The sequence below is a fragment of the Adiantum capillus-veneris genome, chromosome 19, assembly GCF_014529385.1.
Source record: "Adiantum capillus-veneris isolate H3 chromosome 19, ASM1452938v2, whole genome shotgun sequence".
NCBI lineage: Eukaryota > Viridiplantae > Streptophyta > Polypodiopsida > Polypodiales > Pteridaceae > Adiantum > Adiantum capillus-veneris.
Genome location: NC_140949.1, coordinates 87,888,809 through 88,032,987, shown reverse-complemented (window position 1 = coordinate 88,032,987; position 144,179 = coordinate 87,888,809). Strand labels below are relative to the sequence as shown.

Below are 144,179 nucleotides of genomic sequence, written 5' to 3'. Positions count from 1 at the left end.
CAAGCACGTTGTGATATGTTTTGGTGGAATAGTGCGGGCCACCCTAAAGTCTTTGAGAGATGTTTTTTTAATACTTTTAGGACCCTTGTATGTAAATAAAGCATGCTTGTACAAAGTGTACAAAGGTGGTGTGTGCCAGCTTTCTTTATGCATGCAGGCCAGTTATGCAGGGTGCATAGTTTGTTGTTTTTGTACATAGAAGTCCCAGGTTTCTTTATGCATGCAGGCCAGTTGTGCAGGGTGCATAGTTTTATTGTTTTTGTACATAGAAGTGTCAAGACTTCAAAGAGTGAGAAAGCGATTCAAAAATATGAAAAAACTGAAGTTTTTACCAACTTGGGGTTGTGAGTGAGTTGGGATTTTCATCTGTGAAGAACAAATTCTATGTGGTGCTTGTCGTGCTTGAGCTGACTATGGTGCTTGTTGTGCTTGATGACTAAGGTGCTTGAGGTGCTTGTCATGTTTTATGAGTAAGGTGCTTGAGATGTTTGTCATGCTTCATGACTAAGGTGCTTAAAGGCCGGTGAGGTGTTCCAAAGTCAACCTAGATCCCTACACAAGGGGGGGTGAGTCCTACAACTAGGGGCATGAGAGAGAACACACACACTCTCACTCAAGGCAAGCCCAAGACAAAAGAGGCAACAAGGACACATGTAAAGCTCCTCCCCATGTTGCCCTCATAAGGTGTCCAAAACCTAATGGTTGGCCTCTAAAGGGGTCCAATGAGAATTTAGTTTTGTTTAATTAATTGTTTAGGCATTATTCAAGCCCTCTCTCTCAAAGGGGAAAGAAGGACACTCGTCCAATGGCTACCTCTATTACTTGAAATGACCTAGGATTGTGATTGGTTATGCTTAAAATGAGCCAATGAGCTTCAAGCATGATCTACAAGGAGGGATCGTCGACCCAAGCAAGGAGGGGGTGTGCTTGCAAGATATACACCCTCACACACACTCTCATTGTGTGAAGCAAGAACTTCATCTCCTTCTCCAAGCTTGTTGAGAAGTTGAGAGCCTACACCAACACCTCTTGGTCATGGAATGCAAATCCAACCAAGAGCCATGCTCCAAATCAAAATCTTGCCATCTTTTTCATCTCCATTACTATGCTACTATGCTATGCTAAGCTACAAGAGTAATACAAGTGAGGAGACTATTTCTTTCTCGTATGTTATTTCTTCTTCCTCTTCCCTTCCCTCACTCCTTGCTAGCTCTCTCCACCTTTGAAGGTGTTTGAGGTCTTGGAATTGAGGCCAGGGATATGCTAATGCTTTTGCAAGTTAATTAAGGCCATAATTTTGGTGTATGAAGTATACCATCTTCATTGCACTAACGAGGTATCAAGGAACACAAGCTTATATTGTACCAAGTCTCTCTTTATAGGAGGAATCTATAATACAAAAGCCTTTTGAAGGGGGGACAGGCTCCACATAAATCCGGTCCTCAATTGTTGTCAATTTCTCTAATCTTTTCTCTCTCTCTTTTACAAGTATTGTTCATGCCAGGCTAATTAGGTGTAATGTTCATTTTGCTACCTTTGATCAATTACTCTTCTTATGCTCTTTAAGAATTCTCTTAAAGTAAATGCTCACTATTATAATTTTAATTTCCGCTACAATCAATGTTATAGCAATAATCCATTACATAAAATCTTGTGCTCTCATCATTTGTCTCAATGGCATATTGTCCTTCCTCTAGAGCATTTGTCTCCTTTGGCATGTACCACATTGTTTAATGTACTTCTTTGCATCAAAAAATAGATTTAGCCACCAATTTTCAACCATATATATTGATCTTACTATCATATCTATTGAAAAAGTACCTCGTGCTAATTTTGCATGTGCTTTCTCAATCACATGCAATATATGAGTAATTAAAGAGGATAATTAGTGAAAATTTCCTTAATTACACACTCAAATCTAGGTGAAAGTTTTGCACTTTTCTTTTAAAAGAGTGATGTGAAAGCTTTTGATTAAACATGCTCACATTTATACATTCAGTTTGTTAGTAAATTAGTCATAAATTAGTGATTACTTAGTGAAAAAGAGTAGGCTTTTTACACATAAATCTAATCCTAAACACTCAATCTTCTCAAAAATTCTCCTCTAGTTTAGGCCATCGCCCTTGGTAGTGGTGCCAAATGTTGGCTCACTTGTAGCATAGTACCAATGAATCAACAAATTTTTAATCCAAAGTTTATATAATGTTTCTTATTTTTCATTGTAGAACCCTATTTTCCAGGTGTTTTGCACCCATTTGCATGTCTTCCCTGCTAGGCCACTTATACGAGGCACTCCTTGAAGAGGTGAGTGAGGTTTTCACTAGCCATTTTGCAGCTAGAACATCTATTAGATCCAATCCTTAGGAAGAAAACTTTACTCCTACGACGAAGCCCCCCATAGCACATCTGAAAGAAATATCTTCATCATCAAAAGCCAATGTGACTTCCAAATGTTATTTGTTACCACCATCCATCTTGCCTTCGGCCATTGCTTTCCCCAGAGCTTGTTTAGGGGAGAGAAACAATCATACAAGATCATTAGAGAGTGATAGATGTCCTTGGTCAAGAGGCAGCCAAGCCAGCCTGGGAAAATCGTGTACTTTTAAATGTTATTTTCAAAGATGCATTCACTTTTTTCATGTTAAAAAAATCTTTAGAGCACAAAAGATATATTGTATTCATAGGAGTTCTATCATAATGTGAAGTATTGATTTAATAAAGTTTTTTTATATTTTGATTTGTAAAGAGTCCTTTCATTTAAGGACTTTACAAAGATTCATTTCATTAAATTGTTTTGTTATATTCTATGTTTATTCAATCTATCTTTTTGGTCTCTAAAGGCCTTAGTACCCCAGGGCCAAGGTCGTTCAAATTTTCTTATTTGACAAGTGTCCCTATGAAACTTAAAATTCTTGTTAATGAATAGAAAGAGATCCTAGCCTTTTAAATGCTATTCTCCAAAAGTCCAAAGGTGCATTTATTTTTTAGCATGCTTGACAAAGTCTTTTAGAGAACAAAACGAATAAATAATATATAGGAGTTTGATCACATGATATAAGATATTGATAAAGGCTTCTTCCATTTAAAGATTTCAAAAAAATTTATTAGATTGTTTTATTATTTTCTATGCTTATCAAGTCTACTTTTTTTTATAAAAAACATTAAAATATTTTTGTTTTGATTTTTTTTTCAAGAAACTTATTGAAAAGACTAACAAAAAATTATAGAGTATCTTTTTTCTTTTTGGCCAAACTCACAATTGTGAGTAGATGTATTGTATTAAACATCAAAAATTGTATAATAGTTTCAAGCTTATATCGAGCCTTGAGGGGCCATTTGAGACATCAGAAGCCTTACCAAGCGCCAAGTAATGGCGAGCCATTACCCACGTACCCTTACTTGTTGCAAGAGGTCATGACCGTTAGAGATGTTTGTCACCACTCATCCGAATTTCTCTTTTTCCAATGGCAATAATCAGTTCATTTCTTTTGTGGATAATGTCCTTGAAACTAGCTGCCATGGTGTCATTCTCAAAAATCCAATGGTTTTTGGCTCTCCACAAGTGTTGAAAATAGCAAAATCTGACACTTTGAGTACATATCAATAGCGCTTGGCTTCCCATTGCAAGTGAGAGACTGAGTTTTTACTTTTTGTAAGAAGAATTTTAACTCTCATGACCCCTCAATAGTCACAGTCACTTTTTTGCCTTTTGAAGGCCCCTGTGAAGACTTCAGCTTGTTTTATGAAGGGATTAAAATTAAATCTATCTTTTTTAATAAACACAAAAAAAAATTCTTTTGTTTTACTTTTTCAATGACTGTTTTTTATTTTTATTGTTTTCAAATGATAATGTGTAAAATGCACTTTTCACCTTATAATTTAAGTGGAGCTTTTCCTAAAATATAAATCATTTGTGATTATGTATGTATAATGGAAACTATAATGTATATAAGTCATTCGTGATTATGTATGTATAATGGTCTTAACCCTCACGGACACCCTATCACCTTCAACGGGCGCATATTATTTATTTGATTGAGTCATGGATCGGGCTTGTCGATCCAATAGGTGTGTAGGTGATCGCCGATGAGAGGCGCACCACTTATCTTATTTTTATAGTAGTTTTGTAACGGTTACCATATAGATGTGGTAGTGATGTGTGTGAACACACTAGGACCGTCGGGGCATTTTTTCCCTCTTTAGGAGGTTTTTTCCCACGTGCATTGTATATACGCCCATCACTCTAGGGCTATCTATCTTTCCATTGCACACTAAGTAATACACTCTCTATTGTGTGCCTTGAGCTTCCTTCGTCTTCTCCAAGCTGTGTGTGTTTCTCTGCAACCCTAATTCCCACAATTGGTATCAGAGCAGGTTGCGTCCTCCCGAGCTTAGTCACCAGCTGCTCCAGTACACGCGTGCTCACTTTCTCCGATTTCAGTGAGCTTTGGCAAGCGTTCGCAGGTCGACAAATACTTCGGCAAAGCTCATAGAGCTTGGTCTGCTCAGATTTTTGATTTGGGCTCATTTCGGCCTCCGTTACCACTACAGGCAGTACTGCACAAGCTATTTTGTCATTTTGTGTAGAATTTTTGTCAGTGTCGTTTTTTTGCATAACAGGTGCCTTATAGTCTTCTACGGTTTGTGCTATATAGCACGTGTTGTTCCCACTCCGTTTCTCCTATTTTCGGGCAGTTTTCACATCAGGTGTACCATTTACCATGGATGACAACAACAACACAGATCTGTGTTCAAGATGTTTGCTGTTGAGGACAGGTTGGATGGGGACATGTTAACCCTCACGGCGGCTCACGGACACTCTATCACCTATGGTGGACATTGTAATATTTACAGCGGACATTGTATTATTTATTTGGTAGAGTCAGGTACAGGGCTTGTCAGTCTAATAGGAAAAGGGTAAGAGCGATCGCCGATGAGAGGCACACTCTAACTGGAACATTCAAGGGATTAGTTGGCTAAGAATGGGCGCCCAAGTGTGAATGGGGCGAGCTCATATAAAAGTCAACTAAACCTAAAATCCACTCATTCTCTCATTTGTGCAATTGAAGAGTGCTCTTGCTCCATCTCCATCTTCTTCTTCTTCATCTCCTTGTGTGTGTGAGAGAGAGAGTGAGAGAGGGAGAGAGAGGGAGTGTGTGTGCGATCGAGCATTACGAAGGTACGACGGCGGTGAAGCGGTTGAGCGCGGCGTAACGGTGTCTCCTTCTTCTTCGCGGCGAGGAATCCTCCACGAAGCAAGCGTAGAGCGGTGAGTGACACACCATCGCCTTCTTTGAGCTTACTAGTTTAGGCTTGTTGTGTGCTTGGAGCCATTTGTGGCTCGCACACGGTGTATCGGCAAGTTCCTTGCATTGACACGTGCGACATACGCGCACATTTTTGGTGCCGTTGCCGGGGAGTGCCATACATGAAGCTCGAGTAGCACTCTGTGCTTCTCCGTGGTGCAATTTCTATTGTAGGAAAGGTAAGGAAGGAGTGTGTGTGTGTGTGTGTTAAGAAGAGCGATTTGGAATTAACCTGTGTGTTTTTTTTATTAATGAAGTTTTCAAAGGTTCTGTGTTTATTCTCTGTGTATTAAGGTAGTTAGTTTTCTTTGTTAATAGAGATTTCAAAGGTTCTGTGTTTATTCTCTGTGTATTAAGGTAGTTAGTTTTCTGTGTACAGTAAGTAGGAAGTAGATTAGTGAGAGTTAATAGAGTGTGTTAGTGTGTAAGAGTAGGTGTATTAGTTAGAAGTAGGTAGAGAGAGTGTGTGTGTGTGCTCTCGCGCAGGCCGCGACGGCCTTATCCTTTAAATTTTTATTTTTATTTTAAATTAAAAAGAAATAAAGGTAGAACCCGGATCGAGAATATCTCCCAGATCCAAGCCCAGACCTAAGCCCAAGCTCACGCTCAGGCCTCGGCCTCAGTCGCTCAGACCAAGCCCAGACCTAAGCCCAAGCCCAAGCTCACGCTCAGGCCTCGGCGGGGACCCAAGGTAGTGCAACCCAAGACCCAAATATAGCGGCTAGCAACTCTTCCTCTGACTACGATATTATGGAAGAGCATCTTACACAGAGCCCCGGGGGAACAAATGAAACCGTACCTAGTTGGGCCCAACAACCTGAAACTAGTGTTTTTAGCCGTTTGATGGAAACTTTTAGTAGAGCTACGCGCTCTGAACCTACGGCTAGTGAAGTAAACGAAGGGGGTGGGGAAGTAGAATTGTTAAGTATGGAGCCTGATTTACCTTTGTAATTTTCTGTGGTAAAAGCACACATTTGTAAGGCCCCCATTATGAGGAGAAGCCATCGTGCGTGAAGGAAAATCACTCATCGGAAACCAAAATTTTCACGGACAAGAATCAGGGGCAACTTTAAAGGCCTCGGGGGCGGAGGCCCCCGAGACTTTTTTTCGCCGGAATATTCCTTTTCGCCGGAATATTATGGCCGGACGGCAGTCGGAAAGTGGTCGGAAAACAACCGGTCGGTTGGCCGGTGGCCGGTAGTCAATGGCCAATGGCCGGTGGTCGGAAGTCAATGGCCGGTGGCCGGTGGTCGGAAGTCAATGGCCGGTGGCCGGTGGCCGAATTCAAAAGCGGACTTGTCTTCTCAAGGGCGGCCACACATGGGCGGATTGGAGGGTCCGATTTGGACTTATTCGCACAAGGGCGGCTACACATGGCTGTCTCTCATAAGAGAGGGCAGCCCTTTTGGCCTATAACAGGAGGCCATTTCTACACACATTTCATAGTGTGAAGTTGATGCAACAAGGTGAGTGTGAGGTGGTGAGAGTGAAGCAAGGCGGGAGCTCCATTAAGGGTATAATCCCTTTGTAAATTACTTCTTGTTTTGAAGTACTAAAGCCATTGAGTGGCTGCTTTCCCGTGGACGTAGCCCACATTGGGTGAACCACGTATATCGTGTGTACTCTCTCTCTCTCTCTCTCTCTCTCTCTCTCTCTACTCTATAATCTCGTGTATGTAAATCTGTCTCTCTCCATTAAGTAATCTACTCAATTATCTATTTAGCTACGTCTTATTTCCTAACAAGAATCACCATTCACATCTCCTGTAGACCCCACACTCATTAAATGCGAACCAATCGTATGCACCTATGGGTCCACGTACTCATGTAGTCCTACCCCTCCCATTGTTTCAACTACCTATGCCCCACAACCACAACACCCAAGTTCTTATTCCCATGGGACTATACCGGCTAGCATTAGCATGTCACATCCGACGTCTGCTATGCCGAGGGTCACTCATATGGACTATGGACCACCACATGGCATAACATCGTACCCAACGTGGAACCCAAGGGCTTCCTATGCGCCAAGCCCAATGCCAATACCTACTCCACATGTAGTCTCTGGAGCACCTTCACCCACGGTACCTGCTCACTTAGGTGACTTGGCAACATTTGCTCAAGCTATTGGTCGATCTATTGCTGAGAGTATGCGTAACACGCCTGATAGAGAGCCTAGAAGTAAGGAAGTACAAATAGCCAATCTCACACAAAAATTTAGTGGAGACGGGGATGTGAGAAAGCATATCGAAGTGTTTGAACAAATATGCGATTCTCTAGGAGAACACAATGACCTACATAAGAGCAAAGCTTTAAGCCTAACCTTAAGTGGAAAGGCTGGGGATTGGTATAGAACCCTAAGGGTGGAAGAAAAAACGATTTACCCTACTCTTAGGAGACTGTTCTTAAAAGAATATATACGAGAGGGAGTGCTTTGGGGTGTAGCCCCTCAGCTTCAAAAAGCCCAACGAGAGGAAGGAGAGTCGGTGAGAGACTTTATAAGTCGCTTGAAGCATTTGAATTCTCGTTGCAATCCAAATGAGCCCTTCAATAATAACCAATTGCTTGATAGATTCATTAGGGGGTTACGACATGAGGATATCTACAATGGCCTAGTCATTAGAGGTATCACCACTTGGGAAGTAGTCACCACCAATGCGATCCAATTGGAGGATAATTTAATGATTCAAGGAGAAAGAGTGTCTGTTGAGCCTAAATCTATTAGCTCACAAGCATCAGGGCATCATCCAATGACCCTAAATCCTATTGCTAAGGAGCCAAAGATATCTGAGATGACTTTAGCAGATCTCACCAAGGCTATTCAATAGAGTCTTAGAGACAATCGTACTCCGCAAAACAATCATATGTATCCAAGAAGGGAGCAACAATGGTGCTCAGTATGCTATGGACCTCATAGTACCAATATATGCCCTACTTTTAGAGTAAAATTCAATGGGAACTGCAATGCATGTGGGAGGTATGGTCATCAAGCTAAGGATTGCATAGTATTTAAGCGCGCGATGGCCAATAGACCAACCTTAGCATGGACAGACACACCTCGACTGCCTGCCTTGATGTCGGCCCCACCTCTTGAACAAACAGCACAACACATGGTCCCTAGGGCCCAAAATGTTGTTCAAACAACACCCTTACCACCTCTAGTGCTAGGACCGCAACCACCACATCCGAGAATCACTTCTATGAATCAAGTGGGTTGTGAGTCATCTTTTTCTTGTTTGGAAGGCTATGAGGAAGATATAGATCCTAATATCGCCTATGGGATGGATGTGCTTGAAGAAATTCCACAATACTACATGGAGGACTATTGGGGACAAGTCAAACCTGTATATCAAGTAGCTGCTCTTGCGGCAAGATGCCAAAATATCAACTACACTGTTAAGAGACCACCTCTTCAATGCTATGAGTGTGGAGGTCCACGTCGTGTAGCTGAGTGTCCTATTAGGCTACACAAGAACACCACACTAATGCAAACCAATCAAGCGAGCACGTCTACAATGCCGATTCTCATGTGTAATCGATGTGGCATAGATCATTTGATTGCCCAATGTCCAAATAATCCAAATGCACCGAAGATCACGCCATTAAACTTGATTGAAGTTACCGAGGAGCCATCACCAAGTACACCTGTAGTACCAGTAAACGTACTCACATGATCGATGCTCCAAAAACAAAATTATATTCTTGAGGAAAGAGACACGGCATCAATTGCCCAATCTCAGAAAAAGAAGAAAACACGAAGAAAGAGATCGCAAAAACCAGTGAAGTCAGACCCCAGTTCAAAGACCAACATAGAGACTAGTGACGACCCCGTATATATGAACAACGTTGAAGAAGATTCTGATTCAGGTGAAACCATGGAGACCAAAACGACCACTAACATAGAAACCAACAAGGAAGATCTTCATGAGACACAATGGCCAGGATCCAAAAAGAAGATAGGAACTTACCCAAACCCTACAGAGGAGATTGAGCGAGTCAAGCAATTAAGGAATTTGGTAGAAGATACCCAAAAGGATCTAGAACTAGCACCTAGGAAGATCCAGATTACAGACACCGTGTTCCCTACGCAACAACAACCTCACCAAGTCCATAGACCCTTGGACATACCTAGTGTCATCCAAGAAGAAAGTGACTTAAAATCATGGGAAAGTGGGCGTACTCACTTCTTGATGGAAAGAATGTTTACAGAGGGACTACCTGATCCTATCGAAGAAATGGAGATCCCATCTTCCCCACGTGAAGGGACTCAAGGCCAAAAGGTGACGTTAAACATTGCCAAATTGATGGATTTCATGTCTTCAGAAGTTAGAACCACCATCATGTCCAAACTATATAAAGACCCCGAGCTAGTCTCAGCTGTTCGAGCCTTCCTCTATGGAGAACTAAAGTTTGGGCTACCACAATATGCACAGATGAATGGAGCTGGGGAGATGCCAATAGAGGAGGAACACTTAGATCCACAACCCAACCTAGATGAGAACCTTGTTATAGAAATACATGTTAGCAAGTTGGGACAATACTTTGAGGGTGATGAATCCAATGCGACTATACCAATCACTACTAAGGGATTAACTGTGAAGGGAATCCTTGATGGTGGCGCTGGGGTTAGCATTGTGACCAAAAATTGTTGGGAAACTATGGGAAGACCTCACCTTGCGACCACAACCATAGTAGTGAAGATGGCCAATGGGTCTATTGTTAAACCTATTGGGATGCTAGAAGATCTCAAGATCAAGGTCTTTGGACATAAAATAAGGATTACCTTCATTGTTATGGATTTCTCCAAACACACTATGGCATCGGAGATTATCTTAGGACGTCCTTTCATGAGGGAAGCAAAAATGGTGCATGACTGGTCAAAAAACCATGTCTACCTGCAGTTCCAAGATTCTGTCATTCGAGTGGATCTTGTGACGGGTCAAGCATATCCTCTAGGAAACAGGCTTATAATTGATCATAGATCTGACACCACAGTTCACTCGGCCCCATTGCAGTATTGTTACACATGTAAAGCGGACACTGATGTTGGGGAAGATTCTCCTTATATGGATGTACTACCTGGGATGACTGAGTCGCACAATGTGGATTGTGTCCACCTAGCAGCAACCATAGACACTTGGAAAAATAGGGGGACGACATGGGTAACACCTGAGGGGGATGAAATGCCCGTACCCTTAAATATGCTACAAGCAATGCATATAGCTTCTGACAAGACTCATCCTAATATAACGAAGAAAACATACAAGTGGGTCCCTAAACTTTCTTTAGCGACCATAGCTAGTGCTAAAAAACAAAAGCCTTGTAGGAAACGTACCACTCGCTCTAAGAAAAGTAAGAAAACGTTCCGTTGGATCCTTAAACGATTATTGGAAGCCCAAGGCTACTATCGAGGAAATGATCAAATTTGGGTGCCAAAACGTAGATTGTGCTCTTACTTGTCACTTGAACCATGTGAGCCCAATCCCGTAGCTCCAAAACAAATCAACAATTGCGGAAAGAAAAAAATCACAGAATGCTACGCCCCCGCTCCAGAGCTAGTTTGGGTACCGAAGAAAGAACAATTTGTTCCACCTAGCTCAGGAAGGGGGGAGTCCCATAAAGCTTCTAGCTCCTCATATAATGCATCCATAGAGGTAAAAGCTTCTCCAGAGTCTCCACCTACAATAGTGGACCTCCATGAAGCTACAAAGGAATCCACACCTCCCAGTGTTCAAGAATCACCTGATGAACCACTTCAAGTTCGATCCTGGGAGAGTATCTTACCACCCTTGCAACTCGATGAGGGACCTAAGGTAATAGAAAACTACTGGCAAAAATCCTCACCTATTACCAACTAGAACAATTGGTTTCAAAGGGTGACAAGCTCATTTCAAACGGCATGATCTACCCAAGGAAGGGGGGAGTGTTTGCTGACAGACATCATTCACTCACTCCCCTCTCAACCTTTTTCCCTAACCTCTCAATCTCCCAATCTTAGGAAATGTATATATAAAGGCATATACTCACAAAAAACAAAAATAATAAAGAGCAAGAGCAATTAGCAAACGAGTGCACAATAAAAGTCAAAACATTGACCCAGACCTACACATTCACATTCGGTACACTGAAATAGAGACCTATGTCATTAAACACCTTTGATCCTCATCACTCGCGTGATGGAGGGTAGGTAGAATTAGTACGATAGGAGTGTTTCTCTTTGAGAGTTGAGTGATTAGAAAAGTTCTTTTTCCCACTGATGTGCCTCCTAGAGGTATTCTTTGTGTTTCCTAGTGTGTATAGGAACGTGTTGCTGTTGTTAGAATTTGGACCTTCATGGAATCTTTATCTCGACTCACTCTTCAAATAAAGTGCGACCATCAACACAAACAGATGTTTCTTGTCCAATAGCATTGCCCCTTATCTTTTTTTCATTTATAATTGTCTGCTTTGATTGTGATTGGTAGCATAATATCCAGCACATTTTCTTAGTATCAAACATTTAATTCAATGTAATTTTTTGTCATAATCACTTGTCTAGGTTTAAAAATTAAGCAAGATCGACTAAGCTAGTTTGACCAAGTTAGGTGTTAGAGATCTTCTCTTACTACCATGGGGAATGCCTTCCTAATAATCAATGGTTACTTAGGTTCTTAATCCGATTTAGGCAGCATTGTGTGAAATGTACTAGGGCTTTCTAGTGGGCTTGACCCTATTGACCTTTAGCTTAAGTATTATAAAGGGATTTTACTTGTGTGATGAGCCTGGGGAGGTGTATCAGTGTTATATGACCCCCCAAAGTTACAAAATTAAAATGTTGAAAACGAACAAACAAAAAATCAAAGTGCCACAATGTAAAATCTTAAGCTGGAAGAGAAATCTCAGCTTGATTGGATACTTCACTCACATGTATCGCCTATGGTACTAGAGCCCTAGAGGTTCCCAGTGTGGGCGCTTTTCCTTGAAAAGCAAAAAACCCAAGGCATACAAAATAAGGCATACAAAATAAGCACACACATCAAAATTGAATCACATACAAAAAACCCAAGGCATACAAAATAAGCACACACATCAAAATTGAATCACTGTGAAAAGACTTTGGGGGGTCAAAGAAAAGGTAATCAGTCAGGCGATGATTTCATGAGAAATTCCTTTTATCGTAGCTTAACTACAAGGTCTTCTAGGTATAGCCTCTAGTCAACCCTTGAACATGAAATACTTGGCTCTCGCGATTAAACAACTTAATTGACTAGAGAAAATTAAGAAGCTTACCCATGGTATTAATAGTCGATCTCTAGTGCCTTTCGACCGTTAAATTAGCGACCCCAGACTTGTTTAATGTTTTACCTTTACATCTGTTTATGCATTTGATTATTTTGCAATTTAATGTTTGTTGCTGAAAAATTGTTTAAATTTCCGTTACCAATCAATTTGTCTGCCTAAAACTACATATGCTTTTTAATCGCTTATGAGAATGCAATTACTGTGCCAATGTTGTTTGATTTTGCAGTGACTGAAGAAGGCTAAGGACATTCATCTCAAATGCTCTTCCACCTCGACGAACGAGCTTCAACTCAATAGCTTTCGAGGACGGATTGTACATCAGGAAGGGAGGGATGTTAACCCTCACGGCGGCTCACGGACACTCTATCACCTACGGTCGACATTGTATTATTTACGGCGGACATTGTATTATTTATTTGGTAGAGTCAGGTACCGGGCTTGTCGGTCCAATAGGAAAAGGGTAAGAGTGATCGCCGATGAGAAGCTCACTCTAACTCGAACATTCAAGGGATTAGTTGGCTAAGCATGGGCGCCCAAGTGTGATTGGGGCGAGCTCATATAAAAGTCAACTAAGCCTAAAATCCACTCATTCTCTCATTTGTGCAATTAAAGAGTGCTCTTGCTCCATCTCCATCTTCTTCTTCTTCATCTCCTTGTGTGTGTGTGAGAGAGAGTGAGAGAGGGAGAGAGAGGGAGTGTGTGTGCAATCGAGCATTACGAAGGCACGACAGCGGTGAAGCGGTTGAGCACGGCGTAGCGGCGTCTCCTTCTTCTTCGCGGCGAGGAATCCTCCACAAAGCAAGCGTAGAGTGGTGAGTGACACACCATCGCCTTCTTTGAGCTTACTAGTTTAGGCTTGTTGTGTGCTTGGAGCCATTTGTGGCTCGCACACGGTGTATCGGCAAGTTCCTTGCATTGACACGTGCGACATACGCGCACAGGACAATTACCCTATGTGGGCTTATATGATGCAACATGTTCTTGTGTCAAAGGGCATCTGGAACATTGTGCAGGGCATTGATGTACATCCTGGTTCTGAGGATGTAGGCGATGTTGAGGATGTTGCAGGTCTTGCTGCAAGGATTGCTGCTGTTAGAGTTGTTTTGCCTACGGCAGAACAAGCTCGTTGGGATGTAAAGGATGCGCAGGCTCATGCATTGATTGCGTTGTCTGTGAAGTGCACCATTGTTCCTCACATCCGTTCAGCAAAATCTACAAAACAGGCTTGGGATATTCTAGCAGGTCTTTATGCAAGCCGCAATGAGGCTAAAATTTCTTTGCTGCGTAAAGAGCTGGAGTCAAAGATTATGCATGAGGAAGATGATATGGACACTTTCCTTGCTAGTGTCAAGGATATCAATGAGCAACTTATTTCTGCAGGTGAAGTCATTTCAGACAGTTCCCTTGTGCAGACTGTTCTTGATTCCTTACCAGATTCCTACCAGACTTTTGCTAGTACTTGGAGACTTATGACCCAAGGAAATCCAGAAGTTGTCAAGTTTGATGCATTATGCACATTGTTGTTGCAAGAGTCACTTTCAAGAAAAAAAAGGACTAGGCAGTGTGCAGTTGAACAGGCTTTTATTGCTTCGCAAAGAAAGGGTGGTAACAGCAATGCAGCCACTTCTTATGATTCTGCTGCGAGTGGCAAAAATTGTGTTCCTAATGCTTCTGCTGGCAACACTTCGTCTGGCAATTCTGGTGATAAGGGTAAAAAGAAGATGAGTTGCCATTATTGTAAAGCTAATGATCACTTGATCAAGTCATGTCCTAAGTTGAAGGTCAAAGAGGCTAAGAAGAAAGAGGGTGGTTCCACTGCAAATGCTGGTTCCACTACAAATGCGCCATTGTTGAGTCTTCTGTGAAAAGAGACTGTGGTGTTGATGTTGATGCAGAATGGGCTTTTAACGAAGAGTGCACTTACAATCCTACTGTCCATGATGCATGTTTGTCAGTTGCTGCAGATTCACATGTGTGGTATTTCAACAGTGGTGCTACAAAGCACATTACCTCACATCGTGAATTGTTTACCTCTCTCGAGTCTGTCCCTCATGGGAATTCTGTCACTTGTGCCAACAATGCCTCTTATCCGGTTCAGGGAGTTGGAAAGATTGTGCTTACTGCTGCAAATGGCACACTTTTTGATGCACTTTATGTACCTGGGATCAAGAAGAATCTCTTGTCTGTATCCACACTTGCTAGACTTGGACTTGTAGTCAAATTTGTGGATGACAGATGTACAGTTCATGATCTCAGTTTTGGTGATGAAATTGTTGCATCAGGCCTTTTGTGTCATGGGCTGTATAAGCTCACTTTGTATGACAAGTGTGGACAAAATTTTGCAAATGCTGTTGCAGATTCAAGGGCTATTTCAGATGCAAAACTTTGGCATGCACGTTTTGGTCATCTGAATTTTTCCAATTTGCTACGTTTGCAGAAATCTTATATGGTGTAATGTAATTGGCCTATTTAACTTGAGAGTAGCGGAAATTAATGAGAGTACTTTTGAGAAATAACTTTGTGAGCATAATGGGTGAACATAATTGAAGATTGCAACATAACCATAGCAATTAGTTAACTTGGCATGAACAATACTTTTGCAAGAGAGAGAATGTAGAGAACACGACAACAGTTGAGGACCGGATTTATGTGGAGCCGGTCCTCCCTCCAATAGGCATTTGTATTATGATTTCTCCCATTAAGAGAGACTTGTTACAATACAGTCTTTGTGTTCCTTGTGACCTAGGTGATGCAATGAAGATGGAAAGCTTCATGCATCACAAACATAACATAAACTTGAAGAAAGCTTTAGCTATCCCAAGCCTCAGTCCCGAGACCTCAAACACCTTCGAAGGTGGAGAGAGCTAGCAGGGAATGAGGGTAGGGAAGAGAAAGAAGAAACATTTCGTAGGAGAAAGAATTAGTTCCTCACTTATCATAACTCTTGTTGCTAGCATACATAATAGCATAGTAATGAAGAAGAAGGAGATGGCAAGCTTAATCATTGAAGCATGGCTCTTGGTTGGATTTGCACTCCATAGCCAAGAGTGTTGGTGTAGGTTCTCAACCTCTACTTGCTTGGAGAGGGAGCTCTTGCACTTTGCATAGCACACAATGAGAGTGTTTGTGAGTGTGTGTGGGTGAGTATACCCCCTAAGAAACCCCCTAGCTTGCTTGGGTCGACCCCCCCTTGTAGCTCATGCTTGAAGCTCTTTGGACCCCTCCATGCCTAGCCAATCATAAGCAGGAGGCATTACAAGCAGTAGGGGTAGCAAGTGTCCCCCTTTCCCCTTTGAGAGAGAGGGCTAGATAAATGCTAAATCAATTAATTAAATCTCCTAAATTATTGTTGGACCCCTTGGGTGGCCAACCAATAGGCTTCAGGCATCTCATGAAGGTAACATAGGTAGGGGCCTGACATGTGTCCCTGCTGCCTCTTCAAGCTTGGGCCTTCCTTGTGTGTGTGAGTGTGTGTTCTCTCTCTATCCCCTAGGAAAAGGGCTTGCCCCCCCTCTTGTAGGGATACTTTTGACTTTTGGTGCTCAAGCACCTTAGTCATCAAGCATGACAATGCACTTGAACTAGGGGTGTTCCCACAAGCATCTCAGGCAAGCATGTCAAAGCACCTCGAGCACCTTAATCAAGTAGCAGGTCAAGCACCTCAAGCATGTAGCAGGTCAAGCACCTCAAGCATGACAAGCACCTTAAGCATGACAAGCACCTCCAGCTTGGGCCAGGTTCCCGCCTCAAGCTCAGCCCTAGCTTACCTAAGGTCAAAGGACTTTTACACACATTATTGGAGGTCTTCAATGAAGCTAACCCTAAGGTCTTATGCTCCATTGGTTAGCCTTGCTCTTTGATAGACCATCTCTCATTTGGGCCCCTTTACCATTGGCCCCGTGTTGAGATAGATCTATAAGAACATATCTATATCTTAACACTTGTTCCCGTTTATTCTCCCACATTAAGTGATCAATTTAATATGAGAAAATCATTTGGGTTGGTTAGATATTAGATTTAATGACATATGGTTGCTTATTTGCCACCTCTTGAAGCACTTGTCAAACATGTTTGTGAAGGCTGTATTTTGGGTAAGATGCAGCGTTCTAAGTTTCCAAAGGATGGTTCAGTTCGGGCCACATGCAGGTTGCAGCTTGTGCATAGTGATGTTTGTGGGCCCATGCAAACTCCGTCCTTGGGCAATTACCTGTACTTCGTGACTTTCATTGATGATTACTCCAGGCATGCATGGGTATTTCCGCTTAAAGCGAAGTTCGAAGTTTTTATGTGATTCAAACAATTTCTGGCTATGGCTGAAAATGTCTCGAAATGTACTATGGGCACCCTCCGTTCCGATCGAGGGGGGGAGTATATGTCTCATGAATTTAATGCATTTCTGGCTAGTCATGGGATAAAACACCAATGTACAGTGCCTTATACACCTCAGCAAAATGGTGTTGCTGAGAGGAAAAAGAGGTCACTGACGGAAATGACACGATGTATGGTCAAAAGTCAATCTTTGCCGCATTCTTTTTGGCTTGAGGCCATCATGTGTGCCACTTATGTACTTAATAGGTGTGCTATGAAAGCTTTGCAGTCTATTACTCCATATGAAGCATGGCATGATAGAAAGACTTCTATTGAGCACATGCGTGTTTTTGGCTGTTTGGCATATGCTTTGGTGCCACAAGTGCAGCGCAAAAAATTGGATGATAAGGCTGTCAAATGTATTTTTGTTGGTTATAGTGCTGAAAGCAAAGGTTACAGGTTGTATCATCCGCAAACAAAACGTATTCTGGTTTCACGGGATGTAGCGTTTGTGGAAGATTCTGTTCAACCCTTGATGTCATGTACTAGAGACAATAATGTAAGCTCACAGGACATTTATGACACTTTGTTGCCTCTTTTCAGTGGTGGAAATACAAATGTAAGTTCCAATGAGACAAATGTACAGCCTATGGGGGTTTCTGAAAATGTTAGAGATCAGCCTATTACTGATGCAGATGTACATGATGTACTTGATGCGGAAAGGGCTGAAAATGAGCGGGCTAGAGGTATGCCAAAATGGCCGGTGCACACTTTGTGTGAGAGTAAATTGGATGCACCTTTGTCTATTCGTACTCATTCAGGCTCTCGCCATGCATCTTATGCATCAGGTTATGTTTTGGCTGTGTCTAGTTGACATGATGTTGAGGAGCCTCTGTCTTTTGATGAAGCACAGAATTCAGAAAATTGGATGGCTTCCATGCAATCATAATATGATGCACTTATAGAAAATGACACATGGACTCTATGTGATTTGCCTCATGGAAAAAAGGCCATTGGTACAAAGTGGGTTTACAAGTTGAAACGCAAGCCGGATGGTGAGATCGATCGCCATAAGGCTCGACTTGTTGCAAAGGGTTATGCAAAGCAAAAAGGCATAGATTATGAAGAGACTTTTGCTCCCACTTGTCGTATGACTACTGTGTGTTTTCTATGTGCATCGGCAGCTCATTTTGGTTGGGATGTACATCAATCAGACATTGTTACTGCTTTCTTGAATGGTGACATATTTGAGAAAGTTTATGTAACGCAGCCTCGCGGTTTTGTCATAAAAGGACAAGAGGACAAAGTGTGCAGATGTAAGAAGGCTTTGTATGGGTTGAAGCAATCTCCTCGTGCTTGGTATGAGAAAGCTGACACTCGTTTGGTTAAACGAGGCTTTCGTAATAGTCCAACAGAAAGCACATTGTATGTAAAGCGTGAGGATGATGTATTTCTCATTGTGGTTCTTTATGTCGATGATTTGCTGATCACTCGACCAAATGAGAGACATATTGCTGAATTTAAGGCTGATTTGAATGCTACTTTCAAGATGAAAGATTTGGGACTGTTGCATCATTACTTGGGTATACAGTTTAAGCAGTGTGATGGTGGTATTGCTTTGTGTCAGAAAAGTTACATAGAGACATTGCTATGTAAGTTTGGACTTGAGGATTGCAAACCTATTGCCACTCCCATGGAAACAGGTTTGAAGTTGAGTCTACATGATGCTGGCGATCTTGCTGATGTCACTCTTTACCAAACTGCTGTTGGCTGCCTCATTTATGTATGCAACACGCGGCTAGATATTCAGTTTGTAGTCTCACAGGTCAGCAGATTTATGCATAGCCCAGGGTCTAAGCATTGGCAGGCTGTCAAGAGGATTTTCCGCTACCTTAGTGGAACTTTACATCTTGGCTTGTTTTATCCCAAGGGGGGATCATTGCCGCCAGACTTACATGCTTTTTCGGACTTAGATTGGGCTGGACTTACATGCTTTTTCGGACTTAGATTGGGCGGTTGTTTTGACACACGAGTGTCCACAAGTGGTTTTTGTTTCATGCTTGGCAGTTCATGTATATCATGGTTGAGCAAGAAGCAACCTATTGTGGCCACTTCGAGTTGTGAGGCTGAGTACAGAGCAGTCTTCACAGCTACGGTTGAGTGTGTATGGCTTAGACGCCTTATGGCTGATTTGGGTGTTGGACAGGACACTACCAACACTATCTACACTGACAACCAGAGCGCATTGGGAGTTGCGAGGAACCCAGTTTTTCATGCTCGCACAAAGCACATTGAGGTGCATTACCACTATGTCAGGGATATGCTCTCAGCACGAGAGATCAGCTTGGCTTATGTGCCAACACAGGACAACCTTACAGAGCTTTTCACAAAGGCATTGTCTCGTGAGAAGCTTGAAGCTTTCCGCAAATCTTTGGTCTTACTCCCCTTTGTGGACTGATCATGTCCTTAGGATATGGAACTTCCCTTTACTCATGTGCCAGCTCTCGTTCACTGCATCACTCCAGGGGGGATTTGTTACCATATACATGTGGTAGTGATGTGTGTGAACACACTAGGACCGCCGAGGCATTTTTTCCCTCTTTAGGAGGTTTTTTCCCCCGTGCATTGTATATATGCCCATCACTCTAGGGCTATCTATCTTTCCATTGCACATTAAGTAATACACTCTCTATTGTGTGCCTTGAGCTTCCTTCATCTTCTCCAAGCTGTGTGTGTTTATTTGCAACCCTAATTCCAACAGTAACGATCAGCCACTGTGGGCACCCATGTGTGAATGGGTCAAACTCTTATAAAAGGTCCATTTAAATTAAAAATCCTCATTCTTGGAGGTGTAAGCTAAAAGGTGCTCTTGCTCCATCTCTATCTCCTTCTCCTTCGTGTGCTCGTGTGTGTGTGTGCTCATGTGTGTGTGTGTGTGTGTGTGTGTGTGTGTGTGTGTGTGTGTGTGTGTGTGTGTGTGTGTGTGTGTGTGTGTGTGTGTGTGTGTGCGCGCGCTTGCGAGAGAGATAGAGAGAGTGTGAGAGAGCATTGTGGCGGCATCGGCGGAGGCAAGGCGGTTGAGCACGGAATCGGTGGCAGCTCCTTCTTCTTTGCAGCACAGGATCCTTCACAACGGAGGCATTGAGCATTGAATGACACACCATTGTTTCTTTGAGCTTGCTCTATGACTCTCTAGTTGTGTGCTTGCAGCCCTTCGAGGCTTGCACACAGTGCACATGCAAGTTCCCCACTGCCTTGCACATTAAGCTTGAGGAGTGCTCAGTGCTACCTCTGGAATCCTTTCTTCGATTGTTTTCATGCTTTTGTCTGAGTTTGTGTGAGAACTGTTAAGGACTGTAATGCACAGTTTTAACAAATTTTTGTAAGCGCTGTAAGTGCGGCATTGTACTTGTTTTTGTTAGATTTGTTAGATCTGTTGTGCAGGGTTAGTAGATCTGTTAGTTAGTGTTTAGACCAATAATGTGTAGTATACAGAGCGCAGTAGAGTAGATAGTGAGAAAGTTGACTATCTGTGAGTGTGCAGTTCTCTGTTAAACAGTGTGTTAGCACAGATAATTAGTGTTAATTAATTGTGTTAGTTGTGTGTTAGCTACAAGGAGGTTAGACAGAGTTAGACAGAGCTGTTGTGTGCACATGTGAGCTCAACACCCACGCGCAACATTATCCACTGAAAGTAAAGATTTTTTGAAAAAAGTGTTTTTAATATATATATATATTTTTTTTAATATATATATATATATTTATATATATATATATATATATATATATATATATATATATATATATATATATATATATATATATATATATATATATATATATTAATATATATTTTTTTAAAATTTTAAAAAAACACTCGGAATATCTGAGAAAATCAAAACAAAAAAAGGAACTAGAAAGAAAACTCAAAACAAAAAAGAAAATTAAAAAAACCTTATCTTAAAAGGAAGGATCGGGGTCATTTCCCTGAACCCGAACCAAATCCCAGGCCCACGCCTCAGTCCTCAGTCTTATGATATACTATACACACTACTTTATATATAAAGACTAGGATTTCAAGTGAAAGAAGGGTATGTGAGAGAAGTTCCTCAAGTCCTCCACCATTCCCTTTACACTCACCCTTTGGACTTACTAATTCTAACCCTCTTCCCACCTAGGAAAAGACTAGTTTTAGGATTCTCTGAGCTATATGTAACCTAATCGGGGGCTGTAAATCACGGCACTTCTCTCTAGCCAAGACGCTTGTTTTGAGCTATCACACACCATATTCTATGGTTTGGTTAAAAAAAGGGACCAAAAATAACAAAGAATTTGGGTTGTAAACACCTTAAAAAATAGGTGAGCGGCCTTCACGGGCACTCACCAACGCTTCTAGAGTGTTAAGGTCCATGCACCTATGCTCTAGTCATGTGCCTAGAGGACGAGCACATAGAGACTGTCTCTGTTTACACGGGCACTCATTATTCCTCCACCTTAGGCTCTAAGCCCTCAGCGGGGGCCCTCAACGGGAACCGAAGGTAGTACCACTCAGGACCCACATATTGCGTCTAGTGACTCTTCCTTTGACTATGACGTCATGGAGGGTTACCTGATGCCTAATCTTGATAGTTCAAGCCAAGACATACATGCCATGGGTCCACGGTTCGGGCCGAGCGTGCTTAGTTGCTTGAAGGAAACTTTTAGTAGAGCCACTCGCTCCAAAAGTGCAGCTAACTAGGTAAATGAAGGGGGTGGGAAAGTAAATTTTCCATTCATGACGAATGTAGACCCCATGCTCCGGGAGAGTGTTCATGTGAATACTCCATATACTCCATTCACTGTACCACCTGACTCTTCAGAGCTATTCCCGTCCGAGGTTATATTACCTGATGGTAGAAGCCATGTCGAAGTGCAAGAGGTTGAGTGATATATCCTTGCAGCAAGGGAAAAGAAAATCGAAAGCTTACGCAAGGCAGAGCAATGGAGAGAGCTTAAAGCAAAGGCCCCTATGTCAACATCCATGCTAGTCGAGCAATCGAGTGTTCCTGAATTAGAGACCATTAAGGATCAACCCATAGAGAGCCCATTGCATCTAGTTCAAAGGACACCCCTAGCACCTCAATCCTAGATGGAGCATTTCTAAACAAAAACTGGGAGTATGAACTACAAACGGAGACTTTAACCGACTTACACAAGTCACACCTATCACATGGGTTGGTTAGATGTCCTACAATCCACAATGGGTGCTACTAGTGTAGAGGATCAAAACAAAGAGTTTGTGAGGTCATCCATAGGGTTATTGAGCCGGAGAGATAGAACAAGGGGATCCACATGCCTTCAACGGGTCTCATGAGATTCTTGGATACAGGGAAGGCTCAGTAACCAACTTTATCGCAAATGCAGACTCCCTCAGTAAGCCCGATGGATCCTCCATATGTTGTTTTGCTAGGGGTCTCAGTACAATCTGAGCCCACAAGTGATAGCTTTACCATTCCAAGTTTAGCTCATCTTTCTCTTGATGACACCATGCCTACCCCAGTGATGGGCATGACAAGAAATACATTGTGGACCTTATTTGTTAGTAAAACACCGCTACATGGTAGCCCAATGCCTGCAACAATACCTACAAGTGTGTATCAATCATATACACCTATAGGTCCTTGTACTCATGTAGCTCCTACCCCTTACATTGTTTCAACAACTTATGCTCCACAACCACAACATCCAAGCTCCTATTTCAATGGGACCATACCAGCCACCACGTCTGCTAGGCCTAGGGCCACACATAGGAACTTTGGGCCACCATATGGCACGACGCCATACCAAACTTGGAACCCAAGGGCGGCATAGACACCAAGCCCAATGCCAATCCCCATTCGACATGCAGTCCCGAGAGTGCCTATCCCCACTATACCTACTCACTTAGGTGACTTGGCAACCTTCGCTCAAGCTATCGGTCGATCTATTGTTGAGAATATACGTAACACGCCTGATAGAGAGCCTGGCAGTACAAATAGCCAAGCTCACACAAAAAATTTAGTGGGGACGGGAATGTGAGAAAGCATAATGAAGTATTTGAACAAATATGCAATTCTCTAGGAGAACATAATGACCTACATAAGAGTAATGCTTTAAGTCTGACCTTAAGTGAAAAGGCTGGGGATTGGTATAGAACCCTAAGGGTGGAAGAAAAAATGATTTACCCCACTCTTAGGAGACTATTCTTGAAAGAGTACATACAAGAGGGAGTAATTTGGGGTGTATCATCTCAGCTCCAGAAAGCCCAAGGAGAGGAAGGGGAGTTCGTGAAAGACTTTATTAGTCACTTGAAGCATTTGAATTCTTGTTGTAATCCAAATGAGCGCTTCAATATTAACCAATTGCTTGATAGATTCATTAGGGTACTACGACATGAGGATATCTATAATGGCCTAGTCATTAGAGGAATCACCACTTGGGAAGCAGTCACCAGCAATGCGATCCAATTGGAGGATAACTTAATAATTCAAGGAGAAAGGATGTCTGTTAAGCCTAAATCTACTAGCTCACAAGCATCGTGTCATGAGCCAATGACCATAAATCCTATTGCTAAAGAGCCAAATATATTTGAGATGACTTTAGCAGATCTCACCAAGGCCATTCAAGAGAGTCTTAGAGACAATCATGCTTCGCAAAACAACCATATGTATCCAAGAAGGAAGCAACAATGGTGCCCAATTTGCTATGGTCCGCATAGTACCAGTGAATGCCCTACTTTTAGAGTAAAATTTAATGGAAATTGCAATGCATGTGGAAGGTATGGTCATCAAGCTAAGGATTGCATAGTATTTAAGCACGTGATGGCCAATAGACCAACCTTAGCATGGACGGACACACCTCGAGTGCTTGCATTGATGTCGGCCCCACCTCTTGAACAAACGTCACAACACATGGTCCCTAGGGCCGAAAATGTTGTTCAAACAACACCCTTACCACCTCCAATGCTAGGACCGTAACCACCACATCCGAGAATCACTTCTGTGAATCAAGTGGGTTGTGAGTCGTCTATTTCTTGTTTGGACTGTGAGGAAGATATAGACCCTAATATTGCATATGGGATTGATTCACTTGAAGAAAGTCCACAATACTACATGGAGGACTATTGGGGACAAGTCAAGCATGTCTATCAAGTAGTTTCTCTTATGGCATCAGGCCAGAATATCAATTACTTTGCCAAGAGACCACCGAGTCTTCAATGTTATGAGTGTGGAGGTGCATATCGTGTAGCCGAATGTCATATTAGATTACAAAAGAATGCCACACTAATGCAAACCAATCAAGCGAGCACACCTACAATGCCGATACTCATGTGTAATCGATGTGGCATAGATCATTTGATTGCCCAATGTCCTAATAATCCAAATGCACCAAAGATAACGCTATTGAATTTAATTGAGGTTACGGAGGAGCCAACACAAAGTATGCATGTAATACCAGTTAATGTACTCACACGATCGATGCTCCAAAACCAAAATTATGTTCTTAAAGAAAGAGACACAGCATCAAATCTCAGAAGAAGAAGAAAACACGGAGGAGGAGATCATAAAAAGCAGCGCCAAGTCAAACCCTAGTTCAAAGACCAACATAGGGACTAGTGATGACCCCGTATATATGTATGATGTTGAAGAGGATTCTAATTCAAGTGAAACCATGGAGACTATAAAGAGCACTAGAAAAGAAAGAAACAAGGAAGTTCGTCATGAGCCACAATGGCTAGGACCCAAGAAGAAGATAGGAACTTATCCAAACCCTACAGAGGAGATCGAGCGAGTCAAGAAATTAATGGGTTTGGTAGAAGAGACCCAAAGGGATCTAGAGTCAGCACCTAGGCAGATCCAAATTACTGACACAGCGTTCCCTACGCAAAAGCAACCTCACAAAGTTTATAGACCACTAGCCATACCTAGTGTCATCCAAGAAGAAAGTGACTTTAAGTCATGTGAAAGTGGACGTACTCCCTTGTTGTTGGAGAGAATGTTTACAGAGGGACTACCTGACCCTATTGAAGAAATGGAGATCCCATCTTCCCCACGTCTAGGGACTGAATCCCAAAAGGTGCCATTAAATATTGCCAAATTGATGGATTTCATGGCTTCAAAAGTTAGAACCACCATCATGTCCAAACTATATGGAGACCCCAAGCTATTCTTAGCTCTTCAATCTTTCCTCAATGGAGAACTGAAAGTTGGGCTACCACAATTTGCACAGATGGATGAAGCTAGGGAGATGCCTATGGAGGAGGAACATGACTTAGATCCACAACCCAACTTAAATGAGAACTCTGTTGATGTAATACATGTTAACAAGTTGGGAAAATACTTTGAAGGCGATGAATCCAATGCGACCATATCAACCACTACCAAGGGAATAACTATGAAGGGAATCCTTGATGGTGGCGTTGGGGTTAGCATTGTGACTAAAACTTGCTGGGAAACTATGGGAAGGCCTCACCTTGAGACCACAAATATAACCGTAAAGATGGCCAATGGGACTATTGTTAAGCCTATTGGGATGCTAGAAGACCTTGATATCAAGGTCTTTGGACACAAAATAAGGAATACCTTCATTGTTATGGATTTCTCTAAGCACACTATGTCATCTGAGATGATCTTAGGACGTCCTTTCATGAGGGAAGCAAAAATGGCGCATGACTGGTCTAAAAACCATGTCTACTTGCAGTTCCAAGATTCTGTCATTTGATTTGTCTTGTAATTGGTTGGGCACATCCTCTAGAAAACAAATTTATAATTGATCATAGATCTGAGACCACAGTTCACTCGGCTCCATTGTAGTATTGTTCCACGTGTAAAATGGACAGTGATGTTGGGGAAGATTCTCCTTATATGGATGCTCTACCTGGGATGACTGAGTCTGACAATTTGGATTGGGTCCACCTAGTAGCAACCATAGACACTTGGAGACATAAGGGGATGGGCTAGGTAACACTTGAGGGGGCTGAAATGCCACAACTCGTACCCTTAAATATGATAGGAGCAATGCATATAGCTTTTGATGACCTACAAGATGAAGACTTGACTGACATTGGAACCAATAGCGTCTCACAAGACTATAGCCCACACAATTCGGAGTCACAACATCAATTGGAGTTGACTCTGAAGACGAAGAATCTGAGTTAAACCTTGGGGCAAATATGGAGACAACCCATTCAGGGCACAGTGGTACCCTAGATGAAAAACTATCCAGGAGAGCAGAAGACACAAGTAGCGATTCATCTAGTGACTCTTCACTAGAGATCGGCCGTAATCAAAAATTAGACAAGAAGAGTAAGAGATATAAGAGGCGACGTTATCGAGAAAATGTGTGTGCTAGAATAAATTAAAAATTTTATCAATCACAGAATGACTTAATCATATAGGGGCATGTGATGCTCATCGAAAGTTGGTAGATAACTGGGGTGAATACCTTCAAAGAGTTATGTGTTGTACTCTACAACCCATTGACATCACACAGGTAGAGGCTACAGAGAAGCCAAAGTTGATCCGTACCATAAGGAGACGACAAATTGAGAGTTAGCTCAACAACAAAAGGAAGCGGATGAGAAATCACGGTCCACAGAACAACGAGACCCCACAAACTTACACCCTGCACCTAAACATTTCAAATCCTACACCACAGAGGAACGTAAGATTGTGTATACAAAGGCACAGAGGTCACCTATCAATGGAAGTAATAGAGTCTATGATGGTCCAGCGATTGTTAAGGAAATAGAGTTAGCAGACCCTCGTGAGAAGTCCAAACCTATTTTCATTATTGCCCAAGATCTGACAGAGACTGAGGAGTATGTACTTAAAGGACTTCTCAAGGAATTCAAGGATATATTTCCGTGGTGCAACACACGATTCCCATGCATAGCATGGCTAAACCAGTCCAGCAACGACCCTACCCACCAATGAATCCTAAGTATGCAAAGATTGTTCAAGAAGAGATTGAAAAGCTTGTCAAATGTGGATTTGTATACCCTATTGAGTACTCAGAACGGGTTTCTCCAATAGTTATTGTGCCGCAAAAGAAAGGGAAACTCAGAGTGTGCATGGATCTCAAAAAGGTCAATGCCACCACTAGGAGCGACCATTACCCCTTGCCATGTTCAAAACATGTGCTTGAAAGAGTTGCAGGGAAGGAATCTTATAGCTTTTTAGATGGGTACTCTGGATACAATTAAATCACTATTGCACTAGAGGACCAAGCTAAACCGGATTTTATAACCGAATTCGGAATGTTCACATTTTGTGTTATGGCTTTTGGCTTAACCAATGCTCCTGCTACCTTCCAAAGATTAATAAACACTGCTTTTAGAGAATATTTGAGGGAGTTTTGCAAAGATTTCTTAGATGGCCTTTGTGTTTATTCCTCTTGGAAAGAACATCTATCATGTTTACGAAAAGTGTTTGAAAAGTGCAGGTTGTATCGCATCTCATTAAACCCTTTCAAATGCCAATTTTGGGTTAAACATGGAGTCATTTTAGGGCATATAGTGTCCAAAAATGGGATTTCCACATATGAGAGCAAAATTAAAGCCATTGTTGAATTGCCACCACCTACAAACTATAAAGGAATTCAAAGGTTCATGGGCCATGTTGATCATTACCGGCGGTTTATTTTAAACTTTGCCGAGATAGCTCTTCCATTGTACAAACTGCTTATTGAGTTCCATTGGACCGCCGAGTGTGACCATGCTTATGAGTCATTGAAAAAGACCTTGACAAGCGCTCCCATTTTATGAGTGCCCGATTGGAATGTAATTTTTCATGTGCATATTGATGCATCAAACTTTGCTATTGGGTGTGTTCTAGCTCAACCAGGAGAACATAAATTGGACTACCCCATTAGCTTTGCAAGTCGTCAATTAAATGATACTGAGAGAAAATACACCACTATATAGAGGGAAGGTTTAGCTATGATTTACGCGTGAAGAAATTTCGTTACTACCTTCTTGCCAACAAGTTTGTTTTCTATGTTGATCGTCAAGCATTGTTGTATCTAGTAAATAAACCTTGTTCCACGGAAAGAATTACACGATGGTTGTTAATTCTTCTTGAGTTTGATTTTACCGTTGTAGTGAGACCTGGTAAAATACGTGTCATGGCGGATCATTTGTTTTGCATACCCAATGGTGAAGCCCCTATGTACTGGAGTCGATGATGAATTGCCCGATACTTCCCTATTCCTAGTCGAGAACATGCCTGAATGAATTGATAAGATTGTGAACTTTCTAGTTAATGGTTTTCCACCCAAGGAGCTTTGTAAGAATATAGCTCAAAAACTATTAAAAGAATGTGAACCTTATTCTCTAATTGCAACAACTCTCTACAAGCTAGGGAAGGACGATATTCTTAGACGTTGTGCTCGTGAGGATGAGTGTTTATACATACTACAAGAAGCCTACATGGGTATAGCCGAAGAACATTTCTCGGGGGAACTAACTGCTAGAAAGGTGTTGTAATCGGGCTATTGGTGGCCTACCTTATTCAAGGATGTATCACTTTTTGCAAAAGGATGTGATGAATGCCAATGTTACAAGATCACACAATGAAAGGATAAGATGCCCTTACATCCTATTAAAGTGACTCAACCATTTGAAAAATGGGGTTTACACTTTGTAAGCCCAATTAGTCCAGCAGCTCGTAACACTCAATCTCGATATATTATCGTTGCCCACTGACTATGTGACAAAGTGGACGGAAGCTAGGGTGACACGCAAGGTTGATACAAGGTCAACTGCCAAGTTTCTCTTTGAGAACATTACTACAATATTTGGTTGTCCCTTTGAAATTGTGAGTGACAATGGTACTCATTTTATAAATGGAGTGATAAAGGAACTCATGACAAACTTTATGATAGCCCACCATAAGTCCACGCCTTATTATCCACAAGCAAATGGCCAAGTTGAGAGCACTAACAAGACCTTGATTTCTATCTTGACCAAAACAGTGGAAGCTCATTGCACAGATTGGGATTTGAAGCTGACATCAGCTCTATGGGCTTATCGTACTTCTTACAAAGTGGCTACTACTAATTGTACACCATTCAAAATGGTATATGGCCAAGAAGCAGTTATGCCATGGGGATTTGTAATTCCTAGTCTACGCCTAGCTTCACAAGAAGGTTGGGATAGTAACCCTTTAGTTGAGCGTTTATATATCCTTGAAAGGTTGGACGAAGAAAGACAATTGGCTGTGCAAAATGCACTTGTGGAAAGATAGGAGGAAGAAATGGTTTGACTGTCATCTAAAGAACAAAGATATCAATGTTGGTGATAAAATCCTTATGTATGGAGTGCATGACAAAAAGAAAAAGTTGAAATATACGGGAAAAGGACCATATAGAGTATATGAAATCACCCCACAAGGCACCATTCGTGTGGAGACTCTTGATGGAGTTGAAACCATTGGATTCCTCAATGGGAGCAAATTTAAACGATATTAGGATCCTTTAAGCCAAGAGGAGCTACGTGCCATCCATTAAAAAAAAGGCAGCCAAGGCACAAACAGAATTGAAGAAGATACAAGCTCAAGCTGAGGCTAAGGAGCAATACCAACGCATAAGACACCGATGAGAGGAAATGATCATATCTGGGTGCCAAAATGTAAATTATGTTCTTACCTATCACCTGATCTATGTGAGTCAAATCCTGTGACGATAAAGCGATTGAAGATCGTGAGAAAGGAAAGATCACAGAACACTATACACCTGATCTGGAGCTAGTTTGAGTACCCAAGCGAGAAAGGCTTGTTTCGCTCAGCTCAACCATTGAAAAAACAAATGAAGCTTCTTTCTCTTCATGTAGTTCATATACGGAAATAGAAGCTTCGACACAACCTCCACCTACTATTGTACATATCCAAATAAACAAGAAAGAGTTTACACCTCCCTTTGTAAGTTCACCACCTACAAAAACGTTGCAAATAAAATCATGGGAGAGTACCTTACCACCCTTGCAACTAGATGAAATACCTAGGGTGGTCGAAAACTACTTGTCAAAGTTTTCACCCATAACAACTTGGAACAATTGGTTTCAAAAGATAAAGACATCATTCCAAAAGGTCTACCCAAGGAAGCAGGGAGTGTTTGTTGACATCCATCATTCACTTGCTCCCCTCTTAACCTTTTCCCCTAGCCTCTCAATCTCCCAATCTTAGGGAATGTATATAAGGCCTTATACTCACAAAAACAAAAACTAAAAAGTAAAAGAGCAAGAGCCACCAAACAAAAATCTGAAAACCTACAAGTTCTATATATGACACAAAATCATAAAAACACATTATGCACAAGGACACGACCTTTTGACATGACACTTATAATATTTGCACTCTAACCATCATCTATCTATGTGTGTACAGATATGGCTAGTATGCTAGAGTCATCCACTCCTACCTTGAGTGAGAGGTACCATCTTTACTTTTCATAAGCATTTCACATAGTCTACCCGGTGCTTGCATATGAATGGGATTTGGTAGATACGCAAGCGTGTGAGAGGAATTTCAAGGAGTTAGAATGGATGATACGTCTCTTGACCATGATTGATCCATACTTAGTAGAGGACGTCTCTCCGATTGCACAAGCTTACCCTCTTGACCAAGATAACTATAGAAGCCTAGTGACGTTCTTAGTAAACATTTGTGCCTGTAATGATGAGAAAGAGTTACATGATTACACGAAAGGCACATATGGTCTCACAGATGATGAATTTGTTTTTCTTGACGATGATGAGGATAGGGGTTTAGCTTTAGGGTTACCTCCCTATCTCTACAATATCATGTTCCCTTAACTCTCTATAGGGGGGGTGCAAATAATTAGGTTAGGGTTCCTTCCCACTGATGTGCCTCTTAGAGATATTCCTTGTGTTTTCTAGTGTATACAAAAACGTGTTGTTGTTGTTGTTGGAACTTCATGGAATCTTTCTCTCGTTCACTCTTCAAATCAAGCACGGTCATCAACACGAATAGGTGTTTCTTGACCATTAACATTGCCCCTTGTCTTTGTTTTTGCTTCTATGTTTGTCTGCTTTAAATGTGATTGGTAGCACAATATTCAGCACATTTGCTTAGATTAAACATTAGATCCTATATAATTTTTTGTCATAATCCCTTGTCTAGCTTAAAGAGTCAAGGAGTCTGACGAAGCTAGTTTGACCAAGTCATACGTTAGAGATCTTTTCTTAATAACATGGGGAATGCCTTCCTAAGAAGCAATGGTTAATCTAGGCTCTTAATCCGATTTAGACAACATTGTGTGCAATGTACTAGGGCCTCCTAGCAGGCTAAGTCACTATTGACCTTTAACTTAAGTATTATAAAGGGATTTTACTAGTGTCATGAGCCTGGGGAGGATAAAGTGTTATATGACCCCCCAAAGTTACAAAATTAAAATGCTGAAAATGAACAAAAAAAAAATCAAAAGTTCCACAATGTAAAATCTTAAGCTGGAAGAGAAATCCCAGCTTGATTTGTACTCCACTCACATGTATCGCCTATGGTACTAGAGCCCTAGAGGTTCCCAGTGTCACGCTTTTCCTTGAAAAGCAAAAAACCCAAGGCATACAAAATAAGCACACACATCAAAATTGAATCAATGTGAAAAGACTTTTGGGGGGTCAAAAGTTAGGCGATGATTTCATGAGAAATTCCTTTTATCGTAGTTCAACTACAAGGTCATCTAGGTATAGCCTCTACTCAGCCCTCGGACATGAAATACTTGGCTCTCACGATTAACCAGCTTAATTGACCAGAGAAAATTGAGAAGCTTGTCCATGGTATTAATAGTTGACCTCTAGTGCCTTTCGACCGTTAAAATAGCGACCCAAGACTTGTTTAGTTTTTTACTTTTATAACTGCTTATGTGTTGGATTACATTACAGTTTAATGTTTACTACTTACAAATTGTTTAATATTTTGTTGCCAATCAGTTTGTGTGCCTACAATTGCATATGCTTTTAATTGTATATGAGAATGCAGTTACTATGCCAATTTTGGTTGATTTTGGCTAAGGACATTCAGTCTCGAATGCTCTTCCACCTCAACGAACGGGCTTCATCTCAATAGCTTCCGAGGACGGAATCTACATCAAGAAGGGGGGGCATGTTAACCCTGAAGGACACCCTATCACCTTCGACGGACACATATTATTTATTAGATTGAGTCATGGACCGGGCTTGTCGGTCCAATAGGTGTGTAGGTGATCGCCAATGAGAGACGTACCACTTATCTTAATTTTACAATAGTTTTGCAAAGACCGGCCACTGTGCGCCCAAGTGTGAATAGGTCAAACTCTTATTAAAGGTCCATTTGACCTAAAAATCCTCATTCTTGGAGGTGCAAGCTAAGAAGTTCTCTTCCTCCATCTCTATCTCCTTCTCCTTCGTGTGCGTGTGTGTGTATGTGTGTATGCTTGAGAGAGAGAGAGAGAGAGAGAGAGAGAGAGAGAGAGAGAGTGATCAAGCATTGCGGCGGCATCGGCGGCGGCAAGGCCATTGAGCGCGGCATCGACGGCGGCTCCTTCTTCTTCGCAGCACATGATCCTTCACGACGGAAGCATTGAGCGGTGAGTGACACACCATTGTTTCTTTCAGCTTGCTAGGACTCTCTAGTTGTGTGCTTGCAGCCTTTCAAGGCTCGCACACAGTGCACAGGCAAGTTCCAAGCCTCTAACACGTGCAGCAAAGTGCACAAATGGATAATATAATGTATATTTTTATTTTATATTTTTTCACTTTTTTTTTTAACGAATGATAATAAGCAATATGCATCTTTCACCTTATTTTTTAAGTGTGCTTTTCATAATATATAAACCATTTGTATTTATGTATGTACAATGGATCGTAAAGTTTTATATTAAAACACAACAAAAGTTCCATGTGATAATAAGCACTCATGTAAACTTACTCTCCATAAATCTCATCATCCCCTTAACTTAGCATGCCTTCGTGCCTCCTCACCTCGTTTTTTAAACCAAGAGATGTTTTAGGTTGAGAGTGCAAAACCGTGTGATTGTAAGCACTCATTTAAACTTACACTCCATAACTCATCCTCCCCTTAACTTAGCAGGCCTTCATGCCTCCTCACCTTGTTTCCTAAACCAAAAGATGTTTTAGTTTGAGAGTGTAAAACCCAAAAAAAAAAAAAAAAAAATCCCCATCAATGTCTACTCTATTAATGACTGTGATTGGCAACTTTAAGGGGTTTTATATTTTTGTTTTTCTTAAACTTATGTAAGGTTCTACTTACATATTTGGAAGCAATTTCTTTTTCTCCAAGGGCACAAATCCTATGCGAGTCAAAGCAAACGTCCTTATGAGCTCACACAGTCGCTTGGCCGCACTTGAAATGATGACCAGAGTCACATTCAACTAACCAAGCTAGCTGCTTTGGATAGAGGCACAAAATAACATATTAACAAGTGATAAATCATGAGGCTACCCCATGGATGAGAGAAGAACGTCTCATCTAAGGTTTTGACATTTTTTGCCTCCCAACCTTATAAAGCTAAAAAGGTAAATATTTGCCTTCTTACAATTCTTAGTGTTTTTCTCCTCGTTTATTCATTTCAATTTTACAAAAACTATTATAGAAAATTACCAAAATACCCCTCAAATTTCAAAAATTCCCAAAATACCCCCAATATATTTGTCATAAATTCCCAACATGCCCTTCAAATTTTGAGAGAGAGAGAGAGAGAGAGAGAGAGAGAGAATGGAGTCAACCATTAATAAGAGATGATAGCCGGCCCCTTAGGTTTCATTCCTTTCAGCTTGATAAGTTTGCAGCACGGACGAGCGGCAAGCGGATGACCTTTCAACCACAATCCTCCCTTGCACATTATATAGTAAAACTCCCCCTATCGATGTTTCTATTGTACACATTGAGTTTACTCCCCAAGGCCATTTCATGACGTGGTCGTTGAAAGTACATAAGGTTCATTATCATGTTCTTCTGAGAGCTATCATGTTCTTCTGAGAGCTTTTAATAGCCAAGATTTTCCCTCGTCCTAGGCATGCCCTCTGCTAATAGCAAGGCACAAGTAGTCCTAGGCCAATCCTCCGATTGTTGCTTGCACCCGAGCGTCCATATTAGCACTTTGCTCTCTTGTATAATTTTTGCGAAGCTTGCCACCTCAAGACCTCCTTCAAACACACGCCGGTTCCTTGTTTTCCATACATTATGAAGGAAGAAGTACCTGACGATTTGAGTGTTGATGAGGATGGCAGGACCACTTGAGTTCTTCCCTCCAAGGAAAAGATCAGTCTTGTAAAACCCAATTTTCCATGTTCTTTGGACCCACTTGCATATCTTCCCTGCGAGGCCTTTGATAGTTGGGCAATCCATGAAGAGGTGGGCCAGATCTTCACTAGCCAACCTGCACCTCAAGCATCGTTCTGACCCAATCAAAGAAGTAGAGGTTGATCTCCCTTTCAAAGAACAACATTAGGAAACATATGGAACATTAGGAAACATATGGCCTCCAAAGTCCATATGTTTCCTAATGTTGTTCTTTGAAAGAAAGATCAACCGCTACTTCTCAATGTTGCATTTAGAGCATGAGGCATGTTTGAAGTATCTCTAATGCCTTTTTAAAGTAACCGTGGGTGACCTTAAGACGTCCTTTTTACCCTTTATGTTTTAAAATGCTTGCTTTAAGAGTGTTCCTTCATCACTTATCCTCTTAGGAAGACTCAAGCATAAGAACCAACAACCGAAAGTTAGTCAAAGAATGATAGGCTTTCAGTTCCCTGTTTGTGCAAATTCTTTATAAGATCTGCTTGCCCTCTACCTTGCGAGCGGGGAGAGGGGGGCACAACACTAATTGATACCTCCTTTTTTGGAGGGGATCTATGGTAATAGATCGTTGTTGATCGTGGACCGTCTGATCCATTTGTAGGAAAAATATGGATTGGGCAAAGTTTGACCTCATGACCTCCCTATCACGTAGCATAAGTCTCACCACTATGCTAGCGCACATGTTTTGTTATGTGAGGAAAAATGTAGCATGATATTAAGTGGCACATCCTCAATCCTAGTTCATGTCGAGTTTTTATTGAGTTTACACCAAGTTCACATTTAGTTCACACCTCCAAAATGTAGTCCACATACTTTGGAGAGCACTTACATGTTTGCTTGAGTTCACTTAGTTTACGTCTAGTCTAGTTGACATTTGATATCAACGGTTGTGATCTTCACCGACAAGCGACGCTAATTTTCAACCATAGAACTCTAAAATTCAAGTGTCATTCAAGGGAGCGCGGAGGGTGGTGGGGAGGAGGAGGCTGTGGTGCGGGTTTGGTGGCGGTTCGTCTCGATGGGCAGGGGCTAGGCCGTGGAAGGTGCCCCTCCTGCTTCGGCGGCACAACGCTTATACTGCTTGGTGGACCTGGAGGATGTGGAGTCGGATGGCCTTGCTTTGGCCCTGATTGCTTGGTACTCCATGTGACAGATGGGTTGTGAATCTCAAATGGTGCTCATGTCGATCTCCTAGTCTGGTTGGATGATGTGAAGGGTTGTGGTGAACTCCTGAGGACATGTGAGAGTTGTCCGTCGTCTCGGTGGAAGCCATCGTCTTCCTCCTTTGTGTGTTGGGGCTCATGTCAGGTTATTTTTTTCACCCTTAGGGTTTATGTTTAGTATTTTGGTGCTTTTCTCATGTGTTAGGGAGTCATGATGGGGAGTGGCATTCTTCTGTGACTTGTGACAATTGATGCATGAGATAAGCAGGCCTTATGAATATATGGGTTCATGTCTCCTTGTTTGGGTTCCCATGGCATAGTTTCTCTGCATGGCTCTCTCGGTGAACAATATGTTTTTGGTATGATACAGCTCACGTAAGTAAGGTAAGCATTGCTTTTTTTTTTTAATCATGTTTGTATCAAAACATATAATACAGTCCCCAAAGAGTTCGCCTAACTGTAAGGCTTTGACCTCTCAACCTATGGGTTATGGGTTCAAATCCCCCGTTGGGTCACCTCTAGAGGGACACCTTGTGCTCACCTGGTGTTCATGTTGTTAGGGCTCTTGCCGTTGGACACTCTAAGTGCATCCTCCTCCACTAGGTTACTCGACGAGGAGGTTCCTAGCTGGTTGCTACAAGTTCTCTTTGTCGTTCTCAGCGTGTGGTGCATGGTGATGCGTACATGTGGCTCTTTCCCGATGGTAGGCGGCCCTTGTCCCGCGGCCCTTGTCCCGACCATCTTTCATGGCTAATATTTGGAAGGGATAAGCACCTCCCTCTGTGGGCCCTCTAGTGTACTGAAGAAACAAAAAAAAAAAACGCATAATACATTTTGCCACAAAGCTCTTCTAGCTATAGTGTATAGAACGTAAAATGGTGGCCTTACTACTCAAGGTTGATTACATTTATACATGTTTAAAAGTTTCCAAGGATAACAATAGTTAAACCAGCCTCAAATTTGAACGGTGACTACTTTCATTTTGAAGGCCATGAAGAGACTCCCTTTCCTTTCTACACAAATATTAATGGGGCATACAACTTATTTTTTAAATTATTCACAATTCTTTTTAAAGGTAGCATTTTTCCTAGCCCTTCTCTAGGAAGATAAACCCCCTGGGAAGGGTGTGGGTGTTGCATGCAACCTTCTCATGCACATCAGAAATGTGTATGGACTCTTCTCTATTGGGCACTAGTGAATCTAATACGAAACTAAATGAATTATAACTGCACTCTTAGCCTACTTTTGAAGGAACAAAATTCTCACCTCAAGTTCAAACCCTAGATAAGTCTCAATTGTATTGAACATCCTAGAGTTTTCTTCCATCTTGTATAGTCAAAACCTAAGAAAAAAATAGTCTCAAAAATATGAAGAGAGTGCAAAATTAAATGGGCTTGCCTTGTGCCTAAGCATGAAAACATTATTTTGATCCTCTTATGTTCTCTATTCAAGTCTTGCCTCCTCCACATTGCCATCCTCCATCGCAAACAAAAAGGTGTCAAGATGGTAGAATGCAAATCAATAAGGTAGGAAACATGTAAGTCTTGCTTCAGCAGCAATGAAAATCACAGTAACAAACATTTCATCCATTGCTAAGGAGAAGATGATAACTTTTTTTTAAGGGGCAATTACCAAAATACCCTTATAATATCTTGCAATTCTCCCTCAAATTTCAAAATTTCCCAATACACCCGATATATATGGCCAACAATTCCCAAAATGCCCTTCAATTTCTCCAAGTTCCCAAAATACCCTTCATTAATCTTGCAAACATCTCTAAAGATGATTTTTTTTCAAATCTGTGGAAGTATTGGTTGTCCCTCAATAGAAGATGATAGAAATACGATTTTGATTGGTAGTGTGTATTCTTAAGATGAAATTGTTCATTATTTTTTGACACAAATGCCTCTATTTGTGATCTCATTGGTGAATAGTTCTTCAAGACATTTATAGATACAAGTACCTTGTCATAAAGATCATACTATGCAAAAGTCAGGGAAGATCCATCCCAAAATGATACAAGAGTATATTAAGAATTTTTTTAATTTGAAAGGTATTTTTGGCCCACAAATCCTAAGGATATTTTGGTAATTTTTTTCTTTTTCTAAATAATCTCGATAGATGTCAAGATGTGTGGTGTGCATGAGTGGGGTATGTGTCCCCTCTTCGAGCAACTCAATAAGAAAAAAACAAATAGTTGATTAGGTGTGATAAAAATGGAAAGCAACTTTAAATGATGCAACACAACCTCTCAAATGGTCCTTGACATCTTGCTTTTTAATAGACATTTTGTGAGCAACCTGCAAGAAGGCCCACACTAAAAGTCATGCAAGAAAAACGGTATTAAAGGCCCCAAATAGTCTAGACTAGCCTTGCACCTAGAGACTACCGTTAGAAACGATCGGCTTCTTCAGTCTCTCATAATTGAAAACACTGTTTTTTATCATCGTCTCTATTCAAATAATGTCTGCAACTTTTTCAAATCATTCAAGTCTGAAAGATACCAAAAACATAGATTAATAAAGTTTTAGTCTTGGTTGAGCAGCAATGCAAACAAAAATAAGAAAAATATGGTAGTTGATTAGTGAGTGCTAAATTTCGTAAACCAAACCTTTGAGACCGTACCTTTTAATAACGGTTCTCGACATCTTACATTCCTTTTCACATCTTGTAAGCATCCTGGCAAGAAGACAACAATTTTATCTATTTACTTATATTCAATGTAAGAGGGTACCACACTAATGACTCACAAATTTTATCTACTTACTTTCACTGTAGGAGGGTACCACACTTACGACATACACGAGGAATAGTGTTAAAGGCTTTGCAAAAGTGATTCTTTCATACAAAAAAACATGAGTGGGAAAAAAAAAAAGCCAACACGAGAGCCCAACCGAAGATGGGAAGTGAGCAAGAAGCTTTCATGGCACAAATTGTACTTGCTGGAAAAAAAAATTGTTGAAAGCAAATGGATATTTGATGTCACCTTCTGGTTGAACACATAAAAGTCTTGCAGCAAAAAGAAGATTCCTTTGGAGATCTAGAACTTGTCGAACTCGCAAATTTCCCCGCCCCAAAAAAAAGACACACACGACACATCTAGACAACCCAAAAATATTTAATGTAAAGTTTTCAGAAATTGGTGTAAAATAGGCACTCTAACAATCCTTTTACATGCACGATGTAAAGGCTGAAGGGACTTAAGGATATGCCATACTATACAAAAGAATGTTGATGTTGAACATTTATTGCTGGTGACTACAGAGAGCTTCTGACTTTCATGAAATTTGTCCCCTCCTCAAATGATAGATGGAAAACACGATCTAGCATTTGACAGCGGATGAAGGTGTTCTTACTATGTTTATCAACCCTCATGTGAGCACATATCTTGCAAACACTACGATTCCTGCTACAGGTTACCATATTGCATCAAATGAATGTAAGGGAGCGTGGTCATACAGAGGTGGGAAAGTTGCCTTTTACAAATGATGGTCCTACATATAGGGTAAATAAGGGGCCTTCAACCCACACAAATGACATCACGATTGGTTATTACAAGTGAAGCCCCGAGCTATGATTATCCATGGCAAGGGTTCTCAAGCATTTTGGCATGGTGCAAAATATGCAAGATTTCACATGGAGATGGGAGCCTTGAACAGCACTTAGATCATCCTCGGCATCAAAAGATGTTCTTTAAGTTAGCACACCATGGGAAGGTCCTTAGCTTTTAGGTTATTCACAAAGAATATTTGATGTTCCATGAGCCTCCGTCCGATACCCCATCATTACCAAACACTAGAATACATCCATACTCCTTTGTAACCTTTCTTTTATTGAGCCAATTGCTATGACAAATGAGTGCCCACTAGTGGCTTTTTTTTTTATGCACGCCATTTCATCCACATCTTGGTTGAACCAGTCTATGTACCAAACACCTCATTGTAACCACATCAATGGATCATCATCAACAGTAAGGTAGAACTCCTTAATTATACAAGCATTAACTTTGCAGGTGTTTGTCCCCTCTTAACCTACAATGAGACCAACAATGATATAGATGCACATTCTCTCTCATGGAAGTTCTGTATGGTGTATGAATGCCTATATCATACATATACACCATACTCTACGACCGTACAAAGCAAGACCCCATACGATATTAAATACTGTTTAAGAGAATTTTGAAAAATACATCATACGAATCTAAACCATATGGCCATATGACATAAATTGTAATATATTGTATTTTGAAACCGTGCCATACTTTACCGGACAACCGTACATTGACAACCCTGTTTCCTCTATACAAAGCATGGCCAAGCAAGCCACAAACTCAATTGCAATTCCAACGGGGATTAAAGAAACCCTCTTTTGCTGTGTGCACTTTGAAGAAACTTGGTAAATTAACCATAGCAATTATATTATACAAATCCACCCTCGTCTTCCTTTTTACATCTCTTTTCGAGATCATACTTGTGGCATGTAGTCTATCCCTGTTGCTGAGCTTTGTATACTCTCATTGTTGTTTTGTATATCTCCTCCAAAAAAACTGACTAGCCCTTCAACAACACTTACGGGCATTTCCGTTGTACATAAGATGGCCCATGTTCCTCATACCTAACAACCACATTAACTTTGAAAAATGAGTGACAGGTTGATGCATACATCAAACGCTGCATCAAAAGTACTCACTCTGCCTTGGAGAACCACATTTGTTGGAACGACCCTAAGGACGCTAGTATACTACCGCCAATCCAAACACTGCCAGAAAAACAATTAAAGATAAACTTCCATGAATCTAATTACAGAAAAAAGCACAATATTGCTAAGACAAAGGCGTTAGCCTCAATATAGTGTAGGTGTCTCTACTATCAAGCTCTAAAACAGTAGTTCTAGTGTTAAAAACCCTTCTAGAATGCACTTCTGTAGATAATATTTGCTCAAGCAGATTGCATCTTCTGATTCAATGATTGAATATCACAGTCAGCAATTGGCATCATTAAGCTTGTAAAATCAATCTTGTAGACGATCGAGAGCTGCGCCCCCCCCCCCCCCCCCCACACGGCCAGGGCAACCCTATCTCACGTAGGATCTTCAATGAAACCCTGGAATGGGATCTATGGTGGGCAGAACTTTGTGCAGATCTCGATCGACAACCCTCAAAAAGTCGTCCGTGTTGATTTCCCCGCGCACTGCCCAAGTCTCACACCAGTGTGGGTTTGCTTGTCCAACCCTCCACTTCATAGCTGTAACAAGGAAAAGTAAACTTGGACATAAAAGTAAACTTGAACAGTCAGACTCCATCCAACGGATCCCCGCAATCGTAAAAACGTGACCAAGTTCTGCATCAACGATCCCACCGCTTGGACCCCACGGTCTGTAGCGTTGAGCCACACCCCACCCCACCCCCCCTTCTTACTGGTGGTGGTAGTTTATTTTTAGTTTGACCTGTTGGTACTTTAAATTTTCGTGTGACAATTACCTGAAGCGCCTTTCGATCCCATTGCCGCTGGCAAGAACCTTGACCCTGGCAGTGTGTGGTGCCTCCTGCATAAATTGTTGAAACATGTCTATTACCCGAGTGCTTGGAAAAAACAACAGCTTCAGATAAGCACACATCATCCCATTTCCTCAGTGACTGCAATGCCCGAAATAATGCGTACGTACCTCGGTTAATTCTTTCTCTAATCTTTCCTTCAACTGTTGCATTGCAGCAGTTCCCCCTGCAAGCTACCAACCCCCAAACCATATTATAACACAACCAGATTTTTCAACAGTGGAAAACCGAAGACGGGCTTGAATTTTTAAGAAAACCCATCAGAAATTTAGCACCTTTTCCACCCAATGCATTCATTCCCTTTCCTCTCTTTACATACAGAGAGAAAAAGCAGAGCATGCTCATACAGACAGAGGGACAACTCAAGAAGAACCAACTTACAAGGATGCTACTAAAAAGTTCCCTTCGTATATCAACATCGCATTTGTTTATACTCTCTATCACCTGCCACAGGATGGTTTAGTCCAATGGATAAGCATCCAGCTTAAACACACACAGATTCAATCAAATACTCCACCACTGCTGACCATTTGAGGGACACCTTTAACAGATGTAAATTCCGCCACTGATTTTTCCATGCCCAGGACAGTCTGAAAGGGAGTGATACAGACCAAACAAGAAAGCACACATCACTCATTCAGCATATCTGATAAAATGTCCATGTATGCCAAGCTGAGTGTGTTAAGACAAAATTTACCTGAATCAATGAAGGATTAAACAGTAACTCCGGAATTTTGAAGCGATCTGAAGCAACTTCAATCATCCTGATAAGTCTCACGTTGTTAAATAGAAGAACGCTTTTTGCTTGCAAATAATGTGGATGAACTAAGGTTTTTCATCTGCCCACTAAACGAATCTACATGCAAACACTTACTCTCCATCTGGAAGTTCATATGAGGTTGTGGGTATATTTGCATATGCACTCTCTGTAAGTATTCAAACAAGAAAGTTTCATCAAGGAACCTCAGCCACATGATTCAAGCATTAGATGTGCTAGAACTGAAGAAGGGAAATCCAAGTTCTGTAAAACAAATGGTGAGGAGGTAAATTTTATCATTAGTTAAGAGGTTTCGACAGAGGTCTAGTGGCGCTGTACAGAAAATGTCCTTCATTTGTAATCCTTGTACCCCTTCGTTTCAGTGTCTACAAGGTATGTTGACATACCATCAAAACTTGAATCAGGCACACGGCAGACAGATTCTTTAATATCAGCAGCAATTTGTCTCTGAGAAATGAAGCCGATATGACACAATCAGGTCCAAGTAGGATATTGTGATGAACCAAAAAGAGTCTGCCAACCAAACCTGCATATATTTGTAGTAACTCTCCGTCGTATTTGGAAAATCTAATTTAATCACCTGAGAGCTCATAAGAATTAGATAATTAATGTCTGCAAATGGACAAATAATGTACATTGACTCTGTACCTCAAACTCTCCAGCACGAACTTCCTTCCTTTTAAAGGAGAAGCGTGGTCTCACCTACATAAAGAAACATGTTTGCTGATTAAATTTTTTGATTGATGGTCATCTCAACGTTTAGCCGCCTCATCTTTTCAGCAGCTTTTAAACAGTTTGCACACTGTTGAAGTATTGTGAAACGTATCCATCATAAGCTTACTTGGAAGTTGGAAGTTCATGCAAAGTGAGAACACATAAAATCTTTGGCACTTCATTCTTTTTATTTTCTCTACGGTATAACATAGGTATCCACATCCCAAGTGCCATAATGCAAGGAAGTCGTTGGCAGGGTCTTAAATACTGTAGAAGGCTTATTTCCACATTCACCGCGTCATAAAAGATGGGAAACCTGTAATATGCAAGCACATAAAAAGTGATCCCTGCTCATCTCTCACTATTTTAGAGAAAGGGTCACAGGGTAATCCTATTCCTCACAAAACATGATACTTTGGCCTTTTGACACACATCAAAATAGTAGATACTTTGATCTGGAAGGGGTAGTGAAAGGTCTTCCATTGACCCATTAAGAGCGAGTCTGGGAGCCCAGATTGTGGGAAAGGGTCAACGGATGACCTTTCCCAACTGTCAAGAGTCCAGGGATGGCAAAATCAGAGTGCAAGAGAGTGGCATCGCACTGTAGTGAGAGTCAGTGCAGATTCTGAATGCTGACATGGGGGTCACATCTCGGTCGCTGATGGCATTCTGAGACCTTAGATCAAGTATGGGTTCATCTCATGCGTGCATTGAAAGTATGTAGAACAAGCTGCACAAAGGGTCCAGTTTTGAGCAACCTGGTTACCACGTTCGTTATCATATAACGTTCTTCATGATGTAACCATAGGGCGTATTTGTCTGTTCGGGCCGAATGCCACAAAACACTTTTTTTTTCCCAAGAAAAAGATCCTTCTATTAGTTAATAAAACTGCCCATAGGGCTACAACCACCTCTACTAGAGAGGGCAACAGCAATCATAAGGGGAGACTCTCCCGATGAAAAAACAGCATATGTACACTGAGGCTAAATCAGGAGATGGTAGGAGAGCCACACAGGTGGACGGTAGTGCCATCTGAGCCCACCCTGGACCATGGTGAAGAAAGGCCGCCATATGAACCAGAGTGTCAGGCCTCTCTCTTACTACACCACTCCTGTGGAGTAAGCTCTATAGCAGGCTGGAGTGTAGGTCTACCCCCGTGGATCACTATCATCTTGCTGGTGGAGGATAGCTCAAACTGTAATGCCGGGCCCGTGAGAGTGGACCAAGCAGCTAAGTGTACTGTCATGCTGTGGAAATAGCTGGCATCAGCCAGAAGGTTCTGCAAATTGGTAAAACTTCATCTCCATCTTTCTCTGAAGGACACAATGCCAAACTTGTTGTGCCATAGGGCAGTCCCAAAGACAATGACGCTGACTCTCCACAGGGTGGCCACAAGTTGCGCATGCTGCCGAGAGACCACTATGGACAAGCAGCTCCCCACTACTCTAGCTCTATGTGCAACCAGCCACTGGAACAAAGTGACTCACCGCGGCTGTCTGGCATCCCACCTCGCCCAAAAAGCTGACAAGAACTCAGCTACAAGACCCTCCTCCTGCCAATGAGGTGTTGCAGCAGGACGAGCCTCTCTCCGTGCTGTCAGTATGTGACGTCCCAGTCGAACAGTGTACTGAAAGAAAGGGACACCTGGATGGTCGGCTGAGGCAAAAGGGTCCCACCAAAACCACTCTCCAGGATCCCACTACACTAGTGCCAGTGGACAGATCTCCCAAGCCCACATCCTCTAGTGGTCAGTCTCAAGAGCTGTTGGGTCATGATCTATGACACAAGTCCTCCCACAGATCCCCACCACTCGGATCCTCTGAAAACAGCACTCTGCAACCTGTGGGCCTCAACTAAAACTCCGAGTAAACAACCCTCACCCTGCAGCTCGAAAAACACGGAAGGTACACTCTGAACAAGCCCGAAATGCGATGAAAGCCTCTAGTCGCGTGAAGGCCCCCATCCATCTGGGCACTGCTGACTCGAGAGGTGTGAGCCACTCAGCTAGTACTACCTCTGTGATGTCCTGACGCACGCTCTGCACCCCTCTCATGCCCTGTAGCTGGATACTCGGAAGCTCCTCTGACAAGCCTGAGAACTGTAGCCAGTCACCTAAGGTGCATGCTCGACCCTCTGCCATGGGACCCCAAGAAACATGAGGTCTACTACCAACCAAGTGGCCTCTTTGAGTGCTAACCATGGGGTCCAAACAAGGGGCTCTCGCAGACGCTCCTCCGTGCAAGTAGGCTGGTGTTGCTCAAGGCCTCTCCTCAACTACTTCCAGGAGCGAAGCTGACTCACAGCAAAACGGTCCTCCAGTCTCCTGCTCAGGCCAACTCTGTGCATCTCTGTGAAAATCCATCTGGTCGAAGGTCTCCTAGGGCCTCCAACCTGAGGCACTCTAGCACTAAGCTGTTGAAGCAAAAACTCCTTCTAGGGCTCCTCCCCTGGAGACAATCCTCTAACAACAAACTTCCCAAGAAGGGCTCTGCTCAGCTATGATGGGTCTATGATCCCCAGCCCCCTCTGAGAACAAGGAAGAGTGATGACTTGCCAGGTCACTTTGGCCCGGACTATTTGAGTGTCGTGCCCTGACCAAAGGAAATTCCTGATCAGCCTCTCTACCTAGCTGATGCAGGAACTCAAAAAGATCCAACAAGATGTGATGTACCACATAGTAGCCAACAACACCTGGTTGGCCACTACAACTCTGCCTGCCAGAGAAAGTCGTGCGGAGCTCCAATGTAGCAGCTTCCTCCTAATGGACAGGAGGAGGGGAGCAATCTGCTGCTCAAGAGACAAGTCCAAACCAACTTGACAGCCCAAGTATCGAACTGCAGTCCCGAGGGGAATCCATATGAAACCCTCACCTGGCAGCCAATCAGGCGTAGGAGCACTACCAAGCAAGAAAGCCATTGTCTTTCTCGAGTTGATCACTGCGCGCCTGATGCACAACAAAAGGTCTCAAGAGCCTGCTCACACCTGTGAAGGTTGGCCTCCTGACCCTCCAAGTACAAAGCTAAGTCGTCTGCAAACTCAACATCCAGTAGCTCGTCACCCCGTAGGGAGCACTAAGCCACGTAGACCAACCTGCTGTGAAACCAAAAATCTGCTCATCGCCTCAGCATAGAACAGAAAGAGGAAGGGGGCAAGAGGGCAGCCCTGTCTGACCGAACGTGTGAGCATGAAGCGATCTCCTCTACCACCTGCCTAAAGTACCTGACTGTGTGCCCGTCTGTAAAGAGCTGACACACATTTGATCCATGCATCTGAGAAGCCCATCCTGCGTAAAGTGCCCTCCAAAAAGTCCCAGTCAACTCTATCATAGGCCTTCTCAAAATCGAGAAGAACTATCACCAGATCCTCACAACGGAGGCGAGCGAGGGCAAATGCCTCCCAAAACGTAAAGATGTTGTCAAGGATACTACGCTCCTTGACAAAACCTATCTGTGTCCCATGTATAATGCTCTCTAGAAGTGGCTGAATCCTAAAACTCAGAGCCTTGGCAAGAATTTTGTAGGCTGAGTTGAGGATGGTGATGGGCCGCCACTGTCGAATCGCATCCAAGGAGCCACCCTCCTTGGGAATGAAGTAAATCAGACCCTCACTCGTGTTGTCCGTGTCACAAGACGGGCACCACGTGCCAATAGAAAAAAACAGACTGAACAAACTTTTAGCACTTCAATAACAACTGAACTGAAAGAGAGACGCCACACGACACGGAGTGGTGGAATTCCACCCCAGAGAGTATTGGCCCCAACCCTTGGAGCCCCTTTCGGTATATCTTTATATTGCATCAACATAGTACAAGCCGGTACTCGAGACTCTGCACCTTCTCCAAAAAGCATGCCAGAGAATGAGCCCTTAGCACATATTTAAAGGCCCTTGGCCTATGAAAAGCCTTCAAACTCAAAAGCTTCTGGCCTAAAAGCAATGCCTAAAAGTTGCCAGCGTAAATCACGGAATTCCGTACAGCAGTCAACGCAAAACGCGGAAATCTATACAGTCTGCCACATCCTCATGTCAGCACAATTTCTGGAATTTCCGTACAATTGCCACGTCATCAGCTCCTGCACCAGCCTTTTTGTGTGTGTGTGTGTGTGTGTGTGGATCTTGCTTTATTTTAATCCTTTATGTCACTTGGGACCCCATCGGACGGGATCCCCATAAGTTGGTAGGACTTCTTCTTCTGTTACTTGTTCTTCTTAGGGTTTAAGCCCCTCGGCCGACATCTGCAAGTTGGCTCCCTTCTTCAGGGCTTTGACATGTCAGCAGTTTGTGACATCTTCCCTTGATGAAAGAGAGTAATTGTCCGTGATTACAACATATCTGCAAAACAACTCAAGTTAGCTCAAAAATTTCCGAGGGACAATCAATTTGCTCTTTTTGTTAAGGAGTTAGCTTCTCCTTTCGGCTCTTTTGATCAAGGAGTTGGCTTCTCCTTTCGTCCAGATCGGAACTCTTGATATTCCGGCGTAGTAAAGCCAGCCATCACTTCCAGACCGTAATGATCTTACACGAATGTCTTGATACACTAAACTTATATACCCGGGCAATCTCATCCAATTAGGAATATTCACTGGTTGGCACATCACAATGCAACACAAATGCTCACATATGCATGTTACAAGTCATAGAAACATAAAGCCGTCGATGAACACTCCCCCCGCAAATAACCATCCAGGTCCGGGCCATGAGCTGTTCAACAACTCCCTCATCACTCCTCTCGCAAATAACCTAAAAAGGTCCGGGCCATGAGCTGTTCAACAACTCCCTCATCACTCCTCCCGCAAATAACCTAAAAAGGTCCGTGCCATGAGATATAGAGGCCTTTTACAACCAAACGCCCCCAGACCGCAGCCTGCGTCGTTTGGAGGTGCTGAGAGTAACCATTGCTTAGAATTCTTAATACTCCCCCCGTAAATAACCATGCAAGTCCAGGCCATGAGTAACAACAACAATACTCCCCCTGTAAATAACCACAAGGATCCGAGCCATGAGTAAAAACAACACTTTTCAATCATTCAATACTCCCCCCTCACATAACCACAAGGGTCCGGGCCATGAGTATGAACAAGCATTCTCAAACATCATTTCTCACCCTCCACCCGGGAGTAAAATCACCAATCATTGAAACCAGTATTAAAACCAAAGTCAAACATTTCAAATCGGCACCAAGATAGGTTCAAAACAGATACCATCCCTTGCAAGCCATACTTTCTCAAACAAAGTTCAAAAGTATCTAACTATAAAACAATTAGAGAGTTCATTCAGGGTTTTGTTCGGACAACCGAACTTTGAGGACGACTGGCTTGCCCTTCTGCATCACGGTGATGGTTCGGTTCTGAACCTGGAGAGTCGCATCATTCTTGTCATACCAAGGCATGCCTAATAGAACGTCACAATTGCCCAACTTCATAATGTGGAAATCGGCTTTTCCATGATAATCTTGGATAGTCACTGGAAGAGAACCAATGAGTGGTACTACTTTCTGAGTTTGCCCTGTGGCTAGCTCAGCTTCAATTCCCTCTGCATCATAATCAAAGTCCATCTGCTTCAAGAATTGTGGATGGATGAAGTTCTCTGTTGCTCCTGGGTCAAAGAAAATTAGGGCTTTCAAACCGTTGACTTTGCCATATGCTCGACACAACTCATTTGTACGTATGCTATTGTCACGAGGACGTGGCAACTGCTAACCTTAGTTGTTGGTTTCTTTCCAATGGTTTTTGTTTATTTTTGAGACCCTCTTTTTGAAGTAGCAAACGGTCGGACATTGTATGGCCAATGTGAACGGTAGTTTCACCCACAGACGGGAAGTGGTCGGCATTGGAATTCATACAGTAAGAGGATGTCTAGGCTCAGAGCAAGATCATATAGGTCCCCCCCGTCGCACTTAGCAAGTTGGTGGATACTAGGAAGTGAACTCAATAAAGGCATAAAGTCAAGGTGGGATCACCAACAGAAAGTATCCGACAGTTAGGCCACATTGCACTTTTGGATGCGGTCCCAATGAGGATAGATGGTCAAATGACCAGTGGGAGCCCAACGGAAGCATCTCCTAAAAATTAGGGAACTGCTATTTTGGGCCGTGAAATGTGTTTGCGTCATTACCTTCGAAATGACCAGGGGAACATTTTATTACTCTGCATAGCCCTTCAGGCTGCACGCTTGACGTGGGCCTGGGCGGGACAGTCACTCCTTTCGCACTTGTGTAGAGGTCGTTCGGATGCGTATTACTCCCCATCCAAACCGGCCTCAAAGATAGGCTGCCGTGGCAGCATCTGTTTTCTCTCACCGACTCCATGAGGATTATCTCATGGAATGTGCAGGGATTAGGAGGGCCCCATTTTTAGCGTCAGAGGGGTCCGCTGCGTCAGGAGCTTCAGAGATTCCTTGTGGGTGGTGAGATTGACATTCTTATGCTACACGAGGATCATCTTTGTGAGAGCCGCATTAGACGGTGTGGTCAGATTTTGCATGGTCGCTATAAGACGTTTTGGTCCGCTGCATTTGGACCTGGAGGCATCCAGGGAGGGGTATGTATGACTATTACGGATTCTTTGCAGCAGGCCATTGTGGGTAGAAGGATTATTGTGCCAGGCAGGGCTTAGTGGATTACTATGCAGGTTCAGGGTTGCCTCATGGGCTTCTTAAACATCTATCTGCCGAGTGTGGCAAGTGCACGTGCAGAGTTTTGGTCTCGTATTGTAGAGTCTGAAACCGGCCCGTGGGGCGGTAGGCTTTGGCTTTCACCCGAAATTCTTTACTTTAGACACACACATAGAGAACGTGCAAAGGAAACCTGCGACGGGAATTAACACTTAAGCACACACACGGCTCGAAAGCTAGAATGCTCCAAGCAGACGCCGACAACCTGTAGGCCCCAAAATTGGCGCCCCTTTCCGTATTTCTTTATTCTTTGAGAGGGTAAATTACAAAGTAGAGTCCTGGGAATCCTTTACCTGTATCCCACTAGATACTACCTGATTTGGCCAAATTTCGGCAACATAACAGCCCCAAAACTTGCGCGAAACCAATTCCCTTGCTAGAACTCACTTCCACTGGCGTATACCCTTTGATTCCTGCTCAAAAACAGTAAATTCAGCACGCTGTATTTATTGGTTTTTCCCTGTTTTCAGCCTCAAACAGTCCCTTGGCTTTCCTCTGCCAGTGGGGCACGATTCCCAAGGGTTCTGGCGTCCGTATGGCTGAAAAACAGTCAATTTACAGTGCATACACAGCGCTGAATTCGCACCTATACGGTGAGGTTATGACCCTCACCGGTGCCTGCTTTGGGTAGCAGCTAGCTACCCCTCTTACTACTCAAGGAGGCTCTTGCCTCAGCACAAATGCATGATACCACACAGCTGTACATCAGTCAAATGAAGAGCCCTCTTGTGGGGCATCACATAACTGCACGTAGGGGAGAGAGAGAGCAGTGTGTAGCGTGCGGGGCATCACTCCTAGCACCACACTGTACATGAGAGGGAAAGAAAGCACTCCATAGCTCTTAACCTGTGAAATGAACCTCCCAGCTATAAATTCAGCGCCACTTTTTGATGCATGAGGCAAGTGCACAAAAATGTGCCACTTGGCACATTTACAAGCATTTTCCCGTTTTGGGTTTGCCGCCTAAAAATCTCCCGACTGGTTGCTCAGTTGACTTCGTGGCAGAGTTGTAAAATGTTCCCCTAGTCATACCGGAGGTAATGACGTGGACACATTTCACGGCCCAAAATAGCAATTCCCTAAATTTTAGGAAATGATTCCGTTTGGCTTCCACTGGTCATCTGACCATCTATCCTCATTGGGACCGCATCTAAAAGTGCAATGTGGCCCAATTGTCGGATACTTTCTGTTGGTAGTCCCACCTTGATTTTATGCCTTTTCTGAGTTCACTTCCTAGTTTGCACCAACTTGCTAAGTGCGACGGGGGGACCTACATGATCTTGCTCTGAGCCTAGACATCCTCTTAGTATACGAATTCCAGTGCCGACCACTTCCCGTCTGCGGGTGAAACTACCGTTCACATTGGCCATACAATGTCCGACCGTTTGCTACTTCAAAAAGAGGGTCTCAAAAAATAAAACAAAAATCATTGGAAAGAAACCAACAACTAAGGTTAGCAGTTGCCACGTCCTCGTGAGATAGTCTTTGCCGTAGGCAGAGCAATGGTGCATTGGGGGTTGACTTCAACATGTTGGAGGACCCCTCTGCCTGCAACCCGCTGCATCTGGAGGCGAAATGCTGAACTTGGCAAGAGGCCAAAGTGTCTGCACCAGATCTGTCACCCTTAAGTCCCCTGTGTGGTGTGAGAACTCAATAGCCTGAACCTGGAGCCAGTCAAGGACTGTGTGCTGGGTCCACTCTGTGGGATCCCTACCGCACAGCGGAAAGGAGAAACCCACTGCTGTGTCCAAAGCCTCAATGCCTCTAGCTGCAAGAAAGAGAACGTGGACTTGAAAGCAAGCCTCCTCCAGGTCAGGAGAAGACTCACCCATGAACCGTGTGAAGCTGTAGTTGAAGAAGTCTCAGCGTCTATGAAAGTCAAAGCTAGTCAAACCTCTAGGTACTGTTGCAAGAGGAGAAGTCTGCACCAAAAAAGGCGGCCTCAGGTGGGGTTGTCCCTCTCGAGCCACACGGCTCGTAGCGAAAGAACTACCAAGAAATTCCCTCGCGGCATACACGTGTCCAGTCCCCTACGTCTGAGGAGGAGTGGTGGAGGGGTCGGGAGATGAGGCTGCGGACCTTACCAAGGAGAGAGGAGGGGTCGGGAGATGAGGCTGTGGACCTTACCGGGGAGAGAGGAGGGACGAGAGGCGGAGGTGGAGGTGGGGGAGGGGGAGGGGGAGGAGGCGAGGGAGGCGGAGCGGCAACGTCTGAGGGAGGAGGAGGTGAGGTGGAGGAATTGAAGTAGGCGGGGCCTCCTCAAGCGGGTCCTGCTAAAGGGGGTCAAAACGGTTCCCAGTCGGAACCCAGTGTTGTTGAGCTGCAAAAGATCGGCCACCGGGCGAGCCCGCCCCTGTCGGCGGCGGCTAGGCATCTGCTGCCAACCGTCAGCTGTCTCATCGCTGGTCTCAATCGAGGTACCAGCCTGTGCGTCTTGTGTATCTGGCTGTTGGGCATGCTCAGCCTTGGGAGGCTGCGCATGCACTATGGGTCAAGGTCTCCTGCGAGGACAGGCCTTTGCCAAATGGCCCATCAGTCTACAAATGAAACACTGATTCGGGAGGCCCGAATACTCCACGCTCTGACGGAACCAACCTCCACTCACCCGAGGTAGTAGGACGACCTTCGAGAGAGTGTGGATGTCCCGAACCAGAACACGTACTGTGGGGATGCTTGCCGTCTAGCAGCTACAAAGACTACCGTACGAGGTGTCTCCAGGACAGCCCCAATTGCTGAGCCTGTCCTGGAAAGGAGCAGAAGGTACTCCCTCCGCAGGCCAAGGAAGCAGACTGAGATGGGCAGGTCTACCTCCTCGACAAGAACGTCGGTAGCTGGGTCGAAACCCTGGCGGCACTGTCGAAAGTGTGCTCAAACTGCTCGGATGGCCAGGGGGCTCATTGCAATGACCTTGGATACCATCTCAGGAGTCTAAAACTCTATCTGGTAGTAGCCACGTCCGAGAATCTGAACATCGAGGATCTTGCCCACCTCTGCAAGAAGGCGGGCCTAAAGGAGATCGCGCACCTCCCCTCTGCTAGGTCCGGTGCCGAGAATCTTGCAAATAACAGAGGTGGCTTGAAGGCGCTCCACCTCTGCCTCTAAGCTCGCTTGCTCTGTCGGCAAAAGAGCAAGTCGGATGGTGGGTTCTGCGGGGTCGGCAAGGGGGCTGCAATGGAGTCCCTCTGTAGCCGAGCAAAATCCTCCATCTGTGTCTGTTGGCTGCTGCGAAGGCGAGCGAAGGGGGGTCGAGGGCGTTAATGCGAACGAAGCGAGTCAGTGTCTCCGTGCACCAACAACGAAAGAAGACTCGAGGTGGCGGTGGGGGGAATATGGGCAGGCTGCGGGGAGCACGAGGAAGGGGGGATGAGGGGCGGTCGAGCAGCCCAGGGCAGCGCGCGACGGGCGGGCAGCTCAGGGCAACGCGGGGAGGGGGGGCGGGAGTGAGGCGGGGCTGGTAGGGCAGGGCAGCGCGAGGGGGAGCTGGGGCTGAATAGAGCGATGGCGATGGCTAAGGCAAGCAGGAGCATGAGCAGCAGCAGCAATGCCACAAAACACTTTCTTCCACTCGATCCTAAATAGCTTCACAACTAACAAAAACATGCTTTTCAGTCTTCAGATGACCAAATTTCTACTTGCAGCAAACAATCTGCCTTCTGATAATAAAGTTAAGATTTCCAATGGGAAAAAAATGCAGGAAGAGAGAATTTCATCTGCACAAATAACATAGGTTAACCTTTTCAAAAGATGTAATTGAAATCTTCTAAATCATGCCTTGATTTGTCCCAGCAATACTTTGACTACATCAACTTCAAAGTTACCACAATTTGTAAATCATGAGAGAGGCAAATAGTGCACCCACCACAACTCCTTTGTTCTCGAGGGTCTTCAACAAGCAATCTGTCAGCACCTCCCCACCAATCGGAGATGTCACAATACCCTGTGCATATCATCTCGGTCAGTATCAGACTTCAAGCTCATAATTTACAAGCAACATTAGGCTGTTTCAGAAAACTACTCTGGAGTAGATAGCTTTCCTGAATCTTTTGGTATTCAAACCAACAACCAAGCAGGATAAAACTCACTTGACAGATCTCCCAATAAAGCTTATAATAGCCAATATACTGTTCGGCCCAAAAAACACTGCTCGGCCCAAAAAACATAAGTACAACCTTTTGAAGTACATAACCATCATGGACTGCAGCAACTGTTGTTGAGCCACCTCCACTGCCAAAGCAACAAAAGTCAGCTACATGTATAGACACTGGAGTATGCATTCTTGCTGGTCTTGCTCAGAATCTATTCAAAGTAACTTGCTAATTTGTACCAGTCAACAACCAAAGATGTGGCTCGGCCAGTGGCAAAAGATGTTAAAACCTGCACACATTCATCAAAACTCTCTCTCTCTCTCTCTCTCTCTCTCTCTCTCTCTCTCTTTGGCCCCGCCCCCACCACTTTGCAACTTTCGGGCCTCATAGGTCAGTATGCCCTTTTGAAGACTTTAGTATAACGTTTCATTTCATCTCTAACATAATTCACCCCCCCCCCCCCCCCCCCCCCCCCTCCTTCACTTTTGTTTTCGAGACACACACACACACACACAACTGAGCATATTGAGGGCACCTGGCCACACCGCCTCGTGCTCCACCACTCGTCGCGATCGCCATCAGTGTGGGTGCACACGTACATCCAGTGACTCCCAGCCGCCGCGTCCGCTGCTAAGGTGGGTGCACACGTACACCTAACTCCCTTGCGGACGGCGATCAAACATGAGGAAGATGAACGATAAAGCCGACCCCCTAGAGGATGCCATTCAAAAATGCAAAGAGGAGATGACGGAGATCATGACCAAGCTGAACCGCAACCTCTGGGGCACAATAAACATACTCGAAGGACGCATGCTGATCCAAGAGAGCAAGATAAGCACGCTGGAAGACCGAGTGACGACCCAAGAGGAAGAGATCGCGTCACTCAAGAAAGAGCTCGTCGAAGCACGATCAAGAAACACACTGGAAGAGGGCGACCTGCAACCCTCAGTAATCGAAGAAATCAACACGATCAAGGAGCAAGTACGGGCCATCAAAGAAGGAGAAGAGCAGCATAAAGAAATGACGACTTCTTGGGTGGATGTTCTTACCAAAACTCAACAGAAGGCGGACGAAGCCGAGAAATGGATCAAGGTGGCCAAGAAAGGAAAAGGCAAGGAGATAACGCCCACGCCCACACCCAACAACATCATTAATCAGACACTAGAGGAGGAGCAAAGGAGAAGGGTGCGCGCTTTGCATGTGAGAATTTGCGGTCTTAAAGACAAACGCAATGTGGACGAAGAAGTAAAAGAACTCACAACCTTGATGGGGATTCATGAGCCGACGCACACAAGGGCATGGAGAGTGGGCAACATAAAGAAAAATGGAAGCAGTGGAGAAACCTCAAAAGAAAGAGCACTCATCATCCGTTTTCCATCCATGGAAGCAAAGAAGACATTCTTGAAGAAAAGACCAACTCTTAAAGAGACTGGCATCTTTCTCGGGGATGATCTAACCCTCTCGCAGATCGCTCATATGCAGGAAGTAATGCCGGAGATTAGAGCGGCAAGGGACAAAGGCAAGATCGCTTTTTACCGGGACGGAAAAGTGGTAATACTAGAACGACGCTCCACATGACAGTGCGAGACTTATGGGACCACACTCAAAGTAGCTGCCTAGAACTGCAATGGATCTATGCGTCTTGATGTGGGTGCCTTTGAGGATAGCTTTACTGGAAGCATAGTAACAAGGAATGGCCGTTTTCAGGTCTCCGTTCCCCGTTCCCATTCCAAGTTCCCGTTCCGAATCCCCGTTCCGTGTTTCAAACGTGAGTACTTGTAACAGGGAATGGCATTTTGTTCCGCGTTCCCGTTTCCCGTTCCCGTTCCGGTTTCCCGTTCCTGGTAACTATGACTGGAAGAGACATCATCTTTTACTCTGAGACACACTAGGCCCCTGGGCAATCCATGCCTCACATCAGTGGATACAGGTGGGAGGCAGCTTACAGACAGGAGACACGCTCGGAGCATAGAGGGCGGGGCTCGGGGGGAGTGGCAGTGTTATTTAGAGAGGATCTGCAGCCACTGATACATATAGCCCGCAGGGATGAGCAAGCTAGGTACATGTGGGTGAGATTGAAAGCAGAGACAGGCAGATATCTCTACCTAGCTATTTGCTACTTTCCCCCGAGTACATCAGTTTATGCATCACCCAGAGGACAGTCCCCTTTCTCTATTTTGGATGATGACATATGGGAGTTCTCTAGGGAGGGTGACATTATCATCCTAGGGGACTTCAATGCTAGGACTGCCCATCACCAGGCAGTGTTTTATGATACTTCAGAGAAGATGCTAAGAGAACTAGATGTTGTAGAGACCGGCCTGTCCAGACTATCACACGATGTGGAATATACTGAGTATGGGCGACACCTGATAGACATGGGCACCGCACATGGATTGGCCATCTTGAACGACCTACAGAGATTTCCTGCTGCGGGAGGTTTTACATGCTTCCCACACAAACATGGAGCCAGCACAATGGACTATGTCATGGCACAGCCGAATATCATCTCTAGTATCCAGGATCTCACAGTTGAGCCCAGACCGATCGGGGTGGCAGTGGATCATGCTCTGGTGTCGATGACCATCTCCTTCCAGTTCAGTGTAGCACACACGCCACGAGTAGCAGCCCCTACTCGCTACACATTCACACGGGAGACAGATTCTGTATACATGGACGGAATCTACAGACGCTTATGCACTGAGGACCCGGGGCGACCTCTGGAAGAGCTAACTACTATACTGACACGAGAAGCATACCCACACACCTAGCCTGAGTAGAGCCGCCAATCAGGGAGCATGCCTCAGAACAGTTGGTACGATGAGGAGTGCCGCCAGACTAGAGCCAGACTTCAGAGGGAGGTGCTGTTGGGGGACGTCACTCACAGATAGTCACAGATTGACTTCCGACGCCTGGTGCGGCGGAAGAAGAGGGCTTTTTTGGCTCGACTCGAGCAGGACCTTTATCAGCTATTCTTGAGTCTGGACTCGCGTGAGGCGTGGCGGCTCTTTCATGAGCAGTCCCCCCCCCCCTGCTATTTCCTCCACAGAGACCTGAGGGCAGTACGCATCATCTTTGTACACAGTACATGGACAGCCGGCCCTCCCCAACCCCCCCGATCCATGCCCACACGCATGTGTCTTTTTCACCGCTGAGATGGTGAAGAAAGCTATTGACAGGATGAAGACTGGGAGAGCATATGATCATGATGGCCTAGTCGCTGAGCATTTCATGCATGCCAAAGACCTACTAGCAGAGCTTCTGGCAGTTATGTTTAACCGGGCCATGTGTGAGGGCCTACCAGACTCTTGGAGCCTATCTACAATCATACCTATCTTCAAATCAGGAGACCCCATGGACCCTGGGAATTATCGCACTATTATGATTGGGCACACACTGGCACGGTTGTATGCATCCATTCTGGAGCAACAGCTGAGTAGATGGGCAGAGAGGGAAGGGATACGTGCAACTGGGCAAGCAAGATTCAGGAGAGGCTTCTCTACTCTTGACCATATCCTAAAACTCAGGGCCATCATCGAAGAAGGCAGATCTCATGGGAGACGGATCTATTGTAGCTTTGTGGACTTCCGCAAAGCTTTCAACACGGTCCCCAGAGCTAGACTGATGCGCACACTACAGAAAATGGGAGTACCCACAGAACTCATTTGGGGGGTCATGGCATTGTATAGATCAGTAGTAGGGCATGTACGCACCCCGGAGGGACTTTCTACACCGGTTCACTCCACTATTGGGGTGAAGCAGGGCTGCCCGCTCTCTCCTACTCTTTTCGGTATGTATGTGGATGAGGTTTCTGACTACATTGACAATGATGGGGATAAAGGTGCTCAGTTGGCAGGGACATGGATTCCACTTTTGTTATATACTGATGACATAGTGTTGATCTCCGAATCCCCAGATGGAATGCAACGTCAATTGGATGCTTTGCATACGTTTGCCCACGAAAGTGGTTTGTCTGTCAACCTCGGTAAAACCAAGGTTATGGTGTTTAATACCACCCCACAGTGGATCAGGAGGTCAGCACCTACATTCACATACGGCCAGGAGACGGTGGAGTACACAGACGCTTACACTTACCTTGGAGTGGTTTTTAGCGGACCTGCATTCTCACTCAGAAGAGCAGCAGAGACCAGACTTACTAGAGCCCACGCAGCATTGGGTAGATTGGAGAGGATGTGTTCGCAGGTTCAGTTTCAGGAGCCCCGGACGAAGCTCTGGCTCTTTGACACCTTGGTGGCTTCAGCACTGCTCTATGGAACCGAGATATGGGGACCTTCACTGGATCACCACGGGAGGCCGGGTCGCTCAGACGGATGGGGGAACATGGAGAAACCTCTCGTCTCTATGATCTCGCGGCTCATTAGAAGCAAGGCATCAGTACCACGGGCCATTATCCGAGCAGAGCTAGCGGCCCCCCCTCTTGTGGTGGAGGCGCTCACCAGATCAGTCTTCTTCATAAACCGCACATGGGCACTTCCTAGAGACATATATGCTCGCATAGCACTCGAATCCTCTCGACAGCTAGCCATACAAGGAGATACAACATGCTGGTATGGGGAGATGACATCATGGTTTCAGGCAAATGGGTTCAGCATAGACAGGCTGCCACCATTCCAGTACTCATTGGATGCACCATCTCTCACTCTTACACAGTCAAAGATCACCAAGCTCATCCGCCAAGACCTGACCCAGCTAGACACCAGGAGGACATGGATACAACCAGCACAGGAACTGGGCACGAAGATGGCTTTCTACAGAGACCACCTCCTCCAGCTTACAGAAGATGGTTTTGTGGCGAGACGCAGATACATGGATACCCACCTGTCTCATGGGATACGATGTGCTATCGGCCAGTTACGCACATCTTCTCTTGCGGATTGAGACTGGGAGATACAGCGGAGTACCAACAGAGGACAGGACATGCCCCTTATGTAACATGGAACCTGAGACAGAGCTACACTATACATGCCGCTGCCCCGTCTACTATGAGATACGAGGCCGCTTCCATTGCTTGTTCAGAGAGGGTTTTGGACCGCTCTCAAGAGTCATGGGATACGAAGATCAGAGATGCCTGGGTTTGTTCTTGCTCGAGCTGCGCAGACACAGAGATAGCCTAATGAATGGCGAGGCTAGCCAGTCTCAAAGACGGATCACACACTTCTTCAGAGCAGACACGGGACAACCGCAAGAGCCACTCCCACAGCAGAGCTCTCCCTCGTCTCACACCAGAGGCACACTGATCGACCGAGCGATTGAACTGGGGAAATCCAAGTGCCCGCGTGCGAAGAACTACACAGCATTGACGAAGGCTACAACAGAAAATTCGGAGCACGCTAGCCAGACATACACGACGCCCGGTCAGACTACTTACCATGGAGGAAATTGATGAGATTTGCCAACGACCGATGCTAGATCTCTTGTGATTCAGCTATCCCAACAAGCCGCCCATTATTCTGCTTAGTTTTTTGCTTGACTCACATAGACCAACTTAGGACCCCATAGTATATATCTTTGTTTTGTACTGTTGTTAGGTTATTTTGTTACTCTGACTTTGTATCAGATCCACCACTTTGTAACTTTTGGGTCTCATAGGTCATTGTGGCCTTTTGAAGACGTTAATATAGCATTTCATTTCATTTCATCTCTCTCTCTCTCTCTCTCTCTCTCTCTCTCTCTCTCTCTCTCTCTCTCTCTCTCTCTCTCTCTCTCTCTCTCTCTCTCTCTCTCTCTCTCTCTCTCTCTCTCTCTCTCTCTCTCTCTCTCTCTCTCTCTCTCTCTCTCTCTCTCTCTCTCTCTCTCTCTCTCTCTCTCTCTCTCTCTCTCTCTCTCTCTCTCTCTCTCTCTCTCTCTCTCTCTCCCCGCAGACACAGAGATAGCTTGATGAGTGGCGAGGCTAGCCAGTCTCAAAGACGGATCACAGACTTCTTCAGAGCAGACACGGGACAGCCGCAGGAGCCACTCCCACAACAGAGCTCCCTCTCGTCTCACACCAGAGGCACACTGATCGACCGAGCGACTGAACTGGGGAAATTCAGGCGCCCACGACTGCGAAGGACTACACAGCATCGACGAAGGCTACGTCAGAAGATTCGGAGCACTCTGGCCAGGCATGCGTCGCTCTGGGGAAATTCAAGCGCCCACGACTGCAGAGGACTACACAGCATCGACAGAGGCTACGTCAGAAGATTCGGAGCACTCTGGCCATGCATGCACGACGCCCGGTCAGACTACTAACCATGGAGGAGATTGATGAGATCCGCCAACGACCGATGCTAGATCTCCTGTGATTTAGCTATCCCAGCAAGCCGCCCATTTTTGCTTAGTTCACATTGACCAGGCTAGGATCCCATAGTATATATCTTTGTTTTGTATTGTTGTTATTTTGTTATTTTGTATATATCAGATCCACCACCTTGTAACTTTCTTGTCTCATAGGTCACTTTGGCCTTTTGAAGACGTTAATATAACATTTCATTTCATTTCATTTCTCTGCCCCTGCCCCTGCCCCTGCCCCTGCCCTAGCCCCCCCTCCCTGCTGCCCGCACACGCTTCCCCCCCTCCTTGCTGCCGTGCCCCTGCCCCCACCCCCTGCTGGTCCCTCATGCTCTCCTTGCAAGAAAAATTGCATAGAGAGAGAAAGAGGGGGAAAAAGTAGCGTAGAGAGAGAGAAAGGGGGGGGGGGGGGGGGGGGGGGGGGGATTGTGTAGAGAGAGAGAGAGAGAGGGGGGGGAAAAAAGTGGCGTACAGTGAGAAAGAGGGGGGGAAAGTTGAGTAGAAATGAAATGAAATGAAATGTTATATTAACGTCTTCAAAAGGCCAGAGTGACCTATGAGACCAGAAAGTTACAATGTGGTGGATCTGATACAAAGTCAGAGTAACAAGATGACAAAAATGAAATGACAAATGTCACAATAAAATACTATGGAATTCTAAACTACTAGGTGTGAACTAAGCAGCTAGCTGGGATAGCTAGATCACAAGAGATCCAGCATCGGTCACTGGCGGATCTCATCAATCTCCTCCATGGTCAGTAGTCTGACCGGGCGTCGTGCATGTCGGGCCAAAGTGATCCGAATCCTTTGATGCAGCCTCCGCCAATGTTGTGTAGTCCTCCGTAGCCGTGGGCGTCTGGATAGCAGCAGCATGAAGCCTATCCTGATCGACACTCTGGGTGTCGTGCTAGAATCTGTGGATCCTCTGCCGCAATCTCCGTCGGTGCTGCGTGGCTCCCCTCCTCAGTCGTGGTCGTCTCGATCTCCCCAACTCTATAGCTCGGTCAATGAGAGTACCACTGGTGTGTGTATGGGTGGGGACCGAGCTCTGAGGTGGTGGTCCCTCTGCCTCTGTGGTGATGGCCCTCTGCCTTTGTGGTACTCGGACTAAAGAAATCTGAGATGCGTCTCTAGGACTGTCTCTGTCTGTGCCCTCTCAATAGAGTCTCTATGTCTCTGTATCTCAAGTAGAAATAATCAGAAACATCTCTGATCCTGATATCTCATGACTCTATCGAACGAGTCAAAACCATCTCTGAATAAACAGTGAAAGCGTCCACGTATCTCATAGTAGATTGTGCAGTGACATATGTAGTGAAACTCTGTCTCTAGCTCTGCATGGCATAACTGACATATCCTATTGTCTGCTGGTATGCCTCTGAATCTACCTGTCTCAATCCCAAGCTGGTGTGAAGATGTGCGTATCTGGCCTATGGCACATCGTAACCCATGAGATAGATGTGTGTCCATGTAGCTGGGCCGTGTGACAAATCCATCTGTCGTGAGTTGGAGAAGATGCTCTCTATAGAAAGCCCTCTTCGTACCCAACTCCCGTGATGGCTCTATCCATGTCCTCCTGGAATCAAGCTGGATAAGATCCTGCCCAATGTGTCTAGTAATCTCCATCCGTGTAAGAGCCAAAGATGGTGCATCAAGAGAGTACTGGAAAGGGGGCAGCCTGTCCATGCTAAAACCATGCCTCTAACACCATGAGCTCATCTGTGCATACCAACATGATGTATCTCCCTGTAATGCCAGCTGTCTGCATAACTCAAGAGCAAGCCTAGCATATCTGTCCCTGGTGGTGTCCCATAAGCTGTGTACAAATGATACTGATCTGGTAAGTGCCTCAATCTCCATAGGTGGGGCAGCCAACTCCGCTCGTAGGATGTTATGTGGAACTGAGGCCTTGGCTCTAATCAGCCTAGAAATCATAGATACCAAGGGCCTCTCCATATTACTCCATCCAGCATTGTCAACAGATGGTCCCCAAATCTGAACCCCGTACTGCATAACTGAAGTGACCAAAGTGTCGAAGAGCCGGAGTTTTGTTCGAGGTTCTGGAACTGAACCTGCGAACAAATCCTCTCTAAACCGCCTAGGGCTCCATAGGCACTAGTCAATCTAGTGTCTACTGCCACTTTTAGTGTGAACCTCGGTCCACTAAATACCACCCCAAGATATGTGTATGTATCAGTGTACTCCATACTGTCCTGACCATATGTGAATGTAGGTGCTGATCTCCTGACCCACTGTGGCGTGGTATTAAATACCATGACCTTGGTTTTACCAAGGTTGACAGACAATCCACTATCCCCTGCAAAACTATGCAATGCGTCCAAATGTCTCTACATACCCTCTGGTGAGTCCGCTATCAACACGATATCGTCAGCATACAATAAAAGAGGGATCCATGTCCCTACAAGCTGAGCACCTCTATCTCCTCCTCTGCCAATATAATCAGAGACCTCATCAACATACATATACCAAATAAAGTAGAGGACAAGAGAGAGATGAATAGTGTAGAGAGAGAAAGGGTAGAGAGTCTCTGCCTGCGTAGAGAGACAGAGAGAGGGAAAAAGAAAAACTCTTCTTCACTTCTGTACCCCTCTCCCTCTCTTGTTGCGGCCTTTCAATCATGAGAAAGCAAAATGGCAAGGATGACCCGGTGGAAAATGCCATCCAAAAATGCAAAGAAGAATTGAGGAAGTCCACCAGCAAGATCAACCACCACCTCCTAGGTACTATTATCAACGCGCGTGTGGCAGGACAGGAAAGCACGATACATACAATCGAGGATCGCGCAAAGGCCCAAGATGAGGAAATCGCACTACTCAAGAAAGAGCTTGCAGAGGTGCGATCGCAAAATGTCCTCAAAGAGGGATAGCTTCAACCCTCAGTAATTGAACAGCTTGACACGATTAAGAAAGAAGTGCGGGCCATCAAAGAAGGTGGGGAGCAACAAGAAGAAATGATGACCTCGTGGGTAGATGTCATCACAAAGACCCAACAAAAAGCAGAAAAGGCCAAAAAATGGATCGAGATTGTCAAGAAAGGAAAAGGCAAGGAAATAACCCCCACCCCCACACCAACCATCATCAACTTGACACTAGAAGAGGAGCAAAGGAGACGTGTGTTCGGGCCTTACACTAAGGATATGTGGCCTCATAGACCAAGATAATGTGAATGTAGAGGTGAAAGAACTCATAACTCTGGTGGGGATCAACGAGCAGACGCATAGGAGGGCTTGGAGAGTGGGCATTAAGAAAAGTGCGAGCAACGGAGAAACCTCAAAGGAAAGGGCACTCATTCTCCACTTCCCCTCCATGGAAGCGAAGGACTTCTTAAAGAAGAGACTGACTCTAAAGAAGACTGGCATCTTTCTTGGAGCTGACCTCACGCTCTTGCAGATTGCTCATATGCAAGAAGTAATGCCGGAAATTAGAGCAGCAAGGGAAAAGGGGAAGATTTCGTTTTACAGGGATGGAAAGGTGGTCATATTGGAGTGATGCCCCGCATGACGGTGCGAGACCTATGGGACCACACTAAAGATGGCAACCTGGAATTGTAATGGGTCACTTCGACTTGATGTAGGGGCCTTTGAGGATAGCTTCACAGGGAGAGACATCATTTTCTACTCTAAGACGCATCAAGCCCCTGGGCAATCCATGCCACGCGTGAGCGGATATATAGGGGAGATAGCCTGCAGACAGGAGACCAAATTGGAGCATTGAGGACGGGGCTCAGGGGGAGTGGCAATTCTATTCAGGGAGGAGTTGCAACCATTGATATATATAGCGCGCAAAGATGAACCGGCTAGGTACATGTGGGTGAGGCTCAGGGCAGAGATGGGCAGATACCTCTACATTGCTATCTGTTACTTTCCTCCAAGTACGTAAGTATATGCATCACCTAGAGGACAATCCCCCTTTGCTATTTTGGATAATGACATATGGGAGTTTTCCAAGGATGGTGACATTATCATACTAGGGGATTTCAATGCTAGGACTGCCCACCACCAGACAATATTTTATGATACTTCCAAGGAGATGCTTAGGGAGTTGGATGTTACAGAGATGGGTCTATCCAGACTATCACAAGACACTGAGTATGGCGAATACTTGATAGATATGGGAACCGCACATAGATTGGCCATTTTGAATGGCCTACAAAGATTTTCGACAGCTTGCAGTTTTACTTGCTTTCCACACCAACATGGTGCCAGCACAATGGGTTATGTTATGGCCCAGCCAGGTCTCATTCCATTCTTTCAGGATTTCATGGTGGGCACTAGGCCAATTGGAGTAGCATGCTATCTTGTCTTTCACCCTGACGTTTCAGTTCAGCACAGCTCCATTAGGAGAGGTCCCCACACACACTCGGTATACCTTCATGAGGGAGACGGATTCTGTGTATATGGATAAGATATACACGCAGCTATGCACCCAGGAGCCGGGACGGCCACTAGATAAACTCACTCAGATACTGATAGAGACGCTCCATCATGCAGCATCAGAGGCATACCCCCACAGCCAGCCTACACAGAGACAATCTGGGAGCATGCCCCACAACAGCCGGTATGATGAGGAGTGTAGAGAGACGAGGATCAAACTACAGAGGGAAGTGCTCATGGGAATTACCACACATAGACACTCACGGATTATCTTTCGCCGCCTAGTGCGACGGAAGAAAAGGGCTTATCTATCTCAGCTAGAGAGGATCTGTATCAGCTATTCAGAAGTCAAAACTCAGGCGAAGCATGGAGGCTATTCCACGAGCATTCACGACCACCAGCGGTCACCTCCACTGAGACATGGGGGGAATATGCCACATCTCTCTACACAGCATCAGGGCAACCACCTCTGCCGGACCCACTAGAGACATGCCCGGAGACATTTCTTTCTTTACTGCCGAGAGGGTAAGGAAAGCCATTGACAGGACGAAGACATGGAGAGCACATGATCATGATGGTCTGGTAGCAGAGCACTTCATCCATGCTAGAGATATGCTTGCAGAGCTCCTGGCTATGATGTTTGATCGAGCCATGTATGAAGGCTTCCCTGAGACTTGGAGTATGTCTACGATTGTGCATATTTTCAAGTCAGGAAATCCCAATCTCGTAAGGCCCTAATAGAAGTCCCCTTGGGAAGCTCCCAGAAATGTGCAAAGAAATCCGTATTCATCCTATCTGCTTTGGATATTCATGTCGATACGGAAGAATGATAGGCGAATTTAAATTTCTTAGTTTTGAATGTAACTAAGAGTCTCTCTAGTGTCAACGTCGCACTCACCCAGAAACTCATCTCCTGAAAACTCCTCGAGCTGCCAGCATATGCAACTCAAACGGTCCTGTCACTTATGTTCCCTGCCGAAGAGGCCTCATCGAATCTCTGCAGTTGTCTGTCTGCAAGCCTGGGAAGACGCAATGATGCCTGTAGCCAATTGAGATGCTGGATCAGCAGAGCCAGTGCATGTCCAAACATCCTGAATCGGCTGAGATAATGAAGTTTCGTGTAACACCAAGTCAGGTGTGCGTGATCCTCATCTATAGAGGAAGTCTCCAATCTCAAATGCAAAGAAACTAGGGCATGATCAAAGAGCGTTGTAGCAGGCCAAATAGTAATTGTGTCACCATGAGATGCTACCCAGGCCAATGTAAAATCTATCTAGTCGCTTCAGCAAACGACCTAGCTACCTCCTGAAACACCGTCCTCTTCAAAGGGGTAACACTTGACAATCTGAAATCGTATTGATAAGGGTGATGCAAGTATGTAGTCCTTTACCTACCAGTGTGATAACTTTTCTCCAATAACTTTGCACCTAGATCTTGTGACCTATATGTGGCCAAAACACATTCAGTCCCCCCTGCACCGTCGCCATGCAGCAACACATACCTCCTTAGACTAGATATCGTGACCTATGGCACAGACAAAACACCTGCAGCTCTCTTCAGCCTGTGCGCAATATCCCTATGCAGCCAGCAGCCACAATAACTTTCGAATGGCTTGAGTGTATAGTTTATGTAGATGTTTCTTTGCAAGAAAAACATGGAAAACAGAAAACATGAGTAAATTTAGACGCTACATTACTAAGCTCCAAGGAAACTTGTTAAAAGCGTTTGTGCATTGAAAACACCTTCTTCCAGTATCCCTTTAGTTAAATGAGACAGAACCAGACTGCAAAAACTTACAGCATTTTTGGCAAGAAAAAGAGCAGGCGGTCTATATTTTTCAAACATGAGCTCCACTGTCCTGAAAGCAACAAAACACTGAATGTTAGCCAGAACAACCTGGCTCACACTTGAGTTATTTTCATGAAGCTCCTACATGTAGAAGATAAGGTGAAGCCTCACCCTATATCAACCCAAAAATGCCTAATCGCCATTGGAAACCCTGAAAACTAAACTTTTCCATTCAGCACTCCTTTGCTCCAGCCATGTTGGCAGCACCACACACACACACACACACACACCCTTTTTACTTGAAATTTTACCATGGCCTGGAGTTATTATTTAAAATACCTTGATGGGTACCCCTTCATAATATATAAACTGGCTCTGCAATTGCCTGAATTTGTTGATCATTTTCATTCATTCTCTCGATCACATATGCATGATATCCTACCCCACCTATAGCATCCTATTCTCCACACAGACAACCTTCTGTAGCAGCCAAACTATTCAACCTGCTCTAACAGCCCCTTGCCCATGCCATCCACCTTGATACCACAGCTCTAGAACTGCTGCTCAAAGCCCTGTGGAAACCACTCCCACGGCCCCTTAGTGCAACCGCTTCCCCTACCTCTCTCCTGCAGCCCTACACCTCCCTTTCACAATCTGCCAATGCTTGGCCTCTCTAAGCACTTTCAGTCCTAAAGAAGTACTCATCTTGTCACATGTACATCAGCTTCGTGTCCCATGGCACAATACCACTACCTCAGAGCCAAGTTAAGACTAGGAAAGCCTGGGAGATTGTAGACTGGTACCCTTGTAAGCCTGTGTACAGGAGTCACATGGCTAACCGATCCGGTACATAGATGTCGCTTGTGCATATCTTCGTTGCATGTGATTAATGTAGAAGGGGTGGGTGTTAAGACTATTTAATACATTTATAGGCATCCAGAGGTGTCGGCATGTAGCTTAGAATGTAGGTCCCGTGTACCAGTCTAGGCCGACTGGGTCAGGGAAGCACGAGATGTGCCACAATGTGCATTACAAAAGCAACATCAAATTAGAATAAACTCAAATACATGTAGTAAATTTTAGAGAGCAGATATTCTCCCCCTTAAAAAAAGGGGTTTCTAGGAGCCTCAATCTTGCATTCTAATGATGTATCCCTCAGTGCTTGTTTTTTCCAGGTGATAACCTCGTAAGATAAGAGAGAAACTAACACGCATAGAATATCAGATCTTCCTTTTTTGATACGCATATGAGAAAGATAAAACTCAAAGAAAAGACTTTGGTACAGGTTTGCTCAAGAAGCTCAAAAAATCGAAATATACTTTTCTCGATGTTGCTGAGTGTTCAAAGATGGCTCTGCTAAAAGCATTGGATGCTCTTTTGGGTCAATCAGCAAACGTTCCCTACATAATCAGCATTGGTACAGATATTCAGTTAAAAAGTAAGCTAGACCAGAATCAATCACTGGTAGACAATCAAATGCTTGCAAACACCAGTTTCTAGCCACCTAAAGTTCCCACTGTACAGTTGCCAAGACGGCCAATTAATGGAAAAAGAACCATTACAACGATAGTCTACAAGCAAGAGACATCCTTTAAAGCTTGCACAAACCCAAGAACGTGGTCAGATTACTAAAAGCGAAACGTCACATTCAAAATTATTATGCTAGGCTTTCCTTAAAAGCTTGCACAAACTCAAAAAAAGTACTCAATTAAGTACAGTGAGGTAAACTCAATGTCAAGCCCACTCAAACGTGCCTCATGTTTCTTAGCATAAAACGGTCTTGTATGTTGTAATCACACTGCGATTCCACTTTGTACAAAACTCTCAGTTGTCCCTATTTTGATCATAAAAATGGCGAGCCATCGGTCTTAAAACACCATCTCACCCAAACAAAAATCCTCCCACAGTTATCCACCCATCAGGTAATTCCTGTCCAAAGATGTCTTGGCTCCTCATGCAAGCAACTCAGTAAGTTCATGTGAAGTAGTGCATTCATTATACAAAGCATTGGCCGGTCGAGTAGCATAAATTGGTCAACAACAAGCAAACTTGGAAGCAAATGAAGATCACATAATGCCTGCACCATAATCTTCAGGTAACTCTGCCCACAAAGTCTATTTGTATTCAAGGAAAAATAGTGCTTGAGATCTTGGGGTGGGTTCCTCCAGAACCTTTTAAAACAGTAAAATAGGAACAAAACCCTCATAGTACTAAGGTTCTTGCCTTGAATGATCCAGTGCATGCACACTAAGCACGGGAATCCAAAAAGAGACCTGATAGAGCTAGAGTCATGAATTCAACTTTGTCATATATTTCTCACATCAAACAGCTATAAATGCTTCAAATTACCTAAAAGATCAGACTGACTTGCATACAGCTCCAACATCAAAAACAGAAACCTAGAACAACTGTAGGAAATTTACAACCAAGGAGAACCAAGGCTTATGTCATCAAAAAACCTAAAAGCGTGGTCCCATATTTTGTCGACAATTTCCCAGTCAGCTACAACACCATCCTTCATAGCTGGAACAACCTGCACATGTCAAAAGCAAGCAGCAAAAGAGTAAACAAACCTATCTGAGAGAACATACTCATGATGCAGTAAGAACACAACCTCCATGTTGTCACGTCGATAACCCAAAGCTTGAGTTCCAACATAAAGGCTCCTTTTGAGCTCCTCTGTTTCTCCTTCTGCCTTGACACCATCTGATAGGCTGGCTGGCCCGATGCAACCCACCACCTACAGATTCACTTCTTATGAAGTTATCCAGGAGGAGTTTGTAGGCCTTAAAAGCACGCACAAAAGAGTTCTCTTACTGATGGAAACACAGCTTTGGGGGCATCTTCGCCTGCATACCCAGCTTTACATGAATGGGACCCAAGATCTACGACAATTGCAGAAACTTCATCTGCACATTCCAAGTATCATCAAGTTTTGCGTAAGTGCATGTCTGCAGGCATAAATCTCATACATCAATGCAATGCAATGATCAACATCATAGTACACCCTCACCATACATTTGTTTAGATTTTGCTAGCTCCTGTTTACAATAATCCCTTGATGCAACCATGATTTACACACTATCCCAGTTGAAACTCTAGACACATTACGGTAACCTTATCGAATGTCTTTGGTTCTTTCAGCAATATCTTTGGTCAATCTGGCTGGGGAAATAAGCCATATGAAAACAAGTTTTCGATACAGTCTTTCAACGTATGCCCACCTTAAGCCTATGAGTCTAGGTGCTCAAACGGCTGCTGCATACACCATAGTGGAGATGACTAATGAGCCAAAAGGCCGGTGGTGGTAAAACATCGCCAGTGTTGTATACCCTCTAGTAAGTCTGTCCCTCGCTGAACCCACCATGGAGAAGCAACCCATTGTAATAGGACTTATTTTTTAAAATTCTTAAAGTCGAAAAGATGTAATAGGCCATATCTCTTGTTGAGCACGGTTTAGAGAAAATACATTCTCTTCTTTTTTTAGATTATACACTAAAGATGTGTTTAATAATGATAAGTGAATAAATGATAGTTTTGCTATAAACCGTAAAGTAAAAACGTAGTCAAAATTTATGTTTTTAACAAAATAAATGTTTTATTTTCATGTGTATTAGCTTAAAATACATGGGCAAGATTAAAATATGTTAAAAAAGTCATGGAGATCTAAAAATAATCTTTTTATGAGTCGCCATCTAAAAGTTGCAATTTTAGCCAAAATAAGAGGTTTTTCGCTAGTCTGTCCGCGCAGTCTTTTTGACCAGACTTGTTCCCGTCGTTTTGAGTACCAGGCAGTCTATATTCTCAATTTGTATGACAAAGTTATGACACAAACAAATTGCCAGCACCAATAGGTTTGTCTACAAGCAGCCATCAGGTTAGCCTACAAGCAGACATACACAAGTGATATCTCTTTTGTTTGACCCAACCAAGAAGTGATTGTACTCCTTTATGACGGAGTAAAATTATGTTTTTAATTCGATTTATTTTGTTGAATTGGTCGCACGAGTATGTTGTTTTGGCTATTTTGTAGACATCAAAGAAACCAACGCGATATCCACTCACCAGAGTGAAACGGAATCTCTGCAAGGTGACATGAGATTGAAAATGTGATTGCATTTGCGACCCGGATGATGATCGTCGTTGCCATCCAAAGATTAAGATTGCGAGTGTGATTGTGATTGAGAGTGTAATTGTGCACAACATTGAGATTGTGATTAGGAGAGAGAGAGATCGGGGGTGGTCACGAGGTTATGAAACGAGCTATGCTCTTCCTGTAATATATCCATACAGATTCTCTATTTCATCTATCTATTTTGTATACTCTGTATTTTTTGTTTATCAATCTATTTTTGCTCTCCCATGTCTCGTCACAAGTGATATCAGAGCAGTTTTAATTCTGTGGCAACGATGGAAGCATACGAGCAACGATTTAAGGAACAAGCGGAGCTTATTCGACGGCTTATTGAAGATCTTAACAGGCGTGAGAAAGCTCATAAAGGAAAGGGAATAGCTGATGCAGAAGGTGGAGGTGGAGGTGGAGGAGAAGGTAGAAGTGGAAGCAGAGGAGAAGGTAAAGGTGGAATTTGGGTGGAGTTGCCAGGTGGTAAAAGCGGTCCATCACCGCCTCCACAAGGTGAAGGATCAAAGAGGAAGAAATGGAAGAGAAACGATGATGATGATGATGACGATGCGAGAGAAGCTGCAATCAAACAAGTTTTCAAGAAGGCTAAACTCGATGAATTTGATAGCATAGGAAAGACGGGCAAAGATTAGAAGCATGGATTGAAGAATTCGAAGACTTCTTTGCCTTACGGGAGTTTTCCAAAGAAGCGAAGGCAAAGATTGCTATCCTGCAACTTCATAGTGTTGCAAAGCTATGGTGGAAATTGTACGTGCAGACTCATACCGATGAAAGTGTGATTGCATGGAACGAATTTTGTACACAAGCTGAGAAAAGATATTGTTCTCCTCACTACAACATGGAGAAAAAGATGGAATTTTATAATTTCAAGCAACAAGAAAGAGACAAACCATCTTTGATCGTGGATGAGTACATGGAGAAATTTCTGCGTATACATAAATATGCTCCAAAAGTGACGGGCGAGTAACAAACTTGGACACTCCAAGTCAAGATTCTACCGTGACACAGGAGAGATTCACTTCAAAACAGTTCAAAGTTCACAATTAATTCGACACGGCCCGGCGGAGTTCCGTGGCTAGAGATATTGGTCCCAAAGACTGGCGCCCCTTTCGGTATTTCTTTTTATATTAATCTGTGTTCAAAGTACAAGAGAGTGGGAGGGTTCTCACTCTCAGAATCTGGACGCTGAGAAGTGAGGCCCTGCCCACTAATTTATAAGTTACAAGGGATACCCAAAAGCAGAGCCCTAAAAGCTTCTCACTTAAATGCTCTTAAAATAAAGCAAGTCGCTCAAAAACTGCCCAATCAGCTCGCGTAGAATTCAGTCTATTGCTTTTCCGTACGTTCTGCCACGTCAGCAACTCAGCACAAGAAGCGGGATTTTCGTACAACAGTCAGCATGAAAACCGGAAATCTGTACGATACTGCCACGTCAGCTTGCTACCGCGTTTTTCGGACTGGTACCCTGCTAGGAATGCGTCCGGGCATGCCATTGTGTGTGTATCCGGGCATGCCACGTCACTGGTTTGTGACATACCCCCCTCTTGAAAGAATTGTAATCGCCCTCGATTACGCCTACAAAACAGACAGAAGCCATAAACTGTCTTAGCAGACACTATCTGTTAGTACCGACGCACTAGGAGCAACACATCTAGCACATGTACCAATCGACAGTCACATCACATAACATCACTTGACACCACAGGACATCACATGACAAATCACATTCAAAAATCATTCCAATCTCAGACCATGACTAATCGGCAACATATTTAGCAATCGCATCTAGATCCAGTCCTGACCTCTCAGATGCAGTTCCTGCACATAAACAAGTCAAGTACAAATCAATATCACATTATCAAGAATTCCAAGTCTTAAAGTCATTACAACAGAATATTGTCAGCTCACAGTATCCCTGAAACCCTATAAGGACATCACTGACTCTATTATCAAAAATCCAGGCAATCTGTTGACAAAGGAGCGGAGTGACTCCCCTCTTGTGCAAGCCCGCTGCACCAAATTCCGCCCAAGCTGAAGTCGGGGTTCTATAGGAGTAGACTATGCTAAACCGAATGCTTCAAGGTAAAGATTCACAATCTGAGGAGTATCTGCTAGGTTCTCCTCCTCCATCCACTTCCCATCCAATGCGGGATAGTTCATGAATTTAACCAAGAACCGCCTTATCGCTTTACCTTTTATCTTTTTATCTTTATGTGCCAATATCTGTTCTGGAACGAGTATCTCGTCGTTTTCCTCCACTTCGGGTTGCTCATCTGGCTCCCCATCATCGGGCACATCGCCGTTAAAAGGCTTCAAGAGACTCACATGAAAAACATTGTAAATCCTCCAAGTATCATGCAGCTTCAGTCTAAAGGAGACATCATTTATCTTTTCTTCTATCTGGAAAGGTCCATAGTATCTCATGCGCAGCTTCGGAAAAAGCCGCTCCTTTCTTTTTTCTTTCTCAAGCGTGACTTCTCAAAACATAAGAGCACCCAATCGTTCTCCTTTAATTTCAAATCGCGACGATGTCGATCTACTGCCTTTTTGTGTCTTTCCTGAGATTTCTGTAAAGCCTCCCGAACCGTCACGTACATATCTAACCTATGTGCATGTGGACTAGCTACTTCATGACAAGGGTTCAGTTAGCTTAGAAAGTGTTCTGGCACCTTTGTGAGTCTGTTCGTAGACCGTGCATGTCCAAACACTAGAGTAGTTTCATTTCCTCTGGTTGCACACAGCATGATCATCAGATTACAGTCAATACCCATCAGAAGCATTTTACAATACATAGAACCCATTTTCCCTATTTTAGCCATTTTTCACTTATTATTAAGAAGTGACTTTGTTGGGAAACTGGGTAGGGCAATTCTGGTAAGTCAATATATAAGAAAACCTAGCGCTAGCACTTTCTCGCAGAAGAGGCAGCAAGGACCAAGTGTCTGACAGTGCACCTTCTCAGAAAGATCCCCGGCGGAACAACCTAGCGTTTTCAGCATTTGCAGATCAGCCCAACGTTTTGCAAGTTGCAGATCAGCTTGACGACAGCAGATTCTCTAGCGTTTTGCAGCAGATACCATCACCATCCCTAGCGTTTTGGGAACAGCAAATCAGCCCTAGCATTTGCAGTTCCTTGGCGATAGAACATCCATTTGCATCAGCGTTTTGCATTTTCAGCAGTCAGGTTCCACCGCAGCCGCCAACCTCGCAGATCTCACCTTCTCGCAACAGATCTACCTCACGGTCTGATCAGCCAGCGTTTGCAGATTCAGCCAGCTATTCGCGGATTACAGCATCTGCGTTTTCAGCGCATCGTCGTCGCGTCGTCGCCATCGCCATCGTCACCGACATAGAGTCAAAATTCAGCTGATACAAGATTTGCAGATTTCAGCCCCTAGCTTTTTCAGTTTTCAGCCCGTCTCGTCGTCGTCGACATCGCCGGCAAGTCCATTGCATTTAGACCATTGTACGAGATTTGTGCAATCAATAGCATAGACCTCTCTCGCCATAGAGAGTGGGGCCCTTGGAGGAGGGTTTGACAACATTCTGGTGTCGTATTCTTCTCTCTCTATCTCTAAGTCTCAATACCTTCATTCACAGTGTTGACCACTTTGCTTGTGATCATTTGCACTCTTGCACTACAGGAACGGAAGGCTCTCATTCCGTAAGTAAAAAGAACCCTTGAGCACAGTTTGGAGCACTCATCTTGAGCAAAGTTCAACATTCACTTCCGCTGCACCTTACATTGGTATCAGAGCTTTGGCAGTGTTTCTATATCACTCAAGGAAAGAACCACATAATTATTATTTTTTTGCTTGTTGCGGTCGCATGTAACCCAAGTCCACTTGGGCGTGTCGATTCCTAATCGTGTTGTTGAAGAGTGACAAGTAACCCAAGAAAGAAGGGCTTGTCCGGCCTCCCCTTGTTCCTCTTTTCACTCATTGAGAGCGGACCGTGCACTTAGCGGCCGGCCAATCGACGTGAGGTCGGAAAAAGCAACCTTGGTGTGAGAGCAAGGCCGCCAAAAGGTACGCCTGCAAGAAAGAGTAGAGCTCGGGTAAGAGACGATTCTTCTCTAACACAGATTGCAAGTTAAAGAAGAACCTCAAGAACTTAAGAACCTCAAGAACTTAAGAACTCAAGGACTCAAGAACCGAAGATCTCGGTGTATGGTCATCACCCAAGGCGGAATGGATTCTTCGCGTGGAGGTGATGAGCATGGAAGTGGCGAAGAAGAATTTTCCCCACCAGGAGGTTTTTCCGACCCTCCCCCTTCCCCATCTACGCCAAGGATTGCACCAAATCCTATGGAGGCTTTGGTCAAGACGATGATGGACATGATGTTATAACAAGAAGTGCAACACGCCACCTTGGAGCACGAGCGCGAAGAAAGAAAGGCAGAATGGGAACGCGATCGCGACGAAAGACGGTTAGCCTTGGAGCATGAGCACGAGCAAGCGCGCTTGGCGGCCGAAGATAGACGAGCGGCCTTGGAGTTAAGAGCGTGAGGCGCAGAGAGACCAACACATGCAAGAGTTGGTCCTACAGGTACCAAACCCAAGCCGGTCAAAGATGTTGGTGGTTCATCAAGTGGCGCAAGTCGAGATTCGGACTCCAACAACCCCGTCTCATAGAGAAGTTGACATTCAGTAAGTATGACGGTAAGATGGATGCTAATGCTATTCATTCTTGGTTGCATCAATTTAATGTTTATTTTGCAACAACTAAGAAGACAAGGAATAGCAAAGTTTTGACGGCAGCCATGCATCTTGCCGGTGATGCCATTAATTGGTATCAAGCGTGGCAAGAGGAGCAATTAGCCGTGCACCTAGAGGAAGCCGAGGTAGGCATGCCCCTTTCTTTCAGTTGGGCCGATTTCCAAGACAAGCTCAAGGCACGGTTCTTGCCACCTCAGTACCTAGCGCGATTAAAAGAAGATTGGCGCAATCTTAAGCAGAATGGCACTCCAGTCATGTCTTTTTTATAACCGTGTTTTGCAGCTCGGCACCCAATTACGCAAATCGGATGCGAAGCGCAAAGAGGCTTTCATGGGTTGGACGACTATATCAGGTTTGATGTGGAAGTCTTCGATCCCGTCAATCTCAACAAGGCGGTAGCGATTGCTCTCGCACAGGAGATGAAGCACAATAAGGGAAAGCCTAAGGAGAACAAGACTTCGCAAAGTACCTCTCAGACTTCTCAGAACCCTCAGAACGGTAAGAATGGTAAGAATGGTAACTCTTCTAACCAATCTTCCTCTAGTCTCTCAGAAAAAAACACTCACAATGAATCGAAGGGTAAGCTAGCACAATTGCTAAACCTAAGCTCACCCCAGATGAAAAAGAACACAAGGAATTTTAGGAGGATACATCACGTCAGAAGAACAAAGCATTTATTCTAAGGAAGGTCGATGTTATCATTGTCACATCAAGCGTCACATAAAAAGAACATGTCCTAAAATTGAATCTAACGAATCTAAAGAACCCACAGAAACCACATCCTCTGTTAATGTCATAAATGAGAACACAAGTGTGACCCAAGTTTCTCGTGATCCTCCCATTGATGAGTCTCTCATTAAGTGTTATGGTCATGTGAAGGGTCAGAGTTTCAGATGCCAATGAGTTATGCAGAGCGTGGGGCAAAGTCAAAGACCAGACAACACATATCTTCTTTGATCCAGGTGCTACAACAAACTCTCTCTCACCAAAGTTGACCATCAAGTTGGGCATCAAAGCTGAAGAGATGCATTACACAGCAGAGGCAAGGTTAGCATGTCCTGGAAACTCAGAGTGTGTTACGCATATCATTGGAAAGCTGCGTCTGCATATTCAGTCATATGTGGACACACAAGAATTTTATATCATGCCACTGGAAGGGTGCGAGGCTCTATTGGGAATCCCATGGATGTTCTGTATACATGGAGTGTTGGATGTCTTCACAAAAAGGTCACCCTTCAGCATAGGGGCAAAACTCACATCCTAGATATAAAGCTTGAAGGGGAGTCTGTCCCTACTGTATCTACTTCGACCATCACTTCTGTAATTAAGAATCATCTTTCTCGTACTTGATTATTGCATGTGATGTTCACATAATTGTCAGTCAAATTTATTTGTGTTAGATAAAGAAAGGTCATCATTTTTGCGAGAGTTTAGTGACTATTTTTCTAATTCATTACCGTCTCGATTGCCGGCTAGAGAGGCCTGAGGATCATGTGATAGATTTGGTGCCAAGTTGTAGCCCACCAAATAGGCCTCCCTACAGGGCTAGTGCGGCTCAGCAGAAAGAGACTATGGGCCAAGTAGAGGAGCGGTTAGAAAAAGGGCTGATTCAACCTAGTTCTTCACCCTTTTGCATGCTTCTAGCGCAAAAGAAGGATGGCTCTTGGCGCATGTGTATTGACTACCGTGCGTTAAATAAGAATACCATCAAGAACAAGTTTCCTATTCCAAGGATTGATGTTATTCTTGACCGACAAGAGAGCGCTGCAATTTTCAGCAGGATAAACCTTAAGAGTGGGTACCATCAAATTCGTATCAGGCCAGAGGATGTGCACAAGACTGCGTTTAGGACAACATTGGGTATATATGAGTTCTTAGTGATGTCGTTCGGTCTTACAAATGCTCCCGCTACGTTCAATAGGATGATGGATCAGATTTTCCGCCCACATCAAAAGTTTGTTGGCACATTCTTTGACGACATGATAGTCTACTCAAAGAATGAAGAGGAGCATAGGCGTCACTTGACCATTGTCTTCAAAGAGCTACGCAGTCACAGGTTGCTTGTTAATACTAAGAAAAGTGAGTTCTTCTTGGAAGAGATTCACTTTTTTGGCCATATAGTATCAAAGGATGGTGTCCGAATGGATCTTGCCAAGGTTGAAGCAATTAGGACATGGCCAGATTTGAATATTGTGCATGATGTCCGTAGCTTCTTGGGCTTGCTATTACTACAGAAGGTTTATCAAGAGCTTGCCAAGATTGCTTCACCCCTACATGCTTTGCAAAAGAAAGAGGTCACGTTCAAGTGGACACAAAAAGAGATTTTAGCTTTTAATCTCTTAAATGAAAAGATGACTTCGGATCCAGTAATTGTTTTACTAGATCTTAGGAAGTCGTTTGTAGTCCACTGTGATGCGTGTGGCAACAGCATTGGGGCACTGTTCATACAAGATGGTCAGGTAGTAGCTTACGAGAGCAGAATCTTGCGAGGGCCAAAAAAGACTATGCCTCTCTCTCTCTCTCTCTCTCTCTCTCTCTCTCTCTCTCTCTCTCTCTCTCTCTCAAATTTCCACATTCTCTATAGCAAATTCCCATCTCTTTTTATAAATCTGCCGATTTACTTGAGAGACAGATCTCTCCATATCACTTTCTTTCAACTCTTTTAAGGGAACCATCAATTCATTATTACAAGGTTAAGAACAAAGGATTGCGACTGGTGTGATTGCTTGATTCTACCTACTACCTCAATTCCGTTGTATCTAACAACCTTCCTCCAAGATGGTCAAGAATCGATCTTTGTAAAGGAGCTTCTTTGGTGGAAGAGGCTGTGTACGTGCAATCTATGCCTCTCTGATGTAGGGTTGCCATGAGTCCTATTTGAGGGCCTGATTCATCTGGCTATGTGGCAGGTGATGAATTGATGGACGGATAAATTATCTTGGAAGGGTGGTAGATGCTCTATGTCCAAGCCATGGGCACTAACGCCTGTGTCACCTGTGGGTTCTATGAGCTACTCTCCCCTACCTCTAACAGTTGTCTCAATGCCTTAAAAGCCGATGCCTTGAAAACTCACATGAGCGCCTGTTTGGTGGTAGCACTCATCCTTTGGATGAAACACACTATCTAGAACAATCAACTAGCGGTGGTGGGGAGAGCCAATTCTGTCTAAGGGTGTGATGTGGATCATATGGGAGAGAATATTGACATGTGATCTATCTATTTGTGTGCAGTACAAGACCCTGAGTTAAGGTGTCCAATGAATTGCAGTACACATCATAGTAGGTGCGATTGTGTGTCAAATATTGACCCTTGTGCGAGGCTCCCTGTCATGTGCACATCTAACTCTATGTGCATGTGGACAAGCTAACTCCTACCTCTAGGGTTTAGGACAGCCTAGGAAGTGTTCTGGCACCCTTGTGAGCCTGTACGCAGGATCTGCATGTCCAGGCACTTGAGAGTAGTTGCATACCCTTTGATTGCACATGAGCACTGATAACTTCTCCTAGGTGAGGCACCGGGGAGTGTTCCTAGATAGTTGCATTAGTACCTATCATAGGTATTTACCTACATGTGAAGCACCTCTTATAAGTGAGTTCATTAACTTACTAATTTTAGCCAGCCAAATAAAATTGTGGAGGTTTTTTTTATTGGCATTGCCTCACCGAGCTTTAATTCCATGTATAATCGATCCTAGGGGTCACTTCCAGTAATAAGTTAGTACTCTTAGCACCTTATGGGTAGTCAGCACATTAGTACCCCATGCATGGCATTTTTCCATCGGCATGACCACTGACCACTGGCACCAATGACGTTTTTGCCCATAGTATCAACACCCTAGCGTTTTCAGCCCTCAAGCACCCACCAATACCTGCAGATCCAAATCAGCCCAGCGTTTTTCAGCATTCAGCCTCCAGCAACATAGATTGCAGATTTCAGCCATAGCCTCATAGTCAGATTGCAGTTCCAAGTCAAATCAGCCAACCTTTTTCAGTTTTCGGCCCACCATTGGCATCGGCCATAGCAGATCAGCCATAGCCTCTTCAACGGTTGCAGATCCCATCAATTCCACTAGAGTTATTGCATTTCAGCCCTTAGCCTTGCAAATCCAAGCATCCACCGCAAGATCCCATCTCACCATCTAGGACCACTGTATCAGCATTTGTGCAATCTGAAGCAAATACTTCTCTAGCGATAGAGGGGGGGGCCCTTGGAGGGGAGTTTGGGACCCCATCTAGTGTTAGTCTCTCTCTCTCTCTCTCTCTCTCTCTCTCTCTCTCTCTCTCTCTCTCTCTTCACTCATAGAACCTTCACTCACAGTATCATTCTCTCTTCTCTCTCTAGTCTTTGCACATCTCTCAAGTAAAAGGAGCTCCCTCATGAAGTAAAAGGAACCTTATTTACTCACTGAGCACTCATCGTGAGCATTCACCATAAATCACTTCCGTTGCAATTACACTCTTGAAGATGTGCCTGATCGCATCGACGGTCACGAGCATCGCAGTGCAGCATACGGCTTGTGAGCTAGTGTGTGGCTCCTCCCCTAATGGAGAAGTGGCATGTAGTGCTGTTTGGAGTGGACTCCAATGTAGGTAGAAGAGTTGGCTATTTCAACCTGGCCGCTTGTAAAGACATCTCTGCTCTTTAACTGTCGAGATGTATGGAGATCTTAGCCTTGACCCTACCAAGGTTCGTAGGCAGGCCCTCTACGTACAAAACAAATCTAGAGTCTATAAGGTGCTTTGAGGCCCACCTACAACTAGAAAACAACATATCATCGTGATTCGTCGACATAAAGCATAATCTGGACTAGAGTGCTTGAGTCTTGAGAGATTCTCCACTCCACCATAGTAACATGGGACGCCCATTTTTGTTCTTACTGTCCCCACCGTCCTCCCATTCCCCATGTCATCGTCTCTTGTTTCGAATCCCTCATGGAAACAAGCTTCCTGTAAGGTGCAGCGGAAGTGAATGTTGAACTTTGCTCCCTATGAGTGCTCCGAACTATGCTCAAGGTTCTTTTTACTTAGGAAGGGAGAGCTTTCTGTTCCTTTAGTGAGAGACTGCAATGGACACAAACAAAGTGGATGAACACTGTGAATGAAGGTGCTGAGACTGAGAGATAGAGAGAGAAGAATACAACACCAGAATGTTGTCAAACCCTCCTCCGAAGGCCCCACTCTATGGCGAGAGCGGTCTACTATTGATTGCACAAATCTCTACAATGCTTGGACTTGCCGACAATGTCGACAACGATGAGGACGACGACGAGATGGGCTGAAGTCTGAAAATGCTAATGGCTGAAATCTGTAAATCTTTATCTACTGAATTCTGACTCTATGTCGATGACGACGATGCGCTGAAAACGCAGATGCTGAAATCTGCGTTTTCCGGGGTGAAACTGCAAACTGCGCAGGATCTGACCGTGCGGCGAGGATCTGCTTCGGGAAGGTGTGATCTGCGAGGTTCGGGACTTGCTCTGCTATGAGTCTATGCTGAAAACTGAAAACGATGGTGTCCTTCTGAGTTCTGTCGCGGTAGAATTGCAGAACACTAGGGGCTGATCTGCAATTCAAAACGCTGGCTGAAATCTATCTTCTTGATGCAAATATGCTAGGGTTCGTGCTGTGTCTTGCTGCTGCCGGGGCTGATCTGCAATCCAAATCGCCAAGGCTTATCAGGGTAGAAAACGCTAGGCCTTGCAATGCAAAAACGCTATGTCTTCTATCTTGGGGGTCTTGCTGAGAAGTAGAAGTTGCCCGATGAACACAGGGTTCCTCCTTCCTCTTCTGCCAGAAAGTGCTAGCGCTAGGTTTCTATATATACTTGGCTAGTCAAATTGCCCTACCCAGTTCCCAACAAAAGTCACTTAAAAATAATAAGTGAAAAATGTCAAAAATAGGGAAAATAGGTCTATGCACTATCAAAATGCTACTGACGGGTTCTGACTGTAATCTGATGATCATGTTGTGTGCAACCAAAGGATATGCAGCTACTCTAAGTGTCTGGACATGCACGGTCTGCGAACACTCACAAAAGTGCCGGATCACTTCCTATTCTAGACTGACTGAACTGAATTGAACCCTTGTCATAAGTAGCTTGTCCACGTGCACATAGGGTTAGATGTGTCACGTGACACTTCCCCTCTAAGCTTTGTCCCCGGTGCCATGTCCGAGCTTTTTGGAACGTGTCCGATGTTACCATGCTCTGTACCCATCTATAGAACATACTTTTCTACCTCAGCAATGTAAAGCTCCCGCTCCCTTTGATTTAGTCTCCATTTACATGTATCTTGTTTGTTCAGGTCCTTAGGTTTTTGCCCTCGCCTATGTTAAGCTTGAAGATCTTGACGGTTTTTTGTCTTCTGCCGAATTTCGTGATTTGGCTATTTTGCCTTGGCTGATCATGATGTTACCATAGTTCACACAATGGTGTATGAAACTGGTTGGGCACCACTTGCCAATGGAAAAAACAAATTGGAAATGACTTTCTAAACAATTGGAAACAAATCTGCAACACTTCAAAATACTCAAGTCAAAAGAGAGAACTAAAGTTAAACATCGGAGATGCGCCATAGGAGGTGGAGTTCCTCACCTAACGTAGGCGCCCCTTGTGGTACATTTTTGAAAACTCGCCCTTGATACACCACAAGCTTACTACTGCCAATTAACACTTGGCACAAGAGATAAATACTAATCTCTAGCTAGAGCTTGAGAGAGAGGGACACATGTGTAGAGATATAGCATAATAGATGCGTAGAGACATGGATAACTTGAAAGACTGAGAGAGACAGATTAGAGAGTTGGGGAGAGAAGATTGAGAGGACGCAGGGCTGATGCGGAACGGCCGCGCCGCTTCACAGGAATTTTTTTAGTCCTCCAGAAAATTACAAGTGTATAGGCTGAAAATTCAGCATGGAATCATTGACAAACAAGATCAAACAAGTACTTGGTTACCCCTCACTTGCACGTGCAATCTCACCCACACACACATACAAGTGTTGGAGTAACTCACCCGTCTGCGTGCGCTTCCTACCAATGGGCACAACCGGTTGTCTTTCGTGACGCTTCGAATGTGTGGGTGGAGTCCTTTGATGCTGAAAATTCAGCATTGGCTTCCTCATGCGTTCTCCTTCATGCGATCACTTCGGTAGCACCTCCTCCAACGTCTTCCTTCCTCACATAAGCTTGAATGAGAGAGAGAGAGGTAGCATGTAGAGGTTAAGGGAGAGAGTAATTTCAGCAATGAGGTGATCTCCAAATGAGGGAAAAGGGCTGCTTTTATAGACAAACTTACCTCTTGAATAATGAGGTTATGTGTTAGCATTAGCACAAGTGTCCTGCCACTTGTCACGTGCAGCGGAAGTGTGTAAAGAATTAGCTCGGATCTAGTACCCCACACAAACACAAAGTTACTTTACTTCACTTGAAAGAGCTGAATTGAACTGAACACGGGATTTAGCTCAGATCTAGTGTCTTGCCACTTGTCAGGTGCAGTGGAAGTGTTTAAGGATTTAGCTCGGATCTAGTACCCCGCACAATCACAAGGTTACTTTACTTCACTTGAAAGAACTGAACTGAACTGAATTGAATGAGAGAGAGAGACGCAGAGAGAGAGAGAGAGAGAGAGAGAGAGAAAAGAGATGACACGGCATGCGGGGTTCCAACCACCCTCAAGGGCCCCCTTGCTCTATTGCCAAAGCAAGTACTTGCTTTATTACTTGCACAATGCTATTACAATGACTAAATGTTGAGATGCTCAGATGCTAATGGGTACTTGATGCTACCAATGCTAGGTACTGACGAGGTACCTAAGGGTACTACATAAATGCTTGATATTGCGAGGCTAAGGACTAGGTACTGCGGGTACTTGGTGCTTGATATTGTGGTTACTTGGTAGTGTTGGTGCTTGGTACTTGATACTGCGGGGTACTTTGGATATTGAAGGTACTTGGGTGCTAAGGCCAAGGAGGTACTGATGATCCTTACGTTGAGCTAGACAGGGGTGATCCTTACGCTGAGCTAAACAGGGGCCAAGCCAAAACGCAAGGGGTGCTAGATGCTTGGGTACTGCGTTGACGGCGACGACGACGACAAGGGTACTTGTGTTGCGGTGTTGCTGAGGTACTAATGGGTACCGCTGGAGATTCTTGGTACTGCGACAACGACAACGACGACCAGGCTATGGGCTGATCTGCTATCGCCGAGGACGGCTATTGCTGGAAACCAAAATACTGATGGAGTTGCGGCGAAGACCGCGACTGCGATGAGGCTAGGGCTATATGCTGAAAACGCCAAAGCTCTGGATGCCAAAACGCTGATGGGCTGAGATCCAAAACGCTAGTACTGCTGAGAAGAGGCGTTGTTGCGGGTCTTGCTTCTTCTTCTGCCTCTTCTGCCGTCTCTAGGGCTTCATTTATAGGTGCCAAATGTTGGGTCGGGCAGCCTCCAATAAGTCCCCACGATTTGGAAGTTGAACAGTCACTTATTAATCAAATGCCTGACAAGAGGTGGTTCACATGCGGTAAAATGCATATATGCCGAAATGTTTTACTATGCAAGAGAGGGTATGCAACTATGACTGGCATGGACATGCACGTCCTACTAGAGGCTCACAAAGTGCCTGGCTAGGTCCTACGCTAGGACTGACACTAGACTGTAGCAGAAGCTTTTCCAGGTGGCGCAAGCGCAATGCGCACGTAACATCCCCTCCTGTTAAAGGTGAGGCACAACTGTCGCACTTCTACCTGTACTTCTGATGCTAAATGCTTCTGATGCTTGTGGATACATAAGCCGATGAAAACTCCTTCACACTTGTGGATACTGCGGATGTAGGTACTGCTCGGATGTAACCACCGACCAACGGAGTTGCTAGGTAGCCTTACTATTGTGGCAGAATGCCAGCCTTGATGTTGACTTTGCCTTAAGAGCAAGTACGACCACTCGAATAGTCCTGTTGTGAAAACATTGCGGGTGAAGATGAAAGGTAAGGGTGCTCGGAGGTATTTCCAACACTTGCTTGTCGACGGAAGTGGATGCACGCTACATGCGAATGCGAATGCAGAAGAGGGTTAGGGATCCTTTCTCCAACTCCTTTCCATATCCGCATACGAGGCAAGCAAATCTTGCTATTCAAGATCTGGATTTTTGTGTATCCGCTATCAATCTTCATTCAAAGACGTAGCGATGAAGACAGGAGCACGCTCGATGCGCGATGGACGAAGGGTGGGAGCGGCTAATAAGTCCGAGCTTTGGACACAAAGCTTCTTTGAGGGAAAAAAAACTGAACCAGGTTCTTTGGGTTCTTGGTTCTGCTTGGGTACTTGGGGTTCTGGGTACTTCCTTTGAGTTCACGAAGTCGAAGCACAGACAAAGCTCTGATACCAAATTCAGGTGCAGCGGAAGTGTTTAAGGATTTAGCTCGGATCTAGTACTCCGCACAGACACAAGGTTACTTTACTTCACTTGAAAGAACTGAATTGATTTGAATGAGAGAGAGAGAGAGAGAGAGAGAGAGAGAGAGAGAGAGAGAGAGAGAGACGTAAAGAGAGAGAGAAAAGAGACGACACGGCATGTCGGGTCCCAACCACCCTCAAGGGCCCCCTTGCTTTGTTTCCAGAGCAAGTACTTACTTTATTACTTGCACAATGTTGTTACAATGACTAAATGCTGAGATGCTTAGATGGTAATGGGTACCTGATGCTACTAATACTGGGTACTGACGAGGTACTGAAGGGTATTGCGTAAATGCTTGATACTGCAAGGCTAAGGACTGGGTACTGCAGGTACGTGGTACTGCTGGTGCTTGGTACTTGAAACTTCGGGGTACTTTGGATACTAAAGGTACTTGGGTGCTAAGGACACGAAGGTCCTGATGATCCTTACAATGAGCTCGGCAAGGGCCAAGCCAAAACGCAAGGGGTGCTAGATGTTGGGTACTGCGTCGACGACGTCCATGATGATGAGGGGTACTTGTGTTGTGGTGTTGCTGAGGTACTAATGGGTACTGTTGGAGATGCTTGGTACTACGACGACGACGACAGGGCTGTATGCTGATCTGCTATCACGGAGGACGGCGATGGCTGAAAACTGAAGACGTTGATGGAGTTGCGGTGAAGACCGCGACCGCGACGAGGCTAGGGCTGTATGTTGAAAACGTTGAGGCTCTGGATGCCAAAACGCTGATGGGTTGAGATCCAAAACGCTGATGGGCTGAGATCCAAAACGCTGGTACTGCTGAGAAGAGGTGCTGTTGCGGGTCTTGCTTCTTCTTTTGCCTCTTTTGCCTTCTCTAGCGCCCAAAGGGCTTCATTTATAGGCGCCAAATGCTGGGTCGGGCAGCCTCCAATAAGTCCCCAAGATTTGGAAGTTAAACATCACTTATTAATTAAATGCCTGGCAAGAGGTGGTTCACATGCAATAGAATGTATATATGCCGAAATGTTGTATTGTGCAAGAGAGGGTATGCAACTATGACTGGCGTGGACATGCACATCCTGCTAGAGGCTCAAAAAGTGCCAGGCTAGGTCCTACGCTAGGACTGACGCTAGGCTGTAGCAGAAGCTTGTCCACGTGACACGAGTGCAATGCGCACGTGACACCACTTGTCTAAAAAGATAAATTGTCTTTGACAAGTGTCCTTACATGTCTCACGTGTCTAGGGACAAGTGTCTTGCCTTTCGAAAAAAATTAAAAAGTGAATCGTCTTTTGTCTTTGAATACATATGTAACAAGTGTCTTGACACTTAATTTTCTTTTGGAATTCTCCTTTTAGATTCTTCTAGGCCTTGATTAGAAGCTTCTAGAACATTCTAGAATCGATGAAAAACTGATGACAAAAATATCAATATGGGAATCAAATGAAAGCTCTTTTCAAGTAGAACACCTAATAATCAACCATTTTCAAAACAACACACAATGCAAGTCGTCATGCATGTTTTACTGCGTGTGTGCCTAAGGTAGATTCCATCCGTCCCTTACATTTGTATCCATCTATATCTCTCTTCCAAAGGTAAGAGGATAGAGTCCATGCTTTTCAATCATGTCAATGACCATTCATACTTCCCCACTTAGGGATAGAAGTATGTCTAATCAATCATGGTTCCGTAAACACAAGAACACATGTCCAATTATGTAATCTTCCAATCGGAACGAATTGCAAGTGTGAGCCTGCTCTTCACCTTATGAGTCAGAGCTTGCACAAGGCTCATATTTATAGGCACTTGTGTTAAAGCTATGGCATCTCAAGTGAACTGCCCAATGTGATCCCAATATTTATTTTGGCTTTTAGGTACTTATTTCACTTATTTGTCAAAGTCTGGGTAGGGCAATTTTCTTAGGTGGGTATATATACAACCCATTGCCCCCATTGTATATGTATCAATTATTCATTCACACTCTCTCTCTCTCTCTCTCTCTCTCTCTCTCTCTCTCTCTCTCTCTCTCTCTCTCTCTCTCTCTCTCTCTCTCTCTCTCAATCTTGGTCACCTCCAGGACGGGAATCTAACACGACACACGAGACAACTTAAAATACTTCAAATCACAGTTCAATTTGGTCGACACGGCCCGACGTAGTTCCGTGCCCAGAGACTCGAGAGATTGGCCCCAAAGACTGGCGCCCCTTTCTGTATTTATTTTATATTAATGCTTGATCAAAATACAACTCCCGCGGGTCCTCGACTCTCGGACTCTGCGTCCAGATGCTCTGAAGAGTGAGGCCCCTTGGGCTCTTTTTATTCTTACATGGGATGCCAAAAGCAGAGCCCCAAAAGCAGTTAAATTCAAAAGCAATGAGTCCCAAAAGCAATTGGTCCTCAAAATCTGCCAAAAAAAGCATCAACGTAAATTTTGGAAATTTGTACAGGCTACCACGTCATCAGCCAACGCAAAAAGCGGAATCCCGTACAATGTGCCACGTCAAACTACCAACACGTTTTGCAGGGGTCCAAACTTTTGCCACGTGGCACTGCTTCCGTACAGTCTGCCACGCACATCTGCTCTGTGTGTGTGTGTGTGTGTGTGTGTGTGTGTGTGTATCCGGGCAATGTTGCCACGTCATCATTTTGTGACATATCCCGATCTTGAAAGAATTGTAATCGCCCTCGATTACGCTTGCAAAATCAAACATAAGCCATAAACCAGTTCAATAGACACTGACTCTAAGTATCAACGCACTAGACGACACAAATCCAGCACTTGTACAAAGACGACAGTCACGTCACATCACATCACATCACAGATCAAATCAATCGCAGAAAAATTTATTCCAAATCTCAGACCATGACTACTAGCAACCTATTTAGTAATCGCATCTAGATCCATCCCAAACCTCACTGATGTCGAATTAACTAATCCTTATTGCGATCATGTCTATAGAGATTTTCAACTCAAGCACTGTCGTGTGTGAGTAATCATTCGCCTCAAGCACTGTCGTGTGCTAGTAATCATTTTTCGGGATCCCAATCCATCACTAAGTTCAGAGTGGTTCAATCATTTAGTTCTAGCTGTGTTGCCATCTCATCCCGGAGAGCTGTTGATGCGCTCACGACAGTTCCATTGAATCAATCGTGATTCAATATTCATGATTCGTTATCAGGTTCATCCGGGAGTTGTCACTGCTCCAAAATCATCATCTCATTCTTAATCCATTATATGCTCACAAATAGCAAGTTCTTTCATAAAACATTAGTTTCATTCAGAATTCAAAATCATCTTCCAAAATGTCTTATTGCATAAATTCATAAAGCAAAATAATGCTAATTCATCCATAATTTTCTATCTAAAATCTGTTCTGAAACGAGTAGGAGCGAAACCCTAAACCTGCAGAAAAACACAACAAGCTGTAATTTTATGTTTTGGATCATTTTGGACGGAGGGAACACGTCTACGCGTCTCATGTGCTCCCGCACGCAATGGGAGAGTTTCCCTTTGAAACGGACGAGTTCTCATGCGAGAAAACTCTCCGTTTTCGCAATCCTTCGGGATGGAACTGTGCGCACATGTAGGGAATTAGCAATTAGTTAATCCGGTTCCTGTACAGAAGGCTCTTGCCTTGGCAAACGCGCATAAAACCCTTCGAACTGTACATGGTCAACTAAGAAGCCCTACTAGTGGGGCATTACCATATGTGCAAAGGGGAGAGAGAGATGCGCGAGAGCAAATCGTCGCTATACATGAGACAAGAGAGAAGGCAAGCTTTCCATTAAAGTTGTGATCACCTGCACCCACTACACACACACATTGTAGTCACTTATGAGCTCCAAAATTCAGTCCCCTCTCACAAATGGGCGCCCCCTCATGGATGAGGCTTCTAGAGAGTGTGTGTGGCCTGCAGGCTGCTCTCCTAATGCCATGTATCCAGTTTGCCTCCGTTGAGTTAATTTCGTAGTACCCACCAACTTATAAGTGTCGCGTGGAGCCTAAATGATTTTGAACTGAGCTTAGCCAACCTTTTATTGCTCGGTTTTCAGTGCGGATTGGCCCGACCATCTCGTGGTGACCTGCCCTTCATGGCTGCGAGTGAAACTCTCGGCCGTCTCCCATCTCACACTGGATACACAATGTCCGGCCTTTTGTAACTTAAAAAAGAGGGTCCAAAAAATCAAATAAAAATCAAGGGAAAGAAACCAACAACTAAGGTTAGTGGTTGCCACAATCTGGTGACATACACCCCCTTGAAATCGCAAACGTCCTCGATTGCATGCCAAATATAAATGGCATAGATGATTTAGTATGATTAGCACCCTTTTATCATTACATGTATCCGCTAGAAAGGTTATGAAACATAGATACAGATGCCTAAATGAAACCTTCATACTTTTGTCATTTCATCTACGATAGAAGTGAGCATAATACTCTTAGCATTTGTAGAGCAGTGTTCATTTCTATTGCACTGAATCCGTATGTAGCTCCATCATGACCCCTCTTTCGAACACGTTGAGTTGGGGCATACGTAGGTTGTAACCCAAAGGCCTCAAGGTAAAGCTGCAATACATTCGGTGTCTCTAGCAATTCACTCTATTTGACACATAGAATTTCAACAAATCTAAGATAGTAGAATTAGCCTCTTCTGACTGTCCATTAGTTTGTGGATGAAATGAGAAGGAAAACTCGGGCGTGGTGCCCATGTTTTCAAACAAGCCTCTGCAAAACAAGCTTGTCATACGAGGATCACGATCACTGACAATAGACTGTGGCATACCATTGTACTTCAACACATTGTACATAAACAACCGTGCCATCTGGTTAGATTTTATCTTCTTCCTGAAAGGAATTAAATGGGCCTGCTTACTGAACCTGCAAATAATGGTCCATATACCATCATTCTCTGTTGGCGTTCTTGGCAGATCAAAGATAAAATCCATAGCAATGCTTTTCCATGGTTTATTTGGTATAGGCAGTTGTTGTAACAACCCTGGTGCCTTTTGCCTGTCAAATTTGACCTTTTGGCAAATCACGCATGCTCGCACAAAGGCATCTACATCTCTCCTCAAAGTAGGCCAATAAAAGAATGTGTCGACTGCTTTCACTGTCACATCTATACCATGATTCCCTGCATATGGTGGGACATGGCTTTCTACTATAACTTTATTTCGCAATGGCCTAGTGACACATGATCTGCCATGCATCATCATAAAACCATCCTTGAGGTGGTAGTGCTCATGGCGTTGCCCATCTTGCAACTACTCAAAGGTCCTTGCAAACTCTTCATCAGTAGCATACTATTCCTTCATGTCATCAACCTCATGATGATAAGGAATTGACACAGCTGAAATTTGTGGCTTTTTGGATAACGCATCAGCCACAACATTCTTCTTGCCTTCCACATGCAGAATCTAAAAGTGGAACATAGAGAGAATGTTTGCCCATCGCGTGTGCTTTTTGTATAACTTTGACTGCGTCAAGAAGTATCGCAAGGTCTGATGATCTGTCTAGACAACTAATCCAGCACCTAATAGGTAGTGTTTCAACTAGAAAGCGCATGAATCACAGCTAATAGGTCTTTCTCATAGATTTGTACACTCATGGGGTCCAACCAACCCTCTCAAGGGCCCCCCACACTGTTACCAATTTGGTATTTGCTTTAGATTGCATAAACACATTTTACGCAGATGCAATACCTCAACGCATGTCACAAAGTGATGACGTGGCTACGGACAGCAGAAACCCTAATTTCTGCCAAAAACCCTAAAATTCCTGCAAACCCTAATTTCTACCAAAAACCCTAATTTTTGGAAATCGCGGAGGTGAAACAAAAAAAATGGAATTTTTTAGCAACGCAAATCTCAGCTTTTTGCTATGATTTGGGAGAAAGAGAGAGAAAAAGAGAACTTGCTTTTTACTGACTCTCATTGAGAGAGAGAAACAAAAGAAAGAAAGAAAGAAAGCTTTATTAACGTCTACGAAAGGCCGAACTCGACCTATGAGACAATATCATATACATGTGTTGATGCTCTAGGCATCGGAAAATAAAAAAAAGGGTACAAACTGAAATGAGCTTATACTATGCAAGAGGGTGTGGTAGGGTGGTGCATGTGGTGTACAATGTATAGTGTGGGTCCTCGTGTCGAGGTGTGCTCACGCATCATCAGGCTCAACTAGGGGCTGCAAGGTGATACCACCATGAGATGATAGGGAGGGTATCTAAAAACAAGCAACATATGTAGGGTAGAGAATGTGGTACATCGGTGGTGGCCTGCTCAGGTATCTCTGGAATGCTGGATCTCCTGGTGCTGGTACATGACTCTGCTCTAGATACTGATGGTGTAAGGTTAGTATCCTCGAGATCTCCCTCTGGTGACACCCATGTGTCCTGTATCCTGGGAGCCTCTGTCTCCGACGTGCCCTCTGAGACTCTGCCTGCAGAAGGGTAAGCCCTCTACTCTGTGTAGGTAGTGTGGGGGGGTCTAGTCCTACTCGTCGGAAAAACTGTGTGATGGTAGTCTGTGTCCTGCTATCCTGACTCTGGCGTGGCTGTAACAACTGCTCTCGAACCTCTAAAGCCGCAACCAGGAACTGGCCAAACCTCCTCTGCTCTCGGCCTATCATATGCTGCTGTAATGAGTCTCCAATGCCATATCTCTCTCTCAGCTCTGTATATGCTGGGCATCTCATGACAAAATGCTCCTCACTCTCCACCTCCGTCTGGCAAATCCGGCATGTACGCTCCTCTCGTGGTATGCCTCTGGCTCTGCCACTCTCAATCTCTAGCTGATGTGATGACACTTGTAGCTGGCCAATGTTGACCCGAAGTCGGTGTGGCATGTACTCTTGCATGTATGATGGAATCTCAATGAATCCCTGCTCTGAGAACCTCAGAAAATGCTCATAGTAATATAGCATTTTAGGAGGTAGGGTGTCTGTGGGCCTGCGCCATGTCCTCTGAATATATGTATGCCATATCTCCTGTCTGATGACCCTATTCCGCTTAGAGCGTGAGAGGGTATAGGTCGGGGCCTGGGTGTCATACTAGAGTGGTGGTAGTCTATCAATATCAAAACCGTGCTGAGCTAGCCAATCTCTTGTCTGGGCATACCATGAGCTAGTGTCCCCTGCCTGTGCCATCTCTCTAGATGCAATGAAGGCTCTATGAGAGATCCTATCTGGATCCATATCTTTGAATCTGCGAAGAAGGCAAACAGTCTGAAAGAGTGCCTCTACCAACATCGGTGGTGCAGCCAGCTCAGCTCTAATAATGTTGTGTGGAACTGATGGCTTGCTGCGAATCATCCTGGAGATCATAATAATCTGTGGCCTCTCTATCTGTGTCCATACTGAGTCTGCCAGTCCCGGTCCCCAAATGGCCGAGGCATACATGAGAGAGAGAGAGAGAGAGAATCTGCTTTTGCTTTCAAGCTTTTGGGGCTCTGCTTTTGGGCATCCCTTGTAATCTTTAAATTAGTGGTGAGGGCCTCACTTCTCAGAGCATCTGGACGCAGAGTCTGAGAGTGAAACCACCGCTCTCTTATACTTTGATGATTGATTAATACAAAAAGAAATACCGAGAGGGGCGCCAGTCTTTGGGGCCAATATCTCTAGGCACGGAACTCCGTCGGGCCAGTGCAAATCTATTGTGAACTGTGAATTGTTTGAAGTGGTTATTTGGTGCTGTCGTGATTGATTCTTGACTTGGAGTGTCCAAGTCTGTTACAATGGTATCAGAGCACGGCCGATTTCTCTTCTACGGGAAATCTGATCCCCAAATTTTTTTTCCGCGGCACCTATGGCTTCACGCAAGGATCAGTCGACTCCCTCTGCTTCTGGAGATGCGGGCTGGGATCACAACGAAGATTCAAACAGAGAGTATGGCCCGCCTCGGCCTACTCAGGCGGAGCAAAGAGAGATGAAGCGTCGTCAATTGATCGGCGATGCAACAAAGATGATGCTCAGTTTTGCAAAGGATCCGAAATTGGCAAAATATATGAGCAAGACTTCTTTTCAGGAAGTGCATGCACAGTGTATAACCGGCCTATACAACGTAGAGGGCGGTACTATTTCAATTACCTGTTAACTTTACACAGAGCACTGAGAAGGGAAGAGAACACAGTTGCGTCCAGCGACTAGAATGTCACTGCGCACACGAGACCGACACCCTGTAGGCCCCAAAGACTGGCGCCCCTTTCGGTATTTCTTTAATTTAGAGAGAGGGAATTACAAAAAGAGAGTCCCTAGAAGATAACACCTGCATCCAGCTAGTACGCTCCAAATTCGGCAAAATTTCGGCAACATAACCGTACCGAAATTAATCCGAGTCAGTTTCCAAGCTCAGGACTCTATCCCACTGGCGTTATCCCTCAGTCGGAAGCACAAAACAATAAATTTCAGGTCGCTGTAATTTCTGGTTCAGTCCTGTTTTTGACCTGATTTGGGCACACGACGGTCCCTACACTGTTCCCTGCACCTTGGGCTTGGTGCCCCTTGATTCTGGAAGCATCCCAGGCACAAAACAGTCCCGGGCACAAAACAGAGTAAAAACAGCAAGCAAACATTGCTGAATTTACTGCGCAATCGAGAGGTTATCACCCTCTCGTGGACCTGCTTTGGTGCAGCAGCTAGCTACACCGGTTCCTGTGCAAAGAGGCTCTTGCCTCGGCATGAAAGCATATTTCCCAACAGCTGTACATAGGTCAAATGAGAAGCCCACTAGTGGGGCATAACATACTGTACGTAGGGGAGAAAGAGAGCAGTATGTAGCGTGCGGGGCATCACTCCTGTCACCATATTGTGCATAGAGGGCAAGGAAAGCATTCCATAGCTTCTATACCTGCTACAATCCACCTGAAAGCTGAAAATGGCGCCCCAAATGCTCATAAACAGCTCGCCCCCTTCTCCCAGAGTGGTTGATTTGCTCACAGCGCGACACGTCGCCCAGTTTCCGACTTTGGCAGACTCGGCTAAAAAGATCTCAATCTACACGTCAGTTGACTGAGCCGTAGAGTTAAGAAATGTTCCCCACGACATTCTGGAGCTAATGACGCGAACACATTTTCCGATCAAAAATAGCAATTTCCTAAATTTTAGGAGATGCTTCCATGGCGTCCCTATCGGTCTCCTGACCATCATTGACCATCATTGAAGACTACCATTTGACCAACATCTACAATGTGGGTTAATTTACTAGCCCCTTTCAACTTATAAAGTTGTCAGTGACTTGATGAGTGGCCCAAATTCCAGTTTGGCGCACACGAGCTTCCATACTCATCAGAGTTCAGTGCTAACTAGCCCGACCAGTCCCAGACTGACCAACCCAGACTCCCGATGTGAGAAACCTATTCGGCCATAGCCGTTTCACACTGGCCATGCAATGTCCACTTGCACCTTTTCAAGGGTTCCGGAAAAAACAAGTAAAAATAAATAAAAATATCTAATACTTATTTACGAAAGGCAACAAGAAAAATACACCTCCTGGTGACACAGTGAAAGCAAACCACTACACCACCCCCAAAATCTGCTTTCAAGAGACCTTCTAATCCCAAACAATATTCAGAGAAGGAACTAGAAGAGGTGGTTGATGCACGGATTGCTCAGCTTTTTGACGCACAGAAGAAAGCCAAAAAGCACAGCAAAAAGCAGAAGAAAAGCACTGACTTTCCAGGTTATTTGGGTCGTCAGTCAACTTTTGATAAGGCAAAGAAACAGAAGAAGCGTGTTCGATTTGAAGGAGTACCCAGTTCTTCTTCTTCTTCTGATGACAATTCTTCTAGCTCTTTAGATTTGAGCGAAGAAGACAGAACATGTAAAAAGCGAAGCAAGAAGCAACGCTTCGGAAAGGGCAAGAGAAAGACAAAGAAGGCTAAATCTCGCCCAGAGACTGACAGTTCTACTGAGGACTCATCTACAGACAGCTCAAATTCTGATGACGGAAACTTTTATGCGAACAAGAAGAATTTTTACAAAGCCAACCAGTATGACTTTCTCGAAGATAAAAGCAAGAAAGTCCGAGAGTTTAAGGAAGGTGGCCACTCGATCAAGTTTGATACTTCTTCAAGATACTCAGATGCTTCAAAGGCTTTGTCTTTTATACAACAGTTTGACATCGCTTTCGCGGGAGGATGCTATTCAGAGCACTCCAAGATTCGGAGAGCTACCTCTTACTTTAAGGGGAATGCTCGTACTTGGTGGTCCACTCTTCTTTTAAACAAGACTGCGCCAATTAAATGGCTGAAATTTAAGAAGCTTTTTATTTCTTTTTGGTTGACGCAAGAATATGAACGAGATATACGAGCTGCTTGGAACCATCTTCAGATGACCAAGAAAGATACAATCAATGCTTATTGTGAAAGATTCTAGAGCTCTTTTCTACCCGCCTCTTCATTCAAGAAGAACTCGTTCGGAGAACAGATTGAGCGGTTTACCTTGGGTCTACCTACAGAGATCCGAGATCACTGCTTGGAACAGAAGTCAGCTTCTATTCAAGAGTTGATGAGTCATGCGAAGCGGGGCTTTGCCATTCACTCTGGCAATCTGACCTACCCCACAGATGAGGCCATGACACAACGAGCCGAACAGACTTCTGGGAATGAAAGTAGAAGGAAAAAGAGCAACCCAGAGAAGAAGGATGCATGACCCAAGCTTGGATGCACGACCCAAGCTTACTCCTCAGGAGAAAGCTCACTTCATCAGGGAGGGGAAGTGCTTTGGATGCGGGGAACATGGATATATCTCCGCGAAGTGCCCTAAACAGGAACCGAAAGAACAGAATGATAAGAACGACCACAGGCATGAGAGTTCGAGAGCAGCTGAGGAACGTGGCAGAAAAGGCAGATAGAAAAGCAGAACTAGTACCACATGGCGTGGGACTTGCATGGAATCAAATGAATGAAAGTACAAACTTTGCCGCTTTTTGGGGCAAAGTGAAGGATCAAGAAGCTCTTTTGAAGGAGCCAAGGCCAACTTCTTTTCACTTGGAATTGGCGGCTCGATTTGGAATTACACCCGACAGACTAACGCCAAAGGCGGAGGTAGTTCGATTGGCACCCGGATGGGATGTTGCCATTACACCGAGCATTGGCAAACTTTGTTTGCAATGACAGGGGTGTTCAGGGCACACGAGTGACGTTCTACTCGGAATCCCTTGGTACCACCAGAACTGCGTCGTGGTTGACTACCGGACCGAGAAAGCGACTTTGACAAATGAAGGGCGCAGAGATTGTACTTGATGAACTTCAATTTCTTTACTCATTCTTTTGGGAGAGAACTGAACGATGGATAAAGGTTGAATTTGTTTTGACCTGAACAAAAGAACGCCAAGATTTTTCTCCACACTCGTGCCGATTGCTTTTTAGAGGGCCTGAAGATCAGACCATTGACATGATACCTGGAAGCATGTCACCAAACCGGCCACCTTATCGTGTGAGCCGAGTACAGATTGACAAGATTATGAACCCAGTGAAAGACCTCTTGGAAAAGGGTCTTGTCCAGCATAGTACTTCACCGTATTGCTCTCCACTGTTGTTGGATTTGAAGAAAGACGTATCTTGGAGAATGTATATCGATTATAGCGCTCTCAACGAAATCACCATCAAGAACAGATTTTCGATTCCTAGGATCGATGATATACTCGACAGGTTACAGGGATCCTCGTGCTTTAGCAGGATTGACTTGAAGAGTGGATATCATCAGATCCGAATAGCGCCGGGAAATGTCTACAAGACAGCCTTTCGGACGACTATTGGGTTATTTGAGTTTTTGGTGTGCCTTTTGGCTTAACCAATGCTCCTGCGACATTGGACCGGATGATGGGCAAGATTTTTCAAGAGTACAGGCTATTTGTTGGCACTTTCTTTGATGATATCGTTGTTTTCTCCAAGAATGAAGCAGACCACAGAGATCATATGCTTCAGAGATACATTCTTTTGGGGACACTTTGTCTCAGCAACAGGAGTGCAAATGGATCCGGCCAAGATAGAGACTATGTCACAAGGCGGGCACCACGTGCCAATAGAAAAGAACAGACTGAACAAACTCTTAGCACTTCAATAACAACTGAACTAAGAGAGAGAGAGAGAGAGAGAGAGAGAGAGACGACACGCGACACGGAGTGGTGGAATTCCACCCCAGAGAGTATTGGCCCCAAACCTTGGCGCCCCTTTCGGTATTTCTTTATATTGCATCATCAAAGTACAAGCCGGTACTCCAAACTCTGCACCTTCTCCAGGAAGCATGCCAGAGAATGAGCCCTAGCCTCATATTTAAAGGCCCTTGGCCTAAAAAGCAGTTTACATGAAAAGCTTTCAAAATCAAAAGCTTCTGATCCAAAAAGCAATTTAAAAAAAAGCTTTCAAACTCAAAAGCTTCTGGTCCAAAAAACAATCCCCAAAGCTACAAGCGTAAATCACGGAAATCCGTACAACCTGCCACGTCATCATGCCAGTGCAATTTTCGGAAATCAGCCACGCTGTTGTAGTTTTAGGGTTAGGGTTTGTAGGTTTTAGGGTTAGGGATTTCAGAATTAGGGTTTCAGCAGTTAGGTTTCTGGAATTAGGGTTTCAGCAGTTAGGGTTTCCAGAATTAGGGTTTCAGCAATTAGGGTTTCTGGCAGAAATTAGGGTTAGGGTTTTTTCTGCACTCGGGCAACCACGTCATCACTTTGTGACACTTCTTCTGTTGCTTGTTCTTCTTAGGGTTTAGGCCCCTCGGCCGGCATCTGTAAGTTGGCTCCATTCTTTAGGCTTTGACACGTCAGCAGTTTGTTACATCTCCCCTTCTTGAAAGAGAGTAATCGTCCACGATTACAGCATACCTGCAAAACAACTCAAGTTAGCTCAAAAATTTCCGAGGGTCATTCCGAGGAACAATCAGTTTGCTCTTTTTATTAAGGAGTTAGCTTCTCCTTTCTGCTCTTTTGATCAAGGAGTTAGCTGCTCCTATCGGCTGTTTTGATCAAGGAGTTAGCTTCTCCTTTCGTCCGGATCGGAACTCTTGATATTCCGACGTAGTAAAATTAGCCATCACACTCAGACAGTACTAATCTTCCTCGAGTGTCTTGATGCACTAAAATTACATACCCAGGTAATCTCATCCAATTAGGACTATTCAGTGGTTGGCACATCACAATGCAACACAAATGCTCACATATGCATGTTACAAGACATAGAAACATAAAGCCGCCGATGAACACTCCTCCCGCATAACCTAACAAGGTCCGGGCTGGGAGATATTCAACGACTCCCTCATCACTCCTCCCGCATAACCTAAAAAGGTCCGGGCCGGGAGATATAGAGGCCTTTTACAACCAAACGCCCCCCAGACCGCAGCCTGCGTCGTTTGGAGGTGCTGAGAATAACCACTGCTCAGACTTCTTAATACTCCTCCCGCATAACCATCCAGGTCCGGGTCAGGAGTCACAACAACAATTATTTTACAAGCATACAACCAAACGCTCCCCAAGCATCGGCCTGCGTCGTTCCGAGGTTCAAACAATACCAAAACAGTATTTCTCACTTCTCCACCCGGGAGAAATCACCAATCATTAAAACCAGTATCAAACCAGAGTCAAACAATTCAAATCGGCACCAAAACAAGTTCAAAACAGATACCATCCATTTCAAACAAATTCCAAACAGGATCACCAAACAAAATCAAACAAAACTCAAACTTAAAAAGCAATCTCGACATAGTCGAGCTCGAAAAGTCGACTGACTTTCCAACTTGAAACCTGCACCATAAATTAGGGTTAGGTTTCTTCCATAAGGTCGTAGCCAAGCACAGCATGGTCCATCAGCTCTTGGACAAACAGTGTTTCTTTGGCGGCGATGGTAGTCCCAAGAGATAGCAATCACACTAAACCTCCAAGGTCATCTGCTCGTGAAGAGACATCTACTGGGAGATGTCGAGAAACTTCAAGTTATAATCTGCTAGGGTTTCCATGGCAAGCATTTCAGGATACCCCACTCTGCCAGAAGTTGCACTCCGAAGGAAGATGTCAGAAACCATATAACTTCGGGAAAAAAAAAAAAAAAATCCTTGAAAGCTTGCCAAGTAGTTGCAGTATGTTGCTTGGTAGCTGTAGACATCAACATCTGCATGGCACTGCTTCTGAGAAAAACAGTGACTTGAAACAAATCTGGATCTTTGCAAGTGATCTTAATTGGCTTATGCCCTGTAAGACATGAGCGGTGAAGACAGGAGCGCGCCCAATGTGCGATGAAGTAAGGGTGGGAGTGGCTAATAAGTCCGGGTTGGAAGGCGAAGATACCTCGAATCAAATTCCAATAGCTCTGTCTGCTCTTTTGTAGGACCGGTATGCTTTTAGAAAAGCACACGCCTGATGCTCTGATACCATTGTCATAAGGCGGGCACCACGTGCCAATAGAAAAGAACAGACTGAACAAACTCTTGGCACTTCAATAACAACTGAACTGAGAGAGAGAGAGAGAGAGAGAGAGAGACGACACACGACACGGAGTGGCGGAATTCCACCCCAGAGAGTATTGGCCCCAAACCTTAGCGCCCCTCTCGGTATTTCTTTATATTGCATCATCAAAGTACAAGCCAGTACTCCAAACTCTGCACCTTCTCCAGGAAGCATGCCAGAGAATGAGCCCTAGCCTCATATTTAAAGGCCCTTGGCCTAAAAAGCAGTTTACATGAAAAGCTTTCAAAATCAAAAGCTTCTGATCCAAAAAGCAATTAAAAAAAAAGCTTTCAAACTCAAAAGCTTCTGGTCCAAAAAACAATCCCAAAAGCTGCAAGCGTAAATCACGGAAATCCGTACAACCTGACACGTCATCATGGCAGCGCAATTTTCGAAATCAGCCACGCTGTTGCAGTTTTAGTGTTAGGGTTTCCAAAATTAGGGTTTGCATGTTTTAGGGTTAGGGTTTTCAGAATTAGGGTTTCAGCAGTTAGGGTTTCTGGAATTAGGGTTTCAGCAGTTAGGGTTTCCAAAATTAGGGTTTCAGCAATTAGGGCTTTTGGCAGAAATTAGGGTTAGGGTTTTTTCTGCACTCGGGCAACCACGTCATCACTTTGTGACACTTCTTTTGTTGCTTGTTCTTCTTAGAGTTTAGGCCCCTCGGCCGGCATCTGTAAGTTGGCTCCATTCTTTAGGCTTTGACACGTCAGCAGTTTGTTACACACTATCTGTGATTGGCCCGATTTGAAGAATGTCCATGAAGTTGGAAGCTTCTTGGGACTGTGTTCGTACTACAGACGGTTCATTCGAAAGTTTGCAGAGGTTGCTTCCCCTTTGCATATCTTGATACAGAAAGGAGTCCCTTTCTCGTGGGGATCCATAGAAGTGACTGCCTTTCAGACATTGAAAGAGAAATTGACTACAGGACGAGATTTGACTTTGTCGGACTTGCAGAAGTCCTTTGAAGTATTTTGTGATGCTTATGGTCGTAGTCTGGGTGCGGTCTTGATGCAAGAAGGCCATGTCATTGCTTACGAGAGCCGATTGTTCTCTAGGCCAGAGATGACAACACAGATTTATGAGAAAGAGCTTTTGGTGGTTATCCATGCTCTTACTCAGTGGCGGCATTACCTACTCGGAGCGGATTTTACTGTCTTTACAGACCACCAGAGTTTGCGCTACTTGCCACAGAAGCAGCTTTCGGAAAAGCAGATGCGGTGGGTGAACATCTTGTCACAGTTTCACTTCCAGATTGTCCATGAGCAGGGACAGAAGAAAGTGGTGGCAGATGCTTTGTCTCGGAAGCCGTTGGATCTGGCTATTTCCGCGATACATCATAGGAACTTCGAGGATATGTTCGATCAGTATGCCATAGATACAGATTTTGCAGATATTTTCACACGGATACGGGATGGGGAGACAATAGCTGGATACTCCCTTCGAGAAGGCTACTTGATGAAAAAGACTATGTTGTGCGTTACACAACCGTTGAAGGAAAAGGTTATGATTGAATGCCATTGTCCACCTTTTACGAGTCACTGCGGCATTGCTACCACCATGAAGGGGGTAGAGAGATACTTTTTGGCCGAGACTCAAAAAGGATGTGGAAGAGTTTGTGCGCAGTTGCTTAGTATGCCAGAAGGTCAATTTTGACAGGCATAAGGCACAAGGATTGTTAAAGCCTTTACCCATACCCACCCGCCCCTGGAAAAGTATTGAAATGGATTTCATTTTTGATCTCCCGAGAACACAGAAAGATCACGATGATTTTTCGATTACATAGCACGTCTGAGACGATTGTCTCCGACAGAGACCCCAGATTTATGAGTTTGTTTTGAAAGGCAATTTGGGAGAACATTGGCACGCAGATACAGTTCTCGTCATCGTTCCACTTGCAGACTGACGGGCAATTTGAGATTGCCAATTCAGTGATTTTAGATTTATTGAAGTCTTGTATCTAGGATCAGAAGACTCAATGGAAAAAGAACTTACCTTTGGTGGAATTTGCCTACAATAACACGATACACTCTGAAACCGGCCTGTTCAATCCAAAAAGGGCGGTAGACTTTACTTCAAACCTTGATTTAGCTTTCACCCATTATTAGTCGTCTATTTTACCTGTACTTTCAAGACACAACAAAGGGGAGAGGGATACAGGCTGCTAGATTGCACCTGTATGAGTAGACCGACACCAGATTGGCCCCTAACTTAGGCGCCCCTTTCGGTATTTCTTTATTGTTCAAAAGAGGGAATAAACGTTGTGGTTCCCTACAAGCTGCCCCGCACAAACTCAGCTGAATTTCCACTGTTCCAGCCCGATTTCGACAGCATAACTGTACTAGAACCCTTCACAGTCAGTATTCCCACGCATTGACTGAGTTTCCCGACGCATACGGGCACTTTGCAAAACCTGGCGAGAATCTGCAGCACGCTGAATTCTCTGTTTTCAGCCCTGAAAATGCGCCAGATCACCTGTACAGCGGTCCCCTTGCGTCCCCGAACCTCCTAGGGGGTATTAGGGTCCGTTTAGGGCCAAAACCCTAAACCTGCAAAAATACACAGCAGGCTGTAATTCACTGTTTCGGGCTCCGTTTCGCGTGCCGGTCGCATCCGTAGCAAGTCCTCGAGCTCCCGCACCTGTAGGGCTACTTGCCCTTTGAATCGGACGAGATTTCTGGCGTGAAACCTCTCCGAATTCACCTGTACCTGCGGGGGGATTAGCCGCTAGCTAATCCAGTACCTGTACAAGAGGCTCTTGCCTCGGCAATCGCGCATGAACCCACACAACTGTACATTGGTCAAATGAAGAGCCCACTAGAGGGGCATAACATACTGCCAAAGGGGAGAGAGAGGGCAGTGCGTAGCGTGCAAGGCATCACTCCTGGCACCGCACTGTGCATAAGAGGGAAAGCAAGCACTCCATAGCTCTTAACCTGTGACAAATCTGAAAATGAGGCTCTCCCCTCTTCAAATTCAGCGCCACTTCTTGTTGCATGAGGCAAGTGCACCAGAATGTGCCACTTGGCACATTTACAAGCATTTTCCCGTTTCGGGGTTGCCGCCTAAAAATATCCCAACCGGTTGCCCAGTTGACTTCACGGCAGAGTAAGAAAATGTTCCCTTTGTCATTCCGGAGGTAATGACGTCAACACATTTTCAGGTCCCAAAATAGCAGTTCCCTAAATTTTAGGAGATGCTGCCATTGTATCTTTCTAGGTCATCTGACCCTCTTTGTACACTGTGGCCACATCCAAAACTGAAATGTAGCCTCTGTAGCAAAGGATTCCACTTTGGCTAGTCAATGACCCCACTTGGCTAACCATAGTCCTTGTCCAACCTTAGTGCTCTCTTGCCCTCAGGCCTGGACTCCCTCTAGACAGTTCCACACTAGCTATGCAATGCAGGGCAGTTAGATTTCCCGAGGGGTGTTTCCAAAAAGTGAAAGTAAATAGATAATAAGAAAGAAATCAACAAAAAAGATAGATAGTAGTCACACGCTGGTAACACACTCTTCGACGGGGAAGACGCCATGTGAGATTGTTGAAAGTGCTGCGAAGGTTCCATCCTTCCTAAGCACGAAAGATTAGATATTTGAAGCGGATGAATATTCGCGAGATTTGGATACGGCTTTTGCCAAGGTTCACGAGACTTTGCAGGAGTCTCAAGAATGACAGAAAAAAGGCAGCGGATCGCCATCGTCACGACTTGAAATTGAAGGAGGATGATTGGGTGCTCTTACGTTTTGAGAAGGCACGCCTACGAAAGAAAAAGGGAAAGGAGAGGCTTTTTCCAAAGCTTAGTATGCGATACTACGAACCTTTCCAGATCACTGACAAGATAAATGATGTCTCCTTCCGATTGAAACTGCCAGATACTTGGAGGATTCACAATGCATTGCATGTGAGTCTCTTGAAACCTATTAAGGGTGATGTGCCTAATGATGGGGAGCCTGATGAGCAACCCGAAGTGGAAGAAAACGAGGAGATCCTTGTTCCTGAACAGATTTTGGCACATAACGATACGAAGAAAGGTAAAGTCCGAAGGCGGTTCTTGGTTAAGTTCAAGAACTTTCCTACATTTGATGCGAAGTGGATGGAGGAGGAGGACCTAGCAGATACTCCTCGGATTGTGAAACTTTACCTCGATGTTTTGGTTTAACATAGTCTACTCCAAACGGAACCCAGAATTCAGCTTGGCCAGAGATCTGGTGCAGTGGGATGCACAAGAGGGGAGTCACTCCGCTCCCTTGTCAACAAATGCCTCGATTTTGATACTAAAGTCACTGATATCTCTTTGAGCTTCAGGGATACTGATAGCTGACAGTATTCTGTTGGATGACTTTATGAAATGGAATTCCTGATAATGATACTGATTTGTTTCTTCACTTCTTTTGAGTGCAGGAACTGATAGACAAAATGACTGCAGCATTTTGGTCTACTTGATCTCGAATAGACATGGTTGCAATAGGGGTTAGTCAATCGGACATCGACGAGGTCCCGATTGGACCTAGATGTGATTGCTAGCTACATTGCCGATAAATCATGCTCTAAGATCCGAATGAATGTTGAATGTCATGTGATGTCTTGTGATGTCCTATGATGTCGTGTGATGTGACTATAGATTTTGTACATATGCTAGATGTGTGTTGAATGTTCCTAGTACGTAGGTGCTAACAGTCAGTGTCTGCTAAGACGGTTTATGGCTTGTCGGTTTTGCAGGCGTAATTGCGGTCGATTACAATGCTTTCAAGAGGGGGGTATGTCACAAAGTGTTGACATGGCTACGGACAGCAGAAACCCTAATTTCTGCCAAAAACCCTAAAATTCCTGCAAACCCTAATTTCTGTCAAAAACACTAATTTCCGGAAATCACGAAGGTGAAAAAAAAAAAAAGACACAAATCTCAGCTTTTTGCTATGATTTGGGAGAAAGAGAGAAAAAGAGAACTTGCTTTTTACTGACTCTCATTGAGAGAGAGAGAGAGAGAATCTGCTTTTGCTTTCAAGCTTTTGGGGCTCTGCTTTTGGGCATCCCTTGTAATCTTTAAATTAGTGGTGAGGACCTCACTTCTCAGAGCATCTGGACGCAAAGTCTGAGAGTGAAACCCTAACCGCTCTCTTGTACTTTGATGATTGATTAATACAAAAAGAAATACCGAAAGGAAGGGGGCGACAGTCTTTGGGGCCAATATCTCTAGGCACGGAACTCCGTCGGGCCAGTGCAAATCTATTGTGAACTGTGAATTGTTTGAAGTGGTTATTTGGTGCTGTCGCGATTGATTTTGACTTGGCATGTCCAAGTCTGTTACAACGCACGATTCGACTCAACTTTAGAATGATTACCACCCCAGAAACTCTTCAAGATGAAGCATCTCCGAGGCTGATTTAATGCACAGATGATCCAGCTTGATGGGGATGTTGATGGCCATAGAGGGCTAGGTTTAAGGCTGATTTTCACACTTGATGTGAGAGGATTGAAGGGCTGAATGTTTGCTGCAAAAACGCATATCTGGAATGTAAAAATGCAGCAGATCGTGACGTCAAAGCAATTCTAAATACGCTGCAGCAGATGAGGCAAATGACGGGCAGCAGGAGCTTGACTCCTTGGCAAAGATGGGTGCCAGATGGAGGGGGCAATGGGTTGCCAGAAATACCAAGAGCAAACTGCAGGGAATGCGGGTGATCTGGCTGAGAAAAATACCAAGAAAGGCAGGGCGATCTCTTCACAAAAACGCTTGAAGAGGGCTCTAGTTGGGTGCTTGGATTATGAGGACGAGGGGGTGAGGATGGGTGGCTTTTCATAGGAGTAACGTGACCAAAAAGATTACAAGTTAGGGGGCAGCCTTTTGAGTGCACGTGCACATAAGTGAGTCTCTAGCACTATTTCAACCATATCTCACTAACCAGTGATGGCTCTGGAGTCTGGATGTCGATGCAGCATGTCTTATATGTGTGACAAAGGCTTCATCCAGAGGCTAGGATGCATGGATATATAGGTGCTAGACCATGCACAAGTGGCAATTGTAACGCTTAAAGAGTATCATCACATATAGTAGAGATTGCCGTCTGGATGTATTTCCAACAAAGAGAAGATTTGCAAGCGGAGGTAGAGAGTAAGGAGCACTATGTATCCAGATGCAGAGCTTACGATAGGATGTGGAGACATCATCCTACTTTGTTCTCGGCACAGACTACACTCCCAGCACTATGGAGTAAAGACATCAGAACCAATCAAGTGGCTTCCTATTTGAGATACATAGCCTCTAGCAAAAGACAATAGTCAGAGCTTACACATTTCTTTTACATAACTATTATTGCACCTCACCCCCAGAGAGAGGGTCACACTACCACAGGCACACAATGTTCAGTCTTATAGGGCAACCACAAGCATGAGGATACCATGCCCCAAGGCTGCATTAGTGGAAAGATCAGATCACACCATCAGCAAGCCTGGTGAACTAGGCATTCTGCCATCCTCCATGGACTCTTCGCCCCTACCCACCCTTGCATGATATCCTACACACACACTTTGGTAAATGCAAGATTTCTTACCTCCAAAGCGTAGAGCTCCATCCCTCCCTCATTCATTGAACGTGTAGTCTTTCCAATTTAGAGTAAGTTTGTACCTTTTTTTTTTTGTACTTTTGCTCATTTTCTGGATAACCAGAGGGCAGCTCATTTGTCTCACAGATCGATTTTGGCCTAGTAGACGTTAATAACCCTCTCTCTATCTCTCAATTCAACTTTAGAAAACAGTGAAGTGCTTACAACACACTCCAGGCTCGACCCAGAGCTTAGAAACACTCTAAAATGCAGCATTTCGGTGAAAAAAACCAAACAAACATTTCCAAGCCCACTACGAGACTCTCTCTCTCTCTCTCTCTCTCTCTCTCTCTCACACACACACACAAACCACAAGGCAGAGTGAGACGAGCATACCGCCCCCATACATGACTGAACGAGCGGATTGCTGCTCAGCTTTGCAAAAACAGTCGCGCTGCACGAGTTTTTGAAATTTTGAGACAGAAAATGTCGGTTTTAACTATTAAAACGCATGCCCGATTTTATTAAACCAGAGCACCCTCGAAGAGAAGCCGGGACACTAAATTATTCGGGTAGGCTCGTAAACTCAAACCACGCGGTTTTGAGCCCACGACGATCTCTCCCTAGCAAGCAATGTGTCATAGCCGCAATACCCACGTGGAACTATCGAGACAAATGGTATTTGACTGTATTATATTGTAAATGCGGACTGATTTATAAATTCAAGTTGCTCGATCAAACATCCCACTATCTCCGATTATTGCCTCCACTCTTGATCTTGTTTGAACATTGAGATAGTCTTGAGCGGGGTTAAGTTGCTACGCAGCATGATCATGTGTGCTACCAAACAGAATACCTCTATCTATTCAAACAACTACACAGCCAGTCGAGCAATACAATAGCAAGAAGTAAACGTACATCAAATGGCTTGAATCAAAGACACGATCGGGTCAAAAAACGATCATGTGACGAAGTTTGCCTTGAAACCATGCGTGTACAAACATAGATATTTTAGCTTAGTACAACTACATATCGATCGAGCAGTGCAATTGTATGCGTGTACAAACATAGATATTTTAGCTTAGTACAACTACATATCGGATCGAGCAGTGCAATTGTATGACGAGGCATCAACCAAAGACACAACTACCTTTTTAAACTTAATAATCACTTCGAAAAAGAATAAAAAAGTAAACTAAAACTAACAACGAGGGTGGGGAGAACTCTCCTTGTTGTCCAAACTTCGCATAATAATAAAGCATTATCTCCTCCTCTTCTCTCTCTCTCTCTCTCTCTCTCTCTCTCTCTCTCTCTCTCATACAAGGAACAATGGTTCCTAGCAATTTCCTTTTCTTAGCCCAACAGACCATTTCCATGTTACCAAGTCAAACCCCCCATTCAAGTTTGGCCTTTGTTAATTATCATAATTGCATGTTTGGTTGATTACACTTGCAATTAACATAATTCAAAGTGTAATTATGCACATATAAAATCACTTCTCAAAAGTGACCTTTTAAAACCCTTTTCTCTCAAGGGATCCTTGAAATAACACCATCTATATCTTCTCAATTTGTGGATGAAGTCAATAATCATATTCTAGAATCGCAAATCTTTCTTGTTGGAGAGGCTAGCAGTCCCTCATTTGGAGGAACCGACTAGGGTATGCAGTAGGAGTGGAGACTTTATTGTCAAAAACAATGCTAAAGTGAGATGGGAATTATACATTTTCCCTAAAGGTAGAGAAGGGCTTGGGATTGTGGATATTTAGGCTAAAGCAGTCCCTCATTTGGAGGAACCGACTAGGATATGCAGATACTTTAGGTAGGAGTGGAGACTTTATTGTCAAAAACAATGCTAAAGTGAGATGGGAATTATACATTTTCCCTAAAGGTAGAGAAGGGCTTGGGATTGTGGATACTTAGGCTAAAACTGACAAGCTCATAGAAATATGGATGATTTAGGCCCTTAGCTCCCCACAAGAAGATTGGGCAATTCTTAAAGTATGTCAGGTAAAATGAGCAAAAAAGGACACATGCAATGGTCTCAACTCTAGAATAGCAATGAGCATAGGTGTATCCATTGAGAGGAGAGTTCAACCTTGGGTATTGCAACTAGTTTAGCACCCACTTGACATTAAAGCTTCATATGGAGTGGAGGCATGGTCCTTTAGCATCCCCCTCGTAGGCATAGAGCGCTTACCCCCACACTTCAAACGATGGGGTAGTGTATATTTTATAAAATTAAGGAGCACAATCATTGAACATAAAGTGCTTGTGGCTCATAGTGCACAAGGGAATCTTGACTACAAGAAGGGCCCAAACAGGTTGGAAGAGGGATTGGTCTCTGCCCTCATTGCCGAAATGAAAGAGAATGTTGTTTTCTCTTGTCCATCAAACAATTAAAGCCCTCAACTCTTCTCTTCAACACCTTTGACATTGGAAATAACTGATTTTAGGAGACTACATCTCGATTTGTTTTTAAATGTTGCGCTTGGGTATAATGAGAGTTTGTATGGTTAATTTGAAAACACAAAACATATGTATTTGGTAATTTTTCTAGAGAACTGGTAAGTAGTTGGTTTTTTTATTGTTTATGTAGCTCACGGTTAAAAGAGTTACTCAAATCCATTCAGTCGCTTAGAGGCTCACATTGCTAAGGGACGCTTAAAGATTTTGCGCATAGATCTTGCCATATGGAGAGCTCAAAGATGTTATGAACAAAGCTCGTCTCAAAAGCATCACTCGTAGAAGGTGGTCTAAGAGATATCCTCCCCAGGGATTTATGCACAAAATACACAATTTTAAATTTACAATTTTACTTGCACCATTCACCCTTTTTTAAGTTTGGTGTCATCTCATTGGCTAGCGCCATCAATGGGCTGAAGGAGAGGTTGTTCGTTCTATGGGACACCATCCTATACTAGCATCTTATACCTAACACAATCAATTATATCATTGTTCACTAGCACAATCAACGGGGTCACATGCATATCATTGTGGCTATATAAGCCCCCTCTCTTGTACATTCTATGGTAAAGTTGATTAAGTTAGTAATATTGCTCCGTCTTGTTTTTTCCTAGTCCTCTCTCTCTCTCTCTCTCTCTCTCTCTCTCTCTCTCTCTCTCTCTCTCTCTCTTGCCATAAGGCTAGACTTGTGGAAAAAGGGTATACTCAAGAGCAGGGCATTGATTCTGATGAGAATTGTTCTCTCGCTTATCACATGACTACAATTCCTAACCTTTGTGCATTTATAGCTCATAATGGTTGGAATGTACATCAATTAGACATAAAGATTGTGAATTTGAATTTATCACATGACTACCATTCCTAACATTTGTGCATTTATAGCTCATAATGGTTGGAATGTACATCAACTGGACATAAAGATTGTGAATTTGAATGAAGTTTGGATCACGAAGTGTATGTATTGCAATATCATGGTTTTGTTTAAAAAAACCAAGAATAATGTCATGTGCACAATCTCATTGAAAATAAGCTTGTCTTCATTGAAAACCTCTTTCCTACTCAAGTGCTCAATCTTGTCACCATAATTATCTACAATCTACAAATTAGCCTCTATATGATTTTCTAGAAACCAAAAACCTAGCGCTATTCATTGACAACCTCTTGCCAACTCAAGTGCTCAAGCTCATCACCATAATTATCCACAGTCTACACCTTAGGCCCTATACGATTTTCTAGAAACCAGAAACCTTTGAAGGTTTATAACAACTTTATTCAAAGTCCTTAAACCTACAAGGAAGTGTTCATACGGCAATGGAAGCAGAACACTCAGTTATATCTATTGAGTCTAATGATAGCACATCTTTCAATAGACCAATAGCTTGCTCTAAAATCAAGCGTCAAAGTTATCAAGATCATCATAATCATAATATCATCATAATATCAAACCTCAAAGGGAGCTTGCACAACAATAAACGAAATTGTGGATGAAGTAGAACGAGAAGGGTTGGCATCCAATGTACCATGGCATCTAAAACCTTGGTACTATAATTTGGTCGTAGCTGTTAGGATGGATTTTCTTATAGCCAGCAATATGGAGCTCTATAGAGTCAGCATCAAAGATCTACAACAACCACTTTCATTGAGAGGAAACGACTCAAGTTTTATTAAGGCTTAAGAAGCCATTGAGAGGGATCATCCAAACATTCAAGCTTTGTGCAATGCCTTGGATTGGAAACCACTCTCTCTCCTCCACAACCTTGAATGAAAACCATAAACATCTTTCACTTTTGTACTACATAAACATAAAAAGTCTCAAAGCTTTTTTCCAATAGGTTTTTACTTTTATGTATATGGATTTTTTGTTGAGTTCGAACACTGCCATGTCTGTAATATGTGGTAAGACCAACCCATGCTTTACTTCCCTTACATGTGCATGGGCTAAACCTTAAGACCACTTTTTTATTGCTTGTCTACCTAAGAATTTGGACTAAGGGGGGGTTCTCTGGCCTCTGAGACATATGTAGGACATGTATGACGCATCCATTGAATGTTCTGAACACTTGCTTGTGAGCCCAATGGCCATGCATAGTTAGTTCATGTTTCATCATGATTGGTGCTTAGCTACCGCTAAGCCTATGATGTGCATGCTAGCTCTTAACCATTTTACTTGCACCATTCACCCTTTTTTAAGTTTGGTGTCATCTCGTTGGCTAGCGCCATCAATGGGTTGAAGGAGGGGTTGTTCGTTCTATGGGACACAATCCTATACTAGCATCTTATACCTAACACAGTCGATTATGTCATTGTACACTAGCACAATCAACGAGGTCACATGCATATCATTGTGGCTATATAAGCCCCCTCTCTTGTACATTTTATGGTAAAGTTGATTAAGTTAGTAATATTGCTCCATCTTATTTTTTCCTCTCTCTCTCTCTCTCTCTCTCTCTCTCTCTCTCTCTCTCTCTCTCTCTCTGTGGGTGCACCTTTGTCTAGGCATTCTTGTTTAGCTTTTTAGCGTGCCTCTTATGGATCAGCTTGTTACATTTTGGCTGTGTCTAGCATGTATGATGAGAAAGTACCACTTTCATTTGATGAAGCACAAATTTTTGAAAATTGAATGCAATCTAAGCATGATGCTATTGTAAAGATGGCATGTGGTCTTTGTGTGACTTGCCTCTTGGAAAAAAGGAGATTGGTACTTTTCAAGTTAAAATGTAAGCGTGATGGTAATGTTGATTGCCATAAGGCTAGACTTGTGGAAAAAGGGTATACTCAAGAGAAGGGCATTGATTTTGATGAGAACTGTTCTCTCGCTTATCACATGACTACAATTCCTAACATTTGTGCATTTAAAGCTCATAATGGTTGGAATGTACATCAATTAGACATAATGATTGTGAATTTGAATTTATCCCATGACTACCATTCCTAACATTTGTGCACTTATAGCTCATAATGGTTGGAATGTACATCAGCTGGACATAAAAATTGTGAATTTGAATGAAGTTTGGATCACGAAGTGTATGTATTGCAATATCATTGTTTTGTTTAAAAAAGCCAAAAATAATGTCATGTGCTCAATCTCAATGAAAATAAGCTTGTCTCATTGAAAACCTCTTTCCTACTCAAGTGCTCAATCTTGTCACCATAATTATCTACAATCTACAAATTAGCTTCTATATGATTTTCTAGAAACCAAAAACCTTGCGCTATTCATTGACAACCTCTTGCCAACTCAAGTGCTCAAGCTCATCACCATAGTTATCTACAGTCTACACCTTAGGCCCTATACGATTTTCTAGAAACCAGAAACCTTTGAAGGTTTATAACAACTTTATTCAAAGTCCTTAAACCTACAAGGAAGTGTTCATATGGCAATGGAATCAGAACACTCAGTTATATCTATTGAGTCTAATGATAGCACATCGTCCAATAGCCAATAGCTTGCTCTAAAATCAAGCGTCAAAGCTATCAAGATCATCATGATCATAATATCATCATCATATCAAACCTCAAAGGGAGCTTGCACAACAATAAATGAAATTGTGGATGAAGAAGAACGAGAAGGGTTGGCATCCAATGTACCATGGCATCTAAAACCTTGGTACTATAATTTGGTCATAGCTGTTAGGATGGATTTTCTTATAGCCAGCAATATGGAGCTCTATAGAGTCAGCATCAAAGATCTACAACAACCACTTTCATCGAGAGGAAACGACTCAAGTTTATCAAGGCTTAAGAAGCCATTGAGAGGGATCATCCAAACATTCAAGCTTTGTGCAATGCCTTGAATTGGAAACCACTCTCTCTCCTCAACAACTTTGAAAAAAAAACCATAAACATCTTTTCACTTTTGTACTGCATAAGCATAAAAAGTCTCAAAGGTTTTTTCCAATAGGTTTTTACTTTTATGTATATGCATTTTTTGTTGAGTTCAAACACTGCCATGTCTGTAACATGTGGTAAGACCACCCATGCTTTACTTCCCTTACATGTGCATGGGCTAAACCTTGAGACCACTTTTTTATTGCTTGTCTACCTAAGAATTTGGACTCAGGGGGGGGGGGGGGGTCATGGGGGTGGTTTATTGGCGTGTGGGCTTCTGCCCTGGTTCTCTGCCTGAGACATATGTAGGACATGTATGGCCCATCCATTGAATTTTATGAACACTTGCTTGTGAGCCCAATGGCCATGCATAGTTAGTTCATGTTTCATCATGATTGGTGCTTAGCTACCACTAAGCCTATGATGTGCATGCTAGCTCTTAACCATTTTACTTGCATCATTCACCCTTTTTTAAGTTTGGTGTCATCTCATTGGCTAGCGCCATCAATGGGTTGAAGGAGGGGTTGTTCGTTCTATGGGACACCATCCTATACTAGCATCTTATACCTAACACAATGGATTATGTCATTGTACACTAGCACAATCAGCGAGGTCACATGCATATCATTGTGGCTATATAAGCCCCCTCTCTTGTACATTCTATGGTAAAGTTGATTAAGTTAGTAATATTGCTCTATCTTGTTTTTTCCTAGTCCTCTCTCTCTCTCTCTCTCTCTCTCTCTCTCTCTCTCTGGGTGCACCTTTGTCTAGGCGTTCTTGTTTAGCTCTTTAGCGTGCCTCTTATGCATCAGCTTGTTACATTTTGGCTGTGTCTAGCATGTATGATGAGAAAGTACCACTTTCATTTGATGAAGCACAAATTTTTGAAAATTGAATGCAATCTAAGCATGATGCTATTGTAAAGATGGCATGTGGTCTTTGTGTGACTTGCCTCTTAATTGGAAAAAAGGAGATTGGTACTTTTCAAGTTAAAATGTAAGCCTGATGGTAATGTTGATTGCCATAAGGCTAGACTTGTGGAAAAAGGGTATACTCAAGAGAAGGGCATTGATTTTGATGAGAATTGTTCTCTCGCTTATCACATGACTACAATTCCTAACATTTGTGCATTTATACCTCATAATGGTTGGAATGTACATCAATTAGACATAAAGATTGCGAATTTGAATTTATCACATGACTACCATTCCTAACATTTATGCATTTATAGCTCATAATGGTTGGAATGTACATCAGCTAGACATAAAGATGATGAATTTGAATGAAGTTTGGATGACGAAGTGTATGTATTGCAATATCATGGTTTTTTTTTTAAAAGCCAAGAAAACAAGGCATGCATGCTTAACAAGTCTTTTTGTGGTTTAAAGCAAGCTCCATGTGCTTGGTATGAAAAAAATTATGATTACTTGGTTACACATGGTTTTTAGAATAGTCTAATTGAGAGCACCTTGTATGTCAAGCATTTGGATGATGTGTCTTTTGTCATTGTTCTTTATGTTGATGATATGTTGCTTGCTGAACCAAATGAGGGACATCTTGGTGATTTTATGGACGATTTCAATACCTCTTTTGAGATGTTAAATTTGGAAATTTTGCCTCATTGTTTGGGCATACAATTTAAGTAGGGTGATGGAATTATTGCTTTGTGCCAAACAAAGTACATTGATACATTGTTGTGTAGATTTAGCCTTGAAGATAACAAGCCTATTGCTATTCTAACGGAGACGGGTTTGAAGCTAAGCCTTCATGACCATGGAGACCAATTTGATGTGACCTTCTATCAACAAGCTATCAATTAACTAATTTATGTGTATGAAATACAAGGCCAGATGTTTAGTATGCCGTCTTCTATATGAGTAGATTTATGTATAGCTGAGGGCCGTTTACACATGGGAAGGCATTTAAGTAGACCTTTTGCTACTTGAGTAGGACTATGCATCTTGGGCTATTTTATAATAATAATGACCAAAAAACCATCACTAAGTTTCTTTGTATACAACCAATGATCCTCTTGACTCCTAAAACCCTAAGACCACATAAAACCATCAAACTTTTGATACCACATCCTTGAACCTTAAGCTATAACGCTTCCTTGAGTTTTCATATAGGCACCTCCTAGCTAGGCTATTCAAACCTTTTAGGTTGTTTCATGTAAACATCCTCTTCAAGATCTTGGTGAAGAAAGGTTCTCTTCACATCCATTTGGACAAACTCCATGTCCTCAATGGCTTTTAGGCCAAGCACTATGCATAGTGTAGTCATCTTGACCGTGGGTGAGAAGATTTTTTTAAAATCAATTTCTCATGCTGCTTAAATCCCTTAGCAACCAATCTAGCCTTGGGATCATCATATGTAAACTTCTCTTGTAAACCCATTTGCAAAGTAAGTCATGCTTGCCTTTTGGAAATTCAACCAAGTCTAATGTCTCACTATTGAAAATCAAGTTGTACTCAGATTGCATGGCCCACCCACTTGACCTTGTCATCCATTTGCATGGCGTCTTTGTAACAAGATGTCTCACCATAGTCAATCAATATAACATAGTCCAACCCTGGCTGAAACCACTAAAGTGGATGTGAGGATCTAGTAGATCGTCTCACAGCCTGACTATTGCTCTTTGCCCTGTCAATTAGAGCATTGCTAGTGGAAGGTGCATTACTAGTCTTCTGAGTTTTCACCGATTTTGAGGCAATGTCCTTGAATGTGACTTTTCTAAACCACTGATAGGTTTCTTGTGCATCTTTGATTCATTGCATTACTTTGTGAGATTTTGGGTGCCAAAGATGATGTCCCATCCCTCCATCTGCACCACAACCAAGTAAAATACACTTTTATGACTTTGGGTGCATCTTTTTTTGAAGCTCTTTGGGCATAGGTGCATATGTCTCGCATCCAAAGACATGTACAATGATCATAATGTGGCTTCTTTTTGGACCACAACTCCATGGAATCTGGTAATTCAATACTGCCTCTGCCAAAAAATCTTGAATCAGATTTTCCATAAAAAGCATGGTTGTGACTTGCTCATGAATCATCGAATTCATTCTTTGTGCAACTCCATTTTGATTAGGTGTGTAAGGTGCAATAAGCTGCTCTTGATACCTCTCTTGGTACATAATTCTCAAACTCCTTGAGACATATTCTTCACCATTATCATTCCTCAAGCTTTTGATTTTCTTGCTATATTGATTTTCTAATAATGCTAAGTATCTCTAGGAAGTAGATAAAACCTGATCCTTATGTCGCAAAGGATAAACCCACACCTTTCTAGTAGAATTGTCTATGAAAGTCACAAAAAGACTCTCTTGAGATTTTTTCTTGTTTGTTTGCCATGCATGACAATCTTTCTTTAAATGCCCTTTCTTGTGGCAATTAGAGCACTCAACATTGTGCAAAGAAACTTTAGATTTTCTTAAAGAATTCTCATGATCCTTGAAGTGATAACAGTGATCTAAATACACTTATCTGCATTTTTAATCAAGACTTTGATTTGATTCGGGGGTCTTTTGGCACGGTTTTGAGTGCGAACTCTCTGACTTTTGCCACTGGCAACATATGCATCACCTTGCTTTGCAGGATCCATAGACTTCCTACGTATCTCTTCACTCAGTAGACTGGAAAGTACAACATCATAAGCCAACTTTTCCTCAAGTGCAGAGTTGCTAATCACTTTGCAAAATATGTCCCATGAAGAGGGTAAAGAGCACAATAAGAAGATGGACCGCACTTCATTGTCAAATGTCAGCCCTTGTGATGTCAATTGATTGAAAAGTACATTGAACACATTCAAGTGCTTGAAAAATGTGTCACCTTCTTCATGCAAAGCTCAAAAATCTTTTTCATCAAGTAACCTTTGTTACTTGTGCTTTTGCTTTTATATGTATTGGATAGCTTGTCCTATAACAATCTAGCAGTAGCTTCACACACTATGGTGAAATACACAAATTCGGCTAAGTGTAAGCAAATAATGGACCTAGATTTTGCTTCTAGCATCTTTCACTGCACTTCTATATAGCCATCTCCCTCTACACGCTCAAAGATTGGGTCTAATTAACCTTTTTGGGTTAGCTCATCCTGTATTTTCTCTTTCTACATATAAAAGATCATGCTATCAAACTTTCTAATATTATAAATGTCCTTCTCAATAGAGAGACCATTCTTACAAGAAGCACTATGGTAAGAATACCAAAAGTTATGGCTAGAAAACCCTTTGATATTTTTACAGAACCTCCTTTGTAACAATAGCAAAATCTCAAACCAACGATGCTCAAAGTGTCATAAAAAAAGGCATGGGTAGACTCGAAAAAAAATTCCGATAGAATCTCCTTTATACGAACAGTGAAAACTCAACCCTAACGACACATAAAATGCGTAAGATCAATGTATACGAGTAAAATTGGGCATAAACTATCAATTTTCACTGACAAATGATTGCCATATGCGACCTCAAGCAAAAGGATATCGTAGTGGGGAACTCTAACAACTTGTATCATCGAAGGTATCTTTAGATTATAATAAAAAAATGTCATGCAAGACACTCCAAAATGCTATGCAAACACTAGACACTCGCCACAATCTCCGAAAGGGCTCTTCCGGATCGAGTCTTAGAAATGATCAAGACTGCCAAAAACGTCAAAAAATGTCTCCACACAAAGTACAGTGAGCGGCATCTGGAACTCAATGTACATGAGTAAGAACCGCGGACCAGTAAGCACCAAAAATTGATGCAAATAGTAGATGTGATCCTTGCAATGGTACTTGCTCTCAAAAGAGCTCAATGGCAGTTTAAGTGCTTTAAAAAATGTGTCTGTCAATGTATAACATCACATAGTGAGACTACTACCAAAAACATTGCTAAAAGTGCATGTGAAAGAGTTGTATTTGTAACCAGCAAATCTACAATCCTCGTGTCCAAAGTAGCCAAAGAAATGAAGAAAGTTGAGATCTATGTATTGGAAGCAACCACAAGTGTCATACAAGCTGCCAATACGCATATGGAAAGCCGTAACCTTTGTGAAAAATATAGAGAGTCTAAAAACATTTGTGAAACTGCACAAGGGATATATGCTCGGGCTATGTGCCCCCCTATAAGGCTAATGTGAGCCTATGAGAAACCTGTATGTCGGTGTAGATCCAAAGCCAATGTAATCTTGTGTCGTAGAACAAAAGTGCCAAAAGTGTTGATGCTTAAAAACCAAAATTTTGAAGCCAATGCACTCACTGAACTAGTACCAAAAGCGTCCAAAAAGGGTGTCAATGTTGGGGTGTAGACCAGGTGGCCGTGGGAAACCACCCTTATCTACTTTTTCGCCTAATCAATATAGGGAGAGAAAGTGAGAGAGTTGACTTCACTCTCTTCCTTTCCTCTCCACTAACCCAACTCCCTTTGCAGCTTCTCCTTCTTCCACAAATTCCCCCTTACACACTCTCCCTTGCTAGCGCACCTACGCACACACACATCCGAACGCACGTGCAGTCATCAATTGGTATGAAAGCTCATTTGGGACCGTCAACAGTAGCGGTTGCAGATCGCAAATCTTGGAGCACGGGAGAGACCTCAGCCATAACCGGGCTTGGAGCTCGCAGCTCGCAGCTCGGGAGTTTGGAGCTCGAGAGCGGGAGCTCTACCGGATTGAGCATTCAAAGCAGTAGATTCAATGTCGAGGGCAATCATAACACCAAGCAAGGAGCAACAATAACAATTATATTGAAGAATCAGCGGACGAGCTAGTGTTGTGTATAACACACACACACACACACACACACACACACTGTGTGTGTGAGCTTGCCAACAAACCTGGGGTATCGCGAGCAGTAGGGAACACAGCCGGGGTAACATTTGCGATCAAGAGCGAGCAGACAAAGCAAATTTTGGGGGAATTGAGAGAGAGGGAGCAACAATATTCAATTGCAGCCAATCGAGTAGACACACACTGCGTGTGTGTAGGAGCAGCCAGGCTTGAGGAAGCGTGCAACAGGTCGGACTGCAAACGAAAATCGAGCTAACCGTGCAGCAGGTCAAGCTACGAGTGCCTTCGGCAGCACTAGGAGAAGGACACCGTGAGCAGCAGGAGAAGAAGTGATTGATGGTGTGTTACATACACACACACACACAGTGCAGCAAGGCAATAGGCGAGCTTGAATGAGCAGGCAGTCGGCAATCCACACACACTCGTAAACCCTGACAGTTCTACCGATCCGAAGATAGGAAAATTTTGATTTTTTTTAATGAAAGCTTTTACCATAAACAGATTGTGTGTGCAAGGGTACATTCACACAACCCTGACTATCTCGACACTGACTCCGAATCCCGAAAGCAAGAGAGAGAGATAGCGAATAAATTTTTCGACCAGACCCAACATCAGAAAACACACTCCACATCGCTTATCAATTGCTCATAGAATAAGAGCAAGTGAGAGCGTGTGAGTTGATAGAGATAGAGAGAGAGAGCTTGAGAGAAAGCGAGTTGTGTGAGAACACAGTGTGTTCGGCTATAGGTGGCGAGTAAGCTCGGTATGACCCGGAATCTGCCCATTTCCTCCGCGTTCTCCTCGGCATTGGAGACTCTCGACCGGCGGCGGGAGGCGACATCGGCATCAGTTTTTGACACTGATTCGACAATTTTCTCGCGTTTCTCCTCCACAACTTTGAGCATCGGCCACCATTGGTGTCAGTTTACGACATTGATTCAGCGGCTCAGGTTTAGCGGTTCTCCTCGGCGTTCACATCAGCTCGACATTACTCCCATTACAGGCAGATTTTCGACATCCGACCCGACACCAATTTTACGCGGACAATTTTATGCATATTTTGAGTTGAGTTTTGATTCCTCATACAAAGAAGACTCTGCCCAATTTTCTGCAGCTTCTCGCCATAGTTTGGCACCTCTCAAACCCTCTTGTCGCGGCGATGGCTTCTTCTTCAGAAAAGGAGGAGTATTTCATTTGCAAGTTCAAATGGCAGCGACTTCACCATGTGGAAAGAGCGCATGAAAGATGTTTTGACAAACAAAGGCCTATCAAAATTGTTGAAAGAGCATGTAGAAGATGATGACTATACGCAAGATCAATGGGAGCTTTTGGATGCAAGACCCAGGTCTATGATACGTCTACATCTAGCCGAGTCACTGTCTTCACTATCATAGTGAAGACAACAACCAAGGAACTTTGAAATAGCTTATGTTCAGCATGGGAGAGCAAAAGTGCATCTAACGAAGTTTTTCTCATGAAAAATCTTATGAAGCTCAACATAAAAGAAGGTAGCACAGTTTTTGGTCACTTAAATGAGTTCAACTCCTTGTTCAATCAGTTGATATCTCAGGGCTTTAAGGAGTTTGACGACGAACTCAAGTCTATATTCTTTTTATACTCTCTACCCAACTCATGGGACATCTTTTGGACAGCCATTAGCAATTCGGCTCCGAATGGCAAGTTAGTGTTCAATGCTGTCACACAGATGTGTTGCTCACCAAAGAGATTCGACGTAAATCTCTCGACGGTGCTAGTCATGGAGATGCATATATGGCTGGCAATTCAATGAAGGCAAGAGGCCATGACAAGAACAAATACAAAAGCAGAGAGAAAAATCCTCGTAGTCCAAGCAGACACAAGAACTCAAGTACAGACTGCAGTGATAAAAATGTCGAGTGTTACTATTATCACAAGAAGGGCCATTACAAAAAGGATTGTCGCAGTTTCCTAAGAGACCAGAAAAACATGCAAAAGGATAATTTTGGCAAAGGTAAAAGTACGATAAAGATTAAGGAGCTCAATGTGGTTGAGTCTCCATACCTACCACTGCAGTAGAGGATGCTCCTCCTCCAATGACGATCATTATGCCAACAAAGATTCATGGAGAGGTGACAACAGATCCCTCAGATGTTCTCATTTTCACTTCAGATCTCACTCCAGATGCTTTGGTTGCACAGGATGAGGGTTATGCACAGAATTGGATTCTTGATTCTGGTGCAAGTTTTCATGTCACACCGCATAGAGAGCGGTTTACCTCTTATGCATCCATGCATGGCATAGTCAAGCTTGGTGATTCCTATGAGCTTGACATTATTGGCATTAGTGATGTGAAACTTCAGATACATAATGGCACTACTTTTGTGTTGTAGAATGTCAGACATGTGCCCAAGCTTACAAAGAACTTGCTTTTTATAGGGCAATTGGTGTTAGGAAATAAGACGTAGCTAAATAGATAATTGAGTAGATTACTTAATGGAGAGAGACAGATTTACATACACGAGATTATAGAGTAGAGAGAGAGAGAGAGAGAGAGAGAGAGAGAGAGAGAGAGAGAGTACACACGATATACGTGGTTCACCCAATGTGGGCTACGTCCACGGGAAAACAGCCACTCAATGGCTTTAGTACTTCAAAACAAGAAGTAGTTTACAAAGGGATTATACCCTTAATGGAGCTCCCGCCTTGCTTCACTCTCACCACCTCACACTCACCTTGTTGCATCAACTTCACACTCTATGAAATGTGTGTAGAAATGGCCTTCTTTTATAGGCCAAAAGGGGTGCCCTCTCTCATGAGAGGCAGCCATGTGTAGCCGCCCTTGTGTAGATAAGTCCAAATCGGACCCTCCAATCCGCCCATGTGTGGCCGCCCTTGAAAAGACAAGTCCGCTTTTGAATTCGGCCACCGGTCACCGGCCATTGACTTCCAACCACCGGCCACCGGCCATTGACTACCGGCCATCGGACAACCGACGATTGTTTTCCGACCGCTTTCCGGCCGTCGTCCAGCCATAATATTTCGACGAAAAGGAATATTCCGGCGAAGGAAAAAAAAGTATCGGGGGCTTCCGCCCCCGAGGCCCTTAAAGTCCTGATTTTTGGCCGTGAAAATTTTGGTTTCCGGCGAGTGATTTTCCTTCACGCACGATGGCTTCTCCTCATAAGGGGGGCCTTACAAATGTGCGCTTTTACCATAGAAAATTACAAGGGTAAATCAGGCTCCATACTTAACAATTGGATGATCTTACTACAATCTGTTGATGAACACTCTATCTATGTTGCCGATTTGCCGTCTACTGAGTTGTGGCATAGCCGGCTAGGGCATATTAGCCAAAAGGGAATGAAAACACTTCGACATTTTGGCTACTTACCTGTGTTACATGGACTTTCTATTGTGTGAGCATTGTCTATACGGCAAACAGACTAGGTTGACATCTTCGCCATTGAACAAGAAACTAGGTGAACTCCTAGACGTAGTGCACAGTGATTTGTGTGGTCCAATGCCACATAAAAACTCTAGGTGGGGCAAACTACTTTCTCACGTTCATAGATGATTCTACCAGAAAGGTGTGGGTATATCTCCTTAAGCGTAAGAAAGAGGTCTTTTTAACATTCCAAAAATTCCTCACCATGGTTGAGAACCAATCAAGAAAAAAGCTCAAAGCTTTTCGCACGGACAATGGTTGAGAATACGTCTCCAAGGAGTTCAAGGATTTTTGCAATAGAAAAGGAATTTGTCGGCAGTTTACTGCTCCTACACACCTGCACAGAATGGGATAGCTAAAATATTGAATTGCACGATTCAAGAGTGAGGTATCTCTATGATGTCTATGGCGAAGCTTACTCCATAGTTTTGGGGGGAAGCTGTCCTGACAGCAATGCACATCATCAACATGTCACCTAGTTCTCCTTTGAATTTCAAAATTCCAGAGGAATTATGGACTGGGAAAATGCCAAGCTATGAGCATTTACATGTATTTGGATGTGAGGCATATGCACTTGTGTCCAAAGAACTTCGTTGCAAGCTAGATCCCATGTCACACAAATGCATTTTTATCGGCTATGGTGCAAATGGAGAGATGGGCTATCGTCTCTAGCACCCAGAATCCAGCAAAGTCATTCGTAGCTCACACGTGATTTTCAATGAAACAAAAATGCACAAGAAGCCCATCAAAGAAGTTGAGTACATACGCATTCGTTTTGAAGATGTAGCTTCCGAACCAACTTGGTTCAGTAATGTCACACCTAATCCTCTAGTGCAAGATACTACTATTATCACGGAGAGAGCAGAGTCCAGCAATCAAACACTAAGACGCTTTGTAAGAGTATCATGTGCACTCGAGCTGTTTGAGCCGGGTATACACCACATTTTGGTCACCGACAGTGGAGAGCCAAAAACCGTCTACAAAGAAGCTATATGAATGGACGATAGCGTTAAGTGGGAGCAGGCTATGCAATCAGAATACAATTCGATTGTAGCTAATGAGACATGGGATTTGGTTGAATTACCAAAAGAAAAAAAGGATATACCTTGTTGCAAGTGGGTATACAAGAAGAAGTATACAGTGGAAGATCCCGAGCCTAGGTACAAGGCTCATCTAGTTGCCAAGGGTTTCAAGCAGTGAGAAGGTGTGGGTTTCGATGAAATTTTCTCTCCAGTAGTCAAGATGACTACACTTCACACTGTGCTTGGCTTGGTTGCTATCCAAGACATGGAACTTGTCGAAAATGGATGTGAACACATCATTTCTTCATGGGGATCTATATGAAGATGTCTACATGAAACAACCAGAGGGCTTCGTATGTGAAACCCAAAAGCCAATGAGAGCAGAATTGGTTTGTAGACTTCAAAAGGCACTCTATGGCCTCAAGCAAGGTTCAAGGCAGCGGTATCAAAAATTCGACAAATTCATGCAGTCTCAGGGTTACATTATAAGAAGTCAAAAGGATCACTGCTTATACACAAAGAGGTTGAATGATGGTTCTTTAATCATCTTGATCTTGTATATGGATGATATGCTTATCCCATGCAAATCAATTGATGAGATCAATCAATTGAAAAAGATGCTAAGCATTGAGTTTTCCATGAAAGATTTGGAAAATGCCAATCACTTTTTTGGTATGCAAATCAAGAGAGACAGGCAACGTGGAATTCTTGAATTATCTCAAGAAAAGTACATCCACAAAGTCTTGCAACGTTTTAGTATGCAGAGGGGGAAGTCACTGAGTACTCCAATGCAAGCATACTCCAAACTTAGCAAGGCAGATTCTCCCAAGACAATGGCTGAGAAAGAGAAAACGTCGAAAGTGCCATATTCTTCAGCAGTTGGCAGTTTGATGTACGCCATGGTAGCCACAAGACAAGCCATTGGACATGGAGTGGGAGTGGTTAGTAGGTACATGGAAAACCCTGGCAAGAAGAATTGGGAAGCAGTGAAGAAAATCCTCAGATATTTGAAGGGTACAGCTAGCAAGTGTTTACGCTTCGAAAACAGCGATGCATCTATTGTAGGTTACACGGATACAGATTATACAGGTTGTGTGGATAGTAGAAGATCCACATCTGGCTATGTGTTCATGTTTGTTGGAGCATCTATCTCTTGGAGATCGTGTCTCCAAAGACTACACGTCTTCATCTACCACTGAGGCAGAATATGTTGTTGCGTCTGACGCAAGCAAGGAAGCCATATGGTTGGCTCGTCTAGTGGGAGATTTGGGCATTCACGAGGTTCCAATACTGCATTGTGATAGTCAGAGTGCCATTGCTTTGACAAAGAATCCGGTGTTTCACTCAAAGTCAAAACACATAGAGGTCATATACCATGTCATACAAGATGCATTGACTGGCAAGCACATCGAGCTTGTCAAAGTCCACACTGACGACAACCCCACAGATGCTCTCACGAAGAGCCTAGCCTCGGAGCGCTTACACATTGCATATAACTTATGGGTGTAGCCTAGGTGATGCTTCATTAATTTTGTACAGACTAACTATACGGATGCCACTATTGGCCACCATGACCTTCAAGTGGGAGGTTGTTGGGGTGTAGGTCAGGTGGCCGTGGGAAACCACCCTTATTTGCTTTTTTCCCTAAGAGAAAGTGAGAGAGTTGACTTCATTCTCTCACTTTCCTCTCCACTAACCCAACTCCCTGTGCAACTTCTTCTTCTTCCCCAAATTCCCCCTTACACACTCTCCCTTGCTAGTGCACCTACGCACACATGCATCCGAACGCACGCACACTCATCAGTCAAATGCTATGTGTCAGAATTTAGATGCTGAAGAGAAAATATCCCTCTATGCTGCCGAGAAAAAAGAGATTGACTGTTGATGGTAGGCTCAAAAAGACCGCCAATGTGGAAGGTGCCGAGACAGAGGTCAAGGCCAAGATGGGCCAAAAAACGAGGCTATGTCAAAGGAGAGAAAAGTCACTCTCACTATCTTGGAAACGTCAAAAATTAAAAAAGTCAATTTGAGGTCTATGTCGCTGCGAAGGTCGATTTTGAGAAGGTCAATGTCAAAATCAAAGAAATTGACAGAGGATAGTGTCTGATCCTCTCCCTCTCTTTCAAGCTGATGTTGAAACTCAAAATTTGGTCGTATTTGTGTGTGTTACAAGCACACCATGTGCTCACCTTACCGCACTCCTTTGCCAAAGTAAACCCACACTATGCGCTTACATTGCCGCACTCATTTGTGGATGCAAAGCGCACACACACAAGAAATTGTGTGTGTTTGTGTATGTGTGCACAACTTTCACCCTTGCAAGAAAAAGGTGCTTGCAAAAGGTGTCTTGCAATTCTATTTAATGCCTCCAAGCCTTAGCATTTTAAGCTTCAAGATTCCCTAAGGGTGAAGTCTAGCACTCATTGCTTAATTTCTCAAAGCTTTAACATACCAAAGGTTCAAGATTCTCTCATTTCTTCCAAGCTTCACCTTTCAATTTCTTACAGAGAACCTTAATTTACTTTACTAAGATTGAAGCATATTGCAACCTTTGCAAGCACAAAGCCTCCTTAAAATTGATCTCCCCAAAAGCTTCAAGTTTTTTTTTTTGGGTGTAAATATAAGAAGAAAAACAAAAAATATCCTTTTCTTGCTTCTCCAAACCTTTAGCATGCCAAGAAGCTTTCATGCACACCAAGGCCATCGCAAGGACCATCAAACCCACTCTGATACCAATTGTGAGGGAGGCAAGGGCCCCGTACTTGTGCATGCAAGAAGTGGAAGAAGAATTGGGGGAAACAACACACTAGAAGGGGTAAGTGTCTGTTGCCTCTATTGTACATATGAGAAGGGTAAAATAGTGTTAGTGAGTTAGTAGGTGGATGGTGTCTATCAACAACGGGTGGCGTCCACAAGCCTTTACAACACTGTGTTTGAATTCATCAATGAGTAGCCCAAAGAGAATCAATGAAAGGGCATCCTTGCTTGAGACCAATAGTGCTTGTGAAACTTTTTGAAATTCCCTCTCCCATATGTACTCAATATATCACCTTCTTGTAAATACAAGAAATCGCATGCATATATTCTCTTGGCACTTAGAGTTACTCCATACATTTTCAAAGATTCTCTTGGGGAACCATATCAAAAAATTTCTTGAAGCCCACAAAGTAGCCATACAATTTTTTACCTTTCAATTGGCTTTCTGCCATGAGAACTCAAAGACTGACAAGGTGATGAATGGTGCTATGATGTTTTTGAAAATTTTCTTGTTTATGTGCACGTTTTCCATGATTTTCAACCCATTCGCTTTTCATTTCCATGACATATCCAACAGCTTTGAGAGAACCAACCATTATAGTCTGGAGCTTGTTTACATTGTTCACATATCCCCCTTTATGTAAAGGTTGGATCCAATTGTACTCCAATCATGAGGCATGCCATGTTGAAGTGTAAGGTTAAACATATTGCATGTATGTGTGTGCATGCCAATGTGTATGTGTGTTTTCATTTAATTATGTCCCTATATAGTTTCTCAATACCCTTACCTATTAGTATCTGACTTTGTACTTCAACTCATTTTACATCTAATTTTTGTACTTTTTTGAAGTCTAGATTTGGCTCTCCATTTGATATGACAACTAACTCTAAATATCTAATCTGGAATAGCTTTTAGAAGTACTAGCTCATTCCATTTTGGTGACTACAATGATGAGCTTAAGCTCTTAATAGGAACGTACCTCCTAGTTGGAATTTAGAGTTACTTGAGCATTTACAATGCCATCTAGACAATTGGGAAGAGGGAGGAGACCTACTGCAGTGTTTGTTGAGGATACATCAAACTGATAAAGGCATTTTGTATGGAGTATAGCGACAACAGAGGAGAAGAAGATATACTTTATGAACTGGATAAGACCAAACAAGGCAAGCTGCCAATCAAGAGCTATGTGGAAAATATTAAAGAACTTAGCAAATAGTTGAATGAACTGCCATCAAAAAAGTGAATGCGCACTGGCTTCTGAGTGGTTTCAGAAGCAAGAAGCTTAGGGGATTGGAAGTACTAGCACCACCCAAGAAATTCAACAATATGGTACAAAGAACTCTAAAGTTGGAGCAATAGGCCAAGAAGGAGACAGACCATAAAGGAAGAAGAGGTTCAAGTGACAGTTGTTACCATGTACATGTGGTAGTGATGTGTGTGAACACACTTAGGACCGCCATGGCATTTTTCTCCTCACTAGGAGGTTTTTCCCCCCGTGCATTGTATATACGCCCATCATTCTAGGGCTATCTATCTTTCCATTGCACACTAAGTAAAACACCCTCTGTTGTGTTCCTTGAGCTTCCTTCATCTTCTCCAAGCTATGTGTGTTTTCTTGCAACCCTAATTCCAACAATTGGTATAAAAGTAGGTTGCGTCGTCCCTGGCTTAGTTGCCAGTAGCTCTAGCACACGCTCGCTCACTTTCTCCAATTTCAGTGAGCTGTGGCAAGCGTTCGCAGGTTGACAAATATTCGGGGTAGGCTCGAAGAGCTCAGTCCGCTCAGATTTTTGATTCGGGCTCATCCATTCGGCCTTTGTTTCCACTACAAGAAGCACTGCACAAGCTATTTTATCATTTCGTGCAAAAAATCTGTCAGTGCTGTTTTTTGCACAACAAGTCCCTTGCGATCTTAAATGGTTTGTGCTATATAGAACGTGTTGTTCCCGCTTTCCTTCTTCTCTTTTTGGGCGGTTTTCACATCAGGTGCAACATTTACCATGGCTAACAACAACACAAATGTGTTCAAGATGTTTGTTGTTGAGGACAGATTGGATGGGGACAATTACCCTATGTGGGCTTATATGATGCAACATGTTCTTGTGTCGAAGGGCATTTGGAACATTGTGCAGGGCATTGATGTACGTTTTTGTTCTATGGATATAGGCGATGTTTAGGATGTTTCAAGTCTTGCTGCAAGGATTGTTGATGTTAGAGTTGTTTTGCCTATGGTAGAACAAGCTCGTTGGGATGTAAAATATGCACAGGCTCATGGATTGATTGCGTCGTCTGTGAAGCACACTATTACTCCTCACATTCGTTCAACAAAATCTGCAAAACAGGCTCGGGATATTCTGGTTGGTCTTTATGCAAGTCGCAATGAGGCAAAAATCGCATTGCGTCGTAAAGAGCTGGAGTCAAAGATTATGCATGAGGAAGATGACATGGACACTTTCCTTGCTGGTGTCAAAAATATTAATGAGAAACTTATTTCCACAGGAGAAGTCATTTCAGACAGTTCCCTTGTGCAGATTGTTCTCGATGCCTTGCCAGATTCTTACCAGCCTTTTGATAGTACTTGGAGACTTATGACCCAAGGAAATCCTGAAGTTGTCAAGTTTGATGCATTATGCACATTGCTATTGCAAGAGTCGCTTTCCATAAAAAACAAGACTAGACCCCCTAGAGACTTATGCGGCATAGGCCCACATAGATCACTATGAACCAAATCTAGAGGATTCCCTAACTTTCTATCCAATGGGAATGAGGGGGTAAGTCTAGTCTGTTTCCCATGTATGCAATGCTCACACAAACTGAAATCAAAATAGTTTAACACATGGATATAGCCAAAACATTGTAATTGTTTCAATCCCTTGTGACTCATATGCCAAGCTGGCTATGCCACAACTTCGTAGAAGGTAAGTCGTCTACATAGATAGAGTTTTCTTTGTCACTAGAGACTTACAAAGAGTACAATGAGCCAAACTTTTGTCCTTTCAAAATGATCAAATTTCCCTTTTGAATCAAATAGGAACCATTGCCAAAAATTATAGTATAGCAAGATCATCCAGGTGTCCTACTGAAACCAAGCTCTTAGTTAGCTTTGGCACATGTCTGACACCTTGCAGCATGAGCTCGGTACCATTGTGCATACTTAGCTTCACATCTCCAATGCCATATATCTCAAGATGATGAGAATCACTTAGCTTAGCCAAACCATGTGTAGAAGCATAACTTGAGAACCACTCCTTGTGAGGAGTAACATGAAAACTGGCACCTAAATTAATGATCCAATTTTGTGCATTACATTCATCAAGAGCTAATAACGCCTCAAGACTCAAATAAAAAATGAAGACTAGTACATCTGATGGTTGCGGCACATCAGGAACAATATCAATATGTGGAGATTCGACAACATTGAGCTCATCTATCTTCACTCTGCTCTTAGGAGGTGCATGACTTACGACAATGGTTTTACCCTTTTCTCTTTGCAATAAACGACAATTCTTGTTCATGTGTCCTTTTTTGTGACAATGGTAGCATTCAATGTTCCTCGTGTCATGTCCATAACTCTTTCTATGTGCATTCTTGCGATCCTAAGAACGACTGTGACTATGACTACGACCTCTTTGCCATTGATTTTTTTTTCTAGTTACTTCCACTATCCATATATGCATCAACTAGCCCACTAGCGTCAAGATACCGATGTCAAATATCTTTCGTTAGCAAAGCACTAGTAACATCACTAAAAACAATCTTCCCTTAAGGGGTAGCTTTACTAATGGCAATGTCAAAAGTATCCCATGATGTAGGCAAAGAGCATAGCAAGAAAATGGCTTTCATTCATCAAGATTCAACCCTTTAAAAGTCAACTAAATATTGAACTCGTTCAAATGCAAACTGACACTGCTACCTTCCTTCATGTTCAAATGCATAAGTTTCTTCATAAAAAAGTCTTTGTTTGATGCACTCTTACCATCCCAAGCTGAGCATAATGACTCTTATAATTCCTTTGCAGTAGTCTTGTCCATAATCGTGAAGAAAATGGACGTGTAGATGAATGGTCTTTATAGAACGAGCATCAAGCTCCTCCCACTCATCATCAGTATGAACACCCTCTTTACGCTCTTTCAGTGGCATTGCAAGGCCCTTATTGACCAAGAATTCAAGCATATGTTGCTTCCATATCGTAAAGTTTGTGCCATCAAGCTTCACGATATATTACTTTTCTTTCTCAAAAGTTCCAGCCATGATGACTGACAAGAGCAAATGTAAGAGAGTGAGACTAAGAATTTATGGCAAAATTCTACAAAATTTTTGGCAGAGTTTCCTCTCTTCAGAGATCAGAATCTCAACCAAAAATCAATGCAAAATAGTGCTTTAGGCAAACTAGAGGAGTCATGAAAAAAGTCTGGTAGAGTCTCCTTTGTACAACAAGAAAAATCTCAACCCAAATCAAGAAAAAATCAACGCATAAAATATTAAAAGTGCTCTTTGGGCATAAATTGGCATATAATGCTCAAAGAAACTGTCGAGCGACTGCCAAATTGGTGTCAAAGGACCTATACCCATCTATACATATCCTATGGTGAGGCCACAAATGGGGATCTCCAACAACCTAATCTGCCACACACTGGGTAACCCGGCCCCCAGTGCTCGGCTTCAAAAAACCTCACACAACAACCCTCACAAAAGGTTATGCAAACATGACTAGCCACAGTCTCAAAAAGGGCTCTTTCAAACCAAGTCTCAAAAACGGTCGGAGCTGCCAAAACAAGCCAAAATCGCCTCCACAATGACGTACAATGGCAATATCTGCAACACAACATACATCCAGAATGAAACTGTCATTGCAAACTACAGGACACATGCTCAAATAGGTGCCAATGAGTATGCAAGAAAAAGCACAAGATCAGCTCCCTACGGGGAGTAAAACACTCTCAACAGAGCACAAGCACTCTCAAGTGCTAGTCACACATAAAGCATATGCATCCAAAACTCGCACTAGACTTGTAATGGGTAACTGCCAAAGGTGCTCACTGATCTTCTGTGTCTAGATGTAGCAAATCAGCTCCAAAAGCACTCTAAATCACCACAATATACATACATGGTCTGCATATCACCCTACAACCGGTCAACCGTTTAGAATTTGCAAAAACTTCCCTCTGCAAAGTTGTAGATCTCAAAAAAAGGGTCAAGAATTGTGGGAATAGGCATAAAATGGGTTGTTTCTGTAGGTCAAAACAGATTTCATGTCATAAAATATAATAATAACTTTACAAAATGATTTTTTCCTATTAAACTGATCATTTAATGTGGGAGAATAAACAGGAACAAGAGTTATAATAGAGACATGTGCTTCTAGACCTATCTCAACACGGGACCAAAAGGAGAGATGTTTGCATCTCAATAGGGGTCCAAAAGGAGATGGTCTATCAAAGAGCAATGTGCAATAAGTGCTTCTAGACTTACCTCAATAGGAGTCCTACCACGCACCAAGCGAGTTTTTTCGAGCAAAGACAAACCCGAGCAAGTGTTTGTACACGCAATATAGTAAATTTTAACATCAACAAAATATTTATTGTTTGCTATATAATGATGAAACTACAACAAAAAGAGTTTTCAATGGATAGACTACCTAAATTCCAAAATATCAAAGTTTACTTTTAAAAAAAGTAACACAATATTTGAAAATATTATCTTCTAGCTCAATCTCTATTTATCTAATTGTAATCTCCTCTGCTTATGCTCTTCTTTGGCTTGGATTTTTCTCGCTTGGGCTTTACATGTTTGAGCATGAAGTAAGATTGATAGACTAATAAGAGCTATAGACCTTTACTTAATGCTTAACTCATCCTTTGTTTCTTTTTGTAAGGTAAGTGCTCCCTTGTCTAGTACTTTGGTTCTTGATTATCATTTATACTTGAGAGCATGTGCATCCTTCCACCTCTTAGCCACATCAATTTGATAGCAATTTATTGCACCTCATTAGTTCATTTGTACACCAATAGTCCCTTCCATGTTGTCTTGCCATGCCCATACTACAAGGTTGTGATCTTCATACAAGGGCACCCTTTTTACATGACACCTTGCTTTTTCATCAACTTTTGACATTTATATTTATAAGCTAACAATTGACTTTTTAGCTCTTGCTCATTGTGTGCATAGGTTATGAGGTGAAAAAAGTACACCATTTTTTTCACGTCAAAATATAAAGAAATTATATTTTTAAAATTTATCATCCCATATTGATAGCAAATACCATCTTAATTGTTAAATATCATATTTAAAAGCCTTTATTTATCATTTACTACAAGTAGTCAATGAGAAACTGATTTTTGCAAAATGATGTTTAAGAGGTAATTTTTAAACTTTCAAAGCTCTTTTCAAACAATTCATGCTATCATTGTGGAAACTCATGCTCTAAGTTGAATCTAGGGGTTAAAACCAAAATACTACATATTTTTTGGAGACTTTAGAAAGCATGAATCCTCTAAATAAATTTGGAATTTGAAATTTTATGACATACGATTTATAGTTGATTTACTCTTTTCATCTAAAAAACTAATTAAATGAGTATTCAAATGCCCCAAATGCCTTGTTATCAAGGAATTAGCTATACTCTATTGGTTTTGACAAAATTTTCAAGTATTATGTGGAGTTTTCTAGTTACTATCTTGTACATAAAATATCGAGAATTTCTAGCATGCGCAGTGTTACAACAAAGAAAAAAGTACCTCATTTAGTTTCTTCAAAGCTCTTCAATCATAATTTTCCTTGGAATCATACATGTATATATAACTAGGCAAGACTTTAATGCACGGATATAATGTGTTTTACTTTATATATGATCCAATTTATAAGGCATGTCTGTTTGACCCACATAGCTAGGCATAATTAAATACAAATGTAAATTTATTTTCTTTGAGTAAAGGCCTACGTGATTACATAGCATTGGTATAAACGAACAAATTACAATTTTCTCGTAGGTTTTCGGATTTTATTTTACGCTTATCGTGCCTACTCTTTGAAATATGTGAATGTAGACTAAATTTATGGGTCAATAATTTGTTTATCCTTGTAGGCTCAGATATGTAAGGAGATAATTTTTAAGAACACTATTACTAGTATACAAATGCTTCTTAAAGAGATTGTTTCTTTCAAGCACATGGTATTTTTTTGAAGATTAAGAAAAAAGGACGTTAAAGTGTCCTTTTTGGTACCAAACTAGTGTTAAGGGGAGGATCACATAAGATCTGTGATTTCTCAATACTACTCTAGAGCTTGTGAGCCTTGATGTAGTCCCATACTCGCTTGAGGGCATCAGGCCTCATGGTCCCCAAGGTTTGCAAGATGGGAGCCAGAATAGAGGAGACCCTACATAGTGGATCTGAGTGCCACCTTTGGGCTTGGGCTTGGGGTTGGGCTCGGGAGTGGTTTTGAGTTCAACCTTGAGCACTTTCTTGCTCATCTATTCATCAACTCATGCAAAACATTGAGTAGTCACATGACCCATCCGCAACCAGTAAGGTGGGGAACATGTCAAATCCATCTGTCAAGCATAGCTTCAATATTAACTTTATTCCAGTTTGAACATCCACTCTTTCTTGCAAAGCATAGTTGCTAGTGTGCTTGCAATAATCTCTCAAAAGAATAATCCACCATAACCCTGAAACCAGTACATAAACAAGTATTGAGCTTGATGTCACAACATCTCTCTCCACCATAATGCCAATAATATCAACAAGTACAACCCACACATACAGTTACAAAACATATAGCAACAACTTTCGAGCATGCAAATTCTGACACAAGTTACGACTTTCGCAATAAACTTTTTGTTATTACATGAATCAACAGGTGCTACCTGACCTATGGCAACCTCACCAAAATTTGGATCAAGCACCTCCTCCATCAACACCTTCGTCGCTACCTTCAATGTAAACTGATGAGATAGAGAAACAACCAATGAATGTTTGATCGCATTTAAGAGAAGGTATCATCAATTGCCACCAAAATATACAGACCGCTATCATCGTGTGGAAGAAGCATTTCCCTGGCACAGCAAAGAGCTGAATAGAATAGTGACTGCAGGGTGATCTATCACGGAGACTCTAAATCTCTCTTAAGAAGCCTAAGTAAAACCATTTCTTTCAATACATGAATTTCAAGTGGGTGGCCATGTATTCCCATGCGGAGATCTATCATGCGGCGACAACTAGGCAGTTTTGAAAAAAATCATTGAACAAAGCGAATGTTCATGCTTGCTGATGAAGTCATGCAAAGTGCCAATAGACAAATTTAAGTGTGTGCAGCGGTATAAGTTTTACCATTAATCTACATGGCCTAGATGCCTGAAACTTACCGATGAATGCAATTCCATAGCATGCCACAACACATCTTTTCAAGAGCTGGATATCTCTCTCCTCAAAATTGGGCTTCTTCGGTGCCCCTTTTACTCGTCAAGAGAATACCAGCCTAGTGAATATATATTTTTTTGAAGCCAATTGGAATACCATTATGGAGACCATTTCTGGCCTACCACGTGGCACAAGAAGAGAACGCAGAGGCTGTGAGCGGGTGAGAGGAGAATATGCAATTAGAGGGGATGGGAACAGCCACGAGGGGCAATGTCGAAGAAGGCATTTTCGGCCTGCCCACAGGGCGTAGGAAGAGAATCCAGAGGCCTGGGACAGGCAGGAGGATGCCCTGCAATGCAGGAGGAGGCCAATGCAAGAGGGAGGCAAATAGGTAGTCGAGAGAGAGAAAGAGTGAGGAGGGGTTGTCGCCAATTGAGGGGAGGTGAGCAGCAGCCCACAAGTAGCCGCTTCAGTAAGAGGAGAGTGGCCAGTCTGCAATAGGTGTGTGTGTGTGTGTGTGTGTGTGTGTGTGTGAGAGAGAGAGAGAGAGAGAGAGAGAGAGAGAGAGAGAGAGGCTTTATATATTGGTGTTGCTACAATAGGTATGTATTGCTTGGCACGGTGGGCTGCTATAACAGGTGAGACATCGCCCCCACACTCTCTTGATCTACCTCTACCCATTCTGCTCCCACAAGCACAACAGCATAGGAAACGATGCACCATGTTGGTCTTCAAGTGATGGTCGAGGTAGCTGCCATAGTAGCTACAACATGTGCAACACTAGGCTATGTACGACGTGGAAATATTTGTCATGCATCTTGGACTTAAAATCTCTTAACGTGGCAGTTGACCTTCTTAGCTCCTCGCGAGCTTGTACGCGCTGTCTTCTGGGCGCAGCGACCTCAGTTTGCAATGGAGCAACTACAGACTCGTGCCGAGATTGCAGTTGACCTTCTTCGCTCCTCGCGAGCTTGTGCGCGTTTCCTTCTGGTAGCAGCGACCTCAGCTTGCAATGGAGCAACTACAGAATCGTGCCGGGATTGCAGTTGACCTTCTTAGCTCCTCGAGAGCTTGTGCGCGCTGCCTTCTGGGCGCAGCGACCTCAGCTTGCAATGGAGCAACTACAGGATCGTGCCGGGATTGCAGTTCCCCACTTAGCAGATTTGGTGCTGCAGAGATCTGTGCTCTAGCTACATCCTCCTCAACTCTAGAAACTCTCTGAAAGAGCGGGCGCCGGCGCGCGTTCTTTGAGAGAGTTTTTTTTTACTTGGTGAGCCTAAGGCTCTATTTGCAGAGATCTGTGCTCTAGCTACATCCTCCTCAACTCTAGAAACTCTCTGAAAGAGCGCGCGCCGGCGCGCGCTCTTTTTGAGAGTTTTTTACTTGCTCTTTTTTGTGGCAGCAGCCACCACGTGGCATTAGATTTAAATTTTTAAAAAACATCATTGCCATGAAAAGCTCTAAAAGAAACTCCTCGCAAAAAACTACCAAGTGAATAAAATTAAAAAACGACTTTGCATTGTTCAATTGCTCTCGTACAGAAACAGTTCGATCTTCTCCACAAGCAGGTTCTCAAGAAGCAGCTAGGAGCTTGCAGGTTTGTCCCCATCGCCATATTCGTCCCATTAGGGTTTCATGAGAGTGGGCAACAACGGTGTCCCTCAAGCTGCAGAAGAGCCTCGTGGCTAGCATGCAAGGTCTGGCTCGATCCCAATGAGGTCAACGAAATCTCTATGGCCAATTCATGGTAAAATGTCAGAAAGCTGGTCAAGGATGGCTTTCTGATTCGGAAACCAACCAAGATACACTCGCGGGCAACAGCAAAGCGTGCTTTGGAGGCTAAAAGGAAAGGCCGTCATTCAGGATATGGTAAGAGGCGGGGTACTAAGGAGGCCACGCTACCCTCTAAAGTTCTTTGGTTGAGGTGGATGCGAGTGCTTCGCGGGTTGCTGAGAAAGTACCAGGAGGCTAAGAAGATTGACAAGCATATGTACCATGATGTGTATATGAAGGTCAAGGGTAACGTGTTAAAAAATAAGTGCATGCTCATGGAGAGTATTCACAAGTCTAAAGCTGAGAAGGCTCATGAGAAGACACTGTTTGATTAGTTTGAAGCCTGTAGAGCTAAGGGAAAAGCTATCAGGGCCGAGTGAAAAAGTGCCAAGAGGGAAGAGCGCTTGGCACAGGGATTGAGTATTGAAGCAGCACTGGCCATCCCTACAGCTGCCCCTAAGGCCACCAAGAAGTCCAAGAAGTGAGCAACGTAACAAGATTTAGCTAAGAGTTGTGACTCGTTAGTACTTAAATAGAAACCTTGGACCTTTGAGCTTGTGTAATGAGATACAATTTTTGCTTTACTCTTGAAAGCATGACTATTGCAAGCCTAGAAGGGTTTGCACTTTGCAATTTTCCCCCATCTCTTTCTTTGACTATTGGTTATTGTTGTCGAGATTGTTACTATGTCTTTTATGTTGTTTCCAAAGGGAAAAAGAAGAAGAAGAAGAAGAGAGTTTTAACGTCGTAAAAAACTATCCCAAGAGACCTTAAAGATCTAGCCAACGAGGAGAGAGAGAGAAGTGCGATTTAGCAGTTGCGCCTCTCCGGAGGTCTCCTATTGCTGCCTCTACCTGTCCCCAATAGAATTTTTGAACTCTTGCCTCGTAGAAGCACGTGATCTCCCTCCCCTGCCTCGCTTAGTCCAACAACCACCACGATTCTTCACACTGGATGCTTAGTAGGGTTGGGAAAAACCTACTCAAGCCGCAACACCAAAAATGATGGTGTGACAAGAGATTAGGGCGGTGTGCGTCAACATGTAGAAGCTCTACTTGTGATAGAGTACAAGGTCACGTGATTCACATCAGCACAGATATGTTGATCCTACATCATGCACGATCTCCGCCTCCTCAACCTCTTCCCTTCCACCCTTCCCTCGCCCATAAACGATCCCCTCCTCCTCCTCCTCTCTCTCTCTCTCTCTCTCTCTCTCTCTATGTGTGTGTGTGTGTGTCCTCCCTTCATCTCTTAAAAAAAAAAGTCCACGCTGGCGCGGCTCTTTTAGAGACTTTTTTTTTTTACGAGATTAAGAGAGAATGAGGAGGGAGGAAGGGTTGAAAAAAAACCTAGGTTTAGTGTAATCACATCTCCAAATTTTGAGATTTACCTCTAAATTTTAAATTTGAAAGTGAGAAAACCTACAAAATTTCGAGAAATTTAGTGTCATTTGGTGTAAAAACCTTCAGATTTAGTCAGTTTATCACTAAAATTCTTATAGGTAGGTTTGCCAAGTTTTCAGAACAAAGTTTTTTTCGAGCACTGGTCCCTGCTCGTACGTGAAAGAGTTCACGTCTCTTTCAAAGAGACTTTTTGAAGGGTTTTGTTTATACTATATAGTTGTTGAAAATGACGATGATTAAACTTGAGGACCTTCTTGCCTTATCTATTGTGAGTTTCCTATTCCTTCAAAACCAAATTTGTAAATTATTAGAGACCCTGAGATTTAGCTTTCCTAGCCAACACAATTGTCTCAACATGGCACGATGTTGTTTGTTGTAGCACAACCAACCTCCCAGCTACCCCTTGGAGGGGGTTACCTTATGGGGTGCTAAGGACCGAGGCTTGGGCCACATCATTCTACAAGAGGACAGATGCAATGCTAGACTACCATCCATTTGAATTGTTATGAGGCATTGATGGACGTAAAACTCTCAAACAATAGATAGAGTACAAACAAAAATGGAGGGCTAAGCCGCATTAGGAAAAGTGAGGGAAAAGTATTTCAAAGGAGTACAATGACAATCATACACCATGGCTCTAAGAACTGTATACAACATAGGGGCATCACACGTTGGGTGAGTAATCTGGGTCAAGGCATATTGATGGACAACTCAGTAGACTAGGAACCCCAAGCAGTCTAGGAACTTTTAGCTATGGTCATATAAACATGGAAAATTTAAGAGAAGGTTTTTACACTAAATTTCTCTAAAGTGTGTAGGTTTATTCACCTTCTACTTTGAGTTTTGAAGATGAATCTCAAAATTTGTAGGTGGAATTACACTAAACCTAGGTTTCTATCGATATGGGTAGGTGAAAGAGAACTAGCATGTGGACAAAGTTGTCATAAGAAAATTGGTCATAGCTTTATCAACCTTGTGTACTCTTCTATCAAAGCACTCTTTATAATCCCCCACCATTACCACCTCCCTTGACACGTTTGTCGCCACCACCTTTGGCCACACCACTAACTCCCCCCCCCCCCCCCCCCCCCCGCCCCGAGATAGAAGGCTACCTATGATGGTGTGATCCAAACTTTAATATATACCATGATGTGGATTTTCTCAAAACAATAGCCTCATTAAAATAATATAATTATTTTCAAGTTTCCATTGTTTTCTCTATAGTAACTCAAAATACATAGTATGTTATTGTACATCAACCCACAATAAATTGAGGTAGAGCAAGAGAGAGGAGGAGAAGAAGAAGAAAAAGTGAAGAGAAGCTAAAGCTCCCATACTCTCCTTATTCATGAAATTTGTTTGAGTGGCAACAACCTTACTCTTTTAGTGTAAGTCTCGTGGTCCTACATGTAGGGAGGTAGGAATAGGAGATTTATATCCATTGGAATCATGGTGTCACTATTCCCAACAAGGATCAATGGTGGTAGAAATGAGCTTCTAGTATATGAGGTAAACTAGTTTCAAAAAGAGGAATATCAACATGCCATTGTATGGGTTCCAGTTGTTATAGCCCATCAAAGGAAACATTCTACCAAACCCTTGTTCAAGGGGTTTTTTCTATCAAAAATTTGTGGTCGTTTGTATAGTGTGGCTTGGCTAGTCTTGCTCCTTTTAGGGATTGCTCGGAAAATCTCGCTCGAGATTTGAGATTCCTCCCTCAATAGGGGACCAAGAGGAGAGATGGTTACATCTCAATAGGGGTCCAAAAGGAGGTAGTCTATCGAAGAGCAACGTGCATCTAATGGAGCTTAAAAGACCTTAGGGTTAGCTTCATTAAAGACCTCCAACGATTAGTGTTAAAAGTCCTTTGATCTTAGGCAAGCTAGGGCTGAGCTTGAGGTGGGAACCCAACCTAAGCTTGAGGTGCTTGTCGTGCTTGATGACTAAGGTGCTTAAGGTCCTTGTCGTGCTTGATGACTAAGGTGCTTGAGGTGCTTGTCATGCTTGATGAGGAAGGTGATCGAGAAGCTTCCTATACATGGGGGGTAAGGTGCTTGAGTCAAAAAGAGGCCCTACAAACTTAATGAGGAAGGTGCTTGAGAAGCTTCCTATGCATGGGCGGTAAGGTGCTTGAGTCAAAAAGAGACCCTACAAACTTAATGAGGAAGGTGCTCGAGAAGCTTCCTACTACATGGGGGGTAAGGTGCTTGAGTCAAAAAGAGACCCTACAAACTTAATGAGGAAGGTGCTTGAGAAGCTTCCCATGCATGAAAGTCTCAAAGTTAGGAGAATCTTTGACTTAACCTCCCACTCACCCAAAGGGCAGATGGGACACATGTCAGACTCTCCCTATGCTTAATCACATGGTGTGCTTAAATGCTATTGGTTTGAGCTAAATAGGTATCCAATGAGCTTCTAGTTCCATCCAACAAATATCTAGATATTTTCAAGCTCTCTCTCTCTCTAAGGGGTAAGGAGGACACTTTTCCAAAGACTACCTATGTACTTGAATGCATGCTTCATGTGATTGGCTAGAGGGGAGAGGGGTCCAATGGGTTTGAAGCATGTGGAAAAGCTACAACTCGCTCCAAGCAAGCAAGGAGGGTGCTAGGGGGATATACACCACACACACACTCATTTTGTGGATGCTTCTCACTTGGTGAAAGTTGAGGAACTCCACCTCCTTCCCCAAGCTTGTGAGAAGTGAGAGCCTACACCAACACTCTTGGCTATGGAATGCAAATCCAACCAAGAGTCATGCTTCAATGCTTAAGCTTGCCATCTTCTCCATCTTCACTACTATGCTATTATGTATGCTATCAAGAAGAGTGATGATAAATGAGGAACTATTTCTTTCTTCTATGGAATGTATCTTCTTCCTCTTCCCTATCCTCAATCCCTGCTAACTTTCTCCACCTTCGAAGGTGTTTGAGGCCTTGGGATTGAGGCTTGGGACAGTTAATGCTTTCTACAAAGTTTATGTTATGCTTGTGATGCATGAAGCTTTCCATCTTCATTGCATCACCTAGGTCACAAGGAACACAAAGATTGTATTGTACCAAGTCTCTCTTGATGGGAGAAACTATAATACAAATGCCTATGTTTGGAGGGGGGACCGGCTCCGTATGAATCAGGTCCTCAACTATTGTCATGTTCTCTAAACTCTCCTCTCTTGCAAAAGTATTGTTAATGCCAAGTTAACTAAGTACCATGTTTATGTTGCTACCATCAAATAAGTTCACCCACTATGCTCACAAAGTAAACTCACAAAAGTGCTTCACCTAATTTCCTAATTCCGCTACTCTCAAAGTTCATAGACCATTTCCATTACATTGGTATCAGAGCATTTAGTTTCTCTTTTCTTTCTTAAGAAGAGAGGTCCTTAAGTAGCCTATTAATGGCTGATTTTGTTACTCATATTAGGGTAAGTGGGACTGGGATCTATTATCGGTTTTGTTGAGCCTACTATGTGGGATATGGTGCACACCTCGGGAGCTTTGGTTTTAATAATGGAGTCTTTTTAGACTTGCTTAAGGATTTACCATTATTGAGCCATAAGAATTCCGAAAGGAGCTATCCCTCGGCAACTTTGCTATGTTAGACTCACTCCACTACTCTCTATAATTAACCAATTCGAGCCGTGGGTGTAGATACTTAAGTGCCTATTTTCAAAGGCTAAGAGGAGTACCAACTAAGGTTTTGAATTGCCAAAGCATACACTAAGTAAACACCTAAGTTTAATTAGCATGGCTGACAATAACCAAGAGAGTAGAATGAACATTGATAACTTTGATTTTGCACATGAAGGTGTTAATGATGATGCCCTCATGTTTGTTATTTATCTTGTTACTAGGTTGCAACAAGCTATGGGCAACCCCTCTTTGCAAACCGAAGTTACTCAACAACTTCGTGCTTATGGGATTTCCTTTCCTCTCATAGAGGAGAGAGAGATTAGGAGGCCTCTTGGTGAAACCCCCAAGAGAAGACTCTCTCCCATACGAGAGGAGGAAAATAAAGAACCAGAAAGTAATGACTCCCTAAGTTCCTCAAAAGATGTGGCTCCATGAAGACAACAGTCTAGACGATCACCAACTCCTCCCAAGAGGAAACGGTCAACTCATAGTCCTTCTCTTCGTCACTCCAAAAGGGAAGAGAGGAAACAAAGGAAGAAAAGGGGAAGAAAGAGGTCACACTCTTCTTCTAATTCTTAATCTTCCTCCTCTTTCGACAAAAGCTATGGCTATTCTCCTAGAGAATACAAGAGGAGAGGACATTGCAAGTCTTACCCTGCATGGGGAAGGTCACAAAAGCTAAAGAAGTTCAAAGAGGGAGGAAAGAGTATCTCTTTTCTCACCTATGATGGCACCTTTGGTGCTACTGACAAAGTATTGGCCTTCATCCAACAATTTGATGCGGCCTTTGGAGACGAGGGCTTCACGGAGTTCTCCAAGCTACACATATAGCTATGCACTTCCAAAAATCGGCTCGTCAATGGTGGGCTAGCCTTCGTGGCAACGGCGAAGCCCCAAAGACATGGAAAACTATGAGTTTCCATCATGAAGCAATTCCTTGCAAGCGATGCAAAGGACAAAGTGCTCACCGAATGGCGGACTTTGAGGCTTCTCTCTCATGATTCTATCCACAAATATGTGGACAAGTTTGGGATTTACATCTCAAGGCTTCTGTCTTTTGAAAGATAGAATTTGTCGTGCAAAAGAAACAATTTTGTGCGGGATTACCCAAAGAGATGGCCGAGTATGTCAACTCTCAACGGCCTGGTTCTATCATCGAAGTAATCCACCAGACCATGGTTGCTTCACGCATCAATTTCCAACAAGGGGCTAGAAAGAATGTCAAGCCCATGGAAAGTAAAGACAAAAGTGATGCCAAGAGGAAAACCAATGCCCAAAATTCTTACCAAGGCTATTCCAACAACAACAACAATCGGTCCAAGGAGAAGGGAGTTTACAAAGGTAAATATAAACTCTCTCCTAAAGAGCTAGAAGCTTTTTGTAAGGACCACAAATTTTTTTAAATATGGGGAGCAAGGCCATGGTTATCGTCCTTGCCCCAAGAAAATTGCCCGCAATGAGACTCCTAGAGCCTTTATGTTTGAAGCTCCAAAAGAGGATGCTCATTGCCAAGGATTTCTCCTTTTCTATGCTTGGGGAAAGATGCATAAGCATGATGCCTTTATTTTGTTTGACATGTTTCAACTCACAACTTCATATCCATGGAGTTGATCACTAAGCTAGGCATACAAGCCCACAAGATGGGAGATGCATTGAAAGCCAATGGAGCTATCAAGGGACAAGACGTCTCAATTACTTCCTTAATTGGAAAATTAAGGCTTCATGTCCAAAGCTATGTGGACAAAAAGGATTTCTTCATCTCCCCTCTCAAAGAGTTTTACCAAGCACCGAGCAAACTTTATCGAGCGAAGAAAAAAACCGAGATATATCCAGATGCGCGCGCGCACGAGAGAGAGAGAGAGAGAGAGAGAGAGAGAGAGAGAGAGAGAGAGAGAGAGAGAGAGAGAGAGAGAGAGAGAGAGAGAGAGAGAGAGAGAGAGAGACTACAGCGAGTAAAACTTTGGTCAAATTAAATACAAAACATGATACTTTTGCATGAATCACTCATCATGATATCACAAGAGAAGGAATTATTTGTTGCCATTCTCAAGTCATCAACAATAATTTAGTGAACACTGATATCATTTTTGAACAACAAATTAATTATAACATTTGGTTTCATCAAGTACAAAACATGATACTTTAGCATGAATTGCACTCATCATCGATGAAGGCATGTCTTTTATTTGGCTTGTCGGAGGTTTGAACATTGTATCATGGATCTCGCACCATCCTTTTAGCCTCAGCCTCAATGTACACTGGTAAGGCACTTCAATTAAGCAAAAAATGAACACATCAAAGCAAATAAATGGACTTTGAATAGTGCAAAAAAAGATTTTGCAAAATCATTTAAAACCGCATCAATAGCCACCTAACTATTGTCAAATATTGCCATGAGCATACATAGCTTGAAAAAGAAAAATTTAAGTAAGGAGAGGCACTCAAAAAATAACATGTCCAAATGATCAAATGGGTTCTCAACGGGAGGTCTATTCTCCTCATCCACCACATCTGCAGAAGTTGAGGCCTCATGTCTGTCTTGCCCCCTGGATTGGGGATGAAGTAGAGATGACACATATGTCGAGACCAAATCATCATCACTATCCAATCCTGCATAAGCACGTCCTGAAGAGAGACATGCTTTGAGAACAAGAGCAGTCCCACAACCAAACTCCAAACAAAGGCCCTTCGGCCTACATAAGAGCTCAACAAGACTAGCAATGAAGTAAGAGCTACGTTGCATGCATCCTCGCCATGCAAGTCCAGAATCTAGGACTGTGTAAGCGGACTCTGGCAAGTAGTGTCGCATGATGGTATCTGTAGGAGTCATACCCATTGCACGAAACAATGACATACTCTCATCAAGGTAAACCGGAGGTGGTACACCTTGCCTATGAATGAAGAATAGCATTGAACTATCACACTGCAAAGAAACATGACAAACACTTAGAATGTTATAGTTTAATCATTACATACACTAGGCACAAAAGAAAAAAAAATCAACCTCTTGATGATCTCCACCCACATCCACAAATCCATAAGATGAATGATGAATAACAATCATTCAACGATGAATAACCATGTTAGATGCTCTACTCATCTTCTCAATCCAATGAAGAGTATCACCTACCATATAGAAATATGATTTTCAACAAATGCAAATAAAGCAAGAATAAGGTTTGCTTAGTATAGAAGATATTGATACCTGCAATAGATCCCAAAACAACAAGCCATCCAGAATCTGCCAATATACTGTGTGTCAAATGAATGGCGGCTCTCACATGCTCCTCAGTGCAAGTATCCCATGGAGGTTGTGAGGGTGTAGAATGTAGGACACCTCCAAAAGGCAAGTCAAGAAACACAAAATCAGTAGCCCATGGAACGAGCCTACCATCTCTCTTGTATCCATTAGCATCTGTAGACCGGACTTTTACCATATGCTCGTGTAGGGGCATCCATATCAATGAATGCACACTAGAACGAAACTCACGTGCAATGGTAATATAATCCCCTAATATAGCTAAACGTCTATGATCTCTCAGTGCCTGTAGAACAGACTACTCTCTAGGGAAAACAAATCGCACCGAATGATGCAAGCTCTGTGTGCCAATAGCATCTGTCAGTTATAAACAATGAGATCACCAAACCATGGGTGCATTTTCATAACATAGTGCAATAAAAAAACAATTACAAGATTAGCAATCCTTTGTGAGTTAAGCAAACTATATTATTTATGGACGCACCTCTCATGTCAAGCTCCTCCTCTACCTCGTGTTGCTTCCCCTTATGTTTTGGCAGAGAAGCTATCAAGGAACACAACCAAGCGAAGATATTAGTGAGCCATAGCAAAGAGATCAATAAAAGTACATGCTCACACATGTCATAAAGATTAGTTAACATTTTCTTTTATGCTCACACCTGTCATTTCTGTTGCAACGATTGTCTCGTATTGCTTCCCTGTATCTTTAGGGAGCGAAGCTGTCAAGAATACATTAATCATGCTCAATAGCCATGCACAAAATTCAACAAAGACTATGTTATATCTCACAAAACATAGACAAAGTCATTAAAGAGACTCACATGCATGAACGGATCTATTATCATGTATGGTCTCGCTCCTTGCATTTGCATCAGATGTGTCAACAGCTGTAGAGGGATTTGAAGTCCTCTGTGCATTGTAGATCTCTCTCTCATGGCCCAACACATAATTTTGATCCATGTCTATCCACCAAGGACAGTGATCTAGCTCCCATTATGATCGATGATGCATAGTGGGAGGATACATGCTATCCTCACTATCAACACGGACCCAAGATCGAGCAAGCAAAGGAATGACTAGAATGTGTTGTTTCTCCAACAAATGATAGAAGTATGTAACAAAAAATATATAGCAAACTTTTAGATTATCACAATGAAACTCACAAAATACAAAATAAAGTTACATTTTAGTGACCACTACCTATATAGCAGTCTTTGTGAAGACATTCGATAGCAGTCGATCTTCTTAAGAGCTTGTAGCTCAGCATCACTATTTCTGCCCTCCAAAGACACCTCTAATGGAAACATGAATTTACGAGCCTCTACTATCATCTCTCCATAGTAGAGCTCCAATGTAGCTGCTGGAGGAATTGTGATTCCATCCGGCACATCCACATAGTCAAGCAAAAGTATCTCAGTACCATCAAGCACTCTTTGTATAACACCCTCTCTTTTCAACCAACTATAACAATCAAGTGATATAATTAAAAAAAAGATAAATTATAAAAGAAACAACTAAAGATAGAAACCCAAACTCGTGTTACCTACCTACGGAATCTATGGTCA

General features: G+C 43.3%; 1 protein-coding gene and 1 pseudogene across 2 annotated transcripts; one reads left to right on the top strand and one right to left on the bottom strand.

The window, feature by feature from the left end:
* Nucleotides 1-39,590: 39,590 nt before the first annotated feature.
* On the bottom strand, nucleotides 39,591-105,473 carry ARP4 (actin-related protein 4). Of its 2 annotated transcripts, none has more exons than XM_086490889.1 (20): nucleotides 105,316-105,473; nucleotides 68,484-68,575; nucleotides 68,281-68,406; nucleotides 68,126-68,199; nucleotides 66,986-67,066; nucleotides 65,676-65,736; nucleotides 53,434-53,483; nucleotides 53,192-53,333; nucleotides 52,969-53,046; nucleotides 42,374-42,427; nucleotides 42,252-42,305; nucleotides 42,112-42,172; nucleotides 41,822-41,873; nucleotides 41,645-41,711; nucleotides 41,475-41,537; nucleotides 41,329-41,391; nucleotides 41,058-41,120; nucleotides 40,873-40,937; nucleotides 40,083-40,151; nucleotides 39,591-40,007 (listed from the first exon to the last, which is right to left on the bottom strand). In XM_086490889.1, exons 1-20 carry the CDS (start codon nucleotides 105,326-105,328, stop codon nucleotides 39,962-39,964), a joined length of 1,374 nt encoding a protein of 457 aa, XP_086347015.1. In that variant the 5' UTR covers nucleotides 105,329-105,473; the 3' UTR covers nucleotides 39,591-39,961. The 2 variants fall into 2 exon arrangements, with proteins under 2 accessions (XP_086347015.1, XP_086347016.1); XM_086490890.1 differs by having other exon boundaries at nucleotides 53,279-53,333.
* A 28,758-nt stretch (nucleotides 105,474-134,231) lies between these two features.
* On the top strand, nucleotides 134,232-134,805 carry LOC147434420 (large ribosomal subunit protein eL19y pseudogene; annotated as a pseudogene).
* The last annotated feature ends 9,374 nt before the right edge of the window (nucleotides 134,806-144,179 follow it).

What these genes read in the sequence shown, in the direction of transcription:
- ARP4 (XM_086490889.1), bottom strand. An exon ending in TATGAACTTCCAGATGGAGA is followed by an intron (nt 41,712 to 41,821) that starts GTAAGTGTTTGC and finishes GAGACTTATCAG; the next exon opens with GATGATTGAAGTTGCTTCAG. An exon ending in TTAATCCTTCATTGATTCAG is followed by an intron (nt 41,538 to 41,644) that starts GTAAATTTTGTC and finishes ACTCCCTTTCAG; the next exon opens with ACTGTCCTGGGCATGGAAAA.